Raw genomic sequence first — 137,932 nt, 5'->3', positions numbered from 1 at the left:
ACGGAATTAAACCACCATATTGGCTTTCTTTTGATGATTCTTTGAAAACCCCCCATCACTCAGGGGGCGATCTAATATCCTATTAAGATGAAATTATCTGATCTAACGAGTAAAAAACTGCACCCTGAGCCTTATTAGAACTAAGTAAACATTGTCAGCGTCTAGAAATTCTCACCTAAACTATCAAAAGAACCAAAAAGTATAAATAGTAGCCTTTTTGCGACTAAAATCATACCAAATTTTGTTGCGGAACCATACAAGAAGAAGATTCAAATATGTTTACTGATGGTAATACTCCATACAACAAGGCAAAACTGGTCTAGCAGGAAGCCACAAGGTTAGTAATGCTGGACGGTTCAAGAAAGGTCATACTCCATGGTCGAAAGGTCTCGTTTTTGAGAATGCAGTTTCATCAGATGAAGAAGAGTCAAAAGCTTACATCCGAATGAATCTGCAAGATCACCAACAAGATGGCATCAAAGCTGATTCCGTATCCAGGACTGACAGCTCACAGGTGGTAAAAGAAGATGGAAGTGGTGTGAATAAATCCAGTATGATCCTGCGGCCACGGTACCTGAAAGCAGACAAAGAAAAGGTGACATCACATAATTCTCATATTGTTGAGAGTGAAAAGATGTTTGACATGTTCAACTTGGCATACCAACAGCACAGGGAAACACCAAAAACTTGCAAGAGGCCATGGATTGAGCCACATAGTGACATAAAATGGGGTGCCTGTATCATGTTCAGAGTTCGGTGTGCAAACTGTTGGTTTGCGACTCCAACATTAGCAAAGTTGTACTCAGAAGTTGAAAACAACAAGCCAGGGCCAAATACAGCCGGTACTAACATTGCACTAGTTTCAGCAGGACTAGATAGTCCAATAGGAAGCACCAAGACCCAGGAGATTTTAGCGCGTGTAAGTGTTCCACCTCCATGCAAGAGTGGTATGCAGAGAAACACCGATCGAATTTCTAAAGTTATGGTAAAGCAGAACAAGGACAACATGAAAGATAAGGTTGAACAAGTGAAAGCATACAACAAAAAGAAGGGACAACAAGAAAATGTGATAGATGTGACCTTAGATGGCAGGTAACCAACTGCAACAAGGTCCAGCAGAAAGAAACCAGGGTTAAATGCATCACAGGCACAGATGCTTGCGATTGAACAAAATACTCCATGGAAGTTTGTAGCCGCAGCATCTTCACTAAACCAGCTATGTTGGAAGGGAGCTTGGCTCAGAGGAAAGGGATTTGATGCAGAGTGCCCAGGCCATGAAGGTTGTACTGCTACCCTTCATAGAACTATACCAATATCAGAATATGCCATGGGAAAAGAAATTGGAAATCAGCTTGCACTGCAAGGTATGCTTATCCGTTATGCCACAACAGATGGAGATGCACGTTCCGCTAAAGGAGTAGAAGATGCCATACATGTACTGTATCCTATGTGGGAAGGGCAGAGACTGGCTGACCCAGTACATCTAAGCCAACGTCAATTCCGATCGGGAATGCGAGCAGAGTTTAGTGAGACCATGTTTCATGAACAAACTAAAGAAGAGAACAAAGACTTGAAGAAAATGATTAGCCCGGACTTGAAGTGTCCCAGTTCCATGGTACTGAACCAGTTAATGAATGAATATAACAAGGACACAGAAAAAGTTTGTAAAAAACTACCTACCATCCTTTCAACTACAGTCCAGTGTTATGGTGGAGACTGTTCATCTTGCCTTAAGGAGTCTGTGGTATGCAAAGGGACAGTCAGTGGTAACTGGTACATCAGATCCTTTTACCTCAGCACTTACAACATCACTGTGCTGAAAATAGATGAAATTGATGAAATTATACAGCTAGAACTACTGAAAATGATACTTAGAGAGGAAGCAGTTAATAGCATGAGAATGTTCCACACAACAAATAAAAAAGAAGGAGTTCATCGTGCATTGAGTGTGAGTTTACCAAAAAATGTAACTCATTGAAAAAACATGGAAGGATGTTAAAACTGTAGCATTGCATTTGCTCGAAGTATGCCTTCATAAAACTCCGAAGTTGTCGGTTTCAATTTATTATATAAACTTATAAATTTGCCTCAACGGATCGCTTTACACAAGTATGACAAATTAAAACAAAAAATCAAAAACAAAAAAAAAAAAAACGACCACATTACTTTGTACAGAACACCCAATCAAGTTAACAACGAAACTTTATTAAACCCAGTATATTTGTTTAAATTTTGTCATCTGCAATTGTTCTAACATAAAGCATGCAAAAGCTAAATCTTAAAAAAATGTTGCAAGTATCATTTATATTCTCTCCAAAAAGTAGTAAAAGTCTTTTTACACCATATCAGACTTTTTTTTATTTTATATTTTAGAACATTGTTCCACGTATGTGATAAACATGGAAAGACTTTTGTTATAGTGTGATCATGCTAAAACAAGTGTGACCTATTCGTACGCATTCTGGTATTGGGTTTTTACTTGCTTCGTCTGAAAAGGAAAGCAAAGTGATTCCAACATTCGATCAATGAAGAACTTGATCATTTTGTTCTGCAAATTCAGTTTCCAACCAATCGCAACTTCTCGGTCAATCTCGCGGATTCCGAGCATAGCCGGGATTGGCCAAGGGTGTACTGATTGGTTTCCAACTTGAGTCGTTTAGACCACATTCTCATTTTCCCTTGGTCGCGTAAGTTACTTACTAACTTTGTACATGAAAAAAGTTGTGTTTATTCAAAAATATAATACATCGTTGTTTCTCCACAAAATGGTACACCTAGATATGATTATATAGTTCTTGGTAGAGATTTCTCATACTTTGTAAAAAAAATAATCCCAAATCCTCTTCCAAATATACAGAAAATGTTTTCAAAATGCTGGAATTTTTTATCGACAACATATTTGTTCAGTGTGGTGGGCGCGTTTTTCAACAAACGGTCGGTATTCCAATGGGAACAAATTTTGCTCCTCTACTTGTTGACCTATTCCTACACTCTTATGAGGTTTACTTTACAGCTGATCTGATTAGAAAGAAAGAGCATCGTTTAGATAGATCCTTTAATCTCAGTTTCCGCTATATAGATGACGTACTTTCGTTAAACAATCCTAGTCTCGGGGACTTGATACATCGCATCTACCCCAAAAACTTAAGATCAAAGATACTACAGAAACTGTAAAGTTAGCCTCATATCTTGACCTACACTTAGAGATCTATGGTAAAAGAAAACTTTCCTTTCATCCGTGGCAACAGCCCTGGATTACATTCTTTTGATTACCGCTATAATCTTGGTTCCCTTGATTATTCTTCAGTACCTGCGTATGGAGTTTTCATATTACAACTCATAGGTTATGTCAGAGCTTGCCATAACTACGCAGACTTTTGGAACGCGCTACGACTCTTACAGTTAGGCTTCTGAAACAAGGTTATGTTGCTATAGGAATGAAGTCATAACTATATTAGTTTTATGGCCGCCATCATGTACTCGTGGACCGTTATGTTGTATCCATCTGCACCATGAAAACTGATTTGTTCATCATGTCATAGTTTTCCTTTCCTCTTTCGTCTACCTGGACTTGACTTTTTTATGAGCATCTCGCTTGGTGTTTCTAGAAAAACATTGGACATTTACCCTATCGGTGTACCTAGTCCATGCGCCCAGGTTTTATTAGAGTCCGAGTTGCTCATTTGCTTTTGTTACTTGTGTGTATTGTTTTTAGTTAGTTAATGTTCTTTGTTGTGTATGTCTATTTTCCATGTTTGGTCTTTGTCCCTGGATTATTTCCTTTGATTTCAGTAGAAATGTTTATTGAGGTTGATAATATATGAATAAGAATAGAGACACGAGAAGAAAAAAATCGGTTCTGGTTTAATCCGTAAAACATCAGAATTGTGTTGTTTTTACTAGTTTGATAGAATCAAATTTTCTCATAAAACAGTTCATTGTATTAAAACGGAATAGATTATACTCGTAAGGGTTTACACAAAACGGAACTTCTGTCGTTTGTCGTTTTCCGTAATCACCTATTTTCACTGCGTTTCCTTGCTTGCATAAAATAATTCGATATGGTCACATTTGTCAGCAAATAAGTTATTTCCACCATAGAGTAATGATTCTCTACATCATATAAATTTTTGTGTTTGATGACCCTTGTTATCATTACGTTAAATCAGAAATAATACACAACCATCGCACTGTTTCCTACGACTTCGGTTCTTGTGTTGCTGATGAGCGTGTACAGTCAGTGATCCAGAAGGGGTGCAGGAGGTTAACAGCCCTTTTTTACTGCAGAATTTGTCATTTTTTGTGTAAAATTGACAGAAAATGGCAAATAATGTCCTAGCACCCTCTTTTTCTGAGGAACCTCGACTAGCACTCGTCTTTTGGACAAGTCTGAATCCAGCCCTGACAGTACACATTTGTACCAAAAATTGCATTGTATTTATGATTTGTATTCTTTTAATTGTCGATGACACTGCTCTTAAGATCATTGGAATGAAATCAGTCCACATTACTTTGATGCTTAGATGAGATTAATACAAACGTTCTAATGATTTGTTAGAGTTGTTTCCCTTACTCTACGGGTACCCTCTTCAGTCATTAGCTTCCTCCTCGACTGTATTGACCCATTTTGTTATATCATTCTCTCATTTCGTTTTTTACCTTACTGTAAATGTAATTCCAGTTCTATGCTTTTGGTGGCTCCTTTTGTGAAAGAAAAAATGTTTCTCTCTTTCATTGGTTTTAAGGTATAATACATTGTGGCAATAACTCTTTAATACATTTCATACAACTTCTTAAGACTTATGAAATTTAAAGGAAGCATTTGACCAACTAAAAGGTTTTTCCCCTATAATTTATGGTTTTTAAGATATAAGGTTAAAACTGCAAAAAGCATCATTTTTGCTTCTCAAGAGCAATTAATAAGAAGTCATCCAGCAACTTCAGCCATAAGAACCTTGCAGGCCTTACCAAAGGTACCATTTACTCAATTCCATTTTTCTATATAATATAAGTATCAGTTTGAATTTGCTTTTCAAGATATTAGCCTATAAAATGCTTCAAAGACACAGCTTGATATATCTACAACTGAAGATGTGGAGCCTTGAAGAATAACAACAGAAAAATGGTCAAAGAACTTAAAACTTGTAATACTTAACTTGGTCATGATTATATTGATAAGACAGATCAATGAACTAAATGCTTTCTAGATTCCCATTAGTTTTTCTTGAGGTCAGCATTTTTCTATAGTTTGAAACATGCCAGCAAAATATTCTTGGTCTCTTTTGAGGCCTACTTATGAAAACATTCTAGTCTATACTTAAAATCAATCCAAACCTACCTTTTGTCTTATAGAACCTTGTGATACCATTTCACAGATTTGATAAGTTAATGTGTGGATACAAGGGAAACGTTTTATGGCCCCTACAAACAAAACAATTCCAGTCTCAACCCCAAAAATCAATCCCAGCCTTGCTTTTAAAAGTCTTGTGCTTTGACACTTTGCCTTACAATTTCAAGGACATCCATACCCTTTTATTTCAGTTACCCTCCAGACTTCAGGAAAATGTTTGTTTCTGTCCACTTATTCCCAATTGGTTCAAGTATAGACCTGTGATTTATTACAGATCTGGTTCAAGTAGTGACCCTAAAAATCAATTCCAGAATTCCAGCAGCACACCATTTATATGTTGCAAGTTTTTGGGAGTATAAAAAAGAACACATCATTCTTGCCTTTCAAGGCAATAATCTTATGAGTCTACCTTAAACTCGGAAACGTAAAATGGTGGGAAATCTCTCGCAGAAATTTAATTTAAAAGCCATGTACATTTTTAACAATCGGCTTATAATGGGAGAAAAAAATTTCTTACCTCTTCTAAAACTTGAATTTTATGAGCATGATCAAGAATTACATGCTTGGCTTCTAACAATTTTCTAACTCATTTTTGAGTGTTTTTGTGGTCTGACATTATTTCAGATGTAAAAGTACTGATATTGCACAAAAAAAGCTCTATTACTTTGCTAATATCGTTCATATCTCTTTGTTGAGGAGTTGAATCGTTTATGAACTTCTCTCCTACAAAAGAAACAGATTTTTATTGTCGAAAATTATTGATTATCATCACTAGATTTCAAAATGCACTCTTGTTCCGACGCAATCGGTATTGAGTTCGATTTGACATTACGTTATATCTATGATGTGTAACCATGGCAACGTAACCGATTGAGTTTCAATAGACATAAGTGATAGCAATCGTGAAATTCGAATGCTCCGTTAAGGGGCGTTTGTGTCCGGAAGGTCAGTTTCAGTCTCGTTATGGGTAAGCTATGAAATGAAAATAAATTTCAAGCCAGGTACCACCTTGTATTTAATACTAAGTACCATGTTGGGGTAAAAAAAGTTACCGGTAGAATGTAAACAAATAATTGCACTATTGTATCCAAAATAATTTTCATTATTAAATAAACACAGTAGAATGAACAAAGCGAGACAATGCGTCGACTATCTTTTTCAAATATAACGTCGTTGTGTTTACAATTTACAATGACTTACATGTATTTAGATTCTAACATTTTACAATCAATATACAAGTACGCTATGTTTTAGATCATTCGAAGGGAAGTGAGTATGTTTACACTTAAAATATTCATTGAGTACTCATTTTAAATATGACTGCAGTTATGAATGATTTCACGCTAATAGCCATTCCGTTTTTTTTTTCTTTTTTTTTTTTTTTTCTTTTTTTTTTTTTTTTGCAGTGGTATCCTACATAGTAATATCTAAATGAACTGTCCCATACTACCATACATCGTGTACTAAGTTACAGCCCTAGATTAATCCTACGAGGAGGAATGACCTGGCCAGCGAAAGCTATATTTTATATAGCCTAGCTGGCCGAGTGGTCTAGGGCGCTGGACTTTGTGCAGGCGGTGTTGCCATAGATGTCACAGCAGTACGAGTTCGGTTCCCGCGGAGGGAACGACCAAAAATTTGCATCGCAAATTTGACAGTTCTAACATCGTTGGGAATTTTTCAGACCTTTCTATACGTTTATATATCTTCCCTGTATCAATTCGATCCGATGGAGCAGTGTAGCAAATAGAGTCGTCACATTCTGAGACGTTTGTATATATATATATATATATATATATATATATATAGACCTGTTGAATTACGTTGGCCTCGGACTTCGTCCTCTGTTAATATAATCTGAACAGGTCCATATATAAAGCACTGACTTCGTTAAAGTCCATAATTGATAATTAACACATAAGTCATAGCTATCTGTGATTGGCGTATTGATATTCGCGTTGTGACGATTTGGAGGGAGAATATCCGAAAAATTATCCAATTTATTTCACGGTGTGAATTGTCGGCTTATTTTACACTGGGAACAATCGTTAAATCACCACTGTCTGAAGAACTATGTATGGGTACCAGATTACCATAAATGATCCAATGATAAAGCTGACAACAGGTTTCATTTTCGGTTGTTTCTGTAGCCGTAGTGATTTGGCCAGTTCTTCTATCAATTTCATGCATTTCAAATATTTATCATCGTTCCATTCCGTAAAGTTACAATGGGCCCATGGGTTTTGTGCATCTTCTCTTAGCTAAAGAAAAAAGTCATCATTGTGTTCTTAAAAATACAAAAATACTGACTATATAGAAATGGCAAATTTCGGTATATTGTTTGCTCTCAACTGTAGCAATAGAACCAAATACGTAGGAAGTTCAAGATTCAAAATTAATCATTTACAAAAAGAACTCAAAACTGAAATATTTCGCTGTACTTGTCTAAAATGTTGTTTTTGGAGCCAGTCGCAGCCAACCCTGGTGTGTGATGGTTTCCTCGTCATTCAATGAAGACCCATAGATTGCTTTGAACTGATATTTTTCGTCCCACTGAGGTTATTAACTCCATGACATATTCACCATATCCATTTTCGTTATATCCAATACTCTTTTTGACCGAGACAGCACCCATAAAAAAACAGCGATGCATCATCAAGAAAGTCATTATAAGAGTACAAAGTCTTACGTCACTTATAGGTAAAGCCTACGTGTATCAACTTAAAAAAAATTAAATTGAAGATCAGAGGGTACAATGTGTAAGACTCTGATACTTTGAAAATTATGCAGACTGTGACTTCTTCGATTATAAAAGTTATTGAACCGCTGGTTTTCCAACATCATATCTATGTTATAGGGGAAATTGGAATCCATGACGATCCGGAATCCTCCAAAGATGATCGAAATCCTTTCAATTTGTCCTAGTAGAAATTGGATTTCCGATTTGCCCTAGGAGGATTCCAATTTTCCCTGTAATATCTACAAACAATATTGTGCTGCTTCTATAAAAATCACATACCTGAGTCGCAAGTGCTCTTACAGGAAATTTGTCAACGTTTATTATTAATTCTAGCATTGCCGACGAATCGCACGTGTTATCAAATGCCGTAAATTGTGCCATAAGTGGCTGTAAAAACAGCTTAGACTGGTCCACCGGATTTTCTATTTTCACTTTAAAGTCATTTTTCTTCAAATCTTTGCCGTATTTGGTTTTATTGTCGTTAATTACATCATAGCTCAAAGTTCTGGAAGACCTGGGAGACAGCTTTTTTTTCAGTAATTTGGAGAATGTTGACCGCCAATGTTGTGAATGGTTTTCAAAGACGACCACAATTTGTGCATGACTGTCTCCACGTATTTTCGTAATGAAAGATTCTGTGGTACTGAGAAAATAATGAAACATCCCGAGTTGGGTTTTAGGCGGATCATCAACTCTATGACCTTACATCTTACACAATTAAGAATCATGCACATTTCTTAAAGTTTACCTGTGACTTTTGGCCATTTTGTAGGTATTTCTGTACCCTTTTTCCTTATTTCTTCTGACAGAGACTGCTTGTAGATAATGGTACTCGACATCATGGTGTCTACATTCATTTAACATTCATATCCTAGTTTAGAGGAACGAATCCAACGTGCCGTGTCATAAGTGACTGGCTTGAACCCTAAATGCTATATAAAACAAAGACTTTCATGAAAAATTAAGATAAATTTTCGTTCTTTTTATCTGTAATTTTCTACAATTCAATATAAGATAATTATGCGCAATACGCCATTTCATTCTGAAACACTTTTTTGGTAGCCATTAAGTCACCAGTATTTAGCCAATTGGGAAAAAAGAATTATTACCAGGTAACTCGCGTTTACATAGAAGATAATGTTTTAAAAATGTCAAGGCATAAAATGAGAAACTATACATTCATCATCTGCGCACTCTACATGTGAGGTCTGGTAGTAGGACAGACCGTCAACACAACAGCCCAGCCACTAGTAGGACATACTCTGACCGAGTTCTTCACTACCAACACCAGGTGGTTCTACTAACCACTAACATCAACCGTGAGAGGCCTGCATTGATATTCAAGGTCAAAAACCCCAATCATCACTTTATCATATGCAAGTTCATAATCCACCCACTTTGTGTGAGGGTATTGAGTGGTAGTCCTTCCGTTGCGTAGAAGGTCACCTAGTATATCCTATCCGTTTCTCTTTCTACACCACTGAATGTAATTGAATGAAACTTTCACAAAATCTTTAGTCCCATTGCATTGTACACGTCCTATTTCATATTTCAATTCATATCAATTTAGATGTCGAACGGTACCTGTTCCAAATTGGGAGTGTGGGGTATTATTATAAGTTAGTGAGAATAACGTACAGTTTTATCAAGTTAGTGAGAACAACTTTTGAAGTTTTTGAAATTTTGTTCCTTTCTTTGTCTCTTCAGTCAACGATTGGCTTCCGTGATAAGTTTATAGGGGAAATAAAATATGTTCAACTAGAGGATATTGAAATACCAAAGCTTAAAACGCGGTGAAATCTGTAGCTGTTACAAACTTCAAAAAAGGCAACAGAAGAAACTTAAGCACTTTTCTGTATAAGAATCAGGCAAAATTTGTATAAGGTGTGGCAAATGAAGAAAAATGCGCGGAAATGTTATTGTTTTGGTCGGGTATTTATACATCATAACCTACAGAAATAAGCATAAAAGTGTTAGTAAATTTTACTCTTTTTAAGATATTGACAGGTTAAATTGTTGAAATGTACTAAGGACAAATGGCGGGAAAATAGTACCGCACTGTTTCCCTGTAACCAATCCAAAACAATGTTTACGTCACAGATGCTTCAGGATTAATTTAGATAGCTATTTGTTTGGTTTCTAGTATTAAATACGTTTGAAGCAAATGAAGGGCCAAATTGAGAATCATGATGTGCAACCCATTGCCCGATTCTTAGACAGAACAGTACTTGAAAGCGAGGGTGAACTCTGGCGTTTCGGATTGATGAAGAGTGCATGTTGCGCGTTCTGTAATATACAATATTGGAACGGAACACTCCTAGATAGGATCGTGGTCGATCAGGTCATGACTATGGGAATTACGATCTAATATATCGTCTATATGATATATAATAACATTTTCCAAGCAGCTTGTGCGCCGTAAGTTATAATTGCTCGTATGCAAAAGGAATCATTGGTTACGCTGACATATAAACTGATATTAAAACAGCTCATTTAAAGTAAATATCGCCTCAGCTTTAAAGTCATAAGAATTCTTATTAGACTGAATATTTGAAAAATACGGCTTTCACTTTCTTCCCTGTAGATACATGGCGATGTTAGGAATTCATCATTATATTCCAAAAAGTGAAATGGCCGTTGATTATAACTTGGGTCATTGTAATAACCAAAAATAGATAATTCACCAAACATGTACAACCTTACTTGAGCTATGTATCGGTAATTCAGAAAATGCCACTGTAAAATCGAATGTCATGAACAATATATTTAGTGATTAATGTTAAAAACGTACGTCTTCATAAATCTGATCGTTCGAAATGCAGGATACGTATAATTATACTCAAATCCGATCACCTTTATACAATGCGCAGACGCTTTATTCCCGATTGTCCCACTTCTGAAACAAAATCATAGTTATGACTGTCCCACACAAAAAGTTCTGATTACCCCACAAGTAATTCAGGGTAGAAAATTGCTAGACAAACACATTAAATATTTTTTTTTTCAAATGATTGGTAGACTCAGATTTTTTTCTTGTCAATTTTTAAAAGTTTTAAATTTGAACATATTTTAATTTATAATTCCCTTAATAATAAACAAAACTGCAACAAAATACGTTTAGGACACTAATTTTACGAAATCAAATATATGTGCACGTATAATACAGAGGACATTAAAGATTATAATTCAACAGTCAATAATTAATCACTCATTGGCTACATTAGTATATAATGGATCAAGACAAAACCATTAACCAAAGGACCCAAAACAGTATTGTGACGTCATAATTTACGATCAATTTCACACTTACGACTTTTTGTGAAAACGGCGACAGAACTATAACTATTACCTGGATCGAAGAAGGACACGATTGCTTAAAGAATATGATTTAGCACCCACATCAAAATATCTACACCATAAGCAAGTACCACGAAGAAGAGCAAATTGCCTATGAAGTTACCATAAATTAGTACCAAGCCGATGGTATCAGACTAGCAAACCCCAAAAAATACACACTGATCAACACTAGACTTCAACAATACAGAACTATGAAGTTGCAGTGACCAAATACACAAACATGGCTGCATATGTGTTACATTATTTTGTAAATACTTTATGTTTATGACTTAACTTATAGTGTCATAAATGTGATATTGACATTATGAATTTAAAATAAAAATATTAAATATTGACAGTGTTATATAAAATTTGTCATTACTACATGCAGCAAAATGACAATCAAAACAGTTCCCGATCGTTCATCATTATAAATTCTGATTGTCCCACATACTGTTCCCTCAATGACCCACAAAAAATCTTACCTGAATTACCTGCAATTTTCCAATGTGGGACAATCAGGAATACCCCATGCAGACAGTGGTGGGTGTAGGGGGTTCCAGAAGTTTAGCTCACCTTGCCAAAATTCTCATGAATTAAGCACATATCATTTTCTCCTCGTGGGGAAGGGGAACTGGGATATTTTCAGTCAGTTTTTTTTTTTGCGCCAGCGCAAAAATAATTGATTTTTTTACAGCAGCAACCGGAAGTTAAAAGAAAATATTTGAAAATCTAAATTGTTCAGTATTAAGTAACTAGGGAATTATTGAATCATTTTAGTTTTTTCTGTTCAAGTAAATGTAAGTGTATAAAATACACCATACCCATGTACCGTTGATACGTAATACATACTGCAGAAATATCCTCAAACTTTAATACCAGACACCCCCGGCCCTGGAGCACAGTCCATTTGGCACTTGTTTCTGTTCAATATCTTCATACATTTTGTAACTCAGGTATAGCTAGTGAACTCTTTATTAGTTAATTCCTGCTTTTATATGTGTCAAACTAAAAAAAAAAACAATGTGTTGGTTTAATATTCCGTATTTGCTACTTGTTTGTTTGTTGGACATTTCGCCTTATTCTCTCAAAGATACCTTAATTTCCAAAACAGGGTTACTTTTTTTTAATCTGAGCGTTTACTTATTCTGCATATTAAAAAATAAAAGAACTGGGTTTTTTTTCCGACACAGTCGGTATAATTTCACTTTTTACCCTTTGACCTTAATGACGCTCTTCTATGGAAACGCAAGCCACATGATCGCAAATTTGCAATTGCGTGTCATATGTTATATTTTTCTTGAAAGAAAAATGTGGAAATTTAGAAATGAAAAGAAAAAAAATTATTGCGTCGGTTATCTTCTTTTTAAGGATAGTACTTGTAAAATTTCTAGACAGCATCCACATTTTGTTTGTTTATGGAGAAAATAATGAAATTCAATATATTATTCAATATATAATTATATATCTCAAAGTGCAGCGGCAAAACAAGGGATCGAGTCTCTGAGGTGGAAACCCTCTTCTGTTAAAAAATGGAAAATGTTGATAATGTGTGCAAAAATTGTAAAACGATGATCAAATGAAAGTTTGGAACAACCCCACCCACCCTAACCCTTTATAAAAAAACTTGATCTGATCACCTTGTTTGTTTTGTTTGTGGTTTCTTTGCTTTCTTTTTTTTGTCGGTTTTTGTTTTTTTTTTTGTTTTTTGTTTTTGTTTTTGTCTTTGTTTTTGTTTTTATTTGTTTTTTGGGTTTTTTTTTTAGACGCCCTGGAGAAGGGGACGAAGTGATAACTTTCAACAAGTTAAATATAAAACGAATTTTATGATGCAAACTTTCTAGGGAGATAAACCAGTAAAGTCAGTTCATGTCTTGTAAATGTTTCATTACGTAATCCAGTGGTGAGAAGCATCTTATATCAGGGAGCATACCCGAATTCATAGGGTGCGAACCCGGCTTATGCCCCCCACCTATAAAATTGGGGGAAAATTCTTTTTGCATGAGATCTAGATTTTTCATAAATTTTGCCAATTTCCATGCTTGCCTTCGCTAGGCCTTTCATTTTATTTACGCCTCCAAAACATGAAATTCTGGATCCGTCCCTAGGGAGCGGTTATTAGGTCTACAGAGAAGACTGCAATTCAAGACCAACAATTTAATTGAACACATCAGTTCTCTCTTTTATATTTAATTCAGACGAAGTTACGATTCAAAAACAACGTATAAATAATGTATATGAATCAATTTGAATTTGGAACACATAAAGCAAAAGACAACCCTATGCCTGTCCTCTTGGTTGTGAGTATGTAAACTAAGTTGATGCAGTTTGATATCTGTCTCCCTGTCCAATGACCATAGAACAACTTACTGGACTCACTGAATAAATGGATCGGGTGTTGCGCGTTTCGGCTTTTCTCCTACATAGAACCTTTACAAACGCACGTTTGATACGGTCGTTCTTAAATCCATAGATCACCCAGTTTACTGAGGAATTCCCCACCGTTAAAAAGCTACTGTAGCTTCTCGCAATTGAAATGTGTTCATTTCCTCCAAAAACACTGCTGCTCTCCAACGCAGACAAAATTGTATACGGAAGCCAAGACAAGACGAAAATGACCAAAACGGTAACAAACATTTTCGCTTTTTCTAGAGATCTTTGAGAGCGAGACGCGGAAACACATTTTGAAAGAGATGCACTGGTACTTTCATTATTGTGCGCCTTTTTTATTGCCGTTCTAACAACCGAGAACATAAGTATGAACGTTATAGTTAATGACGTCACGTATACCAGTGATAACATTGTGTTGTATCCTGTTGCTATAGGTACCAGCCATCCTTCGGTACATTTCTCGGTTTCGTTCCAGGAATTCCAGCCAAAAAGTGGCAAGTGTGCGATTGACGCCGACGCCACCCATGATATAGTTATTAAAACAACAAGGTAGTTCTTCGAAGAGGTTAGGTGAAGAAGAGGCTTTGAGATAGCTAAGAATCGATCTATCGACATTAGCAATAAGTTCAGAATCGAGGCTCCTACAACCCAGATAGCTAACGAATTCCGCAGTAAACAAGTTATTTTGTATTCTTGAAATTGTGGGAAAATGTAGGCCACGATATCGTACGGCATGTACAAAAGTCCGCATAGAAGGTCCGCTACAGCCAAGTTTGCCATCAAAATAAAACTCCTTGTGTGAAGGCTCCTGTTTGCCCGGATGCAATGGATTAAAAGCGAATTTCCAAACACTGTTGGAAACACAAACACAATTTCAAAAATAAACGTTGCAAATAGGTACCGTTGGTGCCATTCAAGACCTTGAGTTGAATTGCTCATTTTTAATTTTGATTATTTCCAATGATTGTTTTACCAGAATGAGTAGTGACTGGCGATGAAGCTAAAACAAGTCCTTCAACGTTTGTCGTCATATTGGCTTTTATACGTAAATATTGCAGTGAGTCGGTTATCATTTTTAATCCAGCTATCCATTTTCCGGATAATTTGATTAAATCGGACTATACAAACCTTTATTTTATGTTGCAAATAATATATTTTCTAAGAAAATATTATTTTAATGGGTTTTTAACAGAAAAGCGGTTTCCAATGCTAGACCTAATTTCCTTGACGGACAATTATTTTATTCTTTTTAATTCTGTCCATGAAAATATATCTACACTTATTACTCCTCATGAAACGGTCATTGTCTGGAGTATCTATTCAACTATGATCTTAGAAATATTCTAACACAATCCTGTTCAGAAATTAATAATCGGGATGTATATATGATTGAAATGACGACTTTTTGTTGAGCTGACTGGCATAACATATGAACGTAGAAAAAAAACATGCATTACACACCTTTCATGTATTATATTTTTAACACGATTTTTAGTTAAAATGACAAAACATTACAAGATATCTATCATATACACTCCTTGAAACGTTCACGTTTCCCATTTTTACGTTCGTGCATCGTTTATCGTGCGTTTATGGTGCACTATACAGTTACATTAAGGCGCACTGTTTCGCACACCAAGTTACCCCGGTCTAATTTTGTAAAACTTAAAATTAAAAGTTGAAATTTGGTGGATATATTGTTTAAATGTAGATAAGCATTTATACATAGACAGATGTAATATATGTTATGGTAAACAGGTGTAATTTAAATGAAAAATGGTATGCGGAACGTTTCAGTCCCCTGCCGTATTAGGTTCTCTCCTCAGCATCAGATGGCTGATTTTCAAAATACCTTATTTCGCACGAACTTTTGGGACTAAAATTGTGAGAGAATGAATCGAAAAGGGTCGTATTATTTTTACCTTTTTTCCACCTACTCCATGCATGCTTTCATCCTGTGGTAGTGTCTAAGTGCCTGATATTTTATAAAACATAGTATTTGTCTGTTAGTTTTGGAAAGGCACCTCTGATTTGTACTAAAACTCAGTAATATTTTTTCAGTATGTTTCCATGGCTACTGGATTTTATAAGAATAATCATTAAACTACTTATAAATGGCTTGAACCTCCACACACCAAGGATTTAAAAAATATGCACTTTTTTATGACAAAACACTAGAAATTTCTGTGTGGACTGCCTCAAAACAGCTGTTTTTCAACAAAATGAGACAAAATTTTCAGAAATGACCTAACTGTATTGTACTACATTATACATCGTTTTACGTTCGTTTAAAAGCAGGATAAACGCACGATAGAAGCGTTCGTTTAAACGCACGTTAGGAGCGTTCATTTAAACGCACGATAGAAGCATTCGTTTAAACGCACGATAGAAGCGTTCGTTTATTTTTGCACATGTACATTCATTGTTTCCTTTATTCAACTGTTGTTATGATTTTTTTTTGCTATTATCATTTTTTGCGTTTTCATTATATCTATTTACTATTTTTATATTTACTATTATTTATTCATTACAATATTATTATTTTCATCGTTCTCGTATCGTGCATCAGAACGCACGCAATAAGCGTTCATTTATCGTGCGTTTGGTTCAAGCGTTTAGCTTGCGTTTAGGTATCGTGCGTGCGGGAAACCTAAACTTGTCAAAGAGTGCATCTATTTTAGATGAGTACATTTGTCCCAGTCTTCTTATTGCATGCAACAGAAATTTTGCTTGAAAAACATAGTGAGATTTGAGTAACCTCTATTATACCTACCTGTAATAGACCATTTTGTGACAGTGGGATAGTCGATAAGCCTGCGTGGAGCGTGCCCAAAGTATACTTCCGCGAGGAAACTTCTTTTGTTCTACCCAAACCCGTCTTCTCGGAAGTGTATATTGGGCATGCTCATAAACTTACCATAAATGGGTCTATTGGATTGTTCGCTGGCTATGAATTGATCTAAGTTCACTCTGGTTATTCATTAGTCATTTAAAGAGTAACAAAGGGACCAAGATTCTAGCGGAAATCAAAAGAATGTTATTCAGGGACAAAGACTAGACATGGACATGGAAAGCAGACAAACACAACAAAGAATATAAAGTAACTAAATTATACATACAAAATAACAAAATTAAAAACTGGGAGTATGGACCGGGTGCACCGGTAGGTAAGCGTCCCTGCTTTTCTAGAAATACCCGCAACCGATGATTATTGTCAATGATTTATGTTAAAGCATCATGTTGCATTCCCTTAGCTCTTGAAAGTAACATATCTGCCATACACAATGCATACATGTAACCCCGCCTTTTATGCAAAGTAGAAGTGTAACCAGTTAAGAGGGAAAAGCTTTGTGTGTATGTCTGGATGAATTGCCACTTCGCGTTTGTTCAGTTGTACAATTTTATCAATTTCAAAAATGTCATCAAAAGTGACTTTGATTATAAATGAAGTTGATATTTAGACATTCAGAAAACGAGAATGAAAAATGTATGAATGAAATCAACAAATGATTTTTAACGGATATCATATTGACTCTCTGTAAATTTATCAATTATGCGAACATTTACCAATCAAAATGTTGATAAATCGAAAACATCACGTAACATTAATAAAACGGAAACAAAGTATACTAAATAACATTATATAATTCATTTGAATTATTTTCCTTAAACATACTCACCGATTCGCTCACCTATCACAATTGTTCGGACCTATACTTACACCGATATTCATGTTTTTATGAAGACCATTCTTTTGACAGAAACAATTAAAAAAAACGGAACGAAAATATGAAAACTGGCTTATGTCTTCTTACACCCTTATTCTTCGCACTAAGCAAACCACAAAATACACACCGGAGCATGCGTTCAGAGCTGGTTCCGAGTTTATCCGACAAATTGTTCCTAGGATCGTCATTGGCTATGACTTACCGACGGAGTCAGTTAAAATGTGCAGAATTTTGTTTAAATTCGGAAAAGTGTGTGATGTTTGCCTTCAGAGCTGATGATAAGTTATGTGCGCTTTATGGAGTCGGTTTTAACAGCAGCACCAGTAACCTTACTAGCGCCACTGGAATGAGGTTTTATTATCTCTTTCAAGGTTGGTATCAATTTTGATAAAAAGAAGCTAAGACAATTTTATCCAGGATATTTATTTTTGTTCAACTTCTTAACCGACATGTCAAAATAAAATCATAATGATATTATTTACAACAGGATCAATAGTTTCCTTTTTTTTATAACGCATGTGTTACTAATTTGTTTCAGTAGTCATGTGGCCAATTTTAGTTCTTTTTCTGGTCATTAGTTAAACCTTGCCTTTTCAAGTTTTGTAGATGAATCTAAAACTTATTTTTGTGCTAAATTGAAAATTTCAGAATTGCGATTGGTTCTAGAATGTTATTCAGTTAATAGTTAAGGTCTTTCCCATTTGGATGGGAAGATCTTCTTGTATTTTTTCTGATTATTATTATTCTTTTTTTCCGCCAGACATTTTCCCAAAGTTTTGGCAGAACGTATCACGACAAGATTTTGACAATCTTTTGCAATCTGACAGAAGACTTTGGAATTCACCCTGTGAGACGTGATCATTTGTCGGTCCAGAGTTATCTGCCCCGTAGCGGATAAATTAATTTTGTAAAAATTTCTTAAACCGTTTTAGACAAACCGAAAGCTCCATATTTTTTTAGAAACCCGGGGCAGTACTATTTGACAGAGTTTCGAAAAGATTTGAGGTTTCCCTGGTTACGCGATTTCGCGACCTAAAATGAAATTATTCGGTTGGTTACTAAACTTTTAAACCGTAAGTGCTATAGACTTGGGACCTTCACTGTTGATCTTAAATGATTTGCAGTATGTGTTTGCATTTCTTGGTTCTTTGTCAAACTTTGATAAGATATTTTACCTCATTTGTATGATCATTTCTGAATCTCTATTAGGAACTTTTTTGATGTAGTTTTTTGTTTGTCTTTTTAGTGTGAGTTATAACTAATGGTAACGCGGTATTTACTGTCTGAATATGTATCTATATAGTAAAAGTCTCCACCGACATTTAGAACTATATTAGTGGTGTCTTTGTCGGTTTTTGTTATTGAAAATCACCTCTTTCTTTGAAAATTGGTGCACACGTTCAAAATAACAGTTCTTACCGTAATTAATGCATTTTTTATAAAACTAATCTTAAAAAAAAAAAGAATATGGATAAAGATTTTTCTAAAGTAATCCAGCAATCATGATTTATGTAATGAAAATGTGATAATGGAGTATGATTGCCTCGGGTAATTTCTTAGCTGCTTTTAATCAGAAACCTTCACTACTTTTATTCAAAGCTTCAAATGAATCCATGAATGCATATTTAGTTGCATAACAAATATTTATTTTGTTTATATCATTTTAACTTATGCGATCAAAGCGCCGTAACTCCAAATTTTTAAGTGGAAAAATGAATCACGGAAATAAAGAATAATGAAGTTTAAATTTCCTAGTATGTTCTTACTTTTCAAACTGATGACTATCATTTTCTACGGCAAGGCTAATTTAATTAGAACTTTATTTTTTTGTCGTGACCTCCAGTATTACCTTTTTGTTACCTCTCCCCTTCGTCGATGTGTTCAAAAAGTTGTAGAATGTATTCACCATTTGCGTATCGTTTCGATAAATAGTACAAATTAAAATATTTTATTTTGAAAATATTAGTGAAGTAATAATTCTGCAAACGATTATAATGAATTATGAGCATTTCTAATATTCTCACACTTATCCTTTGAAAATAAAAACAATAACAAAATCAAGTACCATACTTGAGTAACGATGAACCATGGTGCAATATTATAAAATAGCCGCAGTAAGACTTGACATCTCTTAAACAGAAATGCGATAAATCTTCTTATTATATAGTAATAACTATTTCCCTATTCAAATCAATAGTAAACAAAGCATGCAATATATCCCAGTATTTGCACGCAAACTTTCATTCGTAACCGGAAAAATTCGTTCTGAGACGTTCTGAATACGTTTTTAAATTTATTGCACTGTTGTCGTCTGCTTAACGAAATGGCTGAACGGGATGTATTGACAGGTTGTTACAAAATGCGGAATTTGAAGAAATACGTCAAGAGGAGGCAAATAATGCTGTATTGAATGTTGACAGACAAGGAGTCAAAGACTTTATAGACAAGCAGAAAAAGGAATCTGTATGTGAAGGTCAGCGGTCAGCGCACGGCGAACTTTGAATCGTTACTACCACCCGCAAAAAAGTTCAAGCGAATACTTCCACTGGATTTATCACAGTTCCCACGAATAAAACTCACTTAAAATGTGTTTTGAACTGTTCAACATATTTCTGTGTTTGGTGAAAGTTATTGTGATTCCAATTTTCTTTCAAATAATACAAACAAAAAATGGATTCCTCTCAATTTTACTACAATTTATCAAACAATCGTAAATTCATATTGCACTAGTTCATATATTTATTATGCATCAGATTTGAGTTAGTGCTATAAAACACATAGAACGTGGTCAAGTGCATTATATCCAACAAATTAGTATAATATTAACAGAAATATTTATTACTATATAATGAAAGGGTTATTCCATGAATACTGGTGAATATTGTCACTCGCAAGCTCGTGCAATATAATATTCTGCCCCGGACGATATTCACCAGTATTCATGCAATAACCATATATTATAAGACAATAAGTAAATAATGTTAATACATGCGTGAATGTTAGTTTCTGAAAACTGTCTTTAAAAGTATACTTCCAATACATTTTTTTTCAAAAGTGGCCTTAAACCTATCACGGGCACATAAATCGGGGATGTCCAGCTTTTTGTCAGTAAAAACCACTATTTACGATCTTTAAATGCAAAACATCCCCATGTATGGTCTAACAATTAAACAACAGCATAGCGAGAATATCACGATAAATAAACATGTATTAATAATTTTCAATTGTCATTAAAATAGGAAAATCAAAGTACTCATGTACTGAATCAATTTACATTGACTCTTTTAGTTGCCTTAAAGTAGCAAGAACAGAGACCGAATTCTTGGTTATCAAAGTATTTAAACAGTTATTGTACAGTAATTTTGTAAAGTCACTTTGTTCCGACATTTTTGTTCCAACTTACACAATGGAGGCACATTATTCACACTTAAACACAATACTCATACTTTTGTAGAGACTTAAAAGTACGAATTTAGAGTTTACAATCTGAGTTTTATTTTGACCACATTTGTTCAATACACACTCAAATAATACCTTTACAATGCATAATTCTAGGTTAAGTGTGTTTTAGTACTTCATAGAGGGGTGGCCATTTGACCTGGAAGTGACCATTGGAACCTTTTGCTTGGCAATACTTTATAATTATCTCCCTTTGAATTTATCTATTTTCATGAAAATCACAAGTTTATTTTGTTCTTAACTAATTGTATTGATGAAATTGACAGGGAAAAATAGTTTATTACAACACAGTTACTACAGAATTCATCTTTCTTATAAGAATCATAACTATTTTGCAAATTTAATAATTGTCAAAAACCTCGCCTTTTAAAATATTCAAAAAATAAATGCTGTCGATCGAGCCGTCTCCACAGGCTAGTACACAATAAACCATTAACCATGAGGCAAAGGTCATTTCTCATTAACATGATAGTGGTCAGGAGAGAATTGGTGGGAAAAACCTTTCAATTGTTCTGGAACAATTGACCTTTTAATTGTTCTTTTTTTCGAATTCATTACAATCGTACGTTTTTGTTTTGTTTTGTTTTCGTTTTTGTTCGCTTGGTACAATATTGTATGGGAATATTACACACTAAACCTTTAGCTACCGAAACTACATTGCGGGTCCAAAATGTCATTAAATGGGATCCGATCCAGAAATTCATAAAATAGGATGATTGGATTGGCCCTTTAATTGAATATGATCAGAGTGCAAGTGATAGCCCAAGGAGTAAAGACAAAAGTGACATTTCCAAAGCATTGAGCGATGATCAAAATACAAAATATTACAACGGAACCTCACAGATATACTTTATGCACATATCAAGGAATTAGGGATGCTAGGGTTCTTTAAAAAAAAATCGAAAAAAATTCTAGATCTGATTTGTGGTCAAACAAATTTTACCGGTATCTTGAACGAATGTATAATGTCGCCGAACATGTTGCTCTAGAGAAAAAGTTAATTTCCTGGATAAAAATCATTCCGCCTCCACCCCACCGGCGTAGAAAAATTTAAGTAGCACTCCACATAAGAGTCATACGAAATGTGATTCGTGGTTGGAAAACCTACATATTTTTGTTCTTGATATTTTGTTTAAAATGTCATAGAAAGTAGCATGTGGTTTTTCATATAACCCTTGTTCACAGGAGATAAACATTATATAGAATGCACTGTAGATTTCAAAGTTAAGGGAGATAACTCTGTAAAACTCTGACACTCAAATACAATAGATTTTTTGGATTTTCAATGCTGATTATCTCCTCAGAGTAAGCAGATATGAATAAATAAATGCACATTTCACAAAATAATTCCATAAAACAACAAAAATAAAAATATGTAGCCTTTTTGGGTGTACCATATTTTTCAGATTTTGCATGATTCTGACAAAGGCTGCTACTCAAACAATCAATGCCTTCAGCGCAAGTACGGAATGCCCTGCCTAAAATTCTTGTCAAAATTTCAAACATATTTGTAACTCTCGCCGTACCAATCGAGATTTTGGTAATATGTCATTGTAGTTTCTACGATTTATAATATTTTTTTTAATTTATCACAATACAGCGTATGGAGCATCCAGACTGTCTAAGAGATATTAACTGCAAACATACATTTCAGTTTTTAGTCTGATATGTATTTTCTTTCTAGTTGATGGCAAAATTAAGAGCTGCACCACTCACAGTGGAATGACAGGAAGTTGTTTCAATTACAGCTTCCGGTATTTATACGATCATGATCGCTTTTACTACTCAAAATGGGCGGATATATGTGCGCAAAATTATAGTGAGACAATGATAAAAATCGATTCCTGGGATAAATTGAATTGCATAGAACAAATGATTGGTAAGTACGTTGTGACCATTTACGGCGAGTCGGTGCTCAGGTGTTTGTCTACTGGCTTCGAATGTCGTGGTCGGGCGTTTCATTCTAAAGATTTTCAACATAGCAGTCAGCGCTTCCTCGCTAAGCGCGCGGCATTTAGGAGTAAGAGTAACTTGTTAGGTTTCAAAGTCAGAATAATGTGTCCAAGTGGGTGACATCCCTTCTTGCATGTTGTCGCTTCCATGTGCAAGCAAGTTAAATTCCAGCCTAGAGTCTCAGACAAGTACAAATCAGGATCAAATTTATTGATATTTTTTTTAGTCGCGAAACGCATGAATTGTCTGCCATTACACGTTAAAAACAATAGGCAATAAGCGACCTAACTGCTAACCATGCACCGTGAGAAACGCAGAATTCTTTTGTCATGTAAATTTTACTGACATCCATTTTCAGGGCCGGATCAAGACACTTCGAAAAGGGGGATGCAAGGACATTATATGCCATTTTTTTTGTCAATTTTACACACGAAAATGACAAATTGCTTCTGGATACTTCACTTCATTCTTCTGTATAACAAATAGCAACAATAGACTTTGCAACATAAAAATAAACTATATATGCAACTTCCGTAATTATTATTATTATTTGTCCTTTTTATAAAAACCATGCTTAAGGAGGTAGACCTTGGGTAAGGGACACAAATCATTGGAATGTTTGTATGCAGCATTATACATCCGTCTTATGTAAGCACCTATTTAACTTGGATTGATTGTATTCTGCTTCAAACAAAAGCTAGAGAGGCTTTGGTGAAATTGAATATGGTACAAACATATCATTGATTTCAAGAGAAATGTCCCTTACCCTAGGTCTCCCTCCTTAAGTCAGAAATTTTGGTAATTACTAGGTAAATAGCTTCTGAAATACGTATTCCACAAGACACTCTCAGACTCACAATATGTGGTCATACTCTAACAATTTCTTTATGATTTTTCAGATCCCATTCTCCAAAGCAGTGGCGTGTTGATACAGGGAACGTATAATTTGACGTCATCAATATGGGAGTTTGATGATGGAACACCCATGTCATATTTCAACTGGGATTTAGGCGAACCAAGTGGATTGGAGAAGTACATTGCATTACTCAGTCTTTGATTATAAATGGCACGATTTCACTCATTCGGTCGCTGATGGAGTTATTTGTGAAATCGAATTAATTAACATTTAAGCAGCTTATGTTATTATACTTCATGTCAATTTGCTGAATTTTGATTGGTTCATTACGAAATTAATATTCTGCGAGATATCACAGGGCTCAGTGGGTGATGGTGAAAACTGAACTGCTTCCGGTAAAAATCAGGTACCAGTTCAGTCTTTATTTATGATGCTAAATTCACTACGAATCTGCACCTAGTAAACATTTCTAATCATATTGTCAAATTTAAAAGTGCCTGAGGTTGGAACTGAAAAAGAAAGTGTTCAAATGAGAATTTATGCCATTGTTGTCCATACACTGCGTTCTTGACTTTGTTTGTGTTTGTTTGTTTGTTTGTTTTTCTTCTTGTTGTTGATAAATCTGTAAAGATCTATTGTAACAATTGGATTCAATAACTGTATACAAGAAAACTTAAAACAGAAAAAAAACAACAAAAACAAACAAAAACAAAATAAAAACATAAAATATCTTATTAACATTTGTGTTTGCGAACAGAATTCTTGACAGAGTTATTGTTCTTTATTTTGAGTGATATTTTTTTAGCGCCACCTCGTGGATAGAACTACTTTGAGTCGCGTATGACAACAATTGCGTTTTTTTTCAGGAAAAAATCTCTTTTCCGCATCCGAGGTTATTTTTATAAGTGTAGCGAAAACAGCCGAGTAGTTCAAATTGGTCCGCCATCGATACATTGAATGTTTCATCCACAGTTTACGTTTACGGTTTCAAATGAATGCAAACTTGGAAGAAAATAAAACAATTTTAATGAAGAAAATAAAGACAAAAGACAAACATAGAAAATTGATTATTAGGACTTTTTTTTTGTTTTGTTTCTTTCTGTTTTCTGTTTTAAGTTTTCTTGCATATAATTTAATATTTAATCCAACTGTTACCATAGGTCTTTACAGGTTTAACAACAACAACAACAAACAAACAAACACAAACAAAGTCAAAAATGCAGTGTATAGACAGCAATTACATAAATTCTCATTTGATCAATTTTATTTTCCAGTTCCAACCTCAGTCACTTTTGAGTTGACAATACAATTAGAAATGTTTACCAGGTACAGATTTGTAGTAAATTTAGCATCATAAGTAAAGAAAAACAAAGACATCTACTTTCGATGTTATATCATTTAATATGGTCGTTGCATGTATCGATTATCCACCAAACACGAAACTGACTAAGATTGAACTGGTACTTACTTTTTACCGGAACTAGTTTAGCTTTTCACGAGCTGGTAACAGACAAAAGAACTGTCACCCTCTGATCCATGTGATAGAGCAGAATATCACCCTCGTATTCAACCAATCAAAATTGACCAGCAAATTGACATAAAGTATAATAAATTCAAATATTACATATGTAAATAAAGATGTATATAAATCTTTGTTGTTTTTAAGGAACTTTGTTCAAATAATATTGTTTTTTTTTATTTTACATATTTTGTAACTCTGTTATTTCAATAGACCCTTTTGTGTTAAGTCACTATGTTGATGAATATGCTCAATATTCACTTCCGCCAAGTAGGGCTTTGGTAGAACTAAGGAATTTTCCTCACGGAAGTGTTTATTGAGCACGCCACACAAATGTTCATCGACCAACCCACATTTATCACAAAAGGGTCAATTTCTAGGACATAACACAACATCCAGTATACAAACATGAGGAAATGATTGCGTTAAACACAAACACCAGTGGCGGATGCAGGAGAGGGTCCCCCGTTTTACAGAAATCCCCTTTAAAAAGGTCTTGATCCGCCCATGAAAAACACGACTTTCTTCAAAAATTTTGAAAATATGCCTCTACCAGATCGATTACATGGATTTTTATAATAAATTTGAAAAAAGTTATTGCTCAATTTTGTCACTGCAACACTCAATTCTATTTTCTGTTTGGATTACCTTTCCTCAAAATTATCGGTGATGATTTAAGTTTCTTAACTACCTTTAATACCCTTTCGGGTCTCTCACGGTCGTTATTTAATAGTGAGTTAGTGAACCAAGGTATGTCTGTGCGGAGCTCAGTCCTCAAGATATCAGATCAGAGTATGTCCTTCTTTCGACTGGGCTGTTGTGTTGACACTCTGGCCTACTCCCAGACCTTGCGTGTCTTCACTCTTGTCGCTTTGAGGTACGCAAACTTTGGTGAATTCTCGGTTTTGTCCTTAAATAATTGCTTACACGATCATGATGACAAAATTTGATTGGCTGAAAAGACAAGTACATGTACCTCAATAGAAAGTAGAGGAGTGTGTTATTTGAGATAAGTTTTTTTCCGATAAATATATCTAAACATTCCTGATAAGATCAATAAAAACAAACACTGGACCATTTGATTTATCACGGAAGATACGTGCCAGAGCCCATTGTGCTCACTTTCGTCAATACGGATTCAAAGACCATGAAACATCTATAAATTGTTGTATTGACATTACTGAGGTAAAGTATTGCTAATGGGACAAGTTTCCGAAATAAAACGTAGTTTCCTTTATACAACCAAACCTCGTAATTCTGTCCGGAAATTGGAATTCGAACAGTACAAAACAAATATATTTCGAATTGTACCTCATGATTGAAAAAAAAAGACAAGAAAGCCCCAACCGATTGCATCGTAATCTATAACACGGATACGGAAAATGATTACGAAACTATTATTTATTGAAACATTGATTATCTGTAATTCACAAAAGACGTTTCGGAGTATGCAATCTTACATTATTCCGCATTTATACGGTATACTTTTACCAGGATCGTTAGAAGTTACCAACAAAAGAAGTTTGTTAAAATGTGGAGATAGTTGTTTTAAATCTGAAGATTGTGTAATGTTTGGCTTCGGAACTGTTGATAAGCTTTGTGCGCTGTACGGGGCCGATTTAAACGGCAACGGTGTAACCCCCACATCAAACCCTATAGCTGGAGTGAGATATTACTTCGTGTTCAAAAGTAAGTTAAACCAACGATTGGCTTCCTCACCGCTAGCATATGTAGAACATAGTAAATTAGGAAGTGCTACTTACGATTATAATTTAGCTAAAATTTCAAAACTTCTACACCTTTTGGTTGAATTTCTTACGCGTTAAATAGCACTCCAGGTTAGAATTATGCAAAATGTGATTCATGGTTGGAAAGCCTACACATTTTTATTTTTGATATTTCGTTTAAAATATCATAGTTAACAGAAAATAACATTTGGGTTCTCATACAAGCCGTGCTCTTATAGGAGACAAAAAGATCACAAGATCTTTTCAACAATTGAAAGTTTCTTTTAATCTATCATAGTTTAAAAGTTTTCAAGATATTGACTAAAAACTTTAAAAAAAAACAATAAAAAGTCGAGGGCAATAACTCTTACAAGGAGTCTGAAGACTTTTGTAGTCCTAATAATATGGATCATTTCAGCTATTGAAAGAATTTGGATAAACCTAACGGTTTTGGAGATATATGCGAACAACTACTGTCTCACCCCTATGTTCTATTTTTAGTAACGACTGCCATGTTTGACGGATCAAATATCCCCACATCAGTTCTATGCAGGATACACCAAGGAACATTTGTACCAAGTTTGGTTTCAATTGATCAAACACTGTCAAGAGGAGAAGATTTTTGAAAGAAATAACATTAAAAATAGCAAAAATGGTAGAAAAAGGGCAATATCTCCAACAACACTTAACAGTTTAAAACCAAAATTTCACCAGAGATAGACCTCATCATGCTGCACACTTTTTATCCCTGTCAGAATGTAGCTAAACCTAACAGTTTCGGAGATATATATGAAAAACTACTGTCTGACCCCTATGTTCTATTTTTCGTACCGGTGGCCATGTTTTTCGATGAATCAAAAGTCCCTACATCAGTTCTATGCAGTTTACCCTAAGGAACATCCATAAAAGTTTGGTTTCAATTGGTCAAGTAGTGTCAGAGGAGAATATTATTTTTTAAGAAATAACATTAAAAATAGCAAAAATCGTTGACTCTCGGGAGGTCAAAGTTCCACCTACTGACTGCCTAGTCACTTTGCTCACAATAATTTTAAAAAAGAACAATTTTACTTTTAATGGAGACCATTACTTACAAATAAATGGCACAGCTATGGGGCCAAAATGGCTCCGTCTTATGCCAACATTTTCATGGGAAAATTTGAAAAAGAACTACTTGAATCCTCTATAGAAAAGCCTCTGTCCTGGTATAGGTTTATTTACGATGTGGATATGAAGTGGACACATGACGCAGAAGAACTAAACAATTTTATCGCTCGTGCCAACAATAAACATCTTTCAATTAAGTTCACTCACGAAACATCTGCTACTAGCATCTCGTTCCTTGATACCTCCAGCACCTTATCGGGGGGAAAGCTCTCTACGGACCTATACTCAAAACCAACTGACACACATCAATATCTTATGCCTAAGAGCTGTCATCCATCTCACCTGACTAAGAGTAAACCATTCAGTCAAGCTCTTAGGCTAAGACGCATTTGTTCAAATGACGAATCCTTAAAGAAACGCCTAGGTCAACTGAAGAACAATTTAAGAAGAAGGGGATATAGATACAAGACCATCAAAGAAGGGTTCCAAAAAATTCACAATATCCCAAGAAGTAGTCTGTTACAATACAAGGCAAAGAAACAATGTAAAAGAACCCCTTGTGTTCTAACATACCACCCCTGCCTTAAAAACAGCCACAACACCATTCGTGAGCACTGGGCCTCTGTCGAGAGAAACTCAACATTATCCAAAGTCTTTCCCGAACCACCTATGATTGCTTTCAGACAGCCAGACAGTTTGCGTAGTCTACTTGTGAGGGCTGAAATATCTAAGCCCAACTTGACTCCAGGCGAGGGTCTCTTCTGTGGTGACAAAAGGTGTAAATGTTGCAACCAAATGCACCACTTGTCATCATTCACCAGCACAGTCACGGGGAAACGCTACAAAATATTTTTCAACGTGCACTGCAAGAGTGCTAATGTAATATATTTGCTCCACTGTCCCATTTGTGGCCTTCAATATGTTGGTGAATCTAAACAGCCTTTTCACAAGCGCTTGAACGGACACAGGAGCGATCTAACAAAAAAGCCTTTACTCCCAGTCAGTCAACACTTCAGATTACCTAACCACTGCCTCGATGATTTCAACAAAATGAAAATCTTAATCGTGGAACAAAACACGATATGGAGCGATCTACAGAGAGTGAAGCGGGGGGGGGGGTTTAGATAAAAGAACTCCGTGTTTTACACCCACACGGAATTAACAAAAAACATTAAGTTCTTCCAATTTTGTATAGTTTTTTATAACAGTGTTTGTAAATATTTTTATTTTTATAGTTCAGTATTCAAGATCAACACACAACGTGTGACTATAGCACAATGTTCAAGATCTTTGTTACTGTCGGTAAAAAAAATTTATACGTCACAGGTATTCACATGATTAGGTAGTGAGTTGTGTTCACAGACCATTTACTTTCATACACACTCAGTTTATTTAAGGCACTGAAGAAGGTCATTTGTTGACTGAAAATTTTGCCCATTATATACTTTATTGTAGTGTGTTAACATCTTTATCGGTATCGTTGTACAATCCTTTAGACTTATATAATTTATTTTTGTTTGTGCTGCATCGTCATGATACCCATTACGTTTGCTGCTTGGCAGATTCCTTTAGACTTATATATATATATGGACCTGCTGAATTACGTTGGCCTCGGACTTGGTCCTCTGTTAATATAATCTGAATAGGTCCATATATAACGCACTGACTTCTTTAAAGTCCATAATTAATAATTAATACATAAGTCATAGCTATCTGTGATTGGCGTATTGATATTCGCGTTCTGACGATTTGGAGGGAGAATATCCGAAAGTGAAATTATCCAATTTATTTCACGGTGTGAATTGTCGATTTATTTTACACTGGGAACAATCGTTAAATCACCACTGTCTGAAGAACTATATATGGGTACCAGATTACCATAAATGATCCAATGATAAAGCTGACAACATGTTTCATTTTCGGTTTTTTTCTGTAGCCGTAGTGATTTGGCCAGTTCTTCTATCAATTTCATGCATTTCAAATATTTATCATCGTTCCATTCCGTAAAGTTACAATGAGCCCGTGGGTTTTGTGCATCTTCTCTTAGCTAAAGAAAAAAAGTCATCATTGTGTTCTTAAAAATACAAAAATACTGACTATATAGAAATGGCAAATTTCGGTATATTGTTTGCTCTCAACTGTAGCAATAGAACCAAATACGTAGGTAGTTCAAGATTCAAAATTAATCATTTACAAAAAGAACTCAAAACTGAAGATATCGAATAAGCCTATAGGGTATGTAAGTCTCGTCATGTGACTCCATGATTTCACGAGAACAGTTCCTAGTCTGCCATTCAAAAGCATGGAGATAAGTCATTTAGAAAGCGTTGAATTCAGTGTTAAGGGCAAAACATCGTTTTGTGTAAAAATGCCGATGAAGACATAATGACATATATCTATTTCTACATGATAAAGGTATTTAGAAAAATCATAAAATGGAAGATTTTGCATGTTAATACAGCGTTTCGAGTACCCGGAAGTAAACAATTAAATGCAGCTCGGTCTTCGGTTTTTAATACGTTCTACGTCGGACATTGTGGTAAAGAAAATGAAGCTAGAACGATACTTACTTACCCTATTCCAGTCTCTGTAAGTTCTATTTTAGTATGTCAAAGGAACAACATGGATGTAGTGCCATGTTTAATACAAGGAATGCACACCCTTGGTGTTTAATGGTAATCGAATTTTGTTCAACGACAAATATCGGTAAATAATTATGATAGTTCGATATCAGTCAAGTTGATGCGTATACTTTCGGGAATCTTCGGTACACCAACAGTGGAATCGACCCAGTGACTAAGGGCAATTAGTTTGCAAAAATATCGCTCATAGTCGACGTCCCATAAATGTAGCATGCTGAAACATGAATTGGGTAATGATGTATGTTATTCGAACGTGTTTGCAAATGCAATATTGACGCAATAAGTCTCGTATTTCTTGCACCTGTTCCAAGTCAGGAATGCCAGGCATCTATGATATTGTACATGTACAGTGTATTGTTTCGTTTTCACTTTCAGTTCACCCATAAAAAACAGCGGTGCATCATCAAGAAAGCCATTATAAGAGTACAAAGTCTTACGTCACTTAAAGGTAAAGCCTACGTGTATAAATTAAAAAAAAATTAAATTGAAGATCAGAGGGTACAATGTGTAAGACTGATACTTTGAAAAATGTGCAGACTGGGACATCTTCGATTATAAAAGTTATTGAACCGCTGATTTTCCAACATCATGTCTATGTTATAGGGGAAATTGGAATCCATGACGATCCGGAATCCTCCTAAGATGATCGAAATCCTTTCAATTTGTCCTAGTAGAAATTGGATTTCCGATTTGCCCTAGGAGGATTCCAATTTTCCCTGTAATATCTACAAACAATATTGTGCTGCTTCTATAAAAATCACATACCTGAGTTAGTGGTGTTGGTAGTGAAGAACTCGGTCAGAGTATGTCCTACTAGTCGCACCGGATTTTTTATTTTCACTTTAAAAGTCATATTTCTTCAAATCTTTGCCGTATTTGGTTTTATTGTCGTTAATTACATCATAGCTCAAAGTTCTGGGAGACAGCTTTTTGATGTAATTTGGATACTGTTGACCGCCAATGTTGTGAATGGTTTTCAAAGACGACCACAATTTGTGCATGACTGTCTCCACGTATTTTCGTAATGAAAATTTCTGTGGTACTGAGAAAATAATGAAACATCCCGAGTTGGATTTTAGGCGGATCATCAACTCTATGACCTTACATCTTACACAATTAAGAATCATGCACATTTCTTAAAGTTTACCTGTAACTTTTGGCAATTTTGTAGATATTTCTGTACCCTTTTTCCTTATTTCTTCTGACAGAGACTGCTTGTAGATAATGGTACTCGACATCATGGTGTCTACATTTATTTAACATTCATATCCTAGTTTAGAGGAACGAATCCAACGTGCCGTGTCATACGTGACTGGCTTGAACCCTAAATGCTATATAAATCAAAGACTTTCATTAAAAATAAGAAAAATTTTCGTTCTTTTTATCTGTAATTTTCTACAATTCAATATAAGATAATTATGCGCAATACGCCATTTCATTCCGAAACACTTTTTTGGCAGCCATTAAGTCACCGGTATTTAGCCAATTGGGAAAAAAGAATTATTACCAGGTAACTCGCGTTTACATAGAAGATCATGTTTTAAAAATGTCAAGGCATAAAATGATAAACTATACATTCATCATCTGCGCACTCTACATGTGAGGTCTGGTAGTAGGACAGACCGTCAACACAACAGCCCAGCCACTAGTAGGACATACTCTGACCGAGTTCTTCACTACCAACACCAGGTGGTTCTACTAACCACTAACATCAACCGTGAGAGGCCTGCATTGATATTCAAGGTCAAAAACCCCAATCATCACTTTATCATATGCAAGTTCATAATCCACCCACTTTGTGTGAGGGTATTGAGTGATAGTCCTTCCGTTGCGTAGAAGGTCACTTAGTATATCCTATCCGTTTCTCTTTCTGCACCACTGAATGTAATTGAATGAAACTTTCACAAAATCTTTAGTCCCATTGCATTGTACACGTCCTATTTCAGATTTCAATTCATATCAATTTAGATGTCGAACGGTACCTGTTTCAAATTGGGAGTGTGGGGTATTATTATAAATTAGTGAGAATAACGTACAGTTTTATCAAGTTAGTGAGAACAACTTTTGACGTTTTCGAAATTTTGTTCCTTTCTGTGTCTCTTCACTCAACGATGGGCGTCCGTGATAAGATTATAGGGGAAATAAAATATGTTAAACTAGAGGATATTGAAATACCAAAGCTTAAAACGCGGTGAAATCTGTAGCTGTTACAAACTTCAAAAAAGGCAACAGAAGAAACTTAAGCACTTTTCTGTATAAGAATCAGGCAAAATGTGTATAAGGTGTGGCAAATGAAGAAAAATGCGCGGAAATGTTATTGTTTTGGTCGGGTATTTATACATCAAAACCTACAGAAATAAGCATAAAAGTGTTAGTAAATTTCACTCTTTTTAAGATATTGACAGGTTAAATTGTTGAAATGTACTAAGGACAAATGGCGGGAAAATAGTACCGCACTGTTTCCCTGTAACCAATCCAAAACAATGTTTACGTCACAGATGCCTCAGGATTAATTTAGATAGCTATTTGTTTGGTTTCTAGTATTAAATACGTTTGAAGCAAATGAAGGGCCAAATTTAGAATCATGATGTGCAACCCATTGCCCGATTCTTAGACAGAACAGTACTTGAAAGCGAGGGTGAACTCTGGCGTTTCGGATTGATGAAGAGTGCATGTTGCGCGTTCTTTAATATACAATATTGGAACGGAACACTCCTAGATAAGATTGTGGTCGATCAGGTCATGACTATTGGAATTACGATCTAATATATCGTCTATATGATATATAATAACATTTTCCAAGCAGCTTGTGCGCCGTAAGTTATTATTGCTCGTATGCTAAATGAATCCTTGGTTACGCTGACCTATAAACTGATATTAAAACAGCTCATTTAAAGTAAATATCGCCTCAGCTTTAAAGTCATAAGAATTCTTATTAGACAGAATATTTGAAAAATACGGCTTTCACTTTCTTCCCTGTAGAAACATGGCGATGTTAGGAATTCATCATTATATTCCAAAAAGTGAAATGGCCGTTGATTATAACTTGGGTCATTGTAATAACCAAAAATAGATAATTCACCAAACATATACAACCTTACTTGAGCTATGTATCGGTAATTCAGAAAATGCCACTGTAAAATCGAATGTCATGAACAATATATTTAGTGATTAATGTTAAAAACGTACGTCTTCATAATTCTGATCGTTCGAAATGCAGGATACGTATAATTATACTCAAATCCAATCAACTTTGTACAATGCGCAGACACTTTATTCCCGATTGTCCCACTTCTGAAACAAAATCATAGTTATGACTGTCCCACACAAAAAGTTCTGATTGCCCCACAAGTAATTCAGGGTAGAAAATTGCTAGACAAATACATTAATTTTTTTTTCAAATGATTGGTAGGCTCAGATTTTTTTCTTGTCAATTTTTAAAAGTTTTAAATTTGAACATATTTTAATTTATAATTCCCTTAATAATAAACAAAACAGTAACAAAATACGTTTAGTACACTAATTTTACGAAATCGAATACATGTGCACGTATAATACAGAGGAGATTAAATATTATAATTCAACAGTCAATAATTAATCACTCATTGGCTACATTAGTATATAATGGATCAAGACAAAACCATTAACCAAAGGACCCAAAACAGTATTGTGACGTCATAATTTACGATCAATTTCACACTTACGACTTTTTGTGAAAACGACGACAGAACTGTACCTGGATCGAAGGAGGACACGATTGCTTAAAGAATATGATTTAGCACCCACATCAAAATATCTACACCATAAGCAAGTACCACGAAGAAGAGCAAATTGCCTATGAAGTTACCATAAATTAGTACCAAGCCGATGGTATCAAACTAGCAAACCCCAAAAAATACACACTGATCAACACCAGACTTCAACAATACAGAACTTTGAAGTTGCAGTGACCAAATACACAAACATGGCTACATATGTGTTACATTATTTTGTAAATACTTTATGTCATGATGCTGGTGGCCCCGTGCAGGTCCGGGTGTTAAAAGAATAGGCCTGCAGCAGCGCTAAGCTTGTCGTAAAAGGCGACTAAATAGTGCTCAGAACCCTAGCCGGGGGCTAGGCGCTCTGCCCACAGAGCAACTGGGATGTGTGCCCCAGGTGGTGGAATGGGGTACCCCTGGCGTGTTACATGCTGGGGTTGTCAGGCTATAATACGGAAAACCTGACCGCAAACCATAGTGGTGCACCGTGTTGGGAAAAATGCCACGTTCCTCGCACGTTAAAGAACCCTGCTGTGGTATTCGATAGGAGTAGGAACCTTTGCGCTCCGCCACAGGAGGCTAAATTGCCCGACCTTACCCATCCCCCTTTTTCCAGTGGCAATCAAAATTTGTCGACCCTATTATCCTTGTGACCCATCCTCTTTTTTCATTTCATGTTCATTTTATCATCCATTTCATGTTCATTGTCTGAATATAGCTGAAATATTGCTGCTCGGACGTTAAACCCCAACAAACAAACAAACAATATAGTGTCATAAATGTGATATTGACATTATGAATTTAAAATAAAAATATTAAATATTGAAAGTGTTATATAAAATTTGTCATTACTATATGCAGCAAAATGACAATCAAAACAGTCCCCGATCGTTCATCATTTTAAATTCTGATTGTCCAACATACCATTCCCTCAATGACCCACAAAAAATCTTACCTGAATTACCTGCAATTTTTCATTGTGGGACAATCAGGAATACCCCATGCAGACAGTGGTGGGTGTAGGGGGCTCCAGAAGTTTAGCTCACCTTGCCAAAATTCTCATGAATTAAGCACACACCATTTTCTTCTCGTGGGGAAGGGGAACTGGGATATTTTCAGTCAGTTTTTTTTTTGCGCCGGCGCAAAAATAATTGATTTTTTTACAGCAGCAACCGGAAGTTAAAAGAAAATATTTGAAAATCTAAATTGTTCAGTATTAAGTAACTAGGGAATTATTAAATCATTTTACCTTTTCTGTTCAAGTAAATGTAAGTGTATAAAATACACCATACCCATGTACCGTTGATACGTAATACATACTGCTAAAATATCCTCAAACTTTAATACCAGACACCCCCCACCCCCCGCCATGGAGCACAGTCCATTTGGCACTTGTTTCTGTTTTATATCTTTATACATTTTGCAACTCAGGTATAGCTAGTGAACTCTTTGTTAGTTAATTCCTGCTTTTATATGTGTCAAACTACAAAAAAACAATGTGTTGGTTCAATATTCCGTATTTCCTACTTGTTTGTTTGTTGGACATTTCGCCTTATTCTCTCAAAGATACCTTAATTTCCAAAACAGGGTTACTTTTCTTTAATCTGAGCGTTAACTTATTCTGCATATGAAAAAATAAAAGAACTATTTTTTTTCGACGCAGTCAGTATAATTTCACTTTTTACCCTTTTACCTTAATGACGCTCTTCTATGGAAACGCCAGCCACCTGATCGCAAATTTGTAATTGCGTGTCATATGTTATATTTTTCTTGAAAGAAAAATGTGGAAATTTAGAAATGAAAAGAAAAAAAATTATTGCGTCGGCTATCTTCTTTTTAAGGATAATACTTGTAAAATTTCTAGACAGCATCCACATTTTGTTTGTCTATGGAGAAAATAATGAAATTCAATATATTATTCAATATATAATTATATATCTCAAAGTGCAGCGGCAAAACAAGGGATCGAGTCTCTGAGGTGGAAACCCTCTTCTGTTAAAAAATGGAAAATGTTGATAATGTGTGCAAAAATTGTAAAACGATGAGCAAATGAAAGTTTGGAACAACCCAACCCACCCTACCCCTTTATAAAAACTTGATCTGATCACCATGTTTGTTTGTTTGTTTGTTTTGTTTGTGGTTTTTTTGCTTCGTTTTTTTGTTGGTTTTTGTTTTATTTGTTTTTTTTGTCTGTGTTTTTGTTTTTATTTGGTTTTTTGGGAGTTTTTTAGACGCCCTGGAGAAGGGGACGAAGTGTTAACTTTCAACAAGTTAAATATAAAACGAATTTTATGACGCAAAGTTTCTAGGGAGATAAACCAGTAAAGTCAGTTCATGTCTTGTAAATGTTTCATTACGTAATCCAGTGGTGAGAAGCATCTTATATCAGGGAGCATACCCGGATTCATAGGGTGCGAACACGGCTTATGCCCCCCACCTATAAAATTGGGGGAAAATTCTGTTTGCATGAGATCTAGATTTTTCATAAATTTTGCCAATTTCCATGCTTGCCTTCGCTAGGCTTTTCATTCTATTTACGCCTCCAAAACATGAAATTCTGGATCTGTCCCTTGGGAGCGGTTATTAGGTCTACAGAGAAGACTGCAATTCAAGACCAACAATTTAATTGAACACATCAGTTCTCTCTTTTATATTTAATTCAGACGAAGTTACGATTCAAAAACAACGTATAAATAATGTATATGAATCAATTTGAATTTGGAACACATAAAGCAAAAGACAATCCTATGCCTGTCCTCTTGGTTGTGAGTATGTAAACTAAGTTGCTGCAGTTTGATATCTGTCTCCCTATCCAATGACCATAGAACAACTTACTGGACTCACTGAATAAATGGATCGGGTGTTGCGCGTTTCGGCTTTTCTCCTACATAGAACCTTTACAAACGCACGTTTGATACGGTCGTTCTTAAATCCATAGATCACCCAGTTTACTGAGGAATTCCCCACTGTTAAAAAGCTACTGTAGCTTCTCGCAATTGAAATGTGTTCATTTCCTCCAAAAACACTGCTGCTCTCCAACGCAGACAAAATTGTATACGGAAGCCAAGACAAGACGAAAATTACCAAAACGGTAACAAACATTTTCGTTTTTTCTACAGATCTTTGAGAGCGAGACGCGAAAACTCATTTTGAAAGAGATGCACTGGTACTTTCATTATTGTGCGCCTTTTTTATTGCCGTTCTATCAACCGAAAACATAAGTATGGACGTTATAGTTAATGACGTCACGTATACCAGTGATAACATTGTGTTGTATCCTGTTGCCATAGGTACCAGCCATCCTTTGGTACATTTCTCGGTTTCGTTCCTGGAATTCCAGCCAAAAAGTGGCACGTGTGCGATTGACGCCGACGCTACCCATGATATAGTTATTAAAACAACAAGTTAGTTCTTGGAAGAGGTTAGGTGAAGAAGAGGCTTTGAGATAGCTAAGAATCGATCTATCGACATCAACAAGAAGGTCAGAATCGACGCTCCTACAAAACAGATAGCTAACGAATTCCGCAGTAAACAAGTTATTTTGTATTATTAAAATTGTGGGAAAATGTAGGCCACGACATCGTACGGCATGTACAAAAGTCCGCATAGAAGGTCCGCTACAGCCAAGTTTGCCTTCAAAATAAAACTCCTTGTGTGAAGGCTCCTGTTTGCCCGGATGCAATGGATTAAAAGCGAATTTCCAAACACTGTTGGAAACACAAACACAATTTTAAAAATAAACGTTGCAAATAGGTACCGTTGGTGCCATTCAAGACCTTGAGTTGAATTGCTCATTTTTAATTTTGATTATTTCCAATGATTTTTTACCAGAATGAGTAGTGACTGGCGATGAAGCTAAAACAAGTCCTTCAACGTTTGTCGTCATATTGGCTTTTATACGTAAATATTGCAGTGAGTCGGTTATCATTTTTAATCCAGCTATCCATTTTCCGGATAATTTAATTAATATCGTACGGCATATACAAAAGTCCGCATAGAAGGTCCGCTACAGCCAAGTTTGCCATCAAACTGCCCGGATGCAATGGATTAAAAGCAAATTTCTATACACTGTTGGAAACACAAACACAATTTCAAAAATAAACGTTGCAAACAGGTACTGTTGGTGCCATTCAAGGCCTTGATGTGACCTTGATGTGGTTTCATCTGCACACAGGTCACTAAATCAGTCACAGGGTGTCCTTAAATACCGGGGTCGAGACCTCGACGCCTTGACTGATGAAGAGATCTGTGAGGAACTGAAATCACAAGGCGTTAAGTCAGTGAAAAGATTTACTTCTCGACGTGCAGATGCAACCACACCAATGAGAACAATCCTGTTAACATTTAGTTCCACTTCAGTGCCATCTCATGTCTACATTGGTCCATACAGGACAGCTGTCAGTCTGTATATTCCTAACCCACTTCGGTGTTTTAAATGCCAGAAGTTTGGGCATGGAAAGGGCCAGTGTAGAGGAAAACTGTTTTGTTTCCGATGCTCTGAAGAAGGACACGAGGGAATCGACTGCAGAAAAGATCTGAAATGCAGAAACTGTGAGGAAGCTCACATGTCATCATCTAAAGATTGCCCTCTTTATAAGAAAGAAAAAGATATTTTAAAGATAAAAACTGAAAACAAAATTTCATATAGTGAAGCTCGCCAGAAGTGGTCCCTTTCCAACAATTTTCTTGCATCTGGCAAAACATCTTATGCTAGTGTTGCAAAGCGTGCTTGTCTGTCCTCGACTGTTGAGGTGCAGACGATCATGAGTTGGAAAGAGGATATCAATGGTCTTGCCAAACTGCCCACTGAGGTATCCACCAAAATAATGAAACCATCCAAAAAATGTTTAGAGGAAATTAAAAAGGCCAGAGCTACGAAATCTCACCAATGTTCCCAGACTCAGTCATCCCAAAATTCCGGATCATCTTCAAAATCATCTCCATCATCACAACAGTCATCGTCTTCCAAATCTCAACAGAAGAATGTCCAACCCCCAAAAAAGTTGGGGAATTTCCGTGTGGAGGACTTGGAGAAATCCAAGTCTAGGCGACAGATTGTGTCGCCTGTGGTGTCGGACTCGGATTCCGAATCTGACATGGAAACAACAGATCATGGACTTTGTCCAGGTGAAAACTGGCTGGGTCCCGACCTTGATCAGATTGACCAAACAGATCCTGTTGCCATGAAAAAATACAAGGAGCAGCGCGCTCAGTCAATTCGAATTGACCTTAATGGTGGCACTCGTACTAGAAGGTCATCGAGTCGTGGTCGCGGATCCAAGTCAGAGAAAATATCCCCCATTCGTCACCCATAAAAATGGCCAAATTACTTCAATGGAATTGTCGAGGTTTAAAGGCTAATATTTTGGAATTAACTCTTCTTGTTCAGTCTATTTTACCAGTTGCATTATGTCTCCAGGAGACTCATTTAAAAGAAACGGATCAAATTTCCGTAAAAGGATATACAATGTATAGTACATTTGCTGAGGCAAATGAACGAGCTGCTGGTTGATCTACCATTTTTATTAGGGACAGAGTAATACATAGTTCAGTTCCTTTAACTACCGATCTACAAGCAGTGGCCGTTCGGTTATCCCTTGATAAAACCATAACCGTTTGTTCCATTTACATTCCCCCAAATTCAATTTTGTGCAGAAATAAATTAGTTGATGTGGTTAAGCAGTTGCCCAAACCATTTATTATTTTGGGTGACTTTAATGCTCATAATCCTTTATGGGGAAGTAATCATACGAATGATAAAGGTAAAAAAGTTGAGGAGCTCCTTCTGCAAGAAGATTTGTGCATATTTAATGACGGATCTTCAACGTTCCTTCATTCAGGCAATGGATCGTATTCTTCTATTGATTTAAGCATTTGTGATCCTCTCGTACTTTCAGAGTTTACATGGCGAGTTCATGATGACTTGTGCGGGAGTGATCATTTTCCAATTATTTTGGAGCATTTATCCTCCAAAACGGAGGAACGTCAACCTCGTTTTAAACTTGAGAAAGCAGATTGGGCTTCATTTGAAGCCCACTGTCTTGAAGAATTACGATTAGAAACGATGAAGGATGTTGAAGATCCCATTTTATTATTTAATGAAAGACTGACATCAATTGCTAATAAAACAATACCTAAAACCTCGACAAATCCAAAAAGGCCTAGTAAACCATGGTTTACTGATGAGTGCGACAAAGCGATCGAAGAACGCAACAAGGCTCATCGCCGGTTTGACAAAAATCCTACACCAGCAAATCTGTCAAACTTCCGAATATTTCGAGCAAAAGCTCGACGTACATGTAAACAAGCCAGACGAACCTCTTGGAAAAATTTTGTTTCTAGTATTAAATCTCACACTCCCCTCAATAAAGTATGGAATTTTATTAGAAAAGTAAAAGGAAAAAATTCGAATTCTTCAGTGAAACACCTTAAAGTTGGTAATACCACTCTAACCACCGAAAAAGATATCGCCAATAAGCTAGCTGAAACATTCGCTAAACATTCATCCTCAACTAACTACAAACCGGATTTTCAAAAAATTAAATCATCTGCAGAAAAGACAAAATTAAACTTCAAGTCAAATAATGCTGAATCCTACAACTCTCAATTTTCTATAGAGGAACTAAAATCGTCACTGGCTAAAGCCCACGATACAGCTAGTGGGCTAGATAATATTCACTATCAACTTTTGAAACATCTTCCTGATCCATCTCTACATACACTTCTTGCGTTAATGAACGAGATATGGACTTCTGGTAACGTTCCGTCCATCTGGAAAACGGCTTCAGTTGTCCCTATTCCAAAACCAGGAAAGGATCATACGGATCCTTCAAATTATCGCCCGATCGCATTGACAAGCTGCGTCTGCAAGACTATGGAACGAATGGTCAATGATCGCCTTGTGTGGTTCCTTGAGAAGCACAACTTACTCACTAATATTCAGTGTGGTTTTAGGCAAGGCAGAAGTACTCTTGACCATTTAGTCCGGTTTGAAACGCTCATCAGAAATGCATTTTCTAAAAATGAACATGTTGTGTCGGTCTTTTTCGATTTAGAAAAAGCCTATGACACGACGTGGAAATATGGTATTTTAAAAGATATATTTGATATGGGGTTGAAAGGAAGACTTCCTCTGTTCTTGTCTAATTTTTTGTCAGATCGTCATTTTAATGTGAGGGTAAATTCTACTTTTTCTGAGGAGAAGGAACAGGAAATGGGAGTTCCTCAGGGAAGTATTCTTTCTGTCACTCTCTTCAGTATTAAAATTAATAGTTTAGCCCAAGTTTTGAAGGACAATATTGACGGTTCCTTGTATGTAGACGACTTTTTGATCTGCTACAGGGGACAAAATATGAGTAATATTGAAAGACAGTTACAACTTTGCCTCAAAAGAATTGAGAAATGGGCTTTGGAGAATGGGTTTAAGTTTTCTACATCTAAAACTGTTGGTATGCACTTTTGTCGAAAGCGAAAGCTGCATCCGGACCCAGATCTCTTTCTTTATGGTAATAAAATCAAAATAGTAGAAGAAACAAAATTCCTTGGATTACTTTTTGATAGTAAACTTTCTTTTCTTCCCCATATCAAATTACTTAAATCTAGGTGTCTTAAGGCACTAGATATTTTAAAAATGGTGTCCAGTACCGATTGGGGTGCTGATACCTCAATTTTATTAAATTTATATAGATCTTTGGTTAGGTCTAAACTTGATTATGGATCTATTGTTTATGGTTCCGCCAAAAAATCTTACCTTAAAATTTTAGACGCTGTTCACCACCAGGGGTTGCGACTTTGCCTTGGTGCCTTCAGAACCTCTCCTATTGAGAGCCTTTATGCCGAGGCAAATGTACCATCCCTTGGAGACAGACGTTTGAAATTAGGTCTTCAATATGTAAGTAAACTTATGGCCTACCCAGATAGCCCTGCCTACGACTGTGTCATTAATCCTATTTATGTCGACATTTATCGAAAACATAAAAGCAAAACCCCTCCTTTTGGAATTCGAATAAAACCACATTTGGAAGCAATTCATCTGGAGACCAATGCAGTGACACCTGTTGTTACTTCGAAATACCCTCCATGGGAGCTTCCACACCCTTCTTTCATTTTTGATCTGCGTGAATATAAAAAGTCCGATACCAATCCTTTATTTTTACAACAAAAATTTTCTGAAATTAAAGCAAATTATCCGGATTTTTCGACGGTGTATACAGATGGCTCAAAAGATGGCGATAACGTTGCATGTGCTGCTGTCCATGATGACAGAACTGTAACTGAACGGTTGCCATCGAGCGCTTCCATATTCACAGCTGAAGCTCGAGCCATATTGTTAGCACTTAAATTGATCACTCAATCTAATCTGTCACAGTTTATTATTTGTTCTGACTCTTTGAGCTGTCTTTTGGCAATTAAGAATCACAAACTGAAAAACACTCTTATTTTACAAATTTTGTATTTTATTCATCGACTTTGATAAAGAGATTGTTTTTCTCTGGGTACCCAGTCATGTTGGTATTCAGGGGAATTCAGTTGTAGACAGGGTTGCCAAAAAGGCATTAAATGAAATAATAAAGGACGTTAGTTTGCCATACACCGATTTTAAACCTTTAATAAGGAAATGTATTTTAAAGATGTGGCAGGACCGATGGGACGGTCTTGAACACAACAAACTCAATTCCATAAAACCCGATCTAGGCGTTCATCAATCCGGGTCGGGCAATCGCAAAGAGCAAGTGGTCATGACTAGATACCGCATTGGACATTCTAGATTTACACATGGCCATTTGCTTGTTGGTGATCCTCCACCTGAGTGTATCCCATGTGATTGCCCTTTCTCTATCAAACATGTTCTTCTAGATTGTGTGGATTTTGCCAACACCAGGCAAAATTATTTTGACTGCGCCAATATGTTTGATTTGTTCAAGACCGTTTCATCTAAAAACATCATCGATTTCTTGCGGGACATCGGTTTATTTAATAAAATCTAAATTTGATACCTTCCTTAGTTTTTCAATATTTTAAATGTTTTATCGAAGTTATGTTTCTATAAGTATTTTATGTCTTAGGTTCACCTTTTATGTACCTTTTTATATGTAAATAGCTGCTTGTTTTAATTTCATTATTTTATGAAGAGACTTTGATCTTGCTTTTAATATTTCCATTTCATTCAATGTTCTTGCCGTGATATGGCCCTAGTCGCCGAAACGGCATTAAAAGATAACAATCAATCAATCAATCAATGTTGATTATATCTTTATAACTATAGTTATGCATGCATTCGTAAGAAGATTGAAGATAATTGCACGTTCTTATAAATAAAACATCTTATTTTATAATTCTATGAATACAAATTTATAGTAATACTATTCCATCCACTAATACAGGATTGCTTAATGAAAGAAATATAAAACAATATACTAATTTTGCATATTTTCATGTACGTTTTGTAACATATTTAAATAAAGAAATGAAAACAAAAAAACAAAAAAAAAAACAAAATGAACTGCCTTTTGGCAGTGTAACTGTTAGACAAGCAAGCGTCTTATACTACTGTTTCGTCCTATTGTTTTGATATAAGCGATGAATCTGTGTCAACTGCCTGTGTGTCATTAAGAAGCATGTCGTTATCATGGTTATTATCTACAATTATTTCAAAGATTGAGACAAGTATAAATGTGTTTTATTCATTTGCTGTATACGTTTAGCAAAATTGTTGACTTTTAATGTAGGAAATTACCCTTGCATTTAGAAAAGATAAAACATCAGCATTTCTTTCATAAAATACATTTGAAGACATCTCTTAACAAATGTTATCATAAGAACAGGCTATATAACAAAAGCCAGTGGTGAAATAAAATTTCAAGATCCCCGCGGAAACCAATGGACATTCAGCATTTGTCTTAACTTATTTCAATTTTGAGTACATTTAAACCGAGGTCGTGGTAAAAACGGACAATATAATTCACGATTTTTTTTATTTTTGTTTTTTTTTTTTTGCAAATCTTAATTGTATAATTTACCATTTCCTACAGAGGCTTCAACATAACCTGAAAAAAGTATCAAAAGAATCCTGAATATTTAGGGTGTCACATTTATCTTCGACATACTAGATTTTGGTTATTTATACCAAAATATATGAGCATATTTTTTAAATTCATATGCATATATTTTATTTGTTTATTTCGCAAAATGAAGTATACTGAGTGGTGAGCTCAATAAATATCTTTTGTCGTTTTTAAATGTTTAATACGCTGTCATGATGGTATGTCTAAAACTTACCATCTCATCATAATCATTCAATTCAATACAAATTAGTTGCTTTGATGATATTAAAGCGGTCATTTTCAGTATATGAAGAATTGTTTTTTTGTATCTTATATGACTAAAATTATTACAATGTCAATTATTAAGCGTTTAAACGGTCATATTTGATACCTGCATTGGATTACCGTGTATATATAGATCAAAACCAAGGATCTGTTTTGATATAAAAATAACGGATGATGTTCGCCATCTACCTGCACATTTTCTAAAATGTATTAGACAAAAAAAATCAAGGAATCGGAAAGAAGTAAAATATATTTAAAAGCTCATAGAACAGAGTCTGTCGTCAAATTTTCCCATAATGAATAATTCATTTTTTTTTTTGCGGTCTGTCCAATGACGATAAAACAAGTGTTTTATTGTTACAATATTTTCTCATTGTTTTATTAAGACATTTTCCCGCAGACTGCAGCAGTCAGAATATTTTTTTGTGTCTTCTCAGTGATGAAATATTCCAATCTTAAAATATCCAAGAATGCTGAACGTTGCATATACGTCAAACAAAAAAGGGGTGCCATGTAATCGTACATTCACAGATTAAGCTTTTAAATAATATAAATTCTAATAGACCCTTTACCATGAAACACAATACTATTCTTTCTCGACCAGCTAGGCTATATATAAAAATATAGCTTTCGCTTGCCGGGTCATTCCTCTTCTTTGAAGGATTAATTTAGCGTTGTAACTTGGTATACAATGTATGGTAGTACGGGACAGCTCATCTAGATGTTGTTATGTAGGATAGAGGATCAAATTAACGATGCATGTCACAACCAACAATATTATACAAACGTTTCAGAATGAGACGACTCTATTTGCTACACTGCTCCATCGGATCAATTTGATACAGGGAATGTAACGTAGGCATAGAATGTCTGAAAATTATATATATATATTTAATTTATAATGATTTTAATAATTTTTACAATTATTGAAGTGTGACTGAGCTATTTCTGCCTACACTTACAATTACTGTTAATATTTTAGTGAGTGGAACCAACCATGTCTCTGTCTGAGTCATGAGACAGTTAAAGGTTCAATGAAAATGCATATTCTGTATTACGCTGTATTCTCCCCTATACACTTAGATCTGGTTGCACTTTGGAGCGTATGCCTTTATGAATTGTGTGTGTTTATTTCAGCGTTAAGTTTGAATGCAAACTAAATTGCCGAATCAAATAGTTCATTTAGTTTAGTCTTCTGTCTTTTTCCTTTGTTCTAAATATTAATTAAGTAATCGGAAATTTGAATCAGAGTTTGATTGAATATATATTTGAATCGATTCTATCGTTTATTGATTCTAACCAAAATCACTTCAAATTCGGATAAGAGAAAAATTGGTTTCATTAACATTTTTTTTTTACTTTTTTGCAAGTGCTACGTAGAATTTTAATTTTACTTCTCATTTGTCTACATTTTTCAAAGGACTGCAAGTTCGATCAAACTTTATTTTTTCTCGGTGTTTACGCATAGTTATTGTAGAAAGACGCGAGTTATTGTTATACTTCCAATCGTTAGTATATCACCCGAGACAAAGTCGTGGATAATGTTTTTTAGTGTGGAATTCGGTTTAACAATCCTGCTACCGTCATTTAGTGTCAACGTACCTAATACTGAATACAATTTGCGATGACATATTAAGAAATAATTCCAAGAACACAGGATGATGACACAAGGTAAAATACATCATGGAAAAGGGTTATATTGTGGGGATCGATCTGTACGCATCAATATTTATGCATGTTTCTCATTGAATTGAAACTGTTGATTTTTTTTTTACATATTTTTTGACAATATTCCTTCATCCCTGCATTTGCGTGTTTAATATCACCGCCCACATATTATTGCAGAGCCTGTCGAAGCGACATGGATGTTTCGACTGTAAATAACTTCTTGAAAATAACCCATTGGAAACTAAATTAGGTTCCCACAAGACTAAAGTTTTCACTTCAAAAATATTATGATCAATATTATGAACATAGTGATAGTAATGAGAACAGATTTGTTCACAGTTTCGTTTCAAATAAGCAATTTTATTGTTGTTTAACTCGGATTTTATTATAAATGTTTCTACTAGTATATATTAATTAACTAGTTGTTTTTGCCCGTTATTTTGTTTTGATGATCAGTGCTGTTTTCATCCACAAATTTTACATCTTTTGAACCTTTTACAATGGAGACGAAACATATCCACAACTCAAGCTTGAAATCATATTAAACTGAATTTAATGTAGGATTGTTAGTGCTAGCAGTACATTATAATTGAATAATTTTGAAGCATTACACGTCGACACGACTGCGACAAAATTATGAAATTATATGAAAACATTATGTACTACAAAACGACGTGTTTGTGAAATCATGCTGTTTGAAATCTGCCATATTAAACATAGCACAAAAATCATGTCACTCACAAAAGATGAAATTCGCAAAACATTACGGCCACTTAATGCAATAAGATAAAGGACAGATCAAATTTGGTAGATTAAAACATAAATGCAATATTAAAAAGTTCTTTTTTACATTCATGCGTACAAACTAAAACCCCTTACAACACAAAACGCATATGAAAATTTAAGTTTAAAAAAAAACAAAATAGCTATAAGGACCACTACTAGATCACGCTCTTATTGTCCGGTTTTGTATTTTGTACTTTCGTCTAAAAATAAGCTCCATTTTTACAACGTTAATGATGCACCAGGATCATGTTTGTTTGTTTGTTTGTTGGGGTTTAACGTCCGAGCAGCAATATTTCAGCTATATTTAGACAAGACAATGAACATGAAATGGATGATAAAATGAACATGAAATGAAAAAAACGGATGGGTCACAAGGATAATAGGGTCGACAAATTTTGATTGCCACTGGAAAAAGGGGGTGGGTAAGGTCGGGCAATTTAGCCTCCTCTGGCGGAGCGCAAAGGTTTCTACTCCTATCGAATACCACAGCAGGGTTCTTTAACGTGCGAGGAACGTGGCATCTTTCCCAACACGGTGCACCACTATGGTTTGCGGTCAGGTTTACCGTATTATAGCCTGACAACCCCAGCATGTAACACGCCAGGGGTACCCTATTCCACCACCTGGGGCACACATCCCAGTTGCTCTGTGGGCAGAGCGCCTAGCCCCCGGCTAGTTTCTGAGCACTATTTAGTGGCCTTATACGACAGGCTTAGCGCTGCTGCAGGCCTATTCTTTTAACACCCGGACCTGCACGGGGCCACCAGCATCATGACAATAAAACTAATAATAAAAAAACAAAAAGTAAACTACATGTATATTTAAAGACTAAAATAGTATAAAGTACAATGCATTATCATATATTCATTGATGTATTTTCAAATGATAATTGTAGTCGTTAAAAGCAATGCTAGTTCTCCGACGTGTCAAACAAAACGGCGCAAGATTTTTGTTTATTTGTTTGTTTTATTATTTTGTTTGTTTTATAATTTTTTTTTCTTTTGTTTTTTTTTTTTTGTTTTTGTTTTTTTTTTTCTTTTGTTTTTGTTTTTGTTTTAAAAATATCTGAATGTATTGAAATAAAATAATAAATAACTTTAACAATGCAAGTATAAATTTCATCATGTATCGCCTCATACATTTCATTAATTAAAATGTACCATTGAAAATGAACACTTGTCTCGGCTCGTTATTTAGCATATTCATACAAAAAAAAATAATTGAAAAGATCCGAAAGCTATACATAGTCTATCTTTTCCCAGTTCCCCCCTGTGGATCGCTATCCTTGTCGTGGTAGGGGGGCTTGCGTGCCTCAGTGATCCTAAGAGCTATGCCAGCTGGAGTTTTTTCTCCTGGTAGGGTTACCCATGCTGGAAAGGTCAAAGTTTAGAGGCCAGACTAAAGCGATCCGAACATCAACCGTGGGCCCGGTGTTTAAAATAAAAAAGTGGGTTCACCTACTTGTTTGCCGTGAGTTGCAACCCGTGAGTTATTGGTGGGCGAGGAGGTCCTTGTGGATGAAGGTCGTATCTAGACTCCAGTCGTGACGTAACCCCCGTGTCATCGATGGCTGGATGATCGAGGATACGGCTGTATATGCCACTCGGCTCTTAGGTCATCTAAACGGGAGATCGGATGGACCCGGTTCGATCAATCGGCTGGTCACGCCATGCCCTTCATTTGTCCACCTGCTTTACTGATGGCATTTTGTTAAATCCAATGTTTCTAAGATTTTCAAAAGCATACAAATGGCAAATGAAGAAGGCGGTGGCTCATGGGTCAATCGAGTAGTACGCTGTCTATGCGCCATTGATAGATACGCTCTGTTCGAGTATGTCGTCTCTGGAATCCCTGATGCTATCTGCTGGAAATCCGTAGAGTCCTAGCATCGCCCGTGTTGGCACTCGGTGGCGGGTGGGGAACAGAGACGATGAAACTTACTAAAACTTAACATGGCGACAAAAAACAACGGGGAGTCCAATGTTTCTTATTCGAAAAAAAACGAAAAAGTGATGTCTGCAATTCTTCTGACGAAAGTGATAAAAACTGGCCAAGATTTATTGTAATTTCTGCAAAAGATAAAGACAAAAATGTTAATGACCTTTCTCCTTTTTTAATACAGAAAACTATCAAGGGTGTAGCTGGTGATGTTAAAGATACAAAGAAAATAAGATCAGGAATTTTAATTGAATGCCCCAGACCTGGCCAATCATCAAATTTGTTAAAATTAACCAGGATTGGTGACCTTGATGTGGTTTCATCTGCACACAAGTCACTAAATCAGTCACAGGGTGTCCTTAAATACCGGGGTCGAGACCTCGACGTCTTGACTGATGAAGAGATCTGTGAGGAACTGAAATCACAAGGCGTTAAGTCAGTGAAAAGATTTACTTCTCGACGTGCAGATGCAGCCACACCGATGAGAACAATCCTGTTAACATTTAGTTCCACTTCAGTGCCATCTCATGTCTACATTGGTCCATACAGGACAGCTGTCAGTCTGTATATTCCTAACCCACTTCGGTGTTTTAAATGCCAGAAGTTTGGGCATGGAAAGGGCCAGTGTAGAGGAAAACTGTTTTGTTTCCGATGCTCTGAAGAAGGACACGAGGGGATCGACTGCAGAAAAGATCTGAAATGCAGAAACTGTGAGGAAGCTCACATGTCATCATCTAAAGATTGCCCTCTTTCTAAGAAAGAAAAAGATATTTTAAAGATAAAAACTGAAAACAAAATTTCATATAGTGAAGCTCGCCAGAAGTGGTCCCTTTCCAACAATTTTCTTGCATCTGGCAAAACATCTTGTGCTAGTGTTGCAAAGCGTGCTTATCTGTCCTCGACTGTTGAGGTGCAGACGATCATGAGTTGGAAAGAGGATATCAATGGTCTTGCCAAACTGCCCACTGAGGTATCCACCAAAATAATGAAACCATCCAAAAAATGTTTAGAGGAAATTAAAAAGGCCAGAGCTAAGAAATCTCACCAATGTTCCCAGTCTCAGTCATCCCAAAATTCCGGATCATCTTCAAAATCATCATCATCACAACAGTCATCGTCTTCCAAATCTAAACAGAAGAATGTCCAACCCCCAAAAAAGTTGGGGAATTTCCGTGTGGAGGACTTGGAGAAATCCAAGTCTAGGCGACAGATTGTGTCGCCTGTGGTGTCGGACTCGGATTCAGAATCTGACATGGAAACAACAGATCATGAAAACAGGTGAAAACTGGCTGGGTCCCGACCTTGATCAGATTGACCAAACAGATCCTAAAGCCCACGATACAGCTAGTGGGCTAGATAATATTCACTATCAACTTTTGAAACATCTTCCTGATCCATCTCTACATACACTTCTTACGTTAATGAACGAGATATGGACTTCTGGTAACGTTCCGTCCATCTGGAAAACGGCTTCAGTAGTCCCTATTCCAAAACCAGGAAAAGATCATACGGATCCTTCAAATTATCGCCCGATCGCATTGACAAGCTGCGTCTGCAAGACAATGGAACGAATGGTCAATGATCGCCTTGTGTGGTTCCTTGAGAAGCACAACTTACTCACTAATATTCAGTGTGGTTTTAGGCAAGGCAGAAGTACTCTTGACCATTTAGTCCGGTTTGAAACGCTCATCAGAAATGCATTTGCTAAAAATGAGCATATTGTGTCGGACTTTTTCGATTTAGAAAAAGCCTATGACACGACGTGGAAATATGGTATTTTAAAAGATATATTTGATATGGGGTTGAAAGGAAGACTTCCTCTGTTCTTGTCTAATTTTTTGTCAGATCGTCATTTTAATATGAGGGTAAATGCGACTTTTTCTGAGGAGAAGGAACAGGAAGTGGGAGTTCCTCAGGGAAGTATTCTTTCTGTCACTCTCTTCAGTATTAAAATTAATAGTTTAGCCCAAGTTAAATATAGATTTTCTGCCGTCTTACAATATGTTATAAACCATTGGTATCAATCCTTACTCGGACGCCACAAACAATACTGAGTGTATTTGGCTCTTTTATTGTTTGCAGAATTGAAGCTGTTTTTTATTTTTTTTTCGTATTTCTCTAAACCAAAGCCAGCGTCTTCCTGTTGTTATTGACGTGTACCATCACTGCAAAATACAAATGTCATAAAGCGTATTTACTTCTTCCGGCTTTAAATGACATCATAAAGATCCATGTAGTTTTCCATCAACATTTTCTCAAAAGGCACGGTTAAATGAGGATCAATATAAATCCCTTCTCATGAATGTGCGAACTATATCACACAAAATGATGTTTGCGTGAGTTAGTGGCCCCTTTACGGGCAACATTTGTTTTGTATTATTCCAAACAGTAGTTTAGTTACTATTTGGAAATGGCATTTCTGTAGCGGTCATTATAGGCTTCTCTTCGTCATAGCACATGGCTTGATTGCTCCTTAAGCAGGTTTTATGAGAGAACAGAAATTTAAATAAATCAAACATATTAGTTATTTAAAACGTATGAATTAGGGCCGACCCAATATCAAGTGCAGAATGCCCCTGGAACCTGTGCCACTAGAAAAGTTTTATGGTCTTCATCATGAACTCGTGGATCGTTACGGTGTATCCATCTTCGCCTTGAAAACTGATTTGTTCAATTTGTCATAGTTTTCCTTTCCTCTTTCGTCTACTCTGGACTTGACTTTTTATGAGCAACTCGGTGGGTGCTTCTAGAAGAGCAGAGGACGCTTACCCTACCGGTATACCTGGTCCATGCTCTCAGTTTTTAGTGGAGTCCGAGTTGCTCACTTGCTTTTGTTATATTGTATGTATGATTTTACTTACTTTATGTTCTTTGTTGTGTTTGTCTGTTTGTCATGTCTGGTCTTTGTCCCTGGATTACATTCTTTAGATTACAGTTATAACCTTGGTTTCCTTGATTATTCTTCCATACATTTATCAAATGATTGTGCTGATTGGGAAATAAAGAGCTTCAGTATAGTTATTAGAAATACAGCCAATTTAATGCCGCGATACAACGTTTTCAATTGATTTAAATACCCATAATTAGAGATAACAAAGTTCTAGTTCTTCCTTAACAACTTTGAATAGATTTTTACATCGCTACCTAACAAAACATTTTAATTATAAACAAACAGTAATAAAGTATTGTTCTTTAGTAGATTTGAATACCCATAAGTAGAGATAATGATAAAAGTAAATATTTCTTTTTTAAAAACGTCAACGGAATCGCATTAACTGTCTTCTGGAGTCCATTTAATAGGGGTTAAAATTTTCACACGTGTTGTGCCAAATAGTCTTCTGTTTAAGGTTACACTATTCTCCTACATGTAGATATACATTCTTGCATGACATCGTAGATAATTCAAAATCATTACAGCTGATGCATAGTTTTAATTTTTTGAATCATTGTTGTACAGTACGATAAACGGATGTTTATAGTAGAAAAACACACGCCCATTTTCTTTTTCATATAACTCTTGAAATCAGTGATATGTTTGCATATATTCAATTTCACTAAAACCTATCAAGCTTTCGTTTGAAACAGATTTAAATCTTTTCAAATTACTCTGATGCTCGTAGGCAAGCCACCCAAAATCGGACAAATTATTACAACACCGACTTGTTTTGTCACTCTATCTTTTAAGCATAACTTTGGTTATTCTATAATCTAGAGAAATAATTTATATTGGTACTAATGCTCGATCTACCAAAACAGACATTATTACAATAACCTGGTATTTGATCCGCAAAATATTCACGCTTTGGTAAAGCAATGAATTCTTATGTGATTGCGTGATGACAAAGAATATTTATGATAATGATTATAAGAACACCACCAAATGAAGTAATATTGTACTATATTGATTCTTTATTAGTACAGATATCTAGAGTTACAAAAGTTTACTGAAAGGGAATGCAGGAAACGCTCTTTTTGTCCTTTAGAAAGTACTGCCCTTAATTTTTGGTTAACCTGCTTGATCTATTTTGGGTAATGTTTCGCCATTTCTATTTGTTTCTGTATTTACATCATGATACAGTGTAATCGTCAAAAATTTTATCGCTCCGTTGTTTTCAAAGGGACCGTCTGTAACTAAAGTCGGGAAACTACATTTGCAACACCATTGCTTGATAAATATCACTTGCATATGTGCCGGTTACAACTGGCGAAGCAAGACATGTTGACACTACCGTAGCATTATATCTTATTCTGTTATTCTCATTTTTTTTTTTTTTTTTGTGTTTGTTTTTTGTTGTTTTGTTATGTTTTTTTTTTGTTTTGTCTTTTGTTTTCTTTCGTTTTTTTTGTTTTGTATTTGCTTTTGTATTTGGTTTTGTTTATTTTTTTTGTTTGTGTGTGCGTATGTGTACTATGGCTATATTTTGAGACTCAAATGTTTATATGCGATTAAGGGAGACAATTTTTACTACGTAATGAAATTTAGACGTTCTGTTTGAAGTTTGTTTTTTCTGTACTCCTCATTCCATCCAATACTCAGTTGATCTGGTTGATTACAAAATGTACATCTTTTTCATAGCTCTCTGAAATCAAGTAAATGGACACGACTCAACGTTTTTGTTCTTTATCAGCAGAACTGAATACACGTTTAGTCGACTACCTGCTAAAACCAACGTCTTAACTTGTTATGTGAAATAATCCATTCTTTATGATTCAAATTCATGTACATAAAAATACAGGCATTACTTCGAATGCCCTTGAAGTATTGGAGTTGATATCTGGGAAAAGGCTCACTGTTTCTTTTTTTACTGGTTTATGATGTGACAGTTGAATATAGTGGTATACAATTCCGCCGTTCTCTTTGGATGCAGCTTTCATGTTTCCTTAATTAAAACTTCCACTCGTTGTTGAGTTCTAGATATTGATTTCCTTGTGAATTTAATTTTCACATGCGTTTATTGCGATATACATATTCAATAAACATTGCCGAACTAACCAACATTATTGGTGGTAATAGTGTGTATATCCATCTCTTTTATACTGGTTTTGGCGCATGACTGAACAGTCACATGCAGGTATACCAATTTGGTATCCTTGCAACTAGTATTAAATTTCCAATAACCAAAATTAATGGCTAAAATCATATTAGTAAAGTATTGAATATATAGGTTACCTAGCAATAAATTATGATGCCTTATATAAAAGAAATAAATTTGCCGAACACAGAATGATTCAAAATAATGTCACATAAATATCTATAAGCTTTCTGCTTTCATTATGTAGATATATTCTGCATATTACTTTATCAAGCATATAATTGAGTCCATCATATATTTTGCCTAAAAAAGAACCTCTACCGGGAAAAATATATGTTTGACTTTCTTTTTATAACAACACGATATTTTCATTATTGAAAACATATCTGACGTTCAAGGTTTACATATATCCCCATTTGCAATGAATTAGTTGAATAAATTGATAAAAGCTGCGTCAAGATTTCTATCTGGAATAAAGCCAATGTCTTTTGTTTCCTGTAGACTTTTTTAAAAACGGCCATTCATTATTTAATTGATTTGGTTGATTAGAAGTTTTTAAAATTTTATCTGGAACCACGCAAACAGACAAGTAGATGTAACGTTTGTATTCCTTTTCAACAACCTCGGAAATAAGTTTGTAAACTTAATCAAAAATTCACTAGACGGTTTACTGCACTTCAATCAGTGAAAACCTAAATTCAATGAAAATCTAAAAAAAATATTCATTTTTAATTTGGTTAATTGTTAGGTAAGAGCTTCTTTCAAGTTTTTAAACGATTCGGTCTGAAATAAAGCAAAAGGTGAAGCATGCAGGTATAAAGCAACATTCTTTACTTGGCTACAGAACAAATCAATTACAGTCCAAGCAACGAGTTCGACTTTAGTTTGTATTTCAATACATTTAAATATTCACAATTGAAGATGTCAAAACAGATATTTTATCTCTTTAATTAACTTGTTAAAAGCGTCTGGCGATTGACATCAGTCCACTATATATTATATCTAATAAGGAGACTAATAACCACACGTATAACGTTGACAAATAGCCCACTGTAAAAAGTATAATACTGTCCCTAATGTGGATATACATACAAGCATGAGTTCGTACTACATGCAAAAGCATTATATTTCCCCTTGGGTAAGGGCAATTGATATTTAATGAAAGGCGTCTATTTTTACCTTTTGGTTCATAGTAAGATAACGATAGACATCAGATTAATGCTACACATTTTTTTACACGATGGTATAACTATAAAGATCTAACCTTCAGTCTGGATGTAGTTTTATGTTGTCTTATCACACCGTGCATTCATTTTTTAACCAATTTGAATGCAAAATGAAAAACTACTTATTAGATTTCAATATTTCTATCCTGAATCAAGCCAAAAGGCATGTAGACAGACAAAATTAATATTTCAAGGATAATACACGATATTTTCACTTAGATTTAACGTTTCACGTGATTGACAACCTGTCGAACTTGACGCTTTCCGGATTTTACTCTCTCACGTATATAATCATGTTGCGAACGATATTGTTGAAAAAAATAGGTAACGCAGTTTTGATCACTTTTACAACGTTATGCAATCATCATTTAGTAACTTACCCATCACTATTAAAAGTGGAGATGGTAGTGGTACAGTTAGTTGACTAGCGCACATAACTGAAGAACATAAAAAAGGTTCTTAAAAGTGTTTTCAAATTCACAAAACAAGATAATACGCTTGCTAAGCTCGCTTTATAATGTATAGAAATTCGGTCTATTTTTTTTCATACTGACCACTTGAGAAACTTTTGACAAGGCAAAAACACTACATTTCTATCTATTATTGAATCTTTGACATGTAGTATAACACATGCTAAACAAAACGTTTGAAAGACCTACATGTTATTTAATGATCGGAACTGCTCGGACATTATATATTCAAAGGGAACCTACTAACATCTTCGCTTAAATTTAAGGCAAATACCTTCTTCATATTGTTTATAGCTCAATATAACATAGAGGGTCGAAAAATGATTTTTTTTTAAAATTCTAGCTTTTTTCTTACGACAAATTCTAAACTTTTACTAACAAAGTATCAAAAAAGTTCTATTTATAGATTTCTTTCAGCTAGAACATTTGGCTGCTTTCTCAGGTATTTTCCTTAACGAACCATTTTGAATAAGCATTGGTTTAAACTTCAAAGCGGAAAAAAAACAATGGTAGGTTTTTCGACAGACCTTATCGAACACAAGGGCATGCTCCCAAAATATATAACCTGGCTAATTTGATTTAACCTGTAAAGCAATTCACGTTTTCTTTTGCGAACGTCGTGTATACAAATTGTGGTTTGATTGTTATCTCCATAATAGAAGTTTTTGATTACAATGCTGCTAACGAGTCGTTACTCCTTGAAACATGTGTACAGTATACCGACGTTTACAATATTAATATGATTGCATGATATTTCTTTTTGTTGCTTATAGTTTTGTTTTTTGGTTATCTAATTGACTCTTGCTTAAATATTGTATGCAGGACTTATACTTGCTTTTAAATATAGATTTTCTGCCGTCTTACAATATGTTATAAACCATTGGTATCAATCCTTACTCGGACGCCACAAACCATACTGAGTGTATTTGGCTCTTTTATTGTTTGCAGAATTGAAGCTGTTTTTTATTTTTTTTTCGTATTTCTCTAAACCAAAGCCAGCGTCTTCCTGTTGTTATTGACGTGTACCATCACTGCAAAATACAAATGTCATAAAGCGTATTTACTTCTTCCGGCTTTAAATGACATCATAAAGATCCATGTAGTTTTCCATTAACATTTTCTCAAAAGGCACGGTTAAATGAGGATCAATATAAATCCCTTCTCATGAATGTGCGAACTATATCACACAAAATGATGTTTGCGTGAGTTAGTTGCCCCTTTACGGCAACATTTGTTTTGTATTATTCCAAACAGTAGTTTAGTTACTATTTGGAAATGGCATTTCTGTAGCGGTCATTATAGGCTTCTCGTCGTCATAGCACATGGCTTGATTGCTCCTTAAGCAGGTTTTATGAGAGAACTGAAATTTAAATAAATCAAACATATTAGTTATTTAAAACGTATGAATTAGGGCCGACCCAATATCAAGTGCAGAATGCCCCTGGAACCTGTGCCACTAGAAAAGTTTTATGGTCGTCATCATGAACTCGTGGATCGTTACGGTGTATCCATCTGCGCCTTGAAAACTGATTTGTTCAATTTGTCATAGTTTTCCTTTCCTCTTTTGTCTACCTGGACTTGACTTTTTATGAACAACTCGGTGGGTGTTTCTAGAAGAGCAGAGGACGCTTACCCTACCGGTATACCTGGTCCATGCTCTCAGTTTTTAGTGGAGTCCGAGTTGCTCACTTGCTTTTGTTACATTGTATGTATGATTTTACTTACTTTGTGTTCTTTGTTGTGTATGTCTGTTTTCCATGTCTGGTCTTTGTCCCTGGATAACATTCTTTTGATCACCGCTATAACATTGGCTCCCTTGATTACACATTCACTTGTATAATAATATTATGTTGTCGTCGCCTTCTTAGATATGTTGTGTCAAGACAATAACTGGCGTATTGGAGAATATAATTATTTTAGTTTGAACCACAAGATGCCATAACAAGAAAGAAACCCTTAAAAGATCGAGGAGGTTCTGGCGGAAACCATTTAATAAAAAGGGGGCTTCTTCAATTGTATTATATTCGACATAACATACAGCACATTGTCGATATGAAGCTCTATTTGTTAAACTGTCGGGACATATCGCTAGAGTTGTCTCTCTTTTATTTAATCTGAAGATAGTTCGCATATATGCATGACGTTATAGTTCCAACGAGTCGTTTATTGGCTGAAATCGTGCGTAACAAATCCTTTCCGGAAAATCCTATACTAATATCCGCCGTGTTGGTTTCTACGGGACGATTTGTTGACAAACGAAGTTCGTAAATTCCCGTCGAACATCAGTGACAATCGTCTGCTTGATCAACTTCTCGGTGTTGTACGATGTTCGCGTAGAATAAATCCGAGATATCCGAATTAGCGCCCAAATGCATTATGGATTCTTTGGTTTTGGACAAACCATTTATACGTAAACAACATCTCCTAGCAACCCGATCACTGTAAACATGGCCGACTCTTGACAATATAAATATTTGGGTAGGGGTAATATTTTTGAAACGTCATTTTTGAAAATTAGTTTTTTTTTTTTTTGTGGTTCATTTATGTAGAAAGTTGAATTAACTATCGAATGATACCAAATTTCAGACGTTTTAGTAATGTAATAACCTATAGAATCGAATTTATATGTATTTTGACCTAAGACTCGGAAATCCCACTTTTTGCATTTCTTGATATATTCTGACTACGAAAATCGTAAAACTGAAACATTTGGGCTACATGATAATACTGTAAAAATTAATTTTTGCCTCATTGAGATATAAACAGTAGCCAAAAATACAAAAATGATTCAGTTTATTTTGTGGCGACGTAAATAGGAGATATAAGGGTACCTGAAAATCATATTTTGGTTGATGAGTGGAGGGGGTGCACGGGGGTATCTCAGCCCACGTACTAATATTTTCCTATATCAAATTAAATCTAAAATTTGGTTTATACATATCAAAACCACTTAAAGTCCAAACAATGGAATATATAGAAAAATGATCTCAATAGATTAAACTATTCAATATAAGGGTAATGTCAACAGATCATTTATCTATTCCATTTGACATTGAAATTTTGTTACGTTTAAACTAACAATGAGTCATGTGATAATTTAAATGTTATGATTGGGAAATACCACATGAACACGAATTCATAACAGACCAGACAGGTCTCCGATTCTACCAGTAAGTTTTTTTTATTTGTTTACATTGCTCATGTAACCTATATTATGATTTAACAATTGGCCAAAACCATTACACTATTGATATGTAAATATACAACAAAGCAAACACAGACAGAACGAAAAAAGAAAACATAAAGAGATGTTCTCAATATACAGGCAAAATTATTCCACATGATTTTCACACGAATTTCACATGATTTTCACCTAAATTGAGCAAATAAACTAAGTGAGAGAGTTCACGTGAAATTCGGGTGAATGGAGCCTTCAAAATCATGTTAATTTCATATGCATTTCACATGAATTTCGTGTAAAGCTCGATTAACATGAATTTCAGGTGAAAAATATTTGCCTGTGTAGTACAAGGAGTCTTGTTGTTTGATTTTGCTCCATTCTTGAACAGTGGAAAGTCTGATCCACAATTATGTACTAAAAACAGTAGGAGAATAACTTTACTTTACACTTTACTTAAAATATTATCAAATTTTATGCAACGACCAGTTTATTTCATTTATGAACACGTGATTTCATTCAGTCCAAAATCCCGGTTTTTTGTTTACCTGAATTATTGATTATCAAAATTTCATTTATCGAATTATGTTTCACCAAATCTATTATTTTTGCTTTATTTATATAATGATACATTTTTTGAAATACATGATATTACAATAGTTTTAATCTCTTCGGTTTTTTAATTGTTGAGACACATTTGTGATTGAGTCGGACAATGCCGGATTTTAATCACTAGCTGAATGAAAGGTTTCACTGGCAGAGCAAGAAATGCTTACACTCACGTTTTCTTGTAGTTTTATAGTGCTAGTACTTCATTTTTTTCAGTTTCAAATAACAAGTAGGCTGCTAGAGCAGGGTTATGCTGCTACAATATTGAAGTCATCACTTCAAAAGTTTTATGGCCGTCATCATGAACTCGTGAACCGTTACGGTGTATCCATCTGCGCCATGAAAACTGATTTGTTCAACGTGTCATGGTTTTTATTTCCTCTTTCGTTTACCCCGGTCTTTTTATGAGCATCTCCGCTGGTGTTTCTAGAAAAACAGAGGACGCTTACCCTACCGGTGCACCTGGTCCATGCTTTCAGTTTTTTTGTGATTCCATGTTGCTCATTTGCTTTTGTTACTGTTGCATGCATGATTTTAGTAACGCTATGTTCTTTGTTGTGTATGTCTGTTTCCCATGTCTGGTCTTTTTCCATGGATTACATTCTTTAGATTACCGTTATAACCTTGGTCCCCTCGATTATTCATCCATACATTTATCAAATGATTGTGTTGATTGCGAAATAAAGAGCTTCATTATAGTTATTAGAAATACCGCCAATTTAATGCCGCGATAAAACGTTTTCAATGGATTTAAATACCCATAATTAGAGATAACAAAGTTCCAGTTCTTCCTTAACAACTTTGAATAGATTTTTATATGGCTATCTAACAAAACATTTTAATTATAAACAAACAGTAATAAAATATTGTAATTTAGGAAATTTGAATAAGTAGAGATAATGATAAAAGTAATTATTTCTTTTTTAAAACGTCAACGAAATCGCATTTATTGTTTTCTGGAGTCCATTTAATAGGGGTTAAAATGTTCACACGTGTTGTGCCTAATAGTCTTCTGTTTAAGGTTACACTATTCTCCTACATGTAGATATCCATTCTTGCATGACATTGTACTTAATTCAAAATCATTACAGCTGGTGCATAGTTTTAGTTTTTTGAATCATTGTTGTACAGTACGATATACGGCTGTTTATAGTAGAAAAACACACGTCCATTTCCTTTTTCATATAACTCTTGAAGTCAGTGATATGTTTGCATATATTCAATTTCACTAAAGCCTATCAAGCTTCCGTTTGAAACAGAATTAAATCTTTTCAAATTACTCTGATGCTTACATGAGACTGATGTCAAATTCTGAGTACAAACGTTCCAATGATTTGAAAGAATTTGGTTCCTTACTCTTAGTCTATCTTAAAATATAACTGTATAAATTCCGTACATTCCGGTTAAATATAATTTTCATGACTTATTAAAATTTAAGACGTAGTGCTGCATTCTGATTTTGTGCACGTTGCTGTCTGACATTAAGTCAACCATATAATAAAAAAAATGTACATTGAAATGTTTTATTTTCTATCTCAAATTTGATACAAGACATGACCAGTTGGTTCATTGTTTAACAAGATTGATAAATCAAAGAATTTGAAGGTTACTGGATTTAACTCAGTTCCAATTAGAAAAATGTCACTACTGGGATGGGACAATTTACTCTTCGATATAGTCTGTCATTTTCGGATTTTGTATTTACTGTACTGGTTTCTTATCTACAGGTTTTATTTGTTGTTTTATTAATTGATTGGTTTCTTATGGTGTGTGTAACATCCTATTGGAGATATTAATTCACCATTAAACAATCGCGGACACCAGCCTTTGTATCAATTACACAAGGTGTACCAGATCTTTATTCACGTTGGCAAGCAACCCAAAATCGGACAAATTATTACAACACCGAATTGTTTTCTCACTCTATCTTGTAAGCATAACTTTGATCATTCTATAATCTAGAGAAATAATTTATATTGGTACTAATGCTCGATCTACCAAAACAAAAACATTATTACAATAACCTGGTATTTGATCCGCAATATATTCCCGCTTTGGTAAAGCAATGAATTCTTTTGTGATTGCGTGATGACAAATATTTATGTTGATGACTATAAGAACACCATCAAATGAAGTAATATTATACTATGTTGATTCTTTATTAGTACAGATATCTAGAGTTACAAAAGTTTACTGAAAGGGAATGCAGGAAATGCTCTTTTTGTACTTTAGAAAGTACTGCTCTTAATTTATGGTTAACTTGTTTGATCTATTTAGGGTAATGTTTCGCCATTTCTATTTGTTTCTGTATTTACATCATGATACAGTGTAATCGTCAAACATTTTATCGCTCCGTTGTTTTAAAAGGGACCGTCTGTAACTAAAGTCGGGAAACAACATTTGCTACACCACTGCTTGATAAATATCACTTGCAATATGTGTCGGTTACAGCTGGCGGACCAAGACATGCTGACACTACCGTAGCATTATATCTTATTCCGTTATTCCCATTTGTTTTTTGTTTTTTTTTTTTGCCTTTGTGTTTGCTTTTTGTTTTTGTTTTTGTTTTTGTTTTTTTGTTTTTGTTTTTTTTGGGGGTTTTTTTTGTTGTTTTTTTTTGTCTTTCCTTTTGTATTTGTTCTTTTTATCTGTTTCTGTTTGTGTGTGCGTTTGTGTACTATGGCTATATTTTGAGTCTCAAATGTTAATATGGGATTAAGGGAGACAATTTTTACAACGTAATGAAATTTAGACGTTCTGTTTGAAGTTTGTTTTTCTGTACTCCTCATTCCATCCAATACTCAGTTGATCCGGTTGATTACAAAATGTACATCTTTTTAATAGCTATCTGAAATCAAGTAAACGGACACGACTCAACGTTTTTCTTCTTTATCAGCAGAACTGAATACACGTTTAGTCGGCTACCTGCTAAAACCAACGTCTTAACTTTTTATGTGAAAAAATCCATTCTTCATTATTTTAATGATGTACATAAAAATACAGGCATTACTTCGAATGCCCTTGAAGTATTGCAGTTGATATTTGGGAAAAGGCTTACTGTTTCTTTTTTTACTGGTTTATGATGTGACAGTTAAATATAGTGGTATAAAATTCCGCTGTTCTGTTTGGACGCAGCTTTCATGTTTCCTTAATTAAAACTTCCACTCGTTGTTGAGTTCTAGATATTGATTTCCTTGTTAATTCAATTTTCACATGCGTTTATTGCTATATAAATATTCCATAAACATTCTCGACCTAAACAACCTTATTGGTGGTAATAGTGTGTATATCCATCTCTTTTATACTGGTTTTGGCGCATGACTGAACAGTCACATGCAGGTATACCAATTTGGTATCCTTGCAACTAGTATTAATTTTCCAATAACCGAAATTAATGGCTAAAATCATATTAGTAAAGTATTGAATATATAGGTTACCTAGCAATAAATTATGATGCCTTATATAAAATAAAGAAATTTGCCGAACACATAATGATTCAAAATAATGTCACATAAATATCTATAAGCTTTCTGCTTTAATTATATAGATATATTGTGCATATTACTCTATCAAGCATATAATTAAGTCCATCATATATGTTGCCTAAAAAAGAACCTCTACCGGAAAAAATATATGTTTGACTTTTTTTTTATAACATCACGATATTTTCATTACGGTAAACATATCTGACGTTCAAGGTTTACATATATCCCCATTGGCAATGAATTAGTTGAATGAATTGATAAAAGCTGCGTCATGATTTCTATCTGGAATAAAGCCAATGTCTTTTGTTTCCTGTACACTTTTTTTAAAAACGTCCATTCATTATTCAAATGATTTGATTGATTAGAAGTTTTTAAAATTTTATTTGGAACCACGCAAACAGACAAGTAGATATAACGTTTGTATTCCTTTTCAACAACCTTGGAAGCAAATTTGTAAACTTAATCAAAAACTCACTAAACTGTTTACTGCACTTCAATCAGTGAAAACCCAAATTCAAGGAAAATCTATAAAAAAAAATATTCATTTTTAATTTGGTTAATTGTTAGGTAAGAGCTTCTTTCAAGTTTTTAAACGATTCGGTCTGAAATAAAGCAAAGGGTGAAGTATGCAGGTATAAAGCAACATTCTTTACTTGGCTACATAACAAATCAATTACAGTCCAAGCAAAGAGTTCGACTTTAGTTTGTATTTCAATACATTTAAATATTCACAATTGAAGATGTCAAAACAGATATTTTATCTCTTTAATTAACTTGTTAAAAGCGTCTGGCGATTGATATCAGTCCACTATATATTATATCTAATAAGGAGACTAATAACCACACGTATAACGTTGACAAATAGCCCACGGTAAAAAGTACAATACTGTCCCTAATGTGGATATACATACAAGCATGAGTTCGTACTACATGCAAAAGCATTATATTTCCCCTTGGGTAAGGGCAATTGATATTTAATGAAAGGCGTCTATTTTTACCTTTTGGTTCATAGTAAGATAACGATAGACATCAGATTAATGCTACACATTTTTACACGATGGTATAACTATAAAGATCTAACCTTCAGTCTGGATGTAGTTTTATGTTGTCTTATCACACCGAGCATTCATTTTTTAACCAATTTGAATGCAAGATGAAAAACTACTTATTAGATTTCAATATTTCTATCCTGAATCAAGCCAACAGACATATAGACAGACAAAATTAATATTTCAAGGATAATACACGATATTTTCACTTAGATTTAACGTTTCACGTGATTGACAACCTGTCGAACTTGACGCTTTCCGGATTTCACTCACTCACGTATATAATCATGTGGCGAACGATATTGTTGAAAAAAAATTGGTAACGCAGTTTTGACCACTTTTAAAACGTTATACAATCACCATTTAGTAACTTACCCATCTCTATTAAAGGTGGAGATGGTAGTAGTAACTGAAGAGCATAAAAAAGGTTCTTAAAAGTGTTTTCAAATTCACAAAACAAGATAATACGCGTGCTAAGCTCGCTTTATAATGTATAGAAATTCGGTCTATTTTTTTTCCCATGCTGACCACTTGAGAAACTTTTGACAAGGCAAAAACACTACATCTCTATCTATTATTGAATCTTTGACATGTAGTAAAACACATGCTAAACAAAACGTTTCAAAGACCTACATGTAATTTAATGATCAGAACTGCTCGGACATTATATATTCAAAGGGAACCTACTAAAAGCTTTGCTTAAATTTAAGGCAAATACCTTCTTCATATTGTTTATAGTTCAATATAACATGGAGATTCTAGCTTTTTTATTACGACAAATTCTAAACTTTTATTAACAAAGTATAAAAAAGTTATTTTTATAGATTTCTGTCATCTGTTTTTTTCAGGTATTTTCCTTAACGATCCATTTTGAATAAGCATTGGTTTAAACTTCAAAGCGGAAAAAAACAACGGTAAGTTATTAGACAGACCTTATCGAACATAAGGGCATGCTCCCAAAATATGTAACCTGGCTAATTTGATTTAACCTGTAAACCAATTCACGTTTTCTTTTGTGAACGTCGTGTATACAAATTGTGGTTTAATTGTTATCTCCATAATAGACGTTTTTGAGTACAATGCTGCTAACGAGTTGTCACTCCTTGAAACATGTGTACAGCATACCGACGTTTACAATATTAATATGATTGCATGATATTTCTTTTTGTTGCTTATAGTTTTGTTTTTCGTTATCTAATTGACTCTTGCTTAAACATTGTATGCAGGACTTAGACTTGCTATTAAATATAGACTTTCTGCCGTCTTACAATATGTTATAAACCATTGGTATCAATCCTTACTCGGACGCCACAAACCATACTGAGTGTATTTGCCTCTTTTTTGTTTGCAGAATTGAAGCTGTTTTTTTTTTTCATATTTCTCTAAACCAAGGCCAGCGTCTTCCTGTTGTTATTGACGCGTGCCATCACTGCAAAATACAAATGTCATAAAGCGTATTTACTTCTTCCGGCCGGTTTTAAATGACATCATAAAGATCCATGTAGTTAACCATGAACATTTTCTCAAAAGGCATGGTTAAATGAGGTTCAATATAAATCCCTTCTCGTGAATGTGCGAACTATATCACACAAAATGATGTTTGTAGGAGCTTCTCTTGTGCGTGAGTTAGTGGCCCCTTTACGGGCAATATTTGTTTTGTATTATTCCAAACAGTAGTTTAGTTACTATTTAGAAATCGCATTTCTGTAGCGGTCACTATAGGCTTTTCGTCGTCATAGCACATGGCTTGATTGCTCCTTAAGCAGGTTTTATGAGAGAACTGAAATTTAAATAAATCAAAGATATTAGTAATTTAAAACGTATGAATTAGGGCCGACCCAATGTCAAGTGCAGAATGCCCCTGGAACCTGTGCCACAACAAAAGTTTTATGGTCGTCATCATGAACTCGTGGATCGTTACGGTGTATCCATCTGCGCCATGAAAACTGATTTGTTCAACTTGTCATAGTTTTCCTTTCCTCTTTTGTCTACCCTGGACTTGACTTTTTATGAACAACTCGGTGGGTGTTTCTAGAAGAGCAGAGGACGCTTACCCTACCGGTACACCTGGTCTATGCTCTCAGTTTTTAGTGGAGTCCGAGTTGCTCACTTGCTTTTGTTACATTGTATGTATGATTTTACTTACTTTATGTTCTTTGTTGTGTATGTCTGTTTTCCATGTCTGGTCTTTGTCCCTGGATAACATTCTTTTGATCACCGCTATAACATTGGCTCCCTTGATTACTCATTCACTTGTATAATAATATTATGTTGTCGTCGCCTTCTTAGATATGTTGTGTCAAAACAATAACTGGAGTATTGGAGAATATAATTATTTGAGTTTGAACCACAAGGTGCCATAACAAGAAAGAAACCCTTAAAAGATCGAGGAGGTTCTGGCGGAAACCATTTAATAAAAAGGGGGCTTCTTCAATTGCATTATATTCGACGTAACATACAGCACATTTTCGATATGAAGCTCTATTTGTTAAACTGTCGGGACATATCGCTAGAGTTGTCTCTCTTTTATTTAATCTGAAGATAGTTCGCATATATGCATGACGTTATAGTTCCAACGAGTCGTTTATTGGCTGAAATCGTGCGTAACAAATCCTTTCCGGAAAATCCTATACTAATATCCGCCGTGTTGGTTTCTACGGGACGATTTGTTGACAAACGAAGTTCGTAAATTCCCGTCGAACATCAGTGACAATCGTCTGCTTGATCAACTTCTCGGTGTTGTACGATGTTCGCGTAGAATAAATCCGAGATATCCGAATTAGCGCCCAAATGCATTATGGATTCTTTGGTTTTGGACAAACCATTTATACGTAAACAACATCTCCTAGCAACCCGATCACTGTAAACATGGCCGACTCTTGACAATATAAATATTTGGGTAGGGGTAATATTTTTGAAACGTCATTTTTGAAAATTAGTTTTTTTTTTTGTGGTTCATTTATGTAGAAAGTTGAATTAACTATCGAATGATACCAAATTTCAGACGTTTTGTAATGTAATAACCTATAGAATCGAATTTATATGTATTTTGACCTAAGACTCGGAAATCCCACTTTTTGCATTTCTTGATATATTCTGACTACGAAAATCGTAAAACTGAAACATTTGGGCTACATGATAATACTGTAAAAACTAATTTTTCCCTCATTGAGATATAAACAGTAGCCAAAAATACAAAAATGATTCAGTTTATTTTGTGGCGACGTAAATAGGAGATATAAGGGTACCTGAAAATCATATTTTGGTTGATGAGTGGAGGGGGTGCATGGGGGTATCTCAGCCCACGTACTAATATTTTCCTATATCAAATTAAATCTAAAATTTGGTTTATACATATCAAAACCACTTAAAGTCCAAACAATGGAATATATAGAAAATTGATCTCAATAGATTAAACTATTCAATATAAGGGTGATGTCAACAGATCATTTATCTATTCCATTTGACATTGAAATTTTGTTACGTTTAAACTAACAATGAGTCATGTGATAATTTAAATGTTATGATTGGGAAATACCACATGAACACGAATTCATAACAGACCAGACAGGTCTCCGATTCTACCAGTAAGTTTTTTTTTATTTGTTTACATTGCTCATGTAACCTATATTATGATTTAACAATTGGCCAAAACCCTTACACTATTGATATGTAAATATACAACAAAACAAACACAGACAGAACGAAAAAAGAAAACATAAAGAGATGTTCTCAATACACAGGCAAAATTATTCCACATGATTTTCACACGAATTTTACATGATTTTCACCTAAATTGAGCACATAAACTAAGTGAGAGAGTTCACGTGAAATTCGGGTGAATGGAGCCTTCAAAATCATGTTAATTTCATATGCATTTCACATGAATTTCATGTAAAGCTCGATTAACATGAATTCCAGGTGAAAAATATTTGCCTGTGTAGTACAAGGAGTCTTGTTGTTTGATTTTGCTCCATTCTTGAACACTGGAAAGTCTGATCCACAATTATGTACTAAAAACAGTAGGAGAATAACTTTACTTTACACTTTCCTTAAAATATTATCAAATTTTATGCAACGACCACTTTATTTCATTTATGAACACGTGATTTCATTCAGTCCAAAATCCCCGTTTTATTGTTTACCTGAATTATTGATTATCAAAATTTCATTTTTTGAATTATGTTTTACCAATTTTGTTATTGGCTGCTTTATTTACATAATGATACATTTTTTTTTAATTACATGATATTACAATAGTTTAAATCTACTCGGTTGTTTTATTATTTAGACACATTTGTGGTTGAGTTGGACAGCTTCATTGTTTTTGTTAGACATTTTCCGGATTTTAATCACTAGCTGAAGTAAAGGTTCCACTGGCGGAGCAAGAAATACTTACACTTATACGTTTTCTTGTGGATTATACTGCTACTATTATACTTTTTTCAGTTTCGTCTTGTATTTCGTTGTCTTGAGTTTTTACTTGTTGTCTATTTTATTCGGTACGCTTTATATGTAGATTTATCGGTTGTACTGAATTGCCCTATTATTAAAGCTTCGGAATTTTTGCCGAAGGAAGTTCGAGACAAATGTCATAAAAGTCTAATGTTCTGTTTGTATGGTGTTTTATGTACCACTTTATATATACACCTTCCTTCACTCTTATGAGGCTGACTATAGCTGATCTGATCAGAAAGAAGGAATATCGTTTAGCTAGATCCTTGAATCTCAGTTTCCGCTATACAGATGACGTATTATCTTTAAACAATCCTAATTTTGGGGATTTGATACATTGCATCTACCCCAAAGAACTTGAGATAAAGGATACTACAGACACTGTGAAGTCAGCCTCTTATCTTGACCTACACTTAGAAATCGATGGCAAAGGAAAACTAATGACGAAACTTTACGACAAACATGATGACGTTTCATTCAGAATTGTCAACTTTCCTTTCATCTGTGGAAACATCCCTTCAGCACCTGCGTATGGAGTGTTCATATCACAACGATATGCCAGAGCTTGCCAAGACTACGCAGGCTTTTTGTATCGCGCCGTTAAAATTCTTACGAATAGGCTTCTGGAGCAGGGGTATGTTGCTACAAGATTGAAGTCGTCACTTCAAAAGTTTTATGGCCGTCATCATGAACTCGTGAATCGTTACGGTGTATCCATCTGCACCATGAAAACTGATTTGTTCAATGTGTCATGGTTTTCATTTCCTCTTTCGTTTACCCCGGACTTTCATGAGCAACTCCACGGGTGTTTCTAGAAAAGCAGAGGACGCTTACCCTACCGGTGCACCTGGTACATGCTCTCAGTTTTTGTTTTTTTTTTTTTTTTGTGGAGTCCGTGTTGCTCATTTGCTTTTGTTACTTTTGCATGTATGATTTTAGTAACTCTATGTTCTTTGTAGTGTATGTCTGGTCTTTGTCCCTGGATTACATTCTTTAGATTACCACTATAACCTTGGTTCCCTTGATTACTCATTCACTTGTATAATAATATTATGTTGTCGGCGCCTTCTTAGATATGTTGTGTAGACAATAACTGGAGTATTGGAGAATATAATCATTTAAGTTTGTACCACATACCAAGAAAGAAACCTTTAAAAGATCTTGGAGGTTCTAACGGAAAACATTACGTAAAAAGGGGGCTTCTTCAATTGCATTAGTATTCCCAACGGTCTGTGTACCTAGTACCAATTTCAATGTACATTGTACCATGTTTTATGTTCATACCGTGTATTATGTCCAATCCACGTACCTTGTCTATTCCATGTACCATGTCAAGTCAATGCACAGTGTTCAATGAAATTCCGTGCTCCAATTTATGTAATTATATCATAAGCCCAAAACATATTTCATTTACCTGTATCAAGCATTGATGTTTAAGTTTTGAAATATTTTAATAAATTCATTCTGATCCACACATTCAGTCTTGTAAACTGAATTAATCACAAGGAGCTGTCAGTAATGTATACGATTTGTCGAGTTTCCTGTTCTAAATTTTCACGGTCCTTTTCGGATAATCGCACTATAATCGCTCCAAGAATCATAATCCCTTTATAATTAGCTGTGTGCATTTTTTATATTCACCGGAATGAGGTCGGTCTATTTCAGTCCAATTTTGTGAAGCACTTTGATTCCAGCAAGACAACTCATCGTGTCTGCCATTGCAGGGATGACGACGTTTCTCTGTTGAGAAGTTACGACGTTAAATCCTAGCTGGTTTTAATCATCCTCAACGACTTTAACAGTGCTATTGATGAATGGTTGTGGTTGTGAATGACGTTTGTCCCATGTATCTGACATTTGGGAATATAGGTGATGGTCAAGGTGTATTACCTTCTTTCCTTGTTGTGAAACGGTTGCGGCACACAGTAAATCAAATACTGCACTTTCACTTTCCTCACTATGTTTTGTCTTTGTGATCTTATTTTCAACTTTTTGGTATCCTTGGTCATATTACCAATTTTCCTCCTGCGATATGTGCTCGAGGTGGCTTCTGCTCCCTGAGTGTCAAGAAGACGTGATGTTGAATGTTTACCAGATTCCTTTGCTTGGACAAATTTAAAGCGTCATATCCTGATTTTTATCCCCAAGAGCTCTATTTGTATGTCTTGGTCACTTAGTCAACGAGTTAGTACGTCTCGTAAAATGGCTTCAGTGTAGTCAACATCACGATCACATCCTGGGCATGTCCTTGTGAATTTACATACCCCCGCCTGACTTCGAAGTATTGCACCAAACTGTCTCATCGCGATCCTGAGCCATGCCATGGAGAGCTACACTTGCACCATCGTATTTTCTTCTCTCACTGCTAGTGTGCGCGTGGCTATAATGATGTCTTGTTCAGGTTTATCGACAAGTAAACCACCAGCAGCTCTTGTGCGGTCTCGACGCAAAGATTTATCATAACTCTCAAGAAGCTGTATTTTAGTGGCTTCAACATAGTTTTTCCACCGAGAAAGGAAATAAGTCCAATCTTCACTAGAACCCACTGCAGAAGCAGTTGGTGTTTTGACCTTTTCAACTTTTGCTGATATGTTGCCGCCAGCGTTTGCGGAGTGTACTGTTGCGTGAGCTGTGAGTAAAGCTGCAATGACAATAGCATCGAGATCGGCTGTGTCATACTCGCAATCTGGTACCGGGCAATGAACTGCAGGCATGTTTATAGCTGAAAGTGTTCTGTAAGTAAGTCCTCAGGCGTGGTAGTAAGATATCCCCATTATAAATGAGTATAACACTGTTTTTTCATATCTTTATATTGACATCATAAATGATGGAGATCTGAAACAATACAAAAGGGAATTAACAATAACCATACTGATATTCCTCTAGTTTAATCATTATATTCATAATCTAAATTGAAAATGATGACTTTTTTGTCTAAAAGTAACTTTTAAGATCATTAGCACCGGCAATAAACAACATGATTCACATGATCCGCCTCGGCTAAACAAGAGCGCGACTTCTATTGTTCTCGTCGCGGTAGGTTTCTGGCTGCATATATTGCATATCGAGTTTACTTTACAACCTAACCTTGATATACATGTAGCTATCTGTTATGTGGATGGTAAGAACAAAACAAGGTAAGAATTTAATTGCATTGGCAAAAACGTTCTGCAGTAAAAACTGTGCATAAAGCAAGAGTTAACAAATTATTTTGCGGATCAAGGGTATATCAAAAGATTCATGTTTCCCTATTCTCATAAGATTAAAGTTGCATTAGCTGCCACATTTGTTCAGTTTTGATTCTACTGCATTTTGCTGAATCAATGAAATAAGTTTGTAGTAATGCAACTGATGCAATAAATGTCGTTAATACCTACAGAATAGTTTGAGAACAACGTTTTTTAATCAGAGAAGATCGATAGCTCTGGTCTAATTATTTTTCGACATTACGTCCGAAGATTGCCGACAGGATATACACCTGGGCTAAAAATACTTTAACCTTTGCAAAAAAATAACAATAACTGATGCAGAGGTCAGCACGTGTTTGTTTTCATTTCATTTCATCTATTTCTTGATTAGTTTTCAAAGAAATGATGACCATATTTCGACCACATTATATCACAGTACGTAAATTTCAAAAGGATCTTTGCGTTATATTCGATTATTTTTTTCTTTTACGGCTTGAGTTCATCGGTCTTCCTTGCCGTTGAATAACTACTTTCGCTTTGCAATCAGATTTGTTACTGAAGAAGCGACCATTACAGCACATGCGCGGATTAAGATCACCAGAAATAAAATGCATACGAATTTATCCAGGTCGAATTTTTGTCTTGCAAGACAATAAATATATAAACACCTATTTCATGTATTTAAAGCATTTTATTTGTGAATATCAAATAAAATCATACAGGAAAAGTACAATTGATAAGAAATAATTCAAAATTTAGGCATATTTTGACAGAAATACATTTTACGAAAATGACAGCTAATTCAGCTTTAAGTTTCCCTTTTAAAAGTCAACTACATGTAAGGACTCTGTTATTGTTATGTATCGATGGTAACTGATCTTGGTTATTGTCCAAATTTCTGTTTCAAGTGACTTTTTTCACTATATCAACAAAAATATGTTTAAAAAAAACAAGAAATTTGTGATACACACTCGTGATTTCAATCAGGATATGAAGAAAATAAAAAAAAGACCTTGGTAAGCAGTCAGTTATTGTTGATTTTTTTTCCAAAATAGATCCCACCATACAACATACATATGACTGTACCTACAGGAAGAATGTGTTTAATTTCAAGCCACTGTGATGATCTAGTAGCTGTGAAAACTATGGTGGAAAAAAATGTTATGGTAACACGGACAAGGGTAAAACAGTAAACCCTCCTCTTACATGACTTGACGACAGAACTTTTTAAGTGTACAAAAAGAATTCACATTGAAGCAAACAGACTCCCCCCTCAAAATATGATAAAAACAAAACAAATGCTAGCAAACAAACAAAACAAACTATCTTTGTTGCAACATGGATAATACTGATTCAGGGGTCGCGCTGGGCTTCGCCAATGTCGCAATCTGCGACTTTTTATTTTACCTACGTTTTGTGTATCAAAATTGCCAGGAAGTTTATCAGCAACAGATATTTTCTCTAATTAAACAATTGTGTTGAGACCTGGGCAGAGTTAATTTACCGTGACCAATTTACGACTGAAGGCAATTAAAGGTAATTAGACCAGACGACCGTGTGCGACAATTTATTCCTTCTGTTTATTTATACTCATCGCCATATTAGATAGGTACAGATATATTATGGATAATATGTACAATATTTACTGTATTTACAACAAAGCGTATGTGTTTAGCCAGGAGGGCACATATTCTTAATAATAACACGTATAAACTTACATATTTGGACCAATTGATCTTTGTTACATGAAGACATTAATTCATTAAACAATAACACATTTGGCCTAGTATATCATTTTCTATAAATAAACTTTTTTCGATACTCTAGAAAAAAAGAACACGTCATCATATGATGATATTCATCACCTACATCTTTAACATCACAAAATGTACATAATCTGTTTTCTCTTAAAATGTTGTTCCATCGACCTTGTTTTATAGGCAGTCTGTGATGAGTGGTCCAAAATTTGCAAAATAAAAAAATAATCTTTATCTTCCAAAATATCAAAGTATTTCTCAAATACAAGATCTCCCTTAAAAATTCTATAATTTACAGCTTTAGCACTTTTATGAACCATATCATGCCACTCCTTGTTGAAATTGATCTGATAAGCATGTTTTAACCACAGCCTATAACTAAGTATCACTACGAAAAGTCTAAGTATCCATACATAAGAAAGACCACATTCACCGAGTACCTTTTTAACATAAAGAAGCCATGGAAATGAAATACCACGGTTTGATTGTATCTTGTACAATAATTTATACATTACATACGAACATTTTCTCTGCTTTCCAGACACAAGTTTAGTCCAGTATGTTACAGTTCTATGTTTTAATTCTTAAAGTAATAGATGGCGACCCAATTCACCATAATCCATAACACTTGAAGTTGAAGACTTTACGCGTAGCAAACCTTTGCAAATTTTTAGGTGAACCTTTTCTTTTGGTTCAGTATTTCCGAAGCCCCAAACTTCTGTATATATAGTATATAGTAATATAGGTTTTACAACCTTATCAAACAGATCTAGTTGACAAGAAATCAATAGGCTATGGTGTCTACCTCTCTTGAGTATCTCATACATAGCCTTCATTCCCTTTTATGCCTGTGATTGTATTGCTTTCGCAAATTTCCACTCTTTGAAAGGATAACACCTAAATAATTGAAATCTTTGACAATATCGATATTTTCGTTACTAAAATTAAATGTTAGATTGTTGGGCAATCCAACATTACAAAAACAAAGAACCTTAGTCTTGTTAACATTAACTTTAAGTCTCCAAGTTTCACAGTACTAGAGAAAAAGATCTAATTGATTCTGTAGGTCCTTTGGCATTTCAGCCATCAGAGTTGAGTCATCTGCATGTAATAAAATAAAAATTGTCATATATAAATTTAGCTAATTTTCTATCTCATCACATATTGTTGACAACCATGGTGCATCATATCTACCAATAAAATCTTCTACATCATTAAGAAAAAGAGCAAACAAAAAAGGAGACAGATTTCCACCCTGTCTGACTCCAATTTCACATGGGAAATATTCAGGTGCACCTTTGTTATAAATAATATTGGATTTAGTATTCTTCTACATATTTTGAATAACATCTATCATTTTACCATTTATACTATTAAGAATACATTTATACCAAAGACTGTTTCTCCAAACTTTATCGAACGCCTTCTCAAAATCAATAAACGCGCAATATAATTTTCGCTTTTTTGTCTTAAGAATTTCGAAAAATGAACATAAAGTAAATATGTTATCAATGATAGAAATTTTTGTCTAAAGCCTGTCTGGTTCTCATTCAATATCAGAAAGATATCTGAAAAAGTGTTCAGGCGTTCGCTTAGTATAGCTGTAAAAATTTTACCCAAGCAGTTTACAATCGTAATGGGTCTAAGATTTTTAGGGTCATTGCTACCTCCCTTACTCTTATATGTTGGAATAATATTACCAATTAACCAGGTCTATGCCATAGTACCTGTATCAAACATCAGGTTAAATAACTTTTCATAAACATCTATAAATTTCAATGAATTTGTGTGATCCCATTTGCTTAAGTTGTCTGGCCATGTCAGCTCTACATTGCTCTCAAGAGTCTTCTTATATAACGGTATTTCTTAACTGTTCCTTGTTTGCCAGTGATATTGACTTTCTAAATTTTCTATAATTTATTCTTGCAAATTTGAAGTCTATATTAAACCAAGGCTTATCATTCATGGTACACCTATGGTTTGCCTTGTTAGAATGCCGAGGTACATGTATATAAGTTCCTAAAGTGTGCTAATGAATACATCACATATCTTTCCTACAAGATCGTTTAAAATATTCGAGTTAATATTTTCTCTTGGTAATTCTAAAATTTGGGTGATTTCATTCAGCTTAGCCTGATCTATATTACACATAAAATAATTTTCTTTATTTTCATTCCATTTCTTAGTTTTCTATGTTTCATGTGACAGATCTAGTACATTTGTAACTTTCACTACCCTGTCTTTCTCACTATTATACATACTCATGGAAATACGCAAAGGACAATGCACATCTGAATATAGTTTCGAAAACTCTAGAACTTTGAAACTAAGAAAACTACTCAAACAATCAACAGAACTGATGTAATAGTCAACAATGCTCGCGTTTTTACATGTAAATTTATCCTGTTGGTCACCATTCACCCTTCCGTTAAGTATAAACATGCTGTTATATTTATAAAAATCAAGTAACTGTGTACCAAATCTGTTTTTGTCTTTATCACTTTTAATCCTATCTCTGGGGATATTAAGCTCGTCTAAAAAAAGCAAGTTATCATCTACGTATTCAACGGATCCTTGTCATCGAATTTGAAATACTCCAATTCATCTGAGGTTCTTGCATTTAAATCCCTAATAAAGAGATATACTTATACCTGTAAGAGAGGGTCAAATATTCATTTTCTATTTGACAAATTGCATCAACGGAAGTATACCTTGTATATTCCGGAGGAATATGCACGATACCAAAAACTGCATCGCTATCTTGTTTTACGAGTTTTGCATTTGGAAGTACAATACAGTTAGGTCATTTCTTAACATTTAGTCTCATTTTGTTAAAAAATAAAGCTGTTTTGATGCAGTCTGCACAGAAATTTCAAGTGTTTTGTCATAAAAAAGTGCATATTTTCTAAATCCTTGGTGTGTGGAGGTTCAAGTCATCTATAAGTAATTTAGTGATTATTCTTTTAAAATCGAGTAGCCATGGAAACATACTGAAAATAGTATTACTGAGTTTTAGTACAAATCAGGGGTGCCTTTCCAAAACTAACAGCCAATTACTATATTTTATAAAATATCAGGCACTTAGACACTACCACAGGATGAAAGCATGCATGGAGTAGGTGAAAAAAAGGTAAAAATAATAAGACCCTTCCCGATTAATTCTCTCACAGTTTTAGTTCCAAAAGTTCGTGCGAAATAAGGTAATTTGAAAATCAGCCATCTAAGGTAGTATAATACAATTAGGTCATTTCTTAATATTTGGTCTCATTTTGTTGAAATAAAGCTCTCTTGAGGCAGTCCACACAGAAATTTCTAGTGTTTTGTCATAAACAAGTGCATATTTTCTAAATCCTTGGTGTGTGGAGGTTCATTTATAAGTAATTTAGTGATTATTCTTATAAAATCCAGTAGCCATGGAAACATACTGAAAAAAGTATTACTGAGTTTTAGTACAAATCAGGGGTGCCTTTCCAAAACTAACAGCCAAATACTATGTTTTATAAAATATCAGGCACTTAGACACTACCACAGGATGAAAGCAGGCATGGAGTAGGTGGAAAAAAGGTAAAAATAATAAGACCCTTCTCGATTCATTCTCTCACAATTTTAGTCCCAAAAATTCATGCGAAATAAGGTATTTTGAGAATCAGCCATCTGATGCTGAGTAGAGAAACTAATACGGCAGGGGGCTGAAACGTTCTGGATACCATTTTACATTCAGATTACACCTGTTTACCATAACATATATTACATCTGTCTATGTATGAATGCTTATTTAAATTTAAACAATATATCCACCAAATTTCAACGTTTAATTTTAAGTTTTACAAAATTTGACCGGGGTAACTTGGTTTGTGAAACAGTGCACCTTAATGTAACTGTATAGTGCACCTTTAAGGAGAAGAGAACTTTTTAAGTTGTGTATGTCTTGTGATTTTGTAAAAGCTCTATTAATATGGAATTAACAAATACCAGATTTATTGAAATTGAACATAAGATGTTGATTCTAGAGCAAATCTAATGCTTGGTCTGCTCCCCTAGATAGGGGATAATTCTGCCTTGTGTTCTGCTACATGCATTCATATAATGAAAAAGGCTGTATACATGGCAAAAATGAGAAAACACATTAAGACACAGATTTTTTTCACATGTGGGCACCGAAAAAGTATTTATTTGATGTTTTTATCTCATCGTTGGTTTTCATATCCAAAAAAAAAAGTATATGAGGATGAAAGTATAGAAAATCATGGAGTTTTCCCAAAACTTAAGACTGTGTACTAATAGGTTTGTTTTGACTTTCTGTTCTGCATTGCAATACTTATTTGCACAGAAAAAAAGTTTGTTCGGTTATCCATTTTATTTATTATAAGCTAAAGTAGTAAATTTTTTTACTTAAAAGTGGTTAGAATAGCACATATCACAAGAGGATACAAGAATATCTTCTATGACGTCGCATTTGAAATGATGAAAATTCAGAAAATTTGGTTGCTAAGGACATCTTTGCACTAAACAATTAAATTTCTTAACACAAACTACATTTTCTTACTCAGTACACCTTAACCTACACAAGAAATTGTGGTTTCTACGATGAAAATCCTATTTTTTCAGATGTACGGTTCCTTAAAACTTGCCTTAAGGTAGTACAATACAGTTAGGTCATTTCTGAAAATTTGGTCTCATTTTGTTGAAATAAAGCTCTCTTGAGGCAGTCCACACAGAAATTTCTAGTGTTTTGTCATATAAAAGAGCATACTTTATAAATCCTTGGCGTGTGGAGTTTCAAGTCATTTATAAGTAATTTAGTGATTATTCTTATAAAATCCAGTAGCCATGGAAACATACTGAAAAAAGTATTACTGAGCTTTAGTACAAATCAGGGGTGACTTTCCAAAACTAACAGCCAAATACTATGTTTTATAAAATATCAGGCACTTAGACACTACCACAGGATGAAAGCATGCATGGAGTAGGTGGAAAAAAGGTAAAAATAATAAGACCCTTCCCGATTCATTCTCTCACAGTTTTAGTTCCAAAAGTTCGTGCGAAATAAGGTACTTTGAAAATCAGCCATCTGAAGCTAAGGAGAGAACCTAATGCGGCAGGAGACTGAAACGTTCCGGATACCATTTTTCATTCAAATTACACCTGTTTACCATAACATATATTACATCTGTCCATGTTTAAATGCTTATCTACATTTAATCAACATTTCCATCAAATTTCAACGTTTAATTTTAAGTTTTACAAAATTTGACGGAGGTAATTTGGTGTGTGAAACAGTCCGCCTTAATGTATAGTGCACCCTTATCCTGATGAGAGAACCTAATGCGGCAGGAGACAAAAACGTTCCTGATACCATTCTTCCTTTAAATTACACCTGTTTACCATTACATATATTACATCTGTCTATGTATAAATGCTTAACTACTTTAAACAATATATCCACCAAATTTCAACTTTTAATTTTAAGTTTTACAAAATTAGGCTGGGGTAACTTGTGTGCGAAACAGTGCGCCTTAATGTAACTGTATAGTGCACCCTTTACTCTAAACAATAAAACATATTAACAATCAGTGTCGAAGCATTCTATACAATCTTCATAATTTATCTTATATCCCAACAATATACCACCAGATTTAACTTTTGCCACTTTTTGTCTATTTTTCATGTAAACAATATATCCTAATGGGAGGTGTCAATCAAATGTATATCATTGAGCCAATCAAAACTCTCATCATGTGGTCAAAAGTAAACACAATTGTGGCCATGTGCACCTGGCTACAAATTTTCTTTAGTTTCATCATTTCAAATGCGACGTCATAGAAGATATTCTAGTATCTTTTTGTGATATATGCTATTCTAACCCATTTTAAGTAAATATGTTACTTCTTTAGCTTATAATAAATAAAATGGATAACCAAACAATTTTTTACAGTGAAAATAAGTACTGCAACGCACATAAGAAAGTCAGTTTTCCTTTCCTCTTCCGTCTACACAGGACTTGATTTTTTATTTTTTTTATGTTTCGAGAAAAGCAGAGGAGCTTACCCTACCTGTGCACCAGGTCCATGCTCAAAGTTTTTAGTGGAGTCCGAGTTGCTCATTTGCTTTTGTTACTCTGTTAACCCGTAGCAGGATATTCTGACTTTACTCAGAATTCCGAGCTTTAAGTTTGGAATTCCGAATATATTATTCGAAAATCTGTACTTAATTTCGGAAATAGTTTGGAAAGTGACGACTTAGGCATTTTTTCACTCAGAAAATGTTTGGAAATATGGACCGAATTTTTTTTACTCGGGAAATGTTCGGAAAGTAGGGACTTGGAATTTTTTCAATCGGAAAATATTCGGAAAGTAGGAACTTAGAATTTTTTCCCACGGAAAACATTCGGAGAGTTGGACTTAAGAATTTTTTTTCCAATTAAAGTATAATAGAAAAGCTGGATTTAGATTGTTTGCTCTTAAATGGTTTAAACAAGACTCCATACATCAAATTGTACAGTATAATTTGTAAAGTTTATTGCAATAGAAACATAGCATGTATAATGGTTTGAAAAAAAATTCTACATTTACGCGCAAGGGTCTGAACTAGTACAATTTCAAAAGTTCTCAATCAAAGCACTATACTAGAGTACAAGTATCTGCATTTGTGTTTTAGATCACAGTATCAAGCTTAAAACACATGGAGTAGCATCCACATTATACAAGGACATTAATCTGGTTTCAATTCTTCTGACAAACTGTAAACGACTCATCTGAAATCAAAAGTTAGAATAGATATACAATGTACCCTTGTTTCGGTCCTGATTGCTCAGTGATACATGAATGATAATGTACAAGTACATAGGTAGTATTATAAAAATCATTTTAAGTTTAATATTTTGACTGATTACATAAAGTTATTTTTCATCTTTTTTTCTACATGTGTATGACAGTGACATCACAAACTTATTAAATGCTAAGTTATTGTATTTGAAGTTACAAGGATGTAATGCTCTTTTAGTTTACAAAACCTCAAAACCTGTTGTGTGCATCACATAATTGAGGATATTACTGCACAGACAGCCATTCCTGAATTACTACCATTTTATTTAAATTTGCACACTTTAACTTGAGGGTAATTAAAGAAATATTCAATATTGTATACCCATCACAATCCAGAATTTACATGAGAAAATGTCAACATCTTTCTTTAGAATGCATGAAATATATACCACACATATGTATGTTACCACTTCCATAATTAGTTAACCTGTTTTGATAATGACCAGTATTATTTAAGTAATCTAATTAATTTTGCAGACTGGACAATAACAGTCTGCAACTCACCATTGATTATCTTTGTTGGTACAATTATATTCTCAAAACCTCCATGTTTACAATTGAAAAATTCACCATTTCTGTATACTGCAACCCATACCTTAAAAAGAATGAATGTATGAAATTAAATTGTTGGGTTTCACTATGTAATGAAGTACAGAGAAACTGCCATTCAGTATTTGACTGTCGTGGAGAATTAGTCGAGGAATTTACGTTACTTAAATTACAAACCACCAATTTAATATTTGTGAAGCCAAAATACATTTGTCCATAATAATCATTAGCGAGCGCCGCAAGCTCTATGGTTATTACGTGTACTTTCTAAATTTCCCTTAAGATTTCCCAATACACTAACAAAAAACAGTCATGTCCCGGAAGTAACAAAAAGTGACTGTCCTTACGGAGAAAATACGTCATTTCCTTCAATCAAACAAATAAGACAATATGGGTTAAGATTGCGTTTCAGTAGAAATAAATTCATCTTTTCTGATAGTTTTCAAGGCTTTTTCTAATTTGTTTTAATTATTTAAAGAAGTGAATGCTATGTTTATAAAAACTTCGGGAAACACATGGATTTACGTACGTGTATCTCCGCTGTTCCGCTGTTGTTGTTGTCAAGAACCTAACCCGCCTCGGAAAAAATATAACTCTGATTATATTATCAAAAACGCAGCATAGCTTTTCTAAGATAGGAAACGCAATAATTTTCTTGTTTGGAATTTGCAGCTGTCATCTGAACTTTGTTTATGTCAAATGTAAAATATTCCAACCTTCCGTGGAGAACTGTAATACTTCCGGTATCTGTACAGATTGAAACTAAAATTGATGTTGCTAGAGATGCCCTTAAGGGATAAAAAATGTTAAGTATTGCAAAGTGCTGTAAAGTTATTGACCATTTTGAGAGTGAGAGGAAAGGGGGTATGGGGTTGGATTTTTTTTGGGGGGATGTTCAAGTTATTCATTTATTGAAAAAAAAATATATTAACAAGACAGTTTTTTTAAATAGAAACATTGATTTTGCTTGCTGCTTAAATGTTAATAAAAATACTGAACTTGCCAAACAAAAATTTTCATCCGGGTCGACCCCCACCCACCACCCCCCACAAAAAAAAAAAATCATTGTAATGTCCTTTAATATTTTTACGAGTCTCGCACAGACGGTACATATATGGTAAAGATCATGGTGCTCGTTGGTTTAGGCAATGCCTACCCAATATTAGAAAAAACTTCATGAACTTGACGAAGTTCGGGCGTGCTATAAATTAACCTGTGTACAGTAACTGTGTGTGGTTTGAATTTGTTGGCACCTCCGTCAAAACTCCGCTTCAAGCATCATGGTAATATTGTCGTTGTATATTTCTCTTCTTGGTATATAACTTCGCTTCTTCGACAGATACCTACCAAGATATCATTGTTTTCTCGTCGCACATCGATTTCAAGCATTCCGCCGTTGATCGTATTTACATACGGGCATTTTCGAGATACGACGAAAATCGTAAATTTAAAATGAAACTGAATTAAAATAGTTTGAAAAGAGGATTTCTTTAAATGATTTAATTAAAAAACGTAATTTTAAGCAATTATTTCTCAAGTGAAGTATTATTTTAAAAAAAATCATTTTAATGTCGACAAAGTCCTTTACGTAGCTCGATTTTGATTGGCAGATATATCCGGTCCTACTTAATTACGACTGCATACGCCTGCCATGTTAAAATACGCCTGTGGGAGAAAAGCATACGCCTGTAGCATTAATATTGTGTTTTCTGTAGAAATAATATTATATTAGCTTAGTATGATGTATTTTGTTCAGATAAATTATCTTTCAGCAAATTATTTGTTGATGGGAAGTAGAACTAACCATGTAAATAACGATCTGACAGGCGTTCGACATTCGTGATTGCGCATGCGTAATTATGTATTGAAATTAAACATGTGGACATGTGGTTTACAAAGCTGACAAAAACAAGCCGCCATGATATATGTATAATGCACACACTTCTATCATTTGAACTAGAAAAAAACCGAGAAATAATTGATAATAAAAGTCGACATGTTTGTTTATAAAACAGCATTCTGACCTTTGAAATGTCGACAAGACGAGTTTTAACCAATTATTCTGGCTTATTTTGAAAAAAAAACTAGGAATCGGTTGTACCCTATGAGCTTCCATAACTAATCGTGTGTAATGTGTGGTTATACCGGGAAGTAAAAAGATAACATTCCATACTAAACCAACAGGGCGTTTTCCTGGCTAACGTTCAAATAAGTTAACTTCGTGCTAATTGGGAATACTGACCAGTAAAGAGTAAGATTTACTTTTCCATTCAGCATTTACTTCAGTTCATTGTACCATCTTCTTATATTGTCCGTACTTTATTATTTCATAATTGTTGATAAATATGTCAAGGGTCAAACTTTAAGACTAAGACTAGTTTGTTTTTGTTTTTGTTTTTGTTTTTGTTTTTTTTTTTTTTGAAATATCAAAACAGAATGAGGTCTGCCACAAACAATGCACACACGTTAAATCCATATATATCAAGTATTAATACATGTATATTCAAGTACCAATCCACGTAGAATTCAGGCACTGCCAATGGTAGAGGTGATTCATGGTGTAGAATCAAAGTACTCATGTACTAAATCAATTTATATCGATCGTTTTAGCGCCTCAAATATTTGCCGTATTGCAAAAATTTGGAATAAAAGGAAAGTACGGGAATCGAATTCAAACGTATCTTAACATAAGGTTATTGTTATAAATGGTAAATATTAAACTCACCGTTTAATTTTTCTTAAATTAACCATTCTGATTATGAAGGACATTTAAAAACACGCACACCAAAATGCATTATAATGCATCATAGTAGCGTGCCAGTTTGCCTAATGTTCAGGTTCGATATCGGTTTACATGGAATACTCCGATATAGCCCATAATTGAACTATAAACTACTAGTTGACCATTCCCAGTTTGTAAATTTTCAGGACGAAATACAGTTTATCGACCCCCAGGTCGAAACTGTCTGCTAAAAAATTCAAATTTAAGGAGGTAGATATAGGGTAAAGGATATAACTCTTACAAATCATCATAACGTTTGTATTCTGCATTTGACATCAATCTCATGTAAGCATCAAGTAACTTGGACTGATTTCATTACGTTTCAAAAGAAAGCGTTATATGCTCTGGTGAAATCGAATATGATGCAACCATATCACTGATTGAAGAGGCGTCCCTTACCCCAGCTCTAACTCCTTAAGCGACAAATCATTGAAATAAATCATATTCTTAGAAACGTGTTACACTCAACTATCTTCATTTCACAGTTGATAAGGTTAACAGCTGCTACAAGTTGTTTCATAGACACCTATGTGTAATGTGAAAGCGCTTAGTTTCTGGGCACCTAATCCAGAGACATGTACAATAACATAAACGATAAAACGATTAAAATACTATCACATGGGCTTGCTCCCACTCCCAAATATGCAGTCCGAATAGTATATAACAAGAAAACGGGGATACCAGATTTTGGGGTAACTCGATTCAACTCAACCCCACCTCCCCCCGAATAAAATCAAATATAATTATTACTTATTACTGCCCTGCAAACAACCTAATAAATAAACACAGGTATCACCACCAATATTTATTAATATATAGAGTCGGGCTGCATATTTGATAGTAGGAGCAAGCCCCTGTGATATAATTCCACCAATCATGGCCAAAATAGCAAAATATAATGATTAATATTGCAAAAAGCAATAATACCAGACCAAAAAATGGCACAATTCCCAAGAAATGCATTATCGAAATTCCTATGCCATCGTCTATGCAAAGTTTCATTTTTATTTGCCATCTCGTAGCTTCCGTTGTCATGAGGCGGTAATCGTAATAAAAATATATTTATGATACAGTTGATGATACGTCAGGATGGTTTCGGGGGTTATGCTACCTTTTTGTAACAAAAATGGGCAAACAATGAGCGGAAAATAAAAGCATGACATCCCTTTCTTTATAATGTTTCTTGACTGGAACCACTGCCTCAAGCCCTGCATAAGACAGTTTTCCCAATTAGTACTCGGCATTCCTTTTATCATTCCTTTTCTATGATTGAAGACTATTTACAATCTCGCTGGGTTTTCATTTCTAGTTAAACATCAAATGGTTTATTATGCATTTAAAAATGAATAGGTAACTTGAATATACTCGTATGTAGTTCCTTTTTTACCTTTAAATGTGACTATTGTTAACTTATTTATTATTGTTATGTATGTTTAACTGAGCCACTTCACAACGTATAACATTTTCAAATAGTTTGTCCTTCCTACCCAAAACATAATTAATTGTTTTAACGGAGCGTCAGCGACCTATATACATGTATGTGGAATGTAAGACTAGAACTATGAATGGCTAAAATATTCTGACGGAAGTAGACGATTGCACAAGTGCTCCGTCCATCATTGGCATAGACTAAAATCCTATTAATTATAATGATTATTGGGACAATTTCATTATAATTCAATTTCTATATTTAAATAATGGATCTGGTTTGATTGGTTTTGTTATATTTCATTTCTTTCGATTTCGTTCTTCGTTTCGTTTGATGTTATATTGAGTTCGTTTCGGACTTTACATGTACTTCTGATACTCTGTATTATGATTGAACTGATTGAACCAGGAAGCTTTAACACAAACTGCAACAAGTAGCTATCTTACCGTGACTCAATGTCACATTGTTTGGAAAACTAATGTATTTTCCTGCGTTTCGCTTGTATAGCGGGAAAATATTGGATTGTCAATTCGAGGTTAATCACATGATATGTGGCCTGACCAATGGTAATTGGTTTTCAGGTGAGTCTGTGTTGTCATTCACTAGCCACCTTTCGCAGTGACAAGTTCAAATATGGACGCCAACATCGATGAAAAAATTCGAATTGAAGTCGCCAGTGCATTGACAGTCGCCCAGAACAACATGATGTCTGAAATAAGATCACTTTTTTTCTACTGAAATGCGTAAGATAAATGCACAGCAGAAAGATATCGCCAACACTCAGAATCTGCTTAAAGGACACGGTTAGTGATGCAGTCGCCGCCGCCGATATTCAGGATGGGTCATGGATGCACAGTTTATCTGACAAGATGACTTCTTACATTGTGTCTTCCAGGAGTGACAATATTATCAAATCTTATTTCAATTGTTTTAAAAAATGGGAAGGGTTTATTAAAAAAACAGGGGTTTTCAGCATTACCGGCCCAGCCCATACATGTCGCATTATATATCACATATTTATTAGAGTTCGGTTCCACCTGTAATACCATAAACTCCGTCGTTTACAGTTTGAAATGGGTTCGTCAAATTAATAACTTACCCGATCCCACGTTAAATTCTTTCATTGTATCTCTTCAAAAGTCGGCAAAGAGAATCGCATGTCCTCAAAAACAGAAGAAAGATCCCGTAAATACGGATTTATTGATAAAACTTTGTGGAAATTTAAGGATTCAGAAGATTTATTGGTCATTAGGGATCTAACCATGATTCTTTTGAGTTACGCTGGGTTCCTCAGATATGATGAAATAAGTTCTTTACTTTGCAGAGATGTTAAGGTTTTTGATGATTACTTAGTCATTTATATAAACAAATCTAAAACTGATCAATACAGACATGGTAATGAGGTTGTCATTGCGAAAGGTTCAACGGTGGCTTCCGCTTTAAATATGTTTAATAGGTATGTTAAATGCTCGGACATAAATTTGTTTTCTGATGGTCATCTGTTCAGGCCCATATTTAGGAGCAAGTCCGTATGCAAATTGATTTACAAAACAAGAAACTTAGTTATACAGCTGCACGTCACAGTATTCTAAACAGGTTGAGGATGATTGACAATAGTTTGAATTTAGGTTTACATTCTATGCGCTCAGGTGGTGCTACAGCAGTTGCTACTTCCAATGTAAATGATAGGTGTTGGAAGAGGCATGGAAGGTGCAGGTCAGATACAAGCAAAGATGGGTACATTGCCGATTCATAAGAGAATCGATTAGAAGTCACACAAAAAAACTAGGTTTATAGACGCTCTACTTTTTCTTCGGCTCCCCCTATCTTTGTAAGTCTATCTTGTACGGTTGGCTGGTCGGCAAATTAATATTGTCTTAATTTGTGTTTTTAGCCCATTTATATATACGAGTATGACTTTACACTTGGAGTGTTAAGGAGGTATTGCTTTGCTGAAGGCAAATAAAGGTATTGCTTTACTGAAGGCAAATAAAGGTATTGCTTTACATAATTTACATGTAAAGATACGGATTTAATTTTGCTTTACATTTACATGTAAAGGAATGGATTTTGATGCTGCTTTACATTTGCATGTAAAGTTTTGGATTGGAGTACAGAGAATACTAACAAAATGTTTCCTATAGAAATTTATAGTTAATTAGTGACAAGACGTGTCAAGTGGGGACAAGAAAGGTCAAGAATTCGAGAAATTCAAGCGACAATATTTTTTTTTCATTTATAGGCAAAATAAAGTGACATAGGGAAAAAAATGAGATAATTATTGAAAAATGAGTTAATTATTTTTAGGAAAATTTAGAAAAAAACGGAAGTCAATTGATACAAATTTAAAATTAAAAAAAAACATATTTTCTCAATTTGACCAATGAACAGTTAGAACAAATTAGATACTACAATTCATAAATAAACTATATCTCTATACATATTAGATTTGATTTGATGTGTTTTCAAATTGATAAAAGTATGGAAACATGTTTTATGTGAAATAACAAAAAGGAAATTATTTGGAAACAATATTCAGTGGTATGATTAAAAGAAAAGCTGGTTTTTTGTATTCTTTAATGGAAGAAAAAGATAGCAACATGCATTGTTATAGAAGAACTTAGTTCAAAATATATTATAAAATAGGTTATTATCTAGAGAGATATGAAAACTTGAAAATACCAAGATTAGCAATATGCCTTATTCTAAAAAAAAAATTGTATGATCGGAGCTGAGAGGTCGAGGGCATGGCATTTTGATGACATATTTTGAAGTCAGATTTCACGGCCTATTGGAATATCAATGGATCAACAGCAGAATATTTTTGTGTGATCATAACAAACATAATTTATTACTAATTTCAAGACAACAAACTTAGTTAATATTGAGGTAGCATTTATAATGCAAATTTTTTTTAGCATTTTTTTATTTACTTTTCTGGGGGGAGGGTTTTACAGTATTTCTAGTTGATCATATAAATTCATTAAAACATAAGGACAAGTTAAAAGGGCAACGGGCATATCATGCGCTTTAAAGCGCAGTTGTTTATATATTTTCTTTAATGAAAAAAAAATATGGCAAAAGCATTGTTATAGAAGAAATTAGCTCAAAATATATGATAAAATGGGTTATTATTTAGAGAGATATGAAAACTGCAAAAATAATACCAAGTTCAGCAATATGCCTTATTCTAAAAAATGAGAGAATTGAATCTTTATAACATATTTTAAAGTCAGTTTTCCTGTAACTTTATTGATTTATCCCTTTCTTTTTTATTATTTTTCTTTAATGAAAACAACCTTCCTGAGGCTACTATCATTTTGGAAATATTTCAAACAACCTTTTATCTTCACATTTTTACCTGAAAAATATTCTTTTCCTGGTTTTTAAAAACAATATTTTCTTATTATTTTTTTTTTTTTTTTTTTTTTTTTTTTTTTGCTTTAAATCAAACACATAAATAAACAATTGTAATTCTCTGTTTAAATGAAAACAAAATTTTCTTTGCGCTATTCGACTTGTTGTTTCTTGTCGCTTTTTGTCACTTCTTGTCGTCAATTAGTGAGACCCGCAGACATACGTCATCATTGAAACAGAAACTCCGCGTCTGTCTGAAAGGCGCAGGAACACCGCTAATTTAAAGCCCTGACTGTGTTGCATGTCTGTAAGTCATACAAACATATTGTCCCTCAATAACTGTGTGGATTTTCAAACTTGATATATACGGTTGTGCAAAATTAAGACATGACAGTAACCTTTTGAGATTCGGTGCAGGAGATATATTTTTGTTTTGACCACCACCGATCCCGAAAGGGATTAGACATGCTAGTACTTAAATTTGAGATTCCTGAGAGGTTTAACCTTACTCCTACTACGTAAGAAGTTTGAATTCCGTTCCCCCATACCCCAACTCGTAGGATGGCACCAAGTCAGAAAATAGCTTGCCAGATGGACTCTAGCATTGCTGGAGTAGGTTTAATCTGTGTAATTACAACTTTGGATTTTTTTAACGGAAAACAAGGGCTTAATATAAATAAACGCACAGACGTTTGAACATTAGTGACAAATAGCAAGAAAAGAGTCAAATATTGCTATTTGTGGCTACAATTAAAACGACTGATGTACGTATCTGCAAAGTCAGGTCAAGAGGCTTAGTATTTTGACTACTCCGCTCCATGAGGGTTAACCCACAGTATGAATAGTAATCAAGGAAACCAAGGTTCTAGCAGAAATCAAATGAAAGTAATACAGTGATAAAGACAATACATGGAAAACACATACCAAAAAAAAAAAAGAACATGAAGTACATGTAAATAAAATAATACAAAGTAGGTTAAGTGTCCTCTGCTTTTCTAGAAACACCCGCCGAGTTGCTCATAAAAAGTCCAGGGTAGTTGAAAGATGAAAGGTTTATATAAACTCATTCTAAAGTCGATAAAAAAAATTGGTAATAAGCTGAATCCACCGCCGTCAAAAGAAAAAAATATCCCCAGTGCCAAATCACAAAATAATAGTTAAAGCTACGTTTCACAGCACAGCTATATGTAACTGATTTTAACCGGTATGAAAGGTCTAAACTCATTCAAAAGTCAATAAAAAATACATTTTGTAACAAGCTTTATCTGTTTTTGGATTCGACGCTGGAGAAAATTTTTTGCTTTGACCACCACCGTCAAAACAAAAAAAATAAAACCAATGCCAAATCCCAAAAATACTAAGCAATATATAATTGATTTTAAGAGAATTGTCTGTACGTAACTGATTTTAACCCAAGTCCCATGTAATCACAACTTTGGATTAGTTTTTGTAAAGAAAAACAGGGGCTTGATATACATGTACTTAACCAAGGTAATATCTAGAGCTTTAGTATTTTGTATTTTGACCACCAGTATGGGGTTTAACAATATATGATGATGTAACTCCTCCCTTTACACTACGCTCCGTGAGGGTTAACAAACTGTATGAAAGGTCTGAACTCATTCAAAAGTCGATAAAAAAAATATAACCAAGGTAATATCTAGAGCTTCATCCGTTTTTGGATTCGGTGCTGGAGATATATTTTTTTTTTGTTTTGACCATCACAGTCAAAACATAAAAAATATAACCAATGCCAAATCCAAAAATGGATTATATTAAGCTATATTTAACTGATTTTAAGAAGTAGGAATTTAAATCCTATAGTTCTCTATTTATATTACAGAAAAATGGCATCTGAAAGCTGCAGCATCTGTCTGTTACTAGAAAGGACCAGCACTCCTGAAGTATGGTGTCCACAATGTGAGGAATCCCTCTGTTCAACATGTAGTGAGCAACACACAGTAGGCAAAGCAACAAGGGACCACAGCACCATACCTTATGAAGATTACCTAAAATTACCATCTTTTATCCACAAAATTCAACTCGACTGTGAAGAACACAAACAAAAATATCAATATTACTGTAGGTCTCACGATTGTGTTGTCTGTTATATGTGTTTATTGCAATCTCATAAAAAATGTGAAGACACTCTACCTATAGACGATGTGATCAAAAAAGTAAAATCTTCAGCCATGTTCGAAAATGTTTGGATATCATTAAAAATTACTCATCAAACGTTTTTGACAGCGATCACTGAAAAAGAAGAAAATGTGAAAATACTGAAAGCTAAGAAGGAAGAATTATCAACAAATGTAAAAAAAAGAACGCAAAGACTTATTGATCAAATTAAGAAACTAGAAAACAAAACACTATCAGCGTTAGAGTCAGTTGTAAATGAAAATGTAAATGAAATCAAAGCCACCACAAAAATCCTGGAATCAAATAAAAGAAAACTTGGTGAATTATTGGGACAAGAGGAACTCATTAAGAAACATGCATCAAATTTCCAAGCATTTATTGCAACAAAACAAATGGAGAGAAAAGTTCAAGAATCAGAAGAAATCTTACAAAAAATATCTGAAAAAGGAGCCATGGATAATACAGACATAGAAATGAATGAAAACATCACAGCAGACGACACAATTTTTGGAATTAAAACTCTGTGTGACATTAAAGTATCAAGAGAAAAACAAACAATATCCATAGACATAAACAAACCAAACATGGGTCAGGCAGAGGTGAAGACAAGATTCCCCAGACAACTGACACTTAAACAACAGTTTACAGCACGTCAAGGTTGGTGTTTTGGTTGTTGTACGCTGCCTAATGGACTCCTGGTGTTGACTGATGGGTCCAATGGTGTAGTAAACATATTACACAGTGATGGTCAACACAAATCATCAGTCAGATTTAATGGAGGATACAAAGCAGTATGGGATGTAACAGTCATCAATGAGAACCATGTTGCTGTTTCTAATCCTCCCCATAAAACAATCTCCATCATAGATGTAGACAGGAGTAAAATCATTAAAACACTTCAGATAAAGAGTGATGTCAGAGGAATTACACATAGTGATGGACATTTATACTTCTGTGTACCTAGGGTAGGAATCCGAAAAATTAATATAGATACAGAAAAAATAGACAAACTCCATGATGACCAGACTGTTGATGATGATTCTTATATAGACGCAGATGGCAACAGAATATGTTATACCTGTCCTTACTACTACAACACAGTTACTGTCTTAGATTCTGACCTCAGAGTTATCTTCACATTCAAGGATCACAATACAATGTCCTGTCCTTATGGAATATCAATGGATGAACACCAGAATATTTTTGTGTGTAATTATAACAAACATAATTTATTACTAATTTCAAGGGATGGAGGTAAACATGAAGTTGTAGCCGGTGGAGATGATGGGTTGTATGGCCCGTGGTGTGTACATTATGATAAAGTGAAACATCATCTCACTGTTGTTGATAGGAATAAGGTGGTCAGGATATTTACTGTATATTGACTTTTGATGGAGAACCAACACTGAGATAAACAAATTATTGAGATTAATTCAATTTCAAGGTAAGAAAACATTTCCACCTTTTTCTTAATTGTCAGACATAAATAAACATGTGATAATTAACTTGATTAAAAGAAAAGAAACATGATTTAATTTTTGGACTTTATTTTTTATATGTATACTCGAATTCACCTCAGCCTGTTTGCAGTTTTTTTTTTTTATTATCTTTTAAATTACTCATAAGTTCTTTTTAAAAAATTGCCATTTTATTCATGTCGTTCTGTACTACAACTTTCATACAAATATTTTTCGTTCTTACCTCCGAGATCGAAATATTTCCATTTTTATTTTTATGAGAATTTTGCATTGAGCGTATTGTTTGTCCGCCATCTTGTTTCTATGGGTATTTTGAAATGTTCCCTATTATCTCACAATTGAAGAGCTGAAATACCATGATTTCCGGCCACATGTCTGGTTCCCTGCCAATTGAATACGATATGTGGTAAGTTATATATTAGGTACCAGTTGTAACATTTTCATTCGAAACCGGGTTTTTGTTTCATTAAATGTAAATAGCAGAAATATGATATAAGATCATTTAAAAAAATAAAAATTGGCTGAGGTGAATTCGAGTATATAAGGTTTGTTTTTCTAAAGTAATTTTAATCATATCAGACATTTCCACCTTTTTTTTAATTGTCAGACATAAATAAACATACATTTGTTCATATGATAATTAACTTGATTAAAAGAAAAGAAACATGATTTAATTTGTGGACTTAATTTTCAAAAATCTTAACAATATTTGACAGAACTTTCTACTTTTATATTGGCATAAGATTACAAAAATATGATAATTATTAACTTATTAAAAAAATCTTTGAAATAGTACAGAAATTTCATATTGAGTACAGTGTAAAATAAATTTAATTTATATTTTTTTATCAATCAGTGTTGGTCTTCATCAAGATTGTCAAATACATGTACATGTATCTACATGTAGATGTGTCATCATTGAAAATAATTTTTGCCTTTTGTTGTATATATTTGCATTTTCATGTTTCTAAATAAATGAAATTTTCTCGTTTGAAAACTGAAAATAATTAAAATTATAAATTTTAATACTAGTATTACTTTGTGTAAATATCTTACACCATTACAAGTTCCAACATCAAAATATGAATGTGGTAAAAATTAAGTACATGTACATGTACTGTATTAGTGATTTATTCATACCCAGTATTTAGATGTAGGCCTTTAAAAATAACTTTCTTTAAAACAATAATTAAAAAAGTACAGTCATGTAATGTACATGTAGCATTTTTTTAGTCATGGTTAGAATTAATTTAATAGAATTTTTTTTGGCAACATGTGATATCCTTATAAGTCTTCATTGCTTCGACTAAAATGAACATATTTTTTTTAAATGGTTGATTTATTTCAGAACTTTTATTGTTTTTTTCTTTTTGGAAATATCAATTACATGTATATTATTGAAAGATACTACTAAGGACATTAAATTACCCACAACAGTGATTACATGTACTTGCAACTTCAATAATTAAAAGAAATACATGTATCTCCAATTTATTGATTCACATGTAGGTACATGTACATCTACATGTATAAATGTTGATTTTTAAGTCAGTTGTGGTAAATATATATGTACATGTATGTGTATTTGATTTTATATATTTAGCACTAACAGGGGCGGATGGAGAAATTATGAAAAATGGGAGGGGTGCCAGGTTATTATCTGTTCATTAAGGTCCATAGATTACATTACACCTTGATCCCCTGGATCCGCCACTGTAATTATGTTAACACCTATACCTGTATTTTATAATTAGTTCAAATCTAATGAATGATTCATGTGAGGAACAATGCCAGTTCATATGTTTATGACTATACTCAGTATGTTATTTATGTGACGCTGAGTATAATAAGATTATAACATGTATATGTACTTTGAATGGTGCATTCAGAATGATTTGGTGTTTTTTTTCTCTTGATGGACTTAGACAATATTAATTTATTAAACAAATTCAGATTTAAAGATAAATAAAACATGTTTAATCTATAATGATTTAATTTATCAGAAATCTTTATAACAATATCAGAAATAATCTTTTTTTTTCTAAGAAATGTTTTTCAGAAACATGTTTTAATATATGGACTTAATTATCTTTAATAACTTTTTACTTTTTTATTTACATAAATGTAATACATTTTGCAATTAACTTAATTAAAAATCTTTAAAAGAAATAATACAAAATTAGTTTATATAGTAAAATGATTGATTTTTTTTGGAAATTATTTCATATTTCTTTATTCTTTATGTCTTGGTCTTCATCAAGTTTTTCAAATACATGTATCTAGATGTGTCATCAGTGAAAATCTGTTCTCTTCGTTGTTGTTGTACATGTATATAGTTGTATTTATCATTTTCATGTTTCTATCTTTGATTTAGTCATACTCAAATGATTTAAGAAATATTTATTTGTTATTTGTCATGAATATCATAAATACATGTACATGTATATTCTTTGAAAAGACTCTTTAAAACAATGAACATTTTAGGCACTGTAAACAAATAGTTATAACTTATTGTAGTTATAAATATTATGAATAGATGTACATGTATGTATCCTTTTACTGACTATTTATAAAAACAATACTTTCAAAAAATTAAAATGAAACTGTAAAAGAAGTAGTTATGTAAAAACATGTACTGTACTTTATTTGTATTTTTATCCAGGATTTGAATTTTTTTACAAGACATTTCACCTTCAACTTTGGCAACTTGTGATATCCTTGTACATGTAAGTCAAATTTAGTTTTTTTTTTTAAATTTAAATACATTTCTTCATGCACTTTACATTTATAAATCCTTCTGAAGTTACATGTATATTCATTTGTTTTTCTTGAAATTTTAAATATTTTTAACTTTAAGTAAATAAACTGGAAATTATTTTCACTAATTATAAATACATGGAGATTTCTTCAATACTTACCATGTGTACAGTACATCATCTACGTTTAAATGTAATTTTTATCAGTATATAAATGTACATGGCATGAGTAGAATGCACATTTATTTATTTACAATATTTGTTTATTTTTCATTTTTATTTTTTTTGTAAATATATATGTTTCGTTTTCGTGTGTATGTACAATGTACTACAGAGTTGGATTGAGAAACTTTTAAAAAGGGGAGTCCCCCAAGGGCACTCAGGTCATTATTTGCTCATTGGATATTTTGAATGAAGATACATGTAACACAAACTTTCCACCACCCCATGAACCCCCTGGATACCCACTGTAAATATGTTTACATCAATTATTTATAATTCAATTCCACCAAAGTCTGACAATTTAATAGGAAATCTCATGTGACTTGTTAACAAGGCTTTTTCCTGAGATGGATAAACCCAGTTTTTATTTTAGAACTAATGAGGCCTAGCCATATGGAATTACATGTTCATGTACATTAAACAGTAGAATGATTTGGAATTTATCTTCTGATACACTAGGAACAATATTCGTGTATCTACATGTAGATGGCCAAGGCATGGTGGAAGTTGGTTTTAAACACTTAGTGAATTCGGATTTTCCGATAATGGGTGAATCCAACATATTTTATCATGATCAATATGGATATTAATGACAAACCTAATATTTAATGTCCATCAAAAATGTGACACATTCCAATAGAGTCTGTGGAATATGTATTCATCTTCAGGATGCAGTCAACATGGGCTATTTAAAGATTGCGTATAGTTCAAGCGACTTTGCCAATTCACAGAGTCTTTAATTATGTACTCTGCCAATATGGATTATCGCATGAAAGGCAGACTATTTGGATTCTTTTTTAAAGATGGAATTATTTTCTCTAGTGAGAACTTTCGTTTATGTAGAACTAAGCTATCAAAGGTTTTTCATGTATTATACATTGTGTCTTGATTATTTGTTTGAACTTGCACTTCAGCATGTTGAAGAGTGAAGTTAATAACACTTATAAAATACATGTACATGTAGTGTTCATTTGTAATTATTCATTCAGTTGTAGAAATTTCCAAATTTAAAAACATTATGGGTAATTGGCTAAATTGGAAAAAATTGTTATCAGGCAAAAAATAAATTACATGTCAATATTACTTGTTTTTTATTTTAACGCCATACCACAGTGCACTTGAAAAGCATATAATTTTGGTAAGGCGAGTTATAATCTCAATGAAATGCGCACAAAATGAACATTTCAAGGGCAGCTAATTCTGTCAAAAATTTATTTTTTCTTACTTTCTCTTAAAAAATTATTCTGAACAAATCTATTGATGTAGAGATCAAAGTATAATCTTTTCAAATAAAGAAAGTATCCTTGAGTAAAATTATTCTGTCATATTTGTGGGTTATGGACATGCATATTTCCTGATTTAAAACTTGCACTTAATTATTTAGTATCAACAGAGATCCAGTCCAATGATATTAATTCTAAAGTACATTGTATTACAGTGTACAGGTAGTTCTAAGGGAGATAATCCATTTTGCTTCCATGTCAATGCTGTCCATCATTCATCAGTAGTAAAATTTTGTTTCTGTGAACAAACAAGAGTTTGAATCATCAAGATTTTTTTCATAGTGGGGACTTTCATTGTTTTTGTTTTGTTTTTTTTTTTTTGTTTTTTTGTTCTTTTTTGTACACTTTATTACAATATTTTAACAACATTTACCATTTAATTTTTTTGGATTTTTTTTTAATGCTATAGAAGTTAAAGTTCTAAAGTTACTATTGCAATAACTTAATAATACATGTATGTCAATTTTGATCATGTGTAAATTAAATATGCTTTCAATTCAAAATTACTGTGAAACATTAGCAAGCTATTGCAGTCCTCCATATTAGAAGAGAAGAGTTATTGTTCCTGAATTTTTTCAAGTATCCAGAATTTTACTTCTAATCCAAGCAAATTTGATATTTTTTGTGTAAATTGTCATGTAATAGTATTCAGACTGCTGGTGTAAAAAAAAATAAAACATTTTACGAAAATCTCTTTTTGTTTGCCCTTAAGGGCTAGTTTTAATGTCTTGGCCTGTCTCTGGCCATTTTCTGAAGATGTTCCCATGAGGGGTTAATTTTGCGCATTTCCAACACAATGGTATGGCGCCATGTTATCTCTTCTTGGCTTTAACTCTAGTGTCAATGGAAGGGCTGTTTAAGTGTGGTCTTGTTGATGTTTTGTCAAGATGTGTCCAATTTATCGCTACCATATGATGATGGTATGTTTCATGCCTTCGTGATTGTATCTACTAAAGAGGTCATGTCTTCCTGATTGTATCTACTAAGGAGATCCATGTTGGAGGCCTTATTAAAGAGGGTTCCTTTCAATTTCACTAGTATAACAACATTTTACACAAGAAAAGTTTGAAACAGATAATTAACTGTGGTGGAATAATGGTATCACGCTGTCGTCAGTTCGTTATTGTCGTCTGCCATCTAATAATGGTATCATGCTGTTGTCCGTTTCTTTATTGTTGTCTGTGGTGGAATAATGATATGCTATAGTCAGTTTTGCCATTGTTGTCTGAGGTGGAATAATGGTACTACACTCTAACCAGTGTCGTCATTGTCGTCTGCGGTGGAATATTGGTATGCTGTCGTCAGTTTCGTCATTGGTGTCTGTGATGGAATAATGATATGCTATAGTCAGTTTCACTATTGTTGTCCGAGGTGGAATAATGGTACCCCGCTGTTGCCAGTTTGGTCATTTTCGCCTGCGGTTGAATAACGGTATCACGCTGTTATCAGTTCCTCTTTGTCGTCCGTGGGGGAATAATGGTATGATGTCGTCAGTTTCATCATTGTTGTCTGCGGTGGAATAATGGTTTAAGCTATAGTCAGATTCGTCATTGTTGTCCTGTGGTGGAATGATGGTACTACGCTCTTGTCATGTCATCATTGTCGTCTGCGGTGGAATAATGGTATCACGCTTGTCGTCAGTTCATCATTGTTTTCTGTATTTGAATAATAGCATCATGCCGTCGTTATTGTTGTCTGCAGTGGAATAATGACATCATGCTATCGTCATTGTTGACTGCGGTGGAATAATGATATGCTATAGTCAGTTTTGTCATTGTTGTCTGTGGTGGAATAATGGTACTACGCTCTCATCAGTGTCGTCATTGTCGTCTGCGGTAGAATAATGGTATCACGCTTGTCGTCAGGTCATCGTTATCTGTATTTGAATAATGGTATCATGCTGTCGTCAGTTTCGTCATTATCGTCTGCGGTGAAATAATGGTATGCTTTAGTCAGTTTCATCATTGTTGTCTGTGGTGGAATAATGGTGCCATGCTGTCGTCAGTATCTTTGTCGTCTGTGGTGGAATAATGGTATCATGATGTCAAGTTTCATCATTGTTGTCTGTGGTGGATTAATGGTTTAAACAATGGTCAGTTTCGTCATTGTCTGGTGGAATAATGGTACTACGCTTTCATCAGTGTCGTCTGTGATGGAGTAATGGTATCATGCTCTCGTCAGTTTCGTCATTGTTGTCTCCAATGGAATAATGGTATCCTGCTATAGTCATTTTCGTCATTGTTGTCTGTGGTGGATGATGTTACTACGCTCTCATCAGTGTCGTCATTTTTGTCTGCGGTTGAATTATGGTATCATCTTGTCATCAGTTCGTCATTGTCGTCTGTAATGGAATAATGATATCATGCTGTCTTCAGTTTCGTCATTGTTGTCTGCGGTGGAATAATGACATCATGCTATCGTCATTGTTGACTGCGGTGGAAAAATGATATCATGCTATAGTCAGTTTAATCATTGTTGACTGCTGTGGAATAATGGTGTCATGCTGTCGTCATTTGTCGGTAGATTTTTCATGTTAGTATACATTGAGTGTATCGATTTTCATGAAATTTAACAACCAAAGAAAGCCTGGGATTGATTTTAGGGGTTTCAACTTGAACTAATTACGAATAAGGGATCAGAAACAAACATTTTCCTGTTTTGCAGATAATAGCTTGAGTAAAGATGAATGGATCTTATAAATGAGCCTCAAGGTGACATACTTATCATTAAAAGAAAGGCTTTTTGATTGTGGGGGTTGTGCTTATTGAGCAATAAAGGGCAAAACAGGGACTTTGGGGTCAAGTTCTTTTCCTGGCTAATTGCTATTAAAATTGAGATCTGTATCAAGCTCGGAAAGCGCGTAAACTTTTGGCCCAACTGTTCATGATTATACATTTGCATTCTAATCAAGCATTGCCCTGCGAAGCATTTCTTTTGCTTAATATGAAAGTAAGACACAGACCATTTCCTTTTTGAAGGGGCTCGGATTTAATGTTGAGTTAATTTTTGCCCACACACGAAAAGTATTTCTTTTTTTCAGCAGCAGCCGTAGTTAAAAATTGTATTTGAATATCTATATTGTTAAGGGATGGTGGAAATATTAAACAATATTAATATTTTTTTTTAATCAATGACTGAGTAAAATACTTATGGCTAAAATTTGGAGTAATCTTATTTTTTCCATAACAAACCAAGCCTCTCCATCAGTACAAAAAAATGTTATGTGCCTAACAATTGGTACAAGAAACAGATTAAAGGGAAATCTATTAGACTAAGAAGACAAAATTATCAAAAGGGTGGCTCACATTGAACTATAGCATGTGAGCTGAGATAGCACCCGTGAACACCCCCACCCTAATCAACTAATGATTTTCAGGTACCCTTATACCTCCCATTTCCGAATCTTTTTGACACCAAGAGATAAACTGAAGTATATTTGTATTGTTTGGCAAATTTTAATACCTCACTGAGGCAAAAATCAATTTTTAAAATTTTTTTTCTACTCAATTCTTCTTTCTTCTTCCATGTCTTCCTTTTATGCTGAATTGCTGATAAACAATAATCACCTGTCATAATGAAGATTGATTTTGCTAGAAACACAGAGTAAAGTCAAATGCAGTAAAAATAGAAAACACCACATCATTTATCTGCTAGTCTTTTATTATTTTCTGTCCAAAAAAAGGAAAACAAATTGATAAATAATCCATTACTGGTATAAACATGTATGTGATAAACAGAATATGTACAGCCATTTTAATATCGCCCTTGTTATCAGCCTTTGATTGATATTATCTTTGATCCGCCGATATCAAGATCTCGGGTTGAAAAAAAGGGGAATTAGCAAGGCCACATTTTAATATTTGTAAATTTTCATTGTTAAGTAATAGGGAAATACTGATTTATATTTTTTTTCTGTCAATGCCTGAGAAAAAAAGAAGAGAAACAAGAGTTTCCAGAAGCCTGAATCGCCCACCTTGTTAAATGTTGCCTTTCAAAGGCAATACATTTTAACGAGAAGTTGTCCAACAATTTTGACTCAAGAATTCTTTGGTAGGACTTATCATAAGATCTTCTCAACAATTGAAAGTTTCTTTAAATCTATCATAGTTCTCAAGATATTGACTGAAAAATGTTAAAAAAGGAGTCATTTTTCCCCTTTCAAGGGCAAAAACTCATCAGACAACTTTTATCCCTGAAGACTTTTATAGTCCTAATAATATGAATCATTTCGGCTATCGAAAGAATTTTGCTAAACCTAACGGTTTTGGAGATCTATGTGAAAAAACTACTGTCTGACCCCTATGTTCTATATTTAGTAACAGCGGCAATGTTTTTCGACGAATCAAAAATCCCCACATTAGTTCTATGCAGGATACCCCAAGGAACATTCATACCAAGTTTGGTTTCAATTAGCCAAGTAGTGTCAGAGGAGAAGATTTTTGAAAGAAATAACATTAAAAATGGCAAAAATCATTGAAAAAGGGCAACAACTCCAACATGGCTTAAGGTCTCACTAACCACTTCTAACGTTTCCATTACTTTACATGTTGAAAAAGTAATTTTCAAAGTCTCACAGTGAATTCCCAGGACAAATGACATCTTTGCATACCGTTGCGAAGCTTGGAAAATAAGGCTTCCCAAATCATTATGCTAATGGTACGATGATTGTAGAAATTCTTCACAAAATTTACTTGAATAAATAATACTGAAAATCCACATTTTTACCTGTTCTGCTAACTGACCGCATGGAGGCAAATTACTCACACATGTAAACAATATTCATACACTTTTGTAATTAATTCCATTTATGATTTTAAAGTACACATTCTCAGCTTTATTTTGACTACTTTTAATCATAATACACACAATTAATGCACTTACAATGCATATGTCTAGGTTCAGTGTGTTTTTGGTACTACATAGGGGGGTGGCCATTTGACCTGGAAGTAGTTAGTGAGACCTAAGGGATTAAAACCAAAATTTGACCTGAGATAGATCTCATCATGCTGAACACTTTTACCCCGGTCAGAATTTAGCTAAACCTAACGGTTTAGGAGATATATGTGAAAAACTACTGTCTGACCCCTATGTTCTAGTTTTAGTAACGGCGGCAATGTTTTTGGACGAATAAAAAATCCCTCATTTGTTCTATGCAGGATACCCCAAGGAACATTCATACCAAGTTTGGTTTCAATTGGTCAAGTAGTGTCAGAGGAGAAGAGTTGTGTATAATTGTTAACGACGACAACAGACGCCAAGTTATGGTAATAGCTCACATGGCCTGTGGGCAGGTGAGCTAAAAATGGCTTAAATTTTGAAAATTACTTTTCTCCAAATTATCCGACCCCACCCACTTTCCCTTCAGTATTAAAAAGATTCAGTGCCTAAGATGGATATAGTGTTGGTCTTAAGTTTTCTTTGAGTTGTAAAAGAAGTTTTCAAATATTATGACTATAAATATTAAGCGTGAATTTAAGAGAAGCCAAAAATGGTCTAAGGGAGGTAATTCAAGAAAGTTTTCTCTTCACATTAAAAAAAACGTTTGACACAAAACTAAGATGGTTTCATATACGGTGAAACCTGTCTATACCAAACACTTTTTTAAAGATCTTTATATCAGTGTAAATGTACATTTTGAAACCTTAGAAAACCAACCACCTATACAAGTCTGAACGGAGCCAGTTTTAAATTTGAAATATATAGGTTTAGATAGATTTCTCACTATGTAGTTTTAATAAAATAATGCTCATAGATAAATAAATATTGTGACATTCCTTCGTCAGTTCATTTTGTGCCTTAAACAGCTTGCCCAAAACCTGAAACTAGTAAAAACTGACAGGTTATTGAAACATGTGGGAGTTTCAGTCGTGTTATCAAGAAAAAATTACTGAAATTGACTGTTCATTTAGTAGCTAATTGAGTTAATGGCACAGATTGTTAGTTGCACTGTTTGTTTGTGTAATATGTGAATTGTAATGTAAATTGTCATATCAAATGGCCTAAACCCTACAGATTTGGAAAGCCTTAATCACTTCTGAGTTTATTACACTGAAAAAATACATCAGAAATGTAACAAGATGATCCTCACTGGTTATACTTCAACCCTCCCCCACCTCTCCCGAAAAAAAGGTCAGGCTGGTCTTAAAAAAAAAAGTGTTAGGCTGGTCTTTAAAAAAGAGGTTTTGGCTGGTCTTTAAAAAACATGATTAGGGTAGTCTGGTCTTAAAAAAGACGGTTAGGTCGGTCTTAAAAACGGAAGGTCTAAATATATTTTAGAATACTCAAGAGGTCAAGCTGGTCTTACATTTGTCTTTAGAAAGGGAGAGTCGAAATCCATTCTGGAAGATTGAAGAGTAGAAATTCTATGGTAGGTCCCCAGTTGCTGAATCTACTGATGATGATGAAATGCCATAATCTCAAACAGCCCCATGCACATAGTACTGGAAGATGATATATACACAGTCAAAATGAACATGGAACAATTGAGATGAAAGCAGACTTTGATTCCATCTGACAAATTCTTCAATGCCACTAGAGATACAAAGTCCTGAAAAAGAAGAACAAGAATAAGAATGCTGTACTTCCATGCATAAAATCTGTATCAAGTGAACGAATGACCTTAATATCTAATACTAAACACTAATCTGTTATCAGTGAACTAATGACCTTAGTATTTAACAAAAAACACTAATAAGTTAAAGTGAAATTTTTATTTTTATATCTAAAACAGAACACTTAAACCTGTCTTAACTGAACCTGAATACCTGTCTATAACAGACACTTTTTAAACTCACATACCAAACATCAGCTCAATATGTTGAGAAAAAAAGTCCTGAAAACTGTTGACTTAAAGGAAATTGTTGATTCGAAGGCCTGTAATTTTGGTAAAAGTCAGCGGAGCAGAACAAAACCTATAGATACTCATCATTTTTCAAAAGATAGGGGTTAAATATCTCAAATTTGGACTTTTTTTTTGGTTTTGAGGGGTACCAAATTCTCTTTTTGAGAAATATTCCTACTCAATCTTGCTTGAAAAAGGAACTTTACAAAATGGATGCCTTTTTTCAGAAGTGCCATCAAAAGCTAGAGGAGAAATGTGTCCTTGGGCTAAATGGAGATTGTTTTATTTGGACAGGGTCATGTACACCAAATGGCAAATATGGGGTCATAAATTGTAGATTTCCTGGTGCCATTGGGTGGAAATTATTATATGTGCACAGGCTTCCATACATGATACAGCATAGGGCTCCACAGTTAGCAGTTGTTGATGTATCACACCTGTGCCACATTACCAAATGCATAAATGTAGCCCTTCTGGTGTTGGAACCACATGGTTTCAACAACAGTAGGCAAACAAGTGTGTCGAAAGGGGAATGTATAGGTCACATTGCCCCTTTTCCGCCCTGTTTAGTGCACCTTAAGATGCCAGATAATAATTTAGGTATTTTAATGGATTTAAAAGAAAATGGGCAGGGGAAAGTGTTCATTTATTCATTAAATTTCATTTTATTCGTATCAATATAAGAAATCTTTTTGAAAGATTTGGGTGGTCCTTAAAAGGACCTTTGATTTTTTTTAAGCTGTCTGTCTTTTACTTAGGCATCTTCTTCTTGCAGTATGCATCATGCATCATCTCATCTGGTACAGGATCTAGTTGCCCTTTTACATAGTCTGGTCTCTTTTTGTGGAGCTCTTTATGAATCTTGTGTTCCTCCAGTCTGACAGCTGCCTGTTGTAACCTCCTTGTCTTTACTTCAGGTTTCTGCTCATAAGTCCTTTTGTAAATATACTCTCTGTCCATTTTATCAAAGAAGGTCTCACAGTCTTCAGACACTTTAAAGTTCAACTCTTTGCTTTTCATCTTGGCTGATGTACTTGGTCTGTTGTTGGTCCTGTGTATTGCAGAATGAAGTCTGCCTTCCATGTTTTTTTCCATGAGTTACATTTTTTGGTACACTCACACTCAATGCACGATGAACTCCTTCCTTTTTATTTGCTGTGTGGAACATTCTCATGCTATTGACTGCTTCCTCACTAAGTATCATATTCAGTAGTTCTAGCAGTATAATTTCATCAATTTCATCTATTTTCAGCACAGGGATGTAAGTGCTGAGGTAAAAGGATCTGATGTACCAATTACCACTGACTGTACCTTTGCATACCACAGACCATTTTTGCACCACTATATTATAATTTTCGTTCTTTGAGACCCAAATGTGATAAATCAATTTTGTTTTCTTTAAAATGTGAAGAAAAAAACTTGCTGTGATGAAAAATTCCTAAAATACCTGTGTAATTATTCACAAATGTTCTTATCTGAAGAACTTTATGTGTGAGTATGCAACCCTGAGCCTTTAGATTATTGGTCATATCGGCACCTGTAGAAAATAATTATTTACACAAATACTTTTCAACTTATCAAGAGTCTGTAAATTGGGGCTGTTTTCTGAATCATTAAAGTAATTTATATTTTTTTCTATTTTTTTTATGAAGTAGAAGTATTTTTAATTTTAGCTTCATTTGATTCAATTCTATTTTTTTCCATATTTGGAATTTGAAAAAAAATTAAACCACTTTAAAACTATTTTGATAAAAGAAAATTTGTAATTCAAATACTATAATTATCCAAGAGAAAAAAACACTTTAGTTTGTGAAAATATCTCAAAAAGTAAAAAAAATATTGCAATATTGATAAAAGTGGTCATATCTAACTTTTTGAATTTTTCAGATAAGAAAGAAGAGCTGAAAACAGTTTTGGGTAGCTGTCTTTGAAGCTGGTTTGATAATGGACTGATTTGATCGAAACTTTGCAGAATGATTGGAAATATGATGAAATAACAGAAGATGGTTTTTTATTACAATATTTAACTTTAGCGCATCTAATAGGTACGATACCACAATTATCTGCCCTTAGCTTTTCGTTGTTTTCACGAGTATAGTTCCTATAATAATAGGGGATTTTTCAAAAAATTTTCAGAAACACTTCCTTTCAGAATTTCTCATACTTTTTGTGCTCAAATGGAAGAAGAATAATGAAATTATTTTAGTAGATGTGTTGAAATGAGAAATTTGACATTTAGGTTGTGATTTGGTGAGGTCAAAAAAGGTCAAGTTTGTGACATCCAGGAGCCATTTTGGGTCATTTTTAGGGTATCTCTGTGTTTATGCATAAACTTTGAAAAAATAATGGTAATTTTTTTAATATTTTTTATATAAGTTGTTGGAAGGTTCAAATTAACATCCCTGAAAATCTGAATTGAATTGCGCCAGTGGAATTTTTTTTAAATTACAGAAAGGCTATAAAGAAGACAGTGGGAAAATTAATTGTGGTTTCGTGCCTTAAGGTACGAGATCACAATTATCTGCCCTTAGCTATTCCTTGTATACAACATGACATGAACTTGATCTGTAACTGATCATGATACATTGTAAACTCACATACCAAACATCAGCTCAATATGTTGAGAAAAAAAGTCCTGAAAACTGTTGATTTAAAAGAAATTGTTAATTCGAAGGCCTGTAATTTTGATAAAAGTCAGCAGAGCAGAACAAAACCTATTTTAATAGGGTATTTCTTTAAAAATTATTTAGACAACCTTACCTTTAGAATTTATTATTCTTTTTTGGTTCAATTGAAAGAAGAATAAAGGAAATAATTTAATAGATGTCTTGAATTAATAAAAAAATACATATAGGGTGTGATTTGGTGAGGTCAGAAAAGGTCAACTTTTTGACCTTTGGAAGCCATTTTGGGTCAAATTGAGGGGGTATCTGTGTTCAGGTAGTTAAAATTGAAAAATGATGGTGAAAATTTGTATTTTTTTATGGAAGTTTAAGGTAAGATGGTTTATTCAGCTCCCAAAATTGCATTTGATTTGAAGCGGTAGTTTTTTTTAATTTAAAAAATGCTATAATTAACTCGGTGTGAAAATTAATTGTGGCCTTGTAGGTTACAGACCACCAATTCAACCAATGAGCATTTGGAACATACGTAAAAATAGTCCTACATAGAAATTACCCCTGTTCCTCATAGTGCTGTGAAAAAAGTTCTCATCTCATTTAAAAAATTTAAACAGTTTCTGAAAGGAAAAACATTTCTGTTCATTTTATAGGTGCATTTTGCTTCTTGTGATGTGAAGTCTAATCTCCATAATGATTTCTAAATATACCCCTATCTTGTGAAAACACTGGGATTTCCCATGCTATTTATAGACACTTCACTTCCGGTGACCAGTACTGCACTGCAAGTCTGCTAACCCCACATGCCATTCTGAGGATTGTGAGCTGACATATGTAGAATCATGCTGATATATAGTCCTCTGCAGGTTAAAGTTAAGGTAAAGTCCAGAGAAGCCATTGAATATTGTGAAATTAGCATAGAAGCCTATGGGAAGTGGAATTAGTGGTTTTTACCCTTAAGCTTAGGCCATGGCAAAATGAAAAGTTTCTTGGAATAGCTTTAAACTACTTGAAGATCTTGTAAACTTTGCTATGAGAGGAATACACTACAAAAATCCTTCAAAATATGCATTTTTTTAAGTTATAGGTCCAAATTATGGAAAATTGGCCTTTTTGGGTGAATTTTATGTCCTATCTTGTGAAAAGTGTAGAAAATTTAGTAAAAATATCAAATTTTTAACTTTGAGGGCTATATTTACCTAAAAATGGTGGTAATCAGCACTTGAAATCAAGTTTTGTGTAAATTTGAGCAAAAAATTGATTAGAAATGAGGAAAACTCACTTTCATTACTGCTGTTAAGGACATATAAGCATTTCCCTATGGCAACATGGAAAATCCATTTTTGAGTAATTTTTTTGCTTTATGTGCCCTTAACTTGTCATATTTTATTGTGAAAACACTGTATTTACAAATTTAAAGCCAAAGATATCACCTTTTGCGAAAATTTAAAGATTTAGGGTTTTTGACATGTGATCAAGAAAAAGGGGGAGGCATGTCAGACATGAATTTTTAAAAATAGACCAACTTTTCAGAAAATGACTACTTTTAAAGGCTATCTCTTTATTAATATTGTTAAAAAAACAAGTTGTGATTGATGTTTTTTATTTGAAAAGTCAGGAAAAGTTCTTTGCAAATATTTAATGCATTTAAGTATGGTAGAATATTGTCACTTTTTTGCTCGGGCAACTTGGTTACCCTATATTTAAAAATCACATATTTAAAAAAGTGCTTGTCACATTTCACTGAAACTTTGCAAATGCATTCAGTATGTGTATAGGAAGATACTTGTATAGTTATTTATTTTTTCTAAGACAGAAAGTGACTCTTTATTGTACCTAATAGAGGAGTGTGTTTACATATAAAATCAGCTGTTATTGCTCCAGTACTGATTATTTTTGTATTTTTATTTTTATATTTCTGTGTAGATAATGCCTTTGGGTACTGAAATTCTGTGAAGTTCTGGCTATTTTGGGGGGGAAAATTGGATTAGATTTCTATTTTTTTCAAATCTTTTTGTCAAAGGGGGTTTCAAATTGAAGTTTAGGGGTAAATTCCTACACACCCATGCTGAAAAAGTTCATTTTAGCAAAATGGAGGCATTTTACCAAAAGTACAGAACAAAGCTACAAGATCAATCAGCCCTTGGAGAGAACAGGGAATGTATTATATGGACAGGAACTTCAACACCCGATGGCAAATATGGGATTATAAATTGTAGATTTCCTGGTGCCATTGGCATTGAGTGGAAATCAGTTTATGTGCACAGGCTAGCATACATGATAGAGCATCAATCTGCTTATTTACCTGCAGTTGATGTTTCTCACTTGTGCCATAACACGAGGTGCATTAATGTTGCCCATTAGGTGTTAGAGCCTCACGGCTTTAACAACAGTAGGCAGACATGCGTGTCAAAAGGGGAATGTATTGGTCACATTGCCCCATTTCCACCTTGTTTAGTAGCCCTCAGGATGACAGACAATGATTTAGGTATTTTTGACAAAATTAAGGGAGGGGGAGGCCAGGCTAGGGGAAGGCAGTTTTTATTTATTTTATTTTTTATGTTTTTTTGCATCAACTAAGAATCTTTTTGAAAGATTTGGGTGGTCCTTAAAAGGACCTTTATGTCTGATTTTCTTCTTTCATCACTGGGGCATCTTCTTTTTGCAGTAATTGCTATGCTGCAGCAATCCTCTTTTTGTAATCAGGTCTCTTTTTGTTTTACTCTTTGTAGGCCTTGTGATTTTCCATGTTTAGAGCTATCTATTGAAGTCGTGGTTTTTTTTTACCTCAGTACGTTTTTCATATTGCTGGTGGTAAACAAAGTCTTTGTCCATCTTTTCGAAGAAAGTATAACAGTCATTTGAAATCTGTATTCCCAAATTCTTGCTCTTTTTTATGGCTGATGTACCAGGCCTGTATTTGTTGCGATGAACTGCAGAATGTAACCTCCCCTCCATATTTTTGCTATGGGTTACATTTTTAGGTAGGCTTACACTCAGGGCACGGTGGAAACCTTCATTCTTGTTCGTCGTGTGATACATTTTCATACTATTGATTGCTTCTTCACTTAGCATCATCTTTACCAGTTCAGTGGCTAATTTTTTGTCTGTTTTGTCCATTTTTAGCACAATGATTTTATAGCAGCTGATGTAGTAGGATCGCAACCACCAGTTACTTATTTCTGTTCCACCACAGACCATGGAATCCCTGAAGCAGGATGAGCAGTCCCCATCATAGCACTTTAGTGTAGCAGTTACAATTGCAGGTAAAATTTTACCAATTTTTCTATGTTTCTTTCAAGATCATTCATAAGTTGGTTTAAAATCATCGAACATCGACATCTCAAATCAAGGCTAAATTTCTGTTTCAATTCTTTAGTTTCCATTTTTGTTTTACCGTGGAACATGGTCTCACTAAACTCGGCATGTAATCCTGTATGAAACTGATGTTGGCTCAGGTGCACCGGGTCAGCAAGTCTCTGCACTTCCCACAAAGGTACCAAGGCTTGGATAGCATCTTCAACTCCTTGCGCCGACCTGGCATCTCCATCAGTAGTAGCATACCGAATAAGTGCTAGTTGGCTTCCTGCATCCTTTCCCATCTCATATTCTGACACAGGTGCCAATCTTTTGTGAGATGCATTACATCCTTCATGGCCTCCGGGACACACTACTTCAAAACCAAGTCCTCATAACCATGCTCCCTTCCAACATAATAGGTTTTGGGACACTGCAACAGTTATATATTTTTCTGTGTTTTGCTCTATCCCCAACATCTGTGACTGAGAAGCGTTAAGCCCTGGTTTTTCTCGGCTTGACCGACTTGAACCAGGATATCGACCATCTAGTGTCAAATCTACAAGATTTTCAGGCTTTCCCTTACTTCTGTTATCAGCTTTTACTAGTTCCGTTTTCTCCTTCATGTCTTCTATATTCAGGTCTATCATCTCCTTTGCTACTCTGTCTGAATTTCCCTGCATGCCACTTCTGCTAGGTGGTGGAACATTCAAACAGGCCAAAATCTCTTGTGTCTTCCTGTTTCCTATTGGACTGTCTAAGCCCAGTGATGCCAATCCAACATTTGAATTTAAAGGATTCGGTCCCAGCTTGTTGTTTTCAATTTCTTTGTAGAGCTTCACTACTCCATTGGACACAAACCAAAAGTTCTTGCATTTAATTTTGTACATAGCACCACAACCCCATTTCTTAATGGTATGGGATTCCATCTGAGGCTTATTGCAGGTACGTGGAGTTAATCTGTGTTGCTCGTATGCTGAGTTAAACAGAGCAAACATCTGTTCTTCATCAATGATGCGAGAATTTGAACTTAATGTTGTCCGTGTTTCATCTCTTTTCAGGTGAAGTGGTCGCAATATCATCTTCTGAGAATTATCAACAGCAGGATCATCATCATTTCCAAACTGGGAACAGCTGTCACTGCCAATGGTATACGGTTCTTCTGTATCAGCTTCAACATGCTTATCGTCTTGTTGGTGACCTTGGAAATTCATTCGGATGTAAGTTTTTGAATTATCTTCATCTGGTGAAGCTGCGTTCTCAGACACAAGACCTTTCAACCATAGAGTATGACTTTTCTTGTACCATCCAGCAGTCTTAGGTGTAGACCTCCTCTTTAGACCAGTTTTACCTTTGTTGTGTGGAGGATTGCCAGGAGCAAACATCTTGGAATATTTTTGCAGTCAGTCTTGGCAGCAAATTTTGATGTGATTTTTGCTTTCAAATGGCCACATTATATACTTTTCAGTTCTTTTACTAATTTAGATTGTATTTTTTTTATTCTGTTTATGTTTGTTTAGTCTTAGAAAGGCTCAGGTTGAAGTCTTTTATTTCCTTTATCAGATAAATTAACTGTAATAGGATTCTGGGATAACCCCTCTGAGTGCAGGGGGGGGGATCAAAGAAACATCAATAGAAATCAAATATGGTGTGCAAAATCTGTGAAATGGAAGAAATAAATTTGATTTAGAAATTTTCTTAGTGGTTTTATTAAAAACATGTTCTTGATTTGCCTTCCTGAATTTTCTTTCCAAAAAATAAATGATTTTGGCATTTTTTTTTTACTTTTTTCATCATTTTTCTGTCTAAATGTAACAAAATGTGATAAAACTATCTTTTTTTTTAAAAAAACATAAAGAAAAAGTCAATTTCTTTTCATTTTGTCAAAAAAAAATTGTCAAATTATGCAAATGTCCTGTAGAGCAAGCCAACAAGTTGTGAACTTCTATATCCTGAGCCTTTGAGTATTTGGTTAAATCAGCTGTTGTGAAAAATATTTATTTACACAGGGGATAATCATTTTGTCCCCAATTTGTGAATTGTTTCTAGTTTTTGTATCATTTCTTTATTTTATTATTACAATTTTATATTTTTTCATATCAAAGAAGTACTTCAAAAATTGCTTTTATTTGTTGTAGTTTTTTTCCATATTTTTACCATATTAAGAATTAGATAATTCATACTTATTTTCTAATAAGTGTTTTTTGTTAAAGCAGCTTTTATTACTGATAACATAATTATCTAAGAATAATTACCACTTTAGTTTTTGAGAAAATCTTTGTTTATAAAAAAAGTTAGAGAAGTTTTTAAATAAATGGTCATTTTCAGATTTTTGCTTTTTTCTAGTATAAGAAGGTGGTTAAGCAAGGCTCACAGTGGGTGTGTTGGAATCCAATTTGCCAGATCAAAAGTTGTTGGATTTAACCGAAACTTGTCAGAATGATGACACATATATAAAAATTGTCAAAAAACTTCTTTATTTTGAATTCTAGAACTTGACCGCAACTAATAGAGGAGTGTTTTTACATATAAAATCAGCAGTTATTGCTCCAGTACTGATTATTTTTGTATTTTTTTATATATCTGTGTAGATAATGCCTTTGGGTACTGAAATATGTAAGAAGAAGTTTATTTTTCTGAAATTCTGTGAAATTCTGGCTATTTTGGGGAAAATTGGATTAGATTTCTGAAGTTTAGGGGTAGATTCCTACACACCCATGCTGAAAAAGTTCATTTTAGCAAAATGGAGGCATTTTACCAAAAGTACAGAACAAGGCTACAAGATCAATCAGCCCTTGGAGAGAACAGGGAATGTATTATATGGACAGGAACTTCAACACCCAATGGCAAATATAGGATTATAAATTGTAGATTTCCTGGTGCCATTGGGTGGAAATCGGTTTATGTGCACAGGCTAGCATACATGATAGAGCATCAATCTGCTTATTTACCTGCAGTTGATGTTTCTCACTTGTGCCACAACACTAGCTGCATTAATGTTGCGCACTTGGTGTTAGAGCCTCACGGCTTTAACAACAGTAGGCAGACATGCGTGTCAAAAGAGAATGTGTTGGTCACATTGCCCCATTGCCACCATGTTTAGTAGCCCTCAGGATGACAGACAATGATTTAGGTATTTTTGACAAAATTAAGGGAGGGGGAGGCCAGGCTAGGGGAAGGCAGTCTTTATTTATTTTATTTTTTATTTATTTTTTTTTTCATCAACTAAGAATCTTTTTGAAAGATTTAGGTGGTCCTTAAAAGGACCTTTATGTTTGATTTTCTTCTTTCATCACTGGGGCATCTTCTTTTTGCAGTAATTGCCATGCTGCAGCAATCCTGGTACAGCATCTAGTTGGCTCTTTTTGTAATCAGGTCTCTTTTTGTTGTGCTCTTCGTAGGCCTTGTGATCTTTCATGTTTTGAGCTATCTGTTGAAGTTGTGTGTTTTTGTTTACCTCAGTACGTTTTTCATATTGCTGGTGGTAAACAAAGTCTTTGTCCATCTTTTCGAAGAAAGTGTTACATTCATTTGAAATCTGTATTCCCAAATTCTTGCTCTTTTTTATGGCTGATGTACCAGGCCTGTTGTTGTTGCGATGAACTGCAGAATGTATACTCCCCTCCATATTTTTGCTATCGGGTTACATGTTTAGGTAGGCTTACACTCAGTGCACGGTGGAAACCTTCATTCTTGTTCATCGTGTGATACATTTTCATACTATTGATTGCTTCTTCACTTAGTATCATCTTTACCAGTTCAGTGACTAATTTTTTGTCTGTTTTGTCCATTTTTAGCACAATGATGTTATAGCAGCTGAGGTAATAGGATCGCAACCACCAGTTACTTGTTTCTGTTCCACCACACACCATGGAATCCCTGAAGCAGGATGAGCAGTCCCCATCATAGCACTTAAGTGTAGCAGTTACAATTGCAGGTAAAATTTTACCAATTTTTTCTATGTTTCTTTCATGATCATTCATCAGTTGGTTTAAAATCATCGAACATCGACATCTCAAATCAAGGCTAAATTTCTGTTTCAATTCTTTATTTTCCATCTTTGTTTTACCGTGGAACATGGTCTCACTAAACTGGGCATGTAATCCTGTACGAAACTGATGTTGGCTCAGGTGCACCGGGTCAGCAAGTCTCTGCACTTCCCACAAAGGTACCAAGGCTTGGATAGCATCTTCAACTCCTTGCGCCGATCTGGCATCTCATTCAGTAGTGGCATACCGAATTAAAATATCCTGTGGTGCTAGTTGGCTTCCTGCATCCTTTCCCATCTCATATTCTGACACAGGTGCCAATCTTTTATGAGATGCATTACATCCTTCATGGCCTCCAAGACACACTACTTCAAAACCAAGTTCTCGTAACCATGCTCCCTTCCAACATAATAGGTTTTGGGACACTCCAACAATGATATATTTTCTGTCTGTGTTTTGCTCTATCCCCAACGTCTGTGACTGAGAAGCGTTAAGCCCTGGTTTTTTTTTTTTTTTTGGCTTGAGCGACTTGAACCAGGATATCGACCATCTAGTGTCAAATCTACAAGATTTTCAGGCTTTCCCTTACTTCTGTTATCAGCTTTTACTAGTTCTGTTTTCTCCTTCATGTCTTCTATATTCAGGTCTATCATCTCCTTTGCTACTCTGTCTGAATTTCTCTGCATGCTACTTCTGCTAGGTGGTGAAACATTCAAATGGGCCAAATTCTCTTGTGTCTTCCTGTTTCCTAATGGCCTGTCTAAGCCTACTGATGCCAATCCAACATTTGAATTTGAAGGATAATCATTTTGTCCCCAATTTGTGAATTGTTTCTAGTTTTTGTATCATTTCTTTATTTTATTATTACAATTTTATATTTTTTCATATCAAAGAATTACTTTAAAAATTGCTTTTATTTGTTGTAAATGTGGTTTTTTTTTCCATATTAAGAATTAGATAATTCATACTTATTTTCTAATAAGTGTTTTTTGTTAAAGCAGCTTTAATTACTGATAACAAAATTATCTAAAAATAATTACCACTTTAGTTTTTGAGAAAATCTTTGTTTAGAAAAGAAGTTAGAGAAGTTTTTAAATAAGTGGTCATTTTCAGATTTTTGCTTTTTTCTAGTATAAGAAGGTGGTTAAGCAAGGCTCACAGTGGGTGTGTTGGAATCCAATTTGCCAGATCAAAAGTTGTTGGATTTAACCAAAACTTGTCCAAATGATGGCATATATATCAAAATTGTCAAAAAACTTCTTTATTTTGAATTCCAGAACTTGACCGCAACTTATAAGAGAGGTCACATTTTTGTAAAACATGCTATTTTTATATGTTTTGGGTTTTTTTTTTCTTAGAATTCTTGGAATAAACATGAAATGTGGCAAAAAAAAAACTATTTCTTTTTTCATTTTTTTTTGCATTTTAGTCCAAAAATGGGTTTCTATGGGATTTTGAATGTAAAACTCATAATGCTTATGGCATCAGGGTAAAATTGGGCAAATGAGCTAATTATTGTCTCATTTTGAGTTTTTTGCACACACAGTGTCATAATAATAGCAAATAAACACTATTCATCAGCAGTAGACAGGGTAAAGGTAAAAATTTTAACATTTAGAATTTGTTTTTAACCTGCGGCAAAGGTCATTTGGCAAAATTACAGTGTTAGTCAATTGTCTCAACCTCTTGGAATACTCCCTTGCACTGCATTGGTATGAAATTCTGGATTATGGGAGGGAAATGTCTTAAAAATGTAAAAACAACCATGATTTCCCATTCTTTTACATATATTTTGAATAAATGTGCCACTTAAACCCCTACTGAGTTGAGAAAAAACACTTATTTTGGAGCCGGTCATACACTAAAAAGCCTAAAAGCAGAAAAAAACCTGACTTGATATGAAAAAGAAACATCCAGATGAGTTCATATGTACCACATAAGCATCAAAACATGCATTTTAAAATATCTTTTCACTATTTTGTGGCTGTAGGGGTAAAATCTTAGTATAAACAGCATATTTACCAAAACCCGCAGTTTTACAACCCTGGTCCTGGCTTGATTTTAATTACCCCATCTGGTTCATTCCACCTATTCCAACATTTTGAAATTTAAGTTAAAAAAACAAAAATTTCATGTTGGAATAGGTGGAATTATTGTGTAAACATTGGACAAACAATCGGATTAGCTTGTAAAAACATTATTTAATTGGTGATGTTAATTACAGGTAAAAAGGTGATTTTTTGTAAGAATGTTGGAATTAATATGTTTTGTAAATGTATCCTTTGCTAACTTCAGTACAGTTATTTTTGATTTTTTTAATGTTTATTGGGAAACTGTGCTATAAAAACTGATTTTGTCTGATATTGTATTGTTGTATTCTGTTATATTTGTGATTACTTTGTCTGAATCATGCCTCCTGGTATCTTCATGGAATAAATGATTTGAACATGAGAAAAAGAAATTAAAACTAAATAAATTCATTTTTTTATTTTGTACATTTGATTATATATAAACAACATATTGAACAACTAAATTATTTAGCACTAACAAAAGTCATTGATCAGAAAGAAGCACAAATATAAACAAATTACTAAAATCATACTGCAATATTGCAAAAGTTAATTCAAGACAAAAAGCACAAATATACTGTTGAAACACAAATAAAACATAATAAATTTCAGTCAATGTGTAACAAGTAAGATGCGGCATCAGCATACTGGACTTGTGTGAGTTCCTGGTTTTGAAGTCTGGTTTTCAGGTTGGCGAGTCTGTTGTCTATCTCTCTATATTTTCTTTTCTTTAGTACTCGTTTACCACCAGCTGAATACTGTATTAGAGTCAATGCGTGTATTGCTTCTTCTTTTTTGAGTAGTCGAATCATGTTGAAAATGTTCGGGTGTGGTGATTTTACAAGTTTCTTCAACTTCCCATGCCAACCTTCAAGGTGATTTGTAGTTCTGGGTCCCTCTGTGGCGTAGTGGTTCCAGAGGTTGCGATGGCCTTCAACCCAGTAGCTGGTGACGTAGTCGGTGAAACCTAAAGTGTCAGTGTTGGTGTCAGCATCGTTGATGTCCTCAAGTGCATTAAACCATACGTCTTCAACAGTGTTTGGTGGTAGTAGTGGTAGTACAGCTGCTCTACGAACTAGTTGGTGGACATACTCATCATCTTTGTATGCAGTTTGAAGGCCATGTTTCTGTGCATTTCTCCATATACACCGGGTGTAGTGGAGGAAACAACCTTTGATGTTGATGCCAGGGAATACTGCGTAGGCGGCATTGTGTACTGCTGTTTCGTAGTCTACAAACATGGTTGTCGGGTGAAGAGGAGTGTTGTTGGTGTTACATAGATCTTTGAGTATACTGAGTAGTCGAATATACATTGGTTGTTCTTTACCGGGTAGTAAACTGTACACCAGTGGAAACATAGTTCCATCAACCATAGCGTGAAGAGTATATAACTGGTAAAAGTAGGTAGGGCATGAGTAAAATGTACCATCAGCATAAATAGTAGTAGCTGCAGCTAAGTGAGTAAGGTTGGTTGGTGTACTAAATATCAACATGCGGCCATGTGTGTTGTCATCTGCTAAAAGAAATTGTTGTCGAACAGTTGTTTCAGCCCATTCACCCTCAATATTAATATCAGCTACTGAGTTTGGTAGTGCGGGTAGTAGTTTGTGTCTCTCGTTGTATAGGCTGCCTTTACAGGACTGGAAAGTTGGTATGACTTTGTTTGAAACGAGATTATGTGTGTCATCATTCCACTCATTTTCACTCAAAATTTATTTTGTAGGAAAATTTATAAACAGTAATTTTTCATATTTAATTCTCAGGTAAATTTTACCGGTAAAACTAATTAATTACTAATTATTGTAACAACATATTAGGCTATAATAACATCTATTGTTCTCTGCATGTTGGAATAGGTAGAATATGTAATTTCAAAATGTTGGAATAGCTAGAAGACACCCCCCTCTGATAGTTTACTCTAAAACACTGCCTCTGGTTGTTTTTAAAGTACATTTAATGTGTCTATAGCACTTTGGAAGTAAGTTTGGTTTGATTCATTCTTTTTAGCTTCTAAAAATGAGTTTTTATATAAGTACTCCAGCACTATGTGAAAATGCTCTAACACTGCAGTGTCATGTATGAAAACACATATTTCTGTCTTAAATCAGATGGAAAGCTAACTAGCTGGTGTTTTCTACTTCAGAAACATGCAATGCAATAGAAATAAAGAGAAAAAAAAGAGACAATCTGTCAAATATTTGAATTGAGGCTATTTAGAGGACACTTCTTCACCCAATCTGCAAAAAGTTGAAGTCGCAACATATACCATTGATACAAAATTTGCCATTAATCATTTATTTTTCAACAAATCTCTGTAAACTTTGCAGTTAGACTTAGAAATGAATAGGCTTTCCACAGATGAAGCCTTCACTTGAGTTTCAAAATAAGCCGATCTAATAAGAGAGGTCACATTTTTGTAAAACTTGCTATTTTTATATGTTTTGAGGGTTTATTTCTCAAAATTCTTGGAATAAACATGAAATGTGGCAAAAAAAAAACTATTTCTTTTCTCATTTTTTTGCATTTTGGTCCAAAAATGGGTTTCTGTGGGATTTTGAATGTAAAACTCATAATTGCTTATGGCATCAGGGTAAAATTGGGCAAATGAGCTAATTATTGTCTCATTTTGAGTTTTTTGCACACACAGTGTCATAATAATAGCAAATAAACACTATTCATCAGCAGTAGACAGGGTAAAGGTAAAAATTTTAACATTTAGAATTTGTTTTTAACCTGCGGCAAAGGTCATTTGGCAAAATTACAGTGTTAGTCAATTGTCTCAACCTCTTGGAATACTCCCTTGCACTGCGTTGGTATGAAATTCTGGATTATGGGAGAGAAATGTCTTAAAAATGTAAAAACAATTATGATTTCCCATTCTTTTACATATATTTTGAATAAATGTGCCACTTAAACCCCTACTGAGTTGAGAAAAAACACTTATTTTGGAGCCGGTCATACACTAAAAAGCCTAAAAGCAGAAAAAAACCTGACTTGATATGAAAAAGAAACATCCAGATGAGTTCATATGTACCACATAAGCATCAAAACATGCATTTTAAAATATCTTTTCACTATTTTGTGGCTGTTGGGGTAAAATCTTAGTATAAACAGCATATTTACCAAAACCCGCAGTTTTACAACCCTGGTCCTGGCTTGATTTTAATTACCCCATCTGATAGTTTACTCTAAAACACTGCCTCTGGTTGTTTTTAAAGTACATTTAATGTGTCTATAGCACTTTGGAAGTAAGTTTGGGTTGATTCATTCTTTTTAGCTTCTAAAAATGAGTTTTTATATAAGTACTCCTGCACTATGAGAAAATGCTCTAACACTTAGACTTAGAAATGAATAGGCTTTAGGGAGTAACAAGTGTTGTGGTAGGACTGCAGACCCTCTTTGACAGTTGTGAGTATAGAAGTTAAAAGTTTTGAAAGAGGTTTGATGGTACATTTTGCAGATCCGGCTATGAAATGTTGTTTGTATGGATTCTTGCGGAGTTAAGAAATCCAGTACATAGACAGTAAATCACAATTATCGTCCTTGGTAGAGAGACCAAAAGAGGATATCACAGATTTATGGTTTTCAACAATCTGTTCTTTGGAGAGTGTGGTAGCAGTATAGGTCTTATCACTGCTTTTATTTTCTACATCTACCTCTGATAATAAACATTGGATGTAAAACGTTATGCAGACAAAAACAATGTTGTTTTGGGCTTTGTCTGCTGGTATGACAACATATTTGTCATGTAAAACCTTGCCAACAATACACCTTACTCAGAATGTTACAAATATTTGAAGTCCTTTTCCATCTGCCAGTTTTTGCAGCTGATGAAAAATTCCTAAACTACATATGTAACTTACATAACTTGACAAAATGATAAATGGCATTAAGTCTAATACATCAAAAAGGGAACCTGAAACTTTTTAGTCGGACTTCGCTCGCACATACCTGATAAGGCCATTGCCCTCCTCATATTAACTTCTGGGCCTTTGCCTTTCAGTCCTTCTGAATAATTGACCGTCAAGCCAAAACTTATACTCTTGATTTGGACAATGTACTACCCACACTACTTCGACTGTGAGGTACATGTAGCTAAAATATTTATGCCGTGTAGTTTTTTGTTGTTGTTGAAAAAACATGGCTTCTGAATGTTTACAAAAATGTAGCTGTCTTTGTAAGAATTATACAAATTCTGTAAAATATGATATACCCTAAAAAGGCTACATATTTTTATTTTTGTTATTAACTTGTTTTATAGGTCTTTATGATGAAATGAATAATTATTCATTCCAATCTGTCTGCTCTTTGTAGATAATCCACATGAAAAATCCAACAGTTTCGATTATATTTTACTGTCAATTACAGAGTTATCTCCCATAACTTTGAATTCTACAGTATATTCTATATAATTTTTATCTCCTTAGAGCATGGGTTATATAAAAAACCACGTTAATAATTTATTTCTGTTAACTATAACACATTAATTAAAATATCAAAAATAAAAATATATAGGCTTTCCAACCATGCATCACATTTTGCATGGTTCTTATCTGGAGTGCTACTTCATGTTTCACCTTACAGGCGCTTTGTAAAACCTAGTTTTAACCAACCATTTATACATGTAATTATTTTGAAATGCCTGAGTATTCCAACTCTTAGTCAGGACCATTGCAGTGTCAGAGTTTCTTTTAATTGACTTGATTATGGATTGGAGAAGTGTTTGGTAATTTTGTTGGTACCCTTACTTAATAGGGTATGTAAGTCTCGTCACGTGACTCCATGATTTTATGAGAATGGGTCCCCATTCAAATGCATAGAGACTTGTCATTAACACATCAATGGGTTCAATACTAAGAGCAAATTTTTTTTGTGTAGAAATACTGATAAAAAATGACAAATACCTTGTTCTAAATTCTAAAAAATATTATGAAAAGCATAAAATATAAGATTTTGCATTGTGATTCTGCGGACACCGCTTCATGGCGTAAACAAACACTTACACCTGCATGACTTAATATAGAAGTTTTCAAAGTAGATGCACACTTATTACGTTGACCACATTCTTGAAAAGTTTTGGTGCAAATTACTGTTACGATACATATTATAGTTTACGACAAGTCTGGAATAACAATTTTTTATCAAACTTTAGTGATATTCTTTCTGTAAACCTTGAATTGTCCGTGACTCAGTCCGAGGCCTAATTTTCATAGCATAAAACATAAGAATTTCATGTATTATGGTAATATTGTGACAAATTGTACTTTTTTCATGTAATAAATACAATATTCTGTCTTATATAGGTATAAGCAATCAATAATAGATGTCAATGGCCGGGTTTTAGAGGTTTGACTGAACAAAGTGCCCTGCCGCAGCACCACAGCCATATGTATTTGAACACTTGATTTGAAAATAACCTTCTTAGATGATTCATGTAAGTATTTTTATTTGATAGCATACACTGCACAATCATATTGTGTAGTTAGAATGCTGATTTTATCCTTTACCAGAAAAAAAACTGCATTTTAGTTGAAAAAATGTGTTTTTCAATACCTAATTTCCCTCGGCCAATAGCAAGAAATGGATAAAAGAAGCTAATTTTACAGATTTTCGTGTATTAGAGCTATGTTTCTGTCAAACTAATGATGAAACAATGTTGTATTTTGTTCATCTTTCATTATTTATGGAATGAACAGCATTGAATTTATTTTTTTTTTCAGGAGGGAAAAAAGCTGTCTTGCATGATGTGCACAGTGGTTCTAATATGCCCTGGCAAGGATCAAAACAATGTACCAGAGCTCTGTAACTTCTTAATTGTGTCATAAAATGGATGTACTTACTGAAAAAACACTTTTCCTGTTTGTTCATTCAGATGAGTGGAGGTACAGGGAAAAGAGTAATATTTATTTCCCTGCATTAGGTTGACCAATCATATACCCTATTCAGATGAAGGCACGAAACCAAAATTAATTTTCCCACTGTCTTTTTTATAGCCTTTCTGTAATTTAAATAATTCCACCAGCGCAATTCAATTCAGATTTTTTTTTAATTTGAACCTTCCAACAACTTATATAAAAAATATTAAAAAAATTACCATTTTTTTTTCAATTTATATGCATAAACACAGAGATACCCTAAAAAATGACCCAAAATGGCTTCCGGATGTCACAAACTTGACCTTTTTTACCTCACCAAATCACAACCTAAATGTCAAATTTCTCATTTCAACACATCTACTAAAATAATTTCATTATTCCTCTTCCATTTGAGTATAAAAAGTATAAGAAATTCTGTAAGGAAGTGTTTCTAAAAAAATTTTGAAAAATCCCCTATTATTATAGCAACTATATTCGTACACAATGAAAACCTAAGGGAAGATAATTGTGGTCTTGTACCTATTAGATGCGCTAAAGTTAAAATATTGTAATAAAAAAAAAAACATTTTCTGTCATTTCATCATATTTCCAATCGTTCTGCAAAGTTTCGATCAGTCCATTATCAAGCCCGCAAACCAGCTTCAAAGACAGCTACCCAAAACTGTTTTCAGCTCTTCTTTCTTATGTGAAAAATTCAAAAAGTTAGATATGACCACTTTTATCAATATTGCAATAACATGTTTACATTTTGAGATATTTTCACCAACTAAAGTGTTTTTTTTTCTCTTGGATAATTATAGTATTTGAATTACAAATTTCTTTTATCAAAATAGTTTTAACGTGGTTTATTTTTTTTTTCAAATTCCAAATATGGAAAAAAATAGAATTGAATCAAATGAAGCTAAAATTAAAAATACTTCTTCATAAAAAAATAGAAAAAAATATGAATTACTTTAATGACTCAGAAAACAGCCCCAATTTACAGATTCTTGATAAGTTGAAAAGTATTTGTGGAAATAATTATTTTCTACAGGTGCCGATATGACCAATAATCTAAAGGCTCAGGGTTGCATACTCATACATAAAGTTTTTCAGATAAGAACACTTTTGAATAATTACACAGGTATTTTAGGAATTTTTTATCACAGCAAGTTTTTTTCTTCACATTTTAAAGAAAACAAAATTGATTTATCACATTTGGGTCTCAAAGAAAGAAAATTATAATATAGTGGTGCAAAAATGTTCAATTTCATTTTTTTTTATTTTTTCTAAAGGCATTTTTTTTTTCACTAATATCTACTTAAAACTACAAAAACAATCCCAAATCAAATATTTGTTATCAATAATACGGAATTAAACCACCATATTGGCTTTCTTTTGATGATTCTTTGAAAAACCCCCATCACTCAGGGGGCGATCTAATATCCTATTAAGATGAAATTATCTGATCTAACGAGTAAAAAACTGCACCCTGAGCCTTATTAGAACTAAGTAAACATTGTCAGCGTCTAGAAATTCTCACCTAAACTATCAAAAGAACCAAAAAGTATAAATAGTAGCCTTTTTGCGACTAAAATCATACCCAATTTTGTTGCGGAACCATACAAGAAGAAGATTCAAATATGTTTACTGATGGTAATACTCCATACAACAAGGCAAAACTGGTCTAGCAGGAAGCCACAAGGTTAGTAATGCTGGACGGTTCAAGAAAGGTCATACTCCATGGTCGAAAGGTCTCGTTTTTGAGAATGCAGTTTCATCAGATGACGAAGAGTCAAAAGCTTACATCCGAATGAATCTGCAAGATCACCAACAAGATGGCATCAAAGCTGATTCCGTATCCAGGACTGACAGCTCACAGGTGGTAAAAGAAGATGGAAGTGGTGTGAATAAATCCAGTATGATCCTGCGGCCACGGTACCTGAAAGCAGACAAAGAAAAGGTGACATCACATAATTCTCATATTGTTGAGAGTGAAAAGATGTTTGACATGTTCAACTTGGCATACCAACAGCACAGGGAAACACCAAAAACTTGCAAGAGGCCATGGATTGAGCCACATAGTGACATAAAATGGGGTGCCTGTATCATGTTCAGAGTTCGGTGTGCAAACTGTTGGTTTGCGACTCCAACATTAGCAAAGTTGTACTCAGAAGTTGAAAACAACAAGCCAGGGCCAAATACAGCCGGTACTAACATTGCACTAGTTTCAGCAGGACTAGATAGTCCAATAGGAAGCACCAAGACCCAGGAGATTTTAGCGCGTGTAAGTGTTCCACCTCCATGCAAGAGTGGTATGCAGAGAAACACCGATCGAATTTCTAAAGTTATGGTAAAGCAGAACAAGGACAACATGCAAGATAAGGTTGAACAAGTGAAAGCATACAACAAAAAGAAGGGACAACCAGAAAATGTGATAGATGTGACCTTAGATGGCAGGTAACCAACTGCAACAAGGTCCAGCAGAAAGAAACCAGGGTTAAATGCATCACAGGCACAGATGCTTGCGATTGAACAAAATACTCCATGGAAGTTTGTAGCCGCAGCATCTTCACTAAACCAGCTATGTTGGAAGGGAGCTTGGCTCAGAGGAAAGGGATTTGATGCAGAGTGCCCAGGCCATGAAGGTTGTACTGCTACCCTTCATAGAACTATACCAATATCAGAATATGCCATAGGAAAAGAAATTGGAAATCAGCTTGCACTGCAAGGTATGCTTATCCGTTATGCCACAACAGATGGAGATGCACGTTCCGCTAAAGGAGTAGAAGATGCCATACATGTACTGTATCCTATGTGGGAAGGGCAGAGACTGGCTGACCCAGTACATCTAAGCCAACGTCAATTCCGATCGGGAATGCGAGCAGAGTTTAGTGAGACCATGTTTTATGGACAAACTAAAGAAGAGAACAAAGACTTGAAGAAAATTATTAGCCCGGACTTGAAGTGTCCCAGTTCCATGATACTGAACCAGTTAATGAATGAATATAACAAGGACACAGAAAAAGTTTGTAAAAAACTACCTACCATCCTTTCAACTACAGTCCAGTGTTATGGTGGAGACTGTTCATCTTGCCTTAAGGAGTCTGTGGTATGCAAAGGTACAGTCAGTGGTAACTGGTACATCAGATCCTTTTACCTCAGCACTTCACTGTGCTGAAAATAGATGAAATTGATGAAATTATACAGCTAGAACTACTGAAAATGATACTTAGAGAGGAAGCAGTTAATAGCATGAGAATGTTCCACACAACAAATAAAAAAGAAGGAGTTCATCGTGCATTGAGTGTGAGTTTACCAAAAAATGTAACTCATTGAAAAAACATGGAAGGATGTTAAAACTGTAGCATTGCATTTGCTCGAAGTATGCCTTCATAAAACTCCGAAGTTGTCGGTTTCAATTTATTATATAAACTTATAAATTTGCCTCAACGGATCGCTTTACACAATTATGACAAATTAAAACAAAAAATCAAAAACAAAAAAAAAAAACGACCACATTACTTTGTACAGAACACCCAATCAAGTTAACAACGAAACTTTATTAAACCCAGTATATTTGTTTAAATTTTGTCATCTGCAATTGTTCTAACATAAAGCATGCAAAAGCTAAATCTTAAAAAAATGTTGCAAGTATCATTTATATTCTCTCCAAAAAGTAGTAAAAGTCTTTTTACACCATATCAGACTTTTTTTTTATTTTATATTTTAGGACATTGTTCCACGTATGTGATAAACATGGAAAGACTTTTGTTATAGTGTGATCATGCTAAAACAAGTGTGACCTATTCGTACGCATTCTGGTATTGGGTTTTTACTTGCTTCGTCTGAAAAGGAAAGAAAAGTGATTCCAACATTCGATCAATGAAGAACTTGATCATTTTGTTCTGCAAATTCAGTTTCCAACCAATCGCAACTTCTCGGTCAATCTCGCGGATTCCGAGCATAGCCGGGATTGGCCAAGGGTGTACTGATTGGTTTCCAAATTGAGTCGTTTAGACCACATTCTCATTTTCCCTTGGTCGCGTAAGTTACTTACTAACTTTGTACATGAAAAAAGTTGTGTTTATTCAAAAATATAATACATTGTTGTTTCTCCACAAAATGGTACACCTAGATATGATTATATAGTTCTTGGTAGAGATTCCTCATACTTTGTAAAAAAAATAATCCCAAATCCTCTTCCAAATATACAGAAAATGTTTTCAAAATGCTGGAATTTTTTATCGACAACATATTTGTTCAGTGTGGTGGGCGCGTTTTTCAACAAACGGTCGGTATTCCAATGGGAACAAATTTTGCTCCTCTACTTGTTGACCTATTCCTACACTCTTATGAGGTTTACTTTACAGCTGATCTGATCAGAAAGAAAGAGCATCGTTTAGATAGATCTTTTAATCTCAGTTTCCGCTATATAGATGACGTACTTTCGTTAAACAATCCTAGTCTCGGGGACTTGATACATCGCATCTACCCCAAAAACTTAAGATCAAAGATACTACAGAAACTGTAAAGTCAGCCTCATATCTTGACCTACACTTAGAGATCTATGGTAAAAGAAAACTTTCCTTTCATCCGTGGCAACAGCCCTGGATTACATTCTTTTGATTACCGCTATAATCTTGGTTCCCTTGATTATTCTTCAGTACCTGCGTATGGAGTTTTCATATTACAACTCATAGGTTATGTCAGAGCTTGCCATAACTACACAGACTTTTGGAACGCGCTACGACTCTTACAGTTAGGCTTCTGAAACAAGGTTATGTTGCTATAGGAATGAAGTCATAACTATAGAAGTTTTATGGCCGCCATCATGTACTCGTGGACCGTTATGTTGTATCCATCTGCACCATGAAAACTGATTTGTTCATCATGTCATAGTTTTCCTTTCCTCTTTCGTCTACCTGGACTTGACTTTTTTATGAGCATCTCGCTTGGTGTTTCTAGAAAAACATTGGACATTTACCCTATCGGTGTACCTAGTCCATGCGCCCAGGTTTTATTAGAGTCCGAGTTGCTCATTTGCTTTTGTTACTTGTGTGTATTGTTTTTAGTTAGTTAATGTTCTTTGTTGTGTATGTCTATTTTCCATGTTTGGTCTTTGTCCCTGGATTATTTCCTTTGATTTCAGTAGAAATGTTTATTGAGGTTGATAATATATGAATAAGAATAGAGACACGAGAAGAAAAAAATCGGTTCTGGTTTAATCCGTAAAACATCAGAATTGTGTTGTTTTTACTAGTTTGATAGAATCAAATTTTCTCATAAAACAGTTCATTGTATTAAAACGGAATAGATTATACTCGTAAGGGTTTACACAAAACGGAACTTCTGTCGTTTGTCGTTTTCCGTAATCACCTATTTTCACTGCGTTTCCTTGCTTGCATAAAATAATTCGATATGGTCACATTTGTCAGCAAATAAGATATTTCCACCATAGAGTCATGATTCTCTACATCATATAAATTTTTGTGTTTGATGACCCTTGTTATCATTACGTTAAATCAGAAATAATACACAACCATCGCACTGTTTCCTACGACTTTGGTTCTTGTGTTGCTGATGAGCGTGTACAGTCAGTGATCCAGTAGGGGTGCAGGAGGTTAACAGCCCTTTTTTACTGCAGAATTTGTCATTTTTTGTGTAAAATTGACAGAAAATGGCAAATAATGTCCTAGCACCCTCTTTTTCTGAGGAACCTCGACTAGCACTCGTCTTTTGGACAAGTCTGAATCCAGCCCTGACAGTACACATTTGTACCAAAAATTGCATTGTATTTATGATTTGTATTCTTTTAATTGTCGATGACACTGCTCTTAAGATCATTGGAATGAAATCAGTCCACATTACTTTGATGCTTAGATGAGATTAATACAAACGTTCTAATGATTTGTTAGAGTTGTTTCCCTTACTCTACGGGTACCCTCTTCAGTCATTAGCTTCCTCCTCGACTGTATTGACCCATTTTGTTATATCATTCTCTCATTTCGTTTTTTACCTTACTGTAAATGTAATTCCAGTTCTATGCTTTTGGTGGCTCCTTTTGTGAAAGAAAAAATGTTTCTCTCTTTCATTGGTTTTAAGGTATAATACATTGTGGCAATAACTCTTTAATACATTTCATACAACTTCTTAAGACTTATGAAATTTAAAGGAAGCATTTGACCAACTAAAAGGTTTTTCCCCTATAATTTATGGTTTTTAAGATATAAGGTTAAAACTGCAAAAAGCATCATTTTTGCTTCTCAAGAGCAATTAATAAGAAGTCATCCAGCAACTTCAGCCATAAGAACCTTGCAGGCCTTACCAAAGGTACCATTTACTCAATTCCATTTTTCTATATAATATAAGTATCAGTTTGAATTTGCTTTTCAAGATATTAGCCTATAAAATGCTTCAAAGACACAGCTTGATATATCTACAACTGAAGATGTGGAGCCTTGAAGAATAACAACAGAAAAATGGTCAAAGAACTTAAAACTTGTAATACTTAACTTGGTCATGATTATATTGATAAGACAGATCAATGAACTAAATGCTTTCTAGATTCCCATTAGTTTTTCTTGAGGTCAGCATTTTTCTATAGTTTGAAACATGCCAGCAAAATATTCTTGGTCTCTTTTGAGGCCTACTTATGAAAACATTCTAGTCTATACTTAAAATCAATCCAAACCTACCTTTTGTCTTATAGAACCTTGTGATACCATTTCACAGATTTGATAAGTTAATGTGTGGATACAAGGGAAACGTTTTATGGCCCCTACAAACAAAACAATTCCAGTCTCAACCCCAAAAATCAATCCCAGCCTTGCTTTTAAAAGTCTTGTGCTTTGACACTTTGCCTTACAATTTCAAGGACATCCATACCCTTTTATTTCAGTTACCCTCCAGACTTCAGGAAAATGTTTGTTTCTGACCACTTACATGTATTCCTAATTGGTTTCTCCATATATCAGGAAAATGTTTGTTTCTGTCCACTTATTCCCAATTGGTTCAAGTATAGACCTGTGATTTATTACAGATCTGGTTCAAGTAATGACCCTAAAAATCAATTCCAGAATTCCAGCAGCACACCATTTATATGTTGCAAGTTTTTGGGAGTATAAAAAAGAACACATCATTCTTGCCTTTCAAGGCAATAATCGTATGAGTCTACCTTAAACTCGGAAACGTAAAATGGTGGGAAATCTCTCGCAGAAATTTAATTTAAAAGCCATGTACATTTTTAACAATCGGCTTATAATGGGAGAAAAAAATTTCTTACCTCTTCTAAAACTTGAATTTTATGAGCATGATCAAGAATTACATGCTTGGCTTCTAACAATTTTCTAACTCATTTTTGAGTGTTTTTGTGGTCTGACATTATTTCAGATGTAAAAGTACTGATATTGCACAAAAAAAGCTCTATTACTTTGCTAATATCGTTCATATCTCTTTGTTGAGGAGTTGAATCGTTTATGAACTTCTCTCCTACAAAAGAAACAGATTTTTATTGTCGAAAATTATTGATTATCATCACTAGATTTCAAAATGCACTCTTGTTCCGACGCAATCGGTATTGAGTTCGATTTGACATTACGTTATATCTATGATGTGTAACCATGGCAACGTAACCGATTGAGTTTCAATAGACATAAGTGATAGCAATCGTGAAATTCGAATGCTCCGTTAAGGGGCGTTTGTGTCCGGAAGGTCAGTTTCAGTCTCGTTATGGGTAAGCTATGAAATGAAAATAAATTTCAAGCCAGGTACCACCTTGTATTTAATACTAAGTACCATGTTGGGGTAAAAAAAGTTACCGGTAGAATGTAAACAAATAATTGCACTATTGTATCCAAAATAATTTTCATTATTAAATAAACACAGTAGAATGAACAAAGCGAGACAATGCGTCGACTATCTTTTTCAAATATAACGTCGTTGTGTTTACAATTTACAATGACTTACATGTATTTAGATTCTAACATTTTACAATCAATATACAAGTACGCTATGTTTTAGATCATTCGAAGGGAAGTGAGTATGTTTACACTTAAAATATTCATTGAGTACTCATTTTAAATATGACTGCAGTTATGAATGATTTCACGCTAATAGCCATTCCGTTTTTTTTTTTTTTTTTTTTTTTTTTTTTCTTTTTTTTTTTTTTTTTTTTTGCAGTGGTATCCTACATAGTAATATCTAAATGAACTGTCCCATACTACCATACATCGTGTACTAAGTTACAGCCCTAGATTAATCCTACGAGGAGGAATGACCTGGCCAGCGAAAGCTATATTTTATATAGCCTAGCTGGCCGAGTGGTCTAGGGCGCTGGACTTTGTGCAGGCGGTGTTGCCATAGATGTCACAGCAGTACGAGTTCGGTTCCCGCGGAGGGAACGACCAAAAATTTGCATCGCAAATTTGACAGTTCTAACATCGTTGGGAATTTTTCAGACTTTCTATACGTTTATATATCTTCCCTGTATCAATACGATCCGATGGAGCAGTGTAGCAAATAGAGTCGTCACATTCTGAGACGTTTGTATATATATATATATATAGACCTGTTGAATTACGTTGGCCTCGGACTTCGTCCTCTGTTAATATAATCTGAACAGGTCCATATATAAAGCACTGACTTCGTTAAAGTCCATAATTGATAATTAACACATAAGTCATAGCTATCTGTGATTGGCGTATTGATATTCGCGTTGTGAGATTTGGAGGGAGAATATCCGAAAAATTATCCAATTTATTTCACGGTGTGAATTGTCGGCTTATTTTACACTGGGAACAATCGTTAAATCACCACTGTCTGAAGAACTATTGTATGGGTACCAGATTACCATAAATGATCCAATGATAAAGCTGACAACAGGTTTCATTTTCGGTTGTTTTCTGTAGCCGTAGTGATTTGGCCAGTTCTTCTATCAATTTCATGCATTTCAAATATTTATCATCGTTCCATTCCGTAAAGTTACAATGGGCCCATGGGTTTTGTGCATCTTCTCTTAGCTAAAGAAAAAAAGTCATCATTGTGTTCTTAAAAATACAAAAATACTGACTATATAGAAATGGCAAATTTCGGTATATTGTTTGCTCTCAACTGTAGCAATAGAACCAAATACGTAGGAAGTTCAAGATTCAAAATTAATCATTTACAAAAAGAACTCAAAACTGAAATATTTCGCTGTACTTGTCTAAAATGTTGTTTTTGGAGCCAGTCGCAGCCAACCCTGGTGTGTGATGGTTTCCTCGTCATTCTATGAAGACCCATAGATTGCTTTGAACTGATATTTTTCGTCCCACTGAGGTTATTAACTCCATGACACATTCACCATATCCATTTTCGTTATATCCAATACTCTTTTTGACCGAGACAGCACCCATAAAAAAACAGCGATGTATCATCAAGAAAGTCATTATAAGAGTACAAAGTCTTACGTCACTTATAGGTAAAGCCTACGTGTATCAACTTAAAAAAAATTAAATTGAAGATCAGAGGGTACAATGTGTAAGACTCTGATACTTTGAAAAATATGCAGACTGTGACTTCTTCGATTATAAAAGTTATTGAACCGCTGGTTTTCCAACATCATATCTATGTTATGGGGAAATTGGAATCCATGACGATCCGGAATCCTCCAAAGATGATCGAAATCCTTTCAATTTGTCCTAGTAGAAATTGGATTTCCGATTTGCCCTAGGAGGATTCCAATTTTCCCTGTAATATCTACAAACAATATTGTGCTGCTTCTATAAAAATCACATACCTGAGTCGCAAGTGCTCTTACAGGAAATTTGTCAACGTTTATTATTAATTCTAGCATTGCCGACGAATCGCACGTGTTATCAAATGCCGTAAATTGTGCCATAAGTGGCTGTAAAAACAGCTTAGACTGGTCCACCGGATTTTCTATTTTCACTTTAAAGTCATTTTTCTTCAAATCTTTGCCGTATTTGGTTTTATTGTCGTTAATTACATCATAGCTCAAAGTTCTGGAAGACCTGGGAGACAGCTTTTTGAGGTAATTTGGAGAATGTTGACCGCCAATGTTGTGAATGGTTTTCAAAGACGACCACAATTTGTGCATGACTGTCTCCACGTATTTTCGTAATGAAAGATTCTGTGGTACTGAGAAAATAATGAAACATCCCGAGTTGGGTTTTAGGCGGATCATCAACTCTATGACCTTACATCTTACACAATTAAGAATCATGCACATTTCTTAAAGTTTACCTGTGACTTTTGGCCATTTTGTAGGTATTTCTGTACCCTTTTTCCTTATTTCTTCTGACAGAGACTGCTTGTAGATAATGGTACTCGACATCATGGTGTCTAAATTCATTTAACATTCATATCCTAGTTTAGAGGAACGAATCCAACGTGCTGTGTCATAAGTGACTGGCTTGAACCCTAAATGCTATATAAAACAAAGACTTTCATGAAAAATTAAGATAAATTTTCGTTCTTTTTATCTGTAATTTTCTACAATTCAATATAAGATAATTATGCGCAATACGCCATTTCATTCTGAAACACTTTTTTGGTAGCCATTAAGTCACCAGTATTTAGCCAATTGGGAAAAAAGAATTATTACCAGGTAACTCGCGTTTACATAGAAGATAATGTTTTAAAAATGTCAAGGCATAAAATGAGAAACTATACATTCATCATCTGCGCACTCTACATGTGAGGTCTGGTAGTAGGACAGACCGTCAACACAACAGCCCAGCCACTAGTAGGACATACTCTGACCGAGTCCTTCACTACCAACACCAGGTGGTTCTACTAACCACTAACATCAACCGTGAGAGGCCTGCATTGATATTCAAGGTCAAAAACCCCAATCATCACTTTATCATATGCAAGTTCATAATCCACCCACTTTGTGTGAGGGTATTGAGTGGTAGTCCTTCCGTTGCGTAGAAGGTCACCTAGTATATCCTATCCGTTTCTCTTTCTACACCACTGAATGTAATTGAATGAAACTTTCACAAAATCTTTAGTCCCATTGCATTGTACACGTCCTATTTCAGATTTCAATTCATATCAATTTAGATGTCGAACGGTACCTGTTCCAAATTGGGAGTGTGGGGTATTATTATAAGTTAGTGAGAATAACGTACAGTTTTATCAAGTTAGTGAGAACAACTTTTGAAGTTTTTGAAATTTTGTTCCTTTCTTTGTCTCTTCAGTCAACGATTGGCTTCCGTGATAAGTTTATAGGGGAAATAAAATATGTTAAACTAGAGGATATTGAAATACCAAAGCTTAAAACGCGGTGAAATCTGTAGCTGTTACAAACTTCAAAAAAGGCAACAGAAGAAACTTAAGCATTTTCTGTATAAGAATCAGGCAAAATTTGTATAAGGTGTGGCAAATGAAGAAAAATGCGCGGAAATGTTATTGTTTTGGTCGGGTATTTATACATCATAACCTACAGAAATAAGCATAAAAGTGTTAGTAAATTTTACTCTTTTTAAGATATTGACAGGTTAAATTGTTGAAATGTACTAAGGACAAATGGCGGGAAAATAGTACCGCACTGTTTCCCTGTAACCAATCCAAAACAATGTTTACGTCACAGATGCTTCAGGATTAATTTAGATAGCTATTTGTTTGGTTTCTAGTATTAAATACGTTTGAAGCAAATGAAGGGCCAAATTGAGAATCATGATGTGCAACCCATTGCCCGATTCTTAGACAGAATAGTACTTGAAAGCGAGGGTGAACTCTGGCGTTTCGGATTGATGAAGAGTGCATGTTGCGCGTTCTGTAATATACAATATTGGAACGGAACACTCCTAGATAAGATTTTGGTCAATCAGGTCATGACTATGGGAATTACGATCTAATATATCGTCTATATGATATATAATAACATTTTCCAAGCAGCTTGTGCGCCGTAAGTTATAATTGCTCGTATGCAAAAGGAATCATTGGTTACGCTGACATATAAACTGATATTAAAACAGCTCATTTAAAGTAAATATCGCCTCAGCTTTAAAGTCATAAGAATTCTTATTAGACTGAATATTTGAAAAATACGGCTTTCACTTTCTTCCCTGTAGATACATGGCGATGTTAGGAATTCATCATTATATTCCAAAAAGTGAAATGGCCGTTGATTATAACTTGGGTCATTGTAATAACCAAAAATAGATAATTCACCAAACATGTACAACCTTACTTGAGCTATGTATCGGTAATTCAGAAAATGCCACTGTAAAATCGAATGTCATGAACAATATATTTAGTGATTAATGTTAAAAACGTACGTCTTCATAAATCTGATCGTTCGAAATGCAGGATACGTATAATTATACTCAAATCCGATCACCTTTATACAATGCGCAGACGCTTTATTCCCGATTGTCCCACTTCTGAAACAAAATCATAGTTATGACTGTCCCACACAAAAAGTTCTGATTACCCCACAAGTAATTCAGGGTAGAAAATTGCTAGACAAACACATTAAATATTTTTTTTCAAATGATTGGTAGACTCAGATTTTTTTCTTGTCAATTTTTAAAAGTTTTAAATTTGAACATATTTTAATTTATAATTCCCTTAATAATAAACAAAACTGCAACAAAATACGTTTAGGACACTAATTTTACGAAATCAAATACATGTGCACGTATAATACAGAGGACATTAAAGATTATAATTCAACAGTCAATAATTAATCACTCATTGGCTACATTAGTATATAATGGATCAAGACAAAACCATTAACCAAAGGACCCAAAACAGTATTGTGACGTCATAATTTACGATCAATTTCACACTTACGACTTTTTGTGAAAACGGCGACAGAACTATAACTATTACCTGGGTCGAAAAAGGACACGATTGCTTAAAGAATATGATTTAGCACCCACATCAAAATATCTACACCATAAGCAAGTACCACGAAGAAGAGCAAATTGCCTATGAAGTTACCATAAATTAGTACCAAGCCGATGGTATCAGACTAGCAAACCCCAAAAAATACACACTGATCAACACTAGACTTCAACAATACAGAACTATGAAGTTGCAGTGACCAAATACACAAACATGGCTGCATATGTGTTACATTATTTTGTAAATACTTTATGTTCATGACTTAACTTATAGTGTCATAAATGTGATATTGACATTATGAATTTAAAATAAAAATATTAAATATTGAAAGTGTTATATAAAATTTGTCATTACTACATGCAGCAAAATGACAATCGAAACAGTTCCCGATCGTTCATCATTATAAATTTTGATTGTCCCACATACCGTTCCCTCAATGACCCACAAAAAATCTTACCTGAATTACCTGCAATTTTCCAATGTGGGACAATCAGGAATACCCCATGCAGACAGTGGTGGGTGTAGGGGGTTCCAGAAGTTTAGCTCACCTTGCCAAAATTCTCATGAATTAAGCACATATCATTTTCTTCTCGTGGGGAAGGGGAACTGGGATATTTTCAGTCAGTTTTTTTTTTTTTTGCGCCAGCGCAAAAATAATTGATTTTTTTACAGCAGCAACCGGAAGTTAAAAGAAAATATTTGAAAATCTAAATTGTTCAGTATTAAGTAACTAGGGAATTATTGAATCATTTTAGTTTTTTTCTGTTCAAGTAAATGTAAGTGTATAAAATACACCATACCCATGTACCGTTGATACGTAATAGATACTGCAGAAATATCCTCAAACTTTAATACCAGACACCCCCCGGCCCTGGAGCACAGTCCATTTGGCACTTGTTTCTGTTCAATATCTTCATACATTTTGTAACTCAGGTATAGCTAGTCAACTCTTTATTAGTTAATTCCTGCTTTTATATGTGTCAAACTAAAAAAAAAACAATGTGTTGGTTTAATATTCCGTATTTGCTTCTTGTTTGTTGGACATTTCGCCTTATTCTCTCAAAGATACCTTAATTTCCAAAACAGGGTTACTTTTTTTTAATCTGAGCGTTAACTTATTCTGCATATTAAAAAATAAAAGAACTTGGTTTTTTTTCCGACGCAGTCGGTATAATTTCACTTTTTACCCTTTGACCTTAATGACGCTCTTCTATGGAAACGCAAGCCACATGATCGCAAATTTGCAATTGCGTGTCATATGTTATATTTTTCTTGAAAGAAAAATGTGGAAATTTAGAAATGAAAAGAAAAAAAATTATTGCGTCGGTTATCTTCTTTTTAAGGATAGTACTTGTAAAATTTCTAGACAGCATCCACATTTTGTTTGTTTATGGAGAAAATAATGAAATTCAATATATTATTCAATATATAATTATATATCTCAAAGTGCAGCGGCAAAACAAGGGATCGAGTCTCTGAGGTGGAAACCCTCTTCTGTTAAAAAATGGAAAATGTTGATAATGTGTGCAAAAATTGTAAAACGATGATCAAATGAAAGTTTGGAACAACCCCACCCACCCTACCCCTTTATAAAAAAACTTGATCTGATCACCTTGTTTGTTTGTTTGTTTTGTTTGTGGTTTCTTTGCTTTCTTTTTTTTGTCGGTTTTTGTTTTTGTTTTTGTTTTTTGTTTTTGTTTTTGTCTTTGTTTTTGTTTTTATTTGTTTTTTGGGTTTTTTTAGACGCCCTGGAGAAGGGGACGAAGTGATAACTTTCAACAAGTTAAATATAAAACGAATTTTATGATGCAAACTTTCTAGGGAGATAAACCAGTAAAGTCAGTTCATGTCTTGTAAATGTTTCATTACGTAATCCAGTGGTGAGAAGCATCTTATATCAGGGAGCATACCCGAATTCATAGGGTGCGAACCCGGCTTATGCCCCCCACCTATAAAATTGGGGGAAAATTCTTTTTGCATGAGATCTAGATTTTTCATAAATTTTGCCAATTTCCATGCTTGCCTTCGCTAGGCCTTTCATTTTATTTACGCCTCCAAAACATGAAATTCTGGATCCGTCCCTAGGGAGCGGTTATTAGGTCTACAGAGAAGACTGCAATTCAAGACCAACAATTTAATTGAACACATCAGTTCTCTCTTTTATATTTAATTCAGACGAAGTTACGATTCAAAAACAACGTATAAATAATGTATATGAATCAATTTGAATTTGGAACACATAAAGCAAAAGACAACCCTATGCCTGTCCTCTTGGTTGTGAGTATGTAAACTAAGTTGATGCAGTTTGATATCTGTCTCCCTGTCCAATGACCATAGAACAACTTACTGGACTCACTGAATAAATGGATCGGGTGTTGCGCGTTTCGGCTTTTCTCCTACATAGAACCTTTACAAACGCACGTTTGATACGGTCGTTCTTAAATCCATAGATCACCCAGTTTACTGAGGAATTCCCCACTGTTAAAAAGCTACTGTAGCTTCTCGCAATTGAAATGTGTTCATTTCCTCCAAAAACACTGCTGCTCTCCAACGCAGACAAAATTGTATACGGAAGCCAAGACAAGACGAAAATGACCAAAACGGTAACAAACATTTTCGCTTTTTCTAGAGATCTTTGAGAGCGAGACGCGGAAACACATTTTGAAAGAGATGCACTGGTACTTTCATTATTGTGCGCCTTTTTTATTGCCGTTCTAACAACCGAGAACATAAGTATGAACGTTATAGTTAATGACGTCACGTATACCAGTGATAACATTGTGTTGTATCCTGTTGCTATAGGTACCAGCCATCCTTCGGTACATTTCTCGGTTTCGTTCCAGGAATTCCAGCCAAAAAGTGGCAAGTGTGCGATTGACGCCGACGCCACCCATGATATAGTTATTAAAACAACAAGGTAGTTCTTCGAAGAGGTTAGGTGAAGAAGAGGCTTTGAGATAGCTAAGAATCGATCTATCGACATTAGCAATAAGTTCAGAATCGAGGCTCCTACAACCCAGATAGCTAACGAATTCCGCAGTAAACAAGTTATTTTGTATTCTTGAAATTGTGGGAAAATGTAGGCCACGATATCGTACGGCATGTACAAAAGTCCGCATAGAAGGTCCGCTACAGCCAAGTTTGCCATCAAAATAAAACTCCTTGTGTGAAGGCTCCTGTTTGCCCGGATGCAATGGATTAAAAGCGAATTTCCAAACACTGTTGGAAACACAAACACAATTTCAAAAATAAACGTTGCAAATAGGTACCGTTGGTGCCATTCAAGACCTTGAGTTGAATTGCTCATTTTTAATTTTGATTATTTCCAATGATTGTTTTACCAGAATGAGTAGTGACTGGCGATGAAGCTAAAACAAGTCCTTCAACGTTTGTCGTCATATTGGCTTTTATACGTAAATATTGCAGTGAGTCGGTTATCATTTTTAATCCAGCTATCCATTTTCCGGATAATTTGATTAAATCGGACTATACAAACCTTTATTTCATGTTGCAAATAATATATTTTCTAAGAAAATATTATTTTAATGGGTTTTTAACAGAAAAGCGGTTTCCAATGCTAGACCTAATTTCCTTGACGGACAATTATTTTATTCTTTTTAATTCTGTCCATGAAAATATATCTACACTTATTACTCCTCATGAAACGGTCATTGTCTGGAGTATCTATTCAACTATGATCTTAGAAATATTCTAACACAATCCTGTTCAGAAATTAATAATCGGGATGTATATATGATTGAAATGACGACTTTTTGTTGAGCTGACTGGCATAACATATGAACGTAGAAAAAAACATGCATTACACACCTTTCATGTATTATATTTTTAA

The 137,932-nt window shown here is 34.4% G+C and overlaps 2 protein-coding genes and 2 long non-coding RNA genes across 10 annotated transcripts; 2 read left to right on the top strand and 2 right to left on the bottom strand.

Annotated features, from left to right (window-relative positions):
• The first annotated feature begins 58,503 nt into the window (after positions 1-58,503).
• On the top strand, positions 58,504-97,245 carry LOC148600002 (uncharacterized). 6 transcript variants are annotated; one of them, XR_015917582.1, is made up of 3 exons: positions 58,504-59,185; positions 65,185-65,250; positions 73,035-73,726. XR_015917582.1 is itself a non-coding variant. In XM_088556991.1 (3 exons), the coding sequence occupies exon 3, from the start codon at positions 90,525-90,527 to the stop codon at positions 92,199-92,201; it is 1,677 nt and encodes a 558-aa protein (XP_088413117.1). In that variant the 5' UTR covers positions 59,061-59,185; positions 65,185-65,250; positions 90,521-90,524; the 3' UTR covers positions 92,202-97,245. The 6 variants fall into 6 exon arrangements, 5 of the variants coding, with proteins under 5 accessions (XP_088413117.1, XP_088413120.1, XP_088413116.1 ...); XM_088556991.1 differs by lacking the exon at positions 73,035-73,726 and adding an exon at positions 90,521-97,245 and having other exon boundaries at positions 59,061-59,185; XM_088556993.1 differs by lacking the exons at positions 58,504-59,185; positions 65,185-65,250; positions 73,035-73,726 and adding exons at positions 83,237-83,360; positions 85,902-86,123; positions 90,521-97,245.
• LOC148600003 (uncharacterized) lies at positions 80,230-92,592 on the bottom strand. Of its 2 annotated transcripts, none has more exons than XR_015917583.1 (3): positions 92,518-92,592; positions 81,065-81,155; positions 80,230-80,490 (listed from the first exon to the last, which is right to left on the bottom strand). It is a non-coding gene; the product is annotated as an uncharacterized LOC148600003 (long non-coding RNA). The 2 variants fall into 2 exon arrangements; XR_015917584.1 differs by lacking the exon at positions 92,518-92,592 and adding an exon at positions 82,457-82,655.
• Positions 97,246-109,204: 11,959 nt separating the features above from the next.
• LOC148600000 (uncharacterized) lies at positions 109,205-121,203 on the top strand. Its single transcript, XR_015918138.1, has 5 exons — positions 109,205-109,280; positions 110,373-110,531; positions 113,109-113,248; positions 120,673-120,803; positions 121,090-121,203. It is a non-coding gene; the product is annotated as an uncharacterized LOC148600000 (long non-coding RNA).
• Positions 115,978-116,878, bottom strand: LOC148600001 (uncharacterized). Its single transcript, XM_088558452.1, has one exon. The coding sequence runs from the start codon at positions 116,860-116,862 to the stop codon at positions 115,978-115,980; it is 885 nt and encodes a 294-aa protein (XP_088414578.1). The 5' UTR covers positions 116,863-116,878.
• Positions 121,204-137,932: the final 16,729 nt, after the last annotated feature.

This window comes from Perna viridis, chromosome 13 (genome assembly GCF_037379345.1).
Source record: "Perna viridis isolate PV_CMFRI_1.1 ecotype Kerala chromosome 13, ASM3737934v1, whole genome shotgun sequence".
Lineage (NCBI taxonomy): Eukaryota > Metazoa > Mollusca > Bivalvia > Mytilida > Mytilidae > Perna > Perna viridis.
The sequence above is the reverse complement of the archived record's forward strand: the minus strand, read 5'-3'. Positions and strand labels throughout refer to the sequence as shown.

Bases quoted from the DNA above. Each gene is read 5' to 3' on its own strand.
- LOC148600002 (XM_088556991.1), top strand. From the start codon at position 90,525: ATGGCATCTGAAAGCTGCAGCATCTGTCTGTTACTAGAAAGGACCAGC.
- LOC148600001 (XM_088558452.1), bottom strand. From the start codon at position 116,862: ATGTTGATATTTAGTACACCAACCAACCTTACTCACTTAGCTGCAGCT.